The sequence below is a fragment of the Tauraco erythrolophus genome, chromosome 4 (assembly GCF_009769465.1).
Source record: "Tauraco erythrolophus isolate bTauEry1 chromosome 4, bTauEry1.pri, whole genome shotgun sequence".
In the NCBI taxonomy this organism is placed as follows: domain Eukaryota; kingdom Metazoa; phylum Chordata; class Aves; order Musophagiformes; family Musophagidae; genus Tauraco; species Tauraco erythrolophus.
In genome coordinates this window covers 79,118,860-79,240,755 of record NC_141468.1, presented here as the reverse complement: position 1 = coordinate 79,240,755, position 121,896 = coordinate 79,118,860, and the positions used below count along the sequence as shown (strand labels likewise).

The 121,896-nt window shown below is 41.6% G+C and overlaps 4 protein-coding genes across 13 annotated transcripts; 2 read left to right on the top strand and 2 right to left on the bottom strand.

Moving 5' to 3' along the window:
* Nucleotides 1–4,051: 4,051 nt before the first annotated feature.
* On the top strand, nucleotides 4,052–43,524 carry IRAG2 (inositol 1,4,5-triphosphate receptor associated 2). 2 transcript variants are annotated; one of them, XM_086611259.1, is made up of 39 exons: nucleotides 4,052–4,646; nucleotides 5,429–5,539; nucleotides 6,271–6,451; nucleotides 6,664–6,740; nucleotides 6,820–6,898; nucleotides 7,842–8,000; nucleotides 9,188–9,305; nucleotides 10,768–10,818; nucleotides 11,970–12,047; nucleotides 12,591–12,647; nucleotides 14,754–14,813; nucleotides 14,922–14,986; nucleotides 15,069–15,168; nucleotides 16,777–16,890; nucleotides 17,173–17,274; nucleotides 20,741–20,904; nucleotides 22,504–22,618; nucleotides 23,055–23,217; nucleotides 25,467–25,528; nucleotides 26,467–26,532; nucleotides 27,383–27,491; nucleotides 28,653–28,800; nucleotides 29,605–29,686; nucleotides 33,131–33,177; nucleotides 33,261–33,325; nucleotides 33,452–33,568; nucleotides 35,729–35,811; nucleotides 35,952–36,024; nucleotides 36,805–36,859; nucleotides 36,944–36,971; nucleotides 37,521–37,661; nucleotides 38,103–38,237; nucleotides 39,083–39,230; nucleotides 40,138–40,181; nucleotides 40,859–40,936; nucleotides 41,041–41,105; nucleotides 41,522–41,623; nucleotides 41,797–41,901; nucleotides 43,248–43,524. In XM_086611259.1, exons 1-39 carry the CDS (start codon nucleotides 4,052–4,054, stop codon nucleotides 43,489–43,491), a joined length of 4,386 nt encoding a protein of 1,461 aa, XP_086467385.1. In that variant the 3' UTR covers nucleotides 43,492–43,524. The 2 variants fall into 2 exon arrangements, with proteins under 2 accessions (XP_086467385.1, XP_086467386.1); XM_086611260.1 differs by lacking the exons at nucleotides 4,052–4,646; nucleotides 5,429–5,539; nucleotides 6,271–6,451; ... (17 more) ...; nucleotides 27,383–27,491; nucleotides 28,653–28,800 and having other exon boundaries at nucleotides 29,591–29,686; nucleotides 35,955–36,024.
* On the bottom strand, nucleotides 41,817–74,190 carry DNAI7 (dynein axonemal intermediate chain 7). 8 transcript variants are annotated; one of them, XM_086611269.1, is made up of 15 exons: nucleotides 74,121–74,190; nucleotides 73,693–73,713; nucleotides 66,656–66,747; nucleotides 65,190–65,291; nucleotides 62,009–62,146; nucleotides 59,936–60,082; nucleotides 57,449–57,552; nucleotides 55,758–56,037; nucleotides 50,947–51,049; nucleotides 48,394–48,560; nucleotides 47,338–47,482; nucleotides 46,340–46,554; nucleotides 45,507–45,674; nucleotides 45,165–45,278; nucleotides 43,881–44,210 (listed from the first exon to the last, which is right to left on the bottom strand). In XM_086611269.1, the coding sequence occupies exons 3-15, from the start codon at nucleotides 66,674–66,676 to the stop codon at nucleotides 43,935–43,937; spliced, it is 1,980 nt and encodes a 659-aa protein (XP_086467395.1). In that variant the 5' UTR covers nucleotides 66,677–66,747; nucleotides 73,693–73,713; nucleotides 74,121–74,190; the 3' UTR covers nucleotides 43,881–43,934. The 8 variants fall into 8 exon arrangements, with proteins under 8 accessions (XP_086467393.1, XP_086467395.1, XP_086467394.1 ...); XM_086611268.1 differs by lacking the exon at nucleotides 73,693–73,713 and adding an exon at nucleotides 73,567–73,587; XM_086611267.1 differs by lacking the exons at nucleotides 43,881–44,210; nucleotides 66,656–66,747; nucleotides 73,693–73,713 and adding exons at nucleotides 41,817–41,858; nucleotides 73,567–73,587 and having other exon boundaries at nucleotides 74,121–74,154.
* Nucleotides 74,191–76,216: 2,026 nt separating this feature from the next.
* ETFRF1 (electron transfer flavoprotein regulatory factor 1) lies at nucleotides 76,217–77,362 on the top strand. Its single transcript, XM_009979854.2, has 2 exons — nucleotides 76,217–76,705; nucleotides 76,810–77,362. The coding sequence occupies exons 1-2, from the start codon at nucleotides 76,661–76,663 to the stop codon at nucleotides 77,023–77,025; spliced, it is 261 nt and encodes an 86-aa protein (XP_009978156.1). The 5' UTR covers nucleotides 76,217–76,660; the 3' UTR covers nucleotides 77,026–77,362.
* Nucleotides 77,363–82,152: 4,790 nt separating this feature from the next.
* Nucleotides 82,153–107,196, bottom strand: KRAS (KRas proto-oncogene, GTPase). 2 transcript variants are annotated; one of them, XM_086610552.1, is made up of 7 exons: nucleotides 107,158–107,196; nucleotides 105,910–106,032; nucleotides 99,472–99,650; nucleotides 96,757–96,916; nucleotides 89,367–89,482; nucleotide 87,210; nucleotides 82,153–82,304 (listed from the first exon to the last, which is right to left on the bottom strand). In XM_086610552.1, the coding sequence occupies exons 2-7, from the start codon at nucleotides 106,018–106,020 to the stop codon at nucleotides 82,188–82,190; spliced, it is 684 nt and encodes a 227-aa protein (XP_086466678.1). In that variant the 5' UTR covers nucleotides 106,021–106,032; nucleotides 107,158–107,196; the 3' UTR covers nucleotides 82,153–82,187. The 2 variants fall into 2 exon arrangements, with proteins under 2 accessions (XP_086466678.1, XP_086466679.1); XM_086610553.1 differs by lacking the exons at nucleotide 87,210; nucleotides 89,367–89,482.
* Nucleotides 107,197–121,896: the final 14,700 nt, after the last annotated feature.

Here is a 121,896-nt window from a genome sequence, read left to right as displayed (position 1 = left end):
CAGCCCACTGTGAAGCTCTAAGCAAAACACAGTGTATCGCGGCAAAGACGGGCCGTGAGCCACGTGTACTTGAACTGCACACCAGGCAAATGGGGAGGGTGGGAATTTCCTCCTGCTGGATCAACCCCTCGTCACTGAATTTGCACGTACTTCTTTTTGCAGAGCTGAATAGAGTAGCACAAAACCCACAAGCTGATTCAGTTGTTGCATGACTCTGTGATTTCACCTGTCCTGAAGGAATACAAAGGAAAAGACCAGTTACAAGTGCTATTTTTTAAATTAGAAGCTTTCTGGTGAATTCTGTATTACAAGAGTTCGTGCTTATGCAGCTTAACAGTTACATGGTTACACCCAATTCTTTACAAGGTCCCATGTCATTTGTCATCTGAAGCAATGTGAAGAGGAGGCAGACTATGTCGATGAGACTTTCAGGAGTGTACCAGGCATCTAGTTTATATCTCAGACCCTGTGAACGAACTCCTGCTTCCTGTGCCCCTGCTATTCTGTTCATCCTTCTCGGTTTAGATTGCACCCTCTACAGGCAAGGGTCGTTTGCTCCTGCACCTACACAGTGCTTACTCTGCTAGCTGTACAGCAGCACAAATAGCATCATCACCTGAAGGAACCTCCCTGAGTAAGGGTCACTTGTTCCTGTCAAGATATGAAAAAATAGGGGTGCTGTTTTAAAGTGGAAGGTTTTCTTTTCAAAACAGTAAAAAATCTTCCCGTACAAATAATCTCTCAAAGATAAGAGAAAAGAGAAGAGATCCTCAGCTGGGTCGCTTTGATCTCAGAATTGTTACCTCTGTATTATTGTCAGCTTTACTGCTAGAAGAAAGAGTGTCTAGCCAAAAACACTCACCTGCCAGTCAAACCAAAAGTGATTGCATCAGCATCATGGTCTTTGGTACTGCTGCTGGATGAAAAGTTTGCCAAGTTTTCACTTTTGTTTAATAGTTTTCACTTTTGTTTAATAGTTTTCCCACAAAACAAGGAACAGCAATGTCAGCTCACTTCCACATTTTGGGTTTTAATCACAGAGCTCCTGTGAGAGTACTTGCCTTTTTTTCCAGGAGTGCTGAAATAGCCTGTGGTAGATTGAAATATGTCATTTCTCAAAGCATTTGGAGAAGTCTGATGAGCTGTGCAGTCAGTAGGTATTGGACAGGCAGTGGTATCCCTTCAACAAAATTATTCTATTTCCAATTATTTGTACACCTAAAGATCCACAGTGTGAAAATGCAAATCTTTTTTGAGAATTTAAGGCTGAAAAAAGGACTTGGTTAACAGTCCTAAAGACAAAAAATCTTTTTTTTTTTTTTTTGCTTACACAACCAAGTGCAAAGCACACAGTAACAGGGAGACTCTTTAATACGTCATCAGCCCAAGACATTTGATATTTTGCCTTCCTTTAAAAAGTGGTAAGAGCTATGAGATTTATACAGTTTCTGGATTCTCTGCTCAAACTATCACAGGAGAAACTAGGAAAGATCTGCTCCTGCCTGAAAGTTTGCAGTAGGTGGGGAAAGTAAGAAAGAACTGCTAATGGAAGTGAGAAACATCTCAGGAACACAAACACAGTAATGAGCTATATAATTATTTTCCTTCCTGTTTAAGAGTAAGATAGCAAGGAGACTACAGGGTGCCTTGAAATTCCGGGCAATTCGTGTAACATCTGCAGGAGAGATGTGAGAAAAGGGTTAGCAAGGTGGTGAGTGATGGTTAATTTGCACCTCATTGCAGCTCATTGCCCCTCTCAGCCTGAGAGCTGAGTGGCAGGCAGCAACAGGTGTACCTTATAAAGCTGATGTTCCAGCTGTCTCCTCTGCTACTTGAGTTCCAAGTTCATTCAGTTAGTCCTCCTCAAAGGAACAGCTAAGATAGCTTTTGTTGTCCTGTGCTTTCTCTACCAGAGAGGAATAGAAGGTATTTTTCCAAAAGCTGTTGTAAGTATAAGGTCTTACACTGTTGTTTTTTTTTTTTTTTTTTTTTTTAATGGGGAATTACAAGCAATATTTAAAAACATAGTGTAGTTAAAAAGACAAATATGCTTTAATGGAGGGTTACTTATATCTGCTTGAAGGCTCTTGTGCACTTAGAGAATGTACTCAAACCTAACTGCAATGTTTTTTCTTTTAAAAGATGTTCTATATCTCTAACATAAGAGACTTTTAACTTTCTGGCATTTTTTTAAGGAGTAAAACTTTTAAATCAGCCATAGTAATAAAAGGCAGTCTCTTCTCTAAAATTATTCTGAGATTTTTACTATTGTTAGGGTTTTTTTAATCGTTCTTGTGGTCAGGGACATGTTCTTTAAGGTAAATGCTACTACTTACAGAAACAATGGCAGAAAAATAAACTCTGAGCTCTTGGCTCTGCGTATATAAAACCAAGCTGCTGGTGTGCAATAATAAACCTCTATTAACTTTGTAATAAACTTCTGTAAGTAAAATGTTGAGTATTTATGCCTATTGCTATCTGATATGGCAATATAAGCCTATTGCTTACATATGATTTTCACCTTTGCTTCATGAGCTTATACAAGTGGCAACTCTTTTGTTAAATGCTAGTGAAGCGTGTTGCTGTTTTTGAGAAAAGAACTATTTTTTTCCACCAAAAAATCTTATCATGATCTAAGTGTCATAGCTTATTTCTAATAGTATTACTCGTTTCCCTCTTGTTTCTTTTCAATGCCAAAGATTCAGTTGAGCTGCTGGTGCCTGTCACAGAGCTCTGTTCAAGTCCAGCCATGTTTGTTAGATTACACTGGCTGGTGGATGGACTTCCTCAGTGCTGATGCATCAGTAGATGCTGGGTTTTGGGGTGAGAAACTGCGAGTGAAGTCCACAGTGAGACAGTGTCAGATGAAAGCTCTCAACTACTCAGCCAGAGAAGGTGGCTGCAAATGCAGGATAAAGATGGAATCTCACTTGAAACATAGCTTTAACTCTGCAAAATGCACCATCCGTGCCTTGGTCTGTTTATCTTACTGGAAATATCTTTTTAAATATCTCCTTGGAGAACAGATAACAAAAAACAGAGTGAAGTGCCTCTGTAGGGTATGTTTCTTGGGTAATTCCCTGTGTAGTAACACGACAGCTGTTGTCACGATAGTTGTGGTTAATTAGTAAAAGAAACTACTGGGGCTTGTTTGGTTTTTTTTTTCTTGTAAGCTCACTGAAATGCTGAAACTCTTGTTATGCTTGCTTTTCCTGCCTCCCCCCACACACACACCCAACACAGAACCTGCGAAGAGCCAACCCAGAAAGACACCCTAATGTTTTGTGAAAGTAAATGTCATTTAAATCTTGGCTTCTGAAATCTGTCACGAGATGGTTTCAAGAAAGTTGCAGGCTTGGAGTACTTAAACTGACTTGTGTAGCCGTGGCTGCAGGGTCTGACTGGGAGGCCCCAGAAAGAGATCAGAAGCTGATATCTGATCTTTAGTAGGAGACATCTTCAGTAAACAGCTGGACAGTTGTTGCTGTTAGACCAGAGCAAAAAGCCACGGAACCAGGGAGGGACGCATGTACTACAAATGTGATCAGAAGTAGTAGTTTCAAAAGTTGTGCGAGTTGTTTGGTTTTTTTTCTTTTTAATGAACACTTTTGATATAAAAAAGAAAAACTCAATTTGGGATAAATTGGTCTGAGTAATATTGCTTAGTGCTTCCTTTAATCTAAAAAAGATAATCAGCTGCTAGGTTGCAGGGAGTTCTTCAGTTTTTATTTTGTCGATTTTCCCTTCTCCCCCGACATGGTTATTGTATTTAAGAATTAGCAGTGAGATTTCAGAAAGTCTTTTTTTCTTTCTTACCCACCTTTTCCAAATCTGCATAACTTCTAGCTCCCTGGAGAACTAAAGATCATGATTTAAGGTTTCTGTAGCAGCTGGTATGTGGACCAAGGATTTTCAAATCACTTTACCAAAGCTCTAAGTTGTCTACTGAATGGAAAAATTGGTGCAGATAATATGTGTGTGTTAATCATCCTGACTCTCATATTTTTGTCCTTATTCTTTCCAGATACTTTGCAAAAGAGAGGAATTGATAATGTCTTCAGAGCATGGAGTTCACAAACGACATCATAACCCAGTGGACAGTATATGCAGAAAGATCAAATCTATACAAATGAGGGATCAAGTCCCTAACCCTGCTTTGCAGATACCAAAATTTCAGTCCCAGAACTTTGACAGTCCACAGTGCAATATCAAAAAAAATCTAGAAGAAATACTGAAGAAAAGAACTTTTAGAAGTCATGATAGTACTAGTCCACACTTAATCAGTGCCAGCAGTGGCAGTGTTTTCTCTGAAGACTTCCAGTTGCTGTCACCTCGTTTCAGGCATATGTCTGACTCCTCTTCTGCAAATGCTTCCTCTTCAATCATGAAAAGTAAAGACAGATCCAGCCACTCCTGGACACCAGTATGCTCCATGGAGAACTCTTCTCCATCCTACTTCAGACCCAGAGAGGCTAATACCCAGAACAAACTGTGTGCTTTATCAAATATTGAATATAAAGACGTGCCTTGTGAACAGAAGTATCTTACATCAAGTCCAGATTTATATTTCTTCACAACAGATAAAAAGTCAGAAAGTACCGTGATCCAGTCTCCTGTGTCGAAGAGATTATCTTTCAGTGAAACAGGTAAAAATCCTGGAGAAAAAAAAAAAACCAAGCCTTTGTAATCCAAAATCCTAGATGTCTAAACATTCAGCCTACATGGATGACATTTATTTACTACTTAAACTAGTAACAATGTGCTTTAGAACCACTCAAATCTAATAAGACTGCAAAAAGAGCTGAGTAAAATCTTAAATTTTCTCTAAAAAATATTATGCATCTAAAATTGAGGAAGTAATGAGTCAAGTCAAAAACTTTTTCAAATTTGCCAATTCCTTTCTGTGAATAAGAGATTTGGCTATTAATTCAGTCTGCTTTAATATAAAAAGATACATGAGTTTGGGATATTTTGTGGGTATTTTCTTTTTTTAAGATTGTTTTCTTAATAACTTAATCTGACCATGCTGATTTCCCTACAATTTATCTACAGGAGGAGGGCAGAAATAGCTGGCCTCTTAAAATCTTCTGAGTTGTATGTTAACCTCATGCAAAAGAACAGCTGGAGTTGCTAAACATGCATGTGTAGAAGTAGATGCATAAACCGGTTCCCAACTCAGAGGCTCCAGCTATGAACAGTTCCTGGTATTATTTGGCAGTAAAAGCTCTGGTTTTATTTGGAGGGGAGGGGAGGTTTGGTTAGATTTGATTGTTTTAATCACCTTAAAAAAAAAAAGTGTATCATTCCAGCTGTGGTATGCTATGTGTGCTTGTGCTATTACAAACATGATACTGTAGTTAGAAGCTGTGGTGTACGAAAGTTACCGTGAGCAAATAAAGATGGACAGTAACAAACTTATTCTTCGTAGGAAGGAAGAGGTCACTGGGGTACAAAGCTGACAACATGCATGATGTGAGCTTGATCTGTGAAGAAGACCTACTGATGACGATCTTCTATGCATGTGACATAGAGCGCACAGGTTTGCCAGTGGCTTTTCATTGGTCTATTTTATTCTCTTCTCAACGAATTTTCAAGTCTGAGATCATGTTACGTTTCCTGAGGCATGCCACTCTGTGATATGCTTAGAATGACTAGTTCCCTTAGCTACATGCCTGCACGTGTGGCAGATGCAGAATAAATATCTGTGCCTCTTCCATGGTGCCTGTCTCTTCCTTCCTCCCTCACTTCGCCAGCCTCAGCTGATCTTTGCTCTATGTTAATGAAGAAGAAGTAGAGGAGCAACATGCTTCTAGCAATCAACCTTATTGAAAATGACTGTTTATTTCTTTTAGGCTTTTTTCTGTTAGAAGAGAGACCTTTGGTAAATCTCACAGCAAGAGATAATTCTTCTGAGTTCCACCTCAAACATGACTAAAAGTGGTAGAAAAAGCAGGAGTCTAGCAGAATAATATAATGGCAGTCACAGGGTTTGTCCAATTTGATGAGAGGCCTGGAAGTAGTAGTATATCAAATGCAATGAGTTTGTTCTTTTTAAACTTTCACGCTTCTGTATTAGAAAAACCAAACAAATGCTCTAAACCACTTCTTTTCAAGTCATACTAGGACTGCAGGGATCAGTTACTTGTCTACAGCTCTCAAGGGTAATTGAATATGTACTAATGCAGATCAGTAGCATGCTCTTTTACAGCTTTTTACAATGGCCTACTAGACTTTGCAGTCTGCTGCATGAGAACCTATATGTTTTTTTAGGAAGAGTAGCAGTTTCCAGGATAGTTGATTATCTGAGACACACAACTAGTCGGGAATTGGAAGATAGTGGTCTTGAGGAGTTGTGCAACATGCTTGACCCAGATCAGAAAGATGTCACCATAGACCTCGAAACATACCATGCCATCATGAAAGAGTGGACTGAAGACTGTAAGAGAAAATGGTAATAGTTGTGGATTTGGTTTTTTATCAATCTCATAAAAGCTTCTGTGAAGCTCTCCTGTGGCTTGTGCTTTATGTAATCTGGAAAAAAGAATGTCTCTGGACACTGTGACCACAGTGTGGGTTGTGGCTGAAAGCTTTTAAATGTTGTGATGTTGGTAAGCAATCCAGTGTCATACTGATTTTATGACTTTTGATGCTTCCTCGTTTCAGGGAAGATGGTGCCACTGAGGAACCCACAGCAAGCATGGAAGACCTGGAATTTAAAGTGCATAAAAACACTTCTGAAGGTGCAGACCATTTTATCCTGTTTTCATTCAGGAAAACTCCACTTTCTTACTCTATAACCAAAAACTCCACCTCTTTCAGTGAAAAAGACGGATGCCTGGATGAATGTTACATCAGGAAGCTTGGAGGCCTTTGGGGGTGATGTATCTAAAGGAGACATGTAAGTTCATTTCAGAAATTCTTTCTCAGAATTTAGTATTCTTAGCTTTCAATTACTAGAGAACAATTCCTAGAACCACTGTTTCAGGAAACTGTCTTGACCTTGGTCTGCACTAGCTCTTGATGCTGTCACGTTCTTCCTCACAGCCTCTGCTCAGACTTAAAAACACACTAATAATTTTTCCTACAGGTATCTTGGTCCTTCTGTGTCCATTTGCCTTTTTAATTCCCTGTGGTCCGAGTTTTGCTCTGTGTTTCTCTTCCTTTTTAAACTCATTCCTTCCCTCCCCCAAGTTCTTAAGTGTACCACAATAGAAGACATTATCTCCTGAAAATCTGGTCCTTGGTTTTGTGTTTTTTATTTTTTGCAGTCATTACTCTTACTTGGATTCTGCTAATAGGAAAGCACTTAACAAATATCAAAAGTTTCAAAGATAATTTTTGCATTTTATGCATAATCAAAAGTCTTAAGATCTGCTTTCTGATGCTTCCCTATCATTTCTCAGGATCTCAAAAGGGGTGATCCTTATTCAAGTTTCAGTCAAAAGCATAAGTGGGAGATGGCTTAGGGGAAAAGAAAGGATCCAGAAATTGTGGAGTTAATACAGAAGTATTAGCGGTGGCCTAAGAAGTGATTAGCAAAGGCTTAAGACGCTGTCATGCAGGCATCCAGATGTGGCACTTGTCTGGTGGCATAATTGAATTGCAGGAAGCATTAAAAAAATGCTTAAAAAATAAACAATTCCTGGTGTCCATAAAGAACTGATCTGTAGATGATCTGATATCTCTGTGCAGAGCAAATGACTACACCGCAGTGTCACCCGTGCTCTGTGGGCTCTCCTCTCATCTCTCTAATCAGTGCAACACAGCATCAGGATTTTTTAAAAGTTCAAATTAGATCAAATCACTTTTCTTAATCTTTCCTGCTTTTGTCACTGGAGCAGGGAGACTTCTGACTTGATAACTTGTGTTGCGGACCTGCAGTACAACAACCAGAAGCTTCAGGAAGAGAACAGCGAGCTGAAGCTCACACTAGAAGCTATGGATGAAGCCAACAATAAGCTATTGGCAGATAATGAGGATCTACGTCAACAAATAAAAAGGTGGGAGACCCTGATTGCACTAGGTCTACAGTGTAATGACCATGGGAAGACCTGCCTTCTTCAAGTGGTCTAGCCTTGCTTTATGCTTTTAGCCTCACCAGTGCCTCATGACAGCAACTTTCTTTACTTAATGTAGTAACTGTAAGGTTTAACCCTCTTGCCTGATTTTTCTGCTCTGTACCTCCTGGATTTTATAGAATCAGCCATTCGTCATATAGACTGGCTCTTGCAGCATGAGGTGCTGTAAGTGCAAACAGGCAAAAACCTTTAGGGTAAGGCAAAATCAAATGAAGCAAATTACGGAGGCTGGGGGAATGGGGAGGATAAAAAAATTAATATTGCCAAGAGAACAGCCAAGTACTGGAACGCTTCCAATCATAGACGGTGCACTTGCTGCCAAGCAGAGGGGAAATGAGCATGTAAGAGCTATTTTGCTAGTCACTTGAGGAACTAAAGTGAGTTATCTCACTAGCTTAGTATTGCTGCAGCTTGGGGACCCATCAACGCCATGAGTACGAGCCTGTTTTTCCAGTGAGTTCATAACGCTCATCCGACCTAATTAATTCAAACGTGGTATAGTTATGTCAACTGCCAAACCATTCCCAGCATCTTCTGAGGAGATTAAGGCAAGAGTCCTGCAGCATAGGTGGCATGGGACGTGTGCCCTTATATTGGACCATGTGCTCTGCAGCCTAGAGATAGCCAGGAGAAGGGCCTTGCCCTGTTGGTTAAATATACATTGTTTGGGGTATCAGATAAGGATAAGAAAACGATGCCGAGCTTACCCTTGAAAACTGAACTGAAATAGTTTCCATAACTGGTAACGATGAAGTATTGTAAAGATGAGTTTATGTGCTCAGGTAGCCTGATACATTTGACCGTTACAAGCTAGGCTGTGAGGTGGATGCAAAGAAAAGCATGCTGTCTTGGGTCCTGTGTTTGCCTGGGGTTCCATCTCTTACTATGAGAGTGGAAGGGGGTGATAAATAGACGATAAGTTCATGAGCTTTTACTTACTGGGCAAAAATGAATGGGTTTATACTCGTTTATTGCTCTTCTGCTAAGTATCTGTGCCAAAGAATAAGTCCCTGGTGGCTTCTAAAAATACTCTTCTTAGTATTTCAAGCCTATCTAATGACCATCAGTAACTTGCTAAAGTTTATCTGGATTTACTTCCCCTCACGCAGCATCCAGCATTCTGTGCTGAAAGCCAAAATGCTGGAAGAAGAACTAGAAGAAGTAAAACATAACCTGAACTTGTCAGAAGAGAAGAGACAGCAGATTCTCTGCCACAATAAACAGCTGGTAGGTGCTTTTATTTTTCAGCTTATATTGTACTGCATCTCATTCCTTGCTGTAACAATGGCATGACTGCTCAGACTGAAAATCAGCAGTATGACCTTCTCTGTACCAGTAGATACTGAGGCTTTTTGAAGATGTTTGAAATGTGACTTATTAGTGTTATGAAAACGCTGTGAAGTTTTTGCTTCGAAGTTTCTTTAAACTACTGTCAGTTACAATAAAGAAAACAATTAAAAGGGCCAATCTCACATATAATTATGCTTAAAGACAGCAGCTCTCATGCTACCATCGTTGAGCCCTGTCTGTTTTGAAGTTGGTGATGTTCTGCCAGAAATTCACGCAGCTTTTCTAGGACCAGCAGGGACAGGAGATTGGTTCAGATGTCCACGCAAAAGAGCCATTTTCCAAAACACCCCTAAGTTATTGTTAATGTCTGTATGGGCTGGCAGATATGACAAGGGCCTATCAAAAACGTCTCTGTTCTGGACTGATTGTTGGAGGCCAGACAACACACCTTGGCATGTCTCAAGGCATGAGCTGCCTACCTGAGAGCATCTGAATTGCACCCCAGGTGTCTGAGCAGCAAAGCCAGTGTGACTGTAAGAGGTGTAAAGCAGCCTGGTAACAAGGCTGATGTGGCTGCAGCTTTAGCAGGTGTTGCCAGACACCAGATCGTGTGCTTTCTGGAGAACATATGTTTGCATCGCTGCTATGTGTGTTGTTCACGCTACAGTGGCGCCTCTGCGTCTTGCTGTGCGGGCACAGCTGAAAACTGGTGTTTTTTAACTCTGTGCACTGCTGATGGTGAGTATTTAGGAATCAGAAGTAGTCTTTCATGATGAGCAAGAACGTAAGGTTTTTTTGGGTGTTATCCTGCTGCAATGTGTGTGTATCTTTGTTTTGTTTTAGTTTCAAATTATATGCATAATTCAGCTTGTGAGAAGGAGAGAGAGCAGGAGGGAGAAATATTAGAAGTTTTGTAGTTGTGCTTATAAGTCCCTTAGCTGCTGTTCCCTGTGCAGTGGAGGCACTGAGTTGGATGTTGCTGCCTTTTTTTCATGTCTGATATGAAAAAAAGTATAGTGTGGCACATAGACTTTCCAGATTTGTCTTACCTCAAGCATGATCACAACTAGACTTGCTGACTCTGGCCTTGAATACCTCCTTCCTATCATCTAGTGGTCTGAGTTTTACTCTAATTTGAAATGTCTGTGTCAACCCTTCGATTAGAGTTCATGGGCTGGATCAGCCTCAGCACTCCCCTTTTTGCTCTGCTCTCTGAAGTGAAGAAATGCAACACTACAGCTTCGTATTGAGCCCTGGATGTGTTTGTGGTCTGTTGCTTTTTGGCTTAGTTTGGCTTAGAATGTTGAATTTGACATGATAAAACTGTTTTGTTTTTCTCCTTTCCTACCCTCTCCCCACCCCCAACCCCCTTTCCCCCCACCTTGATAAACCTGATCAGGAAAAAGAAAATCAGTCTCTCGTCATCAAAATTACTTCTCTCCAGGAAGAGGTAAAACAAACCATAACTTTGCAAGTACATGTTCTTGCCTAGCTAAGGGCCCACCATTTAAAAAATGAAATGTTTGTCAGACTTTGAAACCTGACATGCTAGTTAGGTTGTCTAAATATCTCACGTTTTACAAGAATGACCTCATAAAACTTTGTACCTTGAAGTTGCACCATGCGTCAGACTTTTCGTTTGCTGGGTAAGTAAGGGTATGAGGTTGGGGAAGCATGGGGGGCAGGGACAAACAGCTTTTTTTACCCTCTTTTTTCAAAGTTTTATAGAAAATTCCAAATGTTTCCAGTTAACATGGCTATAAATATACTAACTATATTAAAACAATCTCCATCTAACACTGTTTCATCTCATGTTTTCTTCCATTTCCCTCCTTTAAGATCCAAAGGAGGAGCCCTGTACAGAACTGTAACTCCAAAAAAATGCAGTTGCTGAGGGCTCCACTCACAGATGTATCCATTGACACTGGTCAAGGACCTACAGCAGGCTTGTAGGGAAAACGCTGTTAACGGAGCTCTAGGCTTTGGGTTTTGTCTTTTTTCTTTTTGTTCAGAGGAGAGCTATTCATTCTTAATTTAAAATTTATTTCATTAAAGTAGATACTTTATAAGCCAGTTTTTATCGGGTGACAAAATGTTTTAATGTTTGCTTACAGCCTGTATTTTAGACTATTTAGGACAAAACAGAGAAATGGCTTAAATCATAGTAATGAAAAGAAACACCTTATGGATTCAGAGATCTATTGGTTATAACAACATAGCAGTCATTGTTCTTGGCATGTTTAACATGCTCCAGATTGGTCTTCTGAAAAGCCCATAAGTCCAAATAGCTATTAAACTACATCTCTCCAAAAATAATTCTCATGCTGGAGGCCTGAAAGCTTTTCTTTAGCTTTCTAGGTCTAGTAGTGCTTATAAATCACATTTTGAGGTTTTTCTCCTTTAACAGTACTCTGGAGAAATGGGAGAAAAGGAGCAGAAACAGTTTCAGTGGGGCAAGCACAAACAATATATGTGCATAAATGCTGGTAGTGCTTGAGAGTAGGCAGTAGCCTGGGGGTGGAGATGCCATTTTGCCTGGTTTCTTCAGGGAGAAGCCGTCAATCTGTTCAGCTCTGCCTAAACACTCTGTATCTTGTTCAGAATATTAGGAATAGCATGGACACCGATGGACTTCAAAGGAAGATTTTGGAGCTGTCTAAAAATGCAGCTGAGCTTCAAGTAAGCATTTCTACTCTAGGAGGAACAAAATGACAGCCTATAGTTTACTTAGGTCTAGTGAGAGGAATTTCTACCTCTGGAAGGTAGAAACCTGAACCTGTCTGTGTTAAAGAACTGCAGTGCAGTCATAGGTCAGACTGTGCCACAGCTTTGACTAAGAAAGTTCCTGTTGAGAGGCTAAAAACTGGGCTAATATAAACAATCCAGTTTCATTCTTTCCTCTAAGTTAAACTTTTAGGGAATCTTTTCCCCAGCTATTTGAGAAAAATACGTTAGAAAGCCATGCTTTGGCTGATGTTGCTGAAACTGTTAGTCTGGACAGACAAGAAGAAGCAAAGGTGACTGTGAAAGGTGACTTTCACTTTGAACTGGGTGCAAATTTTGAACTTTGAAACACACCATGCAAGGTATTCAAAGACAAATTTAATTTTTCTAAGCAAGGGATCTTGATACCCTTTTCCCCTTCCAAGTAGCAGATGGCAACAGACTTCTATTATAGTGCATACTGATGACTGGAATTATTTTTGATCTTTTCATTCTCAGGTCCAAGCACATATCTTTGAGACCACTGCGGTAAATAAAGAGGCAAGCTTGATGCAGGTTAGTTGTTTCTACTTCATTACTGTCTTGACTAGAAAATACTGGCTATGGGATGATTTGTGAAAAGGCAAGGCAATAGTCTTCACTGTGGCACTTTTATTTCTACTGTTCTCACACTACAGAACCTGATCCTATAAATGGCTTCAAAGTAGGCGAGATCTGCTTTAGGACCTGGTTATGAGTCAGCATAATTAAAGGTTTCAGGATTTTGCTTTTATTTTAAAAATAAATAAATCGCAACCTATTAAAACAAAACAAACTTGCAAACTTCAAAAAAACACACAGAAACTTCTAAAGACTACTTCCTTCAACAGTTGGTAAAAGTATGTACCTGTATATCTGCAGAAGATCATTCCTTTCATGTCTTTTACTTAAGTTGCTTAGTTTTTGTGTCAAACTAGAAATGGTGATTCAGAGCCCAACGGAAAAGCAGATCTGTCCTTTCTCATTACTGAGGTGTAATTATCTAGGCTTTGCTGAAGTCAACATTTCTGATGTTGCTTTTAAACTTGTATTTTTGTATTAGAAAGCAAAGATGTAAGACTACTTAAGGGTGTTGGCATTCTCTGGATTAATGAATTATGCAAACAGTCTTCTAGGCTAATAGTTTCTGTTTAGCAAAAAGTGTTCTAAATCAGCTGATGAAATAGTTGACTAATAGGCTGTCTGCAAAAATGAGTGCACCTGAATTCAAATACTCACAAGACAGAACCTAATTCAGTGTGATCCAGCTGATAATTTTGTAGCTTAATGTTTTTTAGTAGGTTGTTTGGGTGTGGTTTTTTTTGCCAGAAGCAGCTTAAAGGCACAAATGAATGAACTTTTTTTAAAAAAAATAGCTTTCACTTTCTCGTTCTTGAATGATTCAAAGCTTTTGTGGCCTCTATAGTATCCTTTTATTTTTAAAAAGGCTTGATTAGTCTACTGACTAAATGGGAATTTTGAAAGTAGACTGCTAGATTGCATGTTTCTGTAGGTAAAGGTGACTGGTTTGTATAATCTTGAAGGAACTAGTGTGGAAAACTGACTTTGCTTGTTGCCGTTAGGATCTGTGGGATTAAGGGTTTACTTGTAAGCTAAAAATGCCTCTTATAGCTCTTTATACAAAGATAGATTGAATAGGATTGATGATCACTGAAAGTTATTATGGCAACCTTTCTTTTCCATGCCTGCAAGAAAGTATGGGAAGATAGAAAACACTTTTTTCTTTTTCCCTTTTTTTTATTTATTTTTTTTTTAAACCTTCAGCACCGTTCATCAGTTGTCCCTGCCAAGGCTGGAAGTCTGGTTCTATAATCTCACCTTTCTTGCTTAGCTTTCTGTGTATTTCATCTCTCTTTAAAAATATTTGAGGTTTCTGAGAGAAAGAATAGGAAGAATCATAAAAGGGGTAAGAGGACCAGAGCTCCTCCTTGAAGTTCCTGTTTTCTCTAAGAAATGCTCTGCTTGTCTATGCAGAGTCCTCTATTGTAATGGTATAACATGGCTGAAGCCCATTGCTAGTTTGTGATGCTGAGAAAGCTGCTACTTCTACTAACTCCGCAGTTGTACCGTGAGGGTTGATACGTTTTCCATCAGCCCTGCTGTTAGGTGGGGTTCAACCTGCAGAGCCCTTCACTCTATGCCTTTAATCATGGAAACTAATGAGAGTAAACTCAGAACACTGCAACTTTTTTTAAGGGTCAGTTGGGATTAAAAGTTGTACTAGGTATAGTATAGTCCAGGTTTTCAGCTGAAACTAGAGTGCTTCTGTCTAGTTTAATCTGCTACTGCTGGTATGGAAACCAGGTAAGTAACAAATTAGAACACAGCACCTGGAAAGAGGTTTTTCTGTCTCCTTGAGGCATTACATAGAAAAGTCTTCTGAGTGCTTTGTTAGCCAATATGCAAGGTAATTGATAGTATTCTTTTAAATTTGCAACTATTTTTGTGTTAGGTAATTAGTTTGCTGCTCAAACCTAAATCATACGGTTTACTGCTGTGATATAGGATTGAGTATAGTAGTATTCTGGTTACAAAGCACCATAGCTGTATTTCAAATGCGCTTCCATGTGCTAGTTGTCAGGTTGTGTGCTTTAAAGATTCCTTTCTCCACAATCTCTGCAGAAGGAGCAAGACATCAAAGAACTGAAGTTAACCATTGTGGAGTGTTCCTCAATAATAGAGGTATGGGACCAAGTTTAGTTTTTAACTATGTAGGGGGAAAGCATTCGTGTCCTATGCTTATTCTGCATGACAAACTAACATTCTAACCAGGTCTCATGTATGTTTTAGACTTTGCGGGCAGAAAAAAAACAACTACTGGAGAACATGCAACACATGCAGCAAGAGCTGATCTCGTGAGTATTGTGAACAAGTCTCAGGGAATGCAGTTCATAAGTCAGGAAGGGCTGATACACTTTTTTTTCACCCTACTTTTAGAAATGGTTTGAGTTTCCCATCGTTGTGTAAACTTAACGGTAATGTTCCTGAAGGGATGGATTCACTGCACTGTGAACTGGAACTTGCTCAGTCTTCTGAGGTATGAATCAAATCTTTATTGAATCTTATCCCAGTTGTCTTGCATCAGTAAAAGAAGAATAAAGCTAATTCCCTGTAGATCATTAGATAACCCTGGAATTCAAAGCCATTAATCCTAGCATGCAAGCACAGAATGTGAAGGTTACAATATTGCCTGAAGTACTTTGGAGAAAGTCCAAAGAAACGGAAATAGAACACTTGGAGATCTAAAAAAAGGAGACCTACAAAGTAAATCTGGAAGAGCTAGGGTCATGCATTTAGCTGGCAGAACAACAGACTGATAGGAGAAGATACGAGTTTTCAAATATATAAAGGCTATTATGCTGAAGAAAGTAATGGTCTATTCTTCTTGTACTGCCTACACTGGACACAAACAATTGTTTTCAGTTGCAAGAGGGGAGATTTCTTTTTCCTTGAAGTCTAATGTAGTGAAAAAGGAAATTAAGCATTATAGTAAGCATCTTGACAAGGTTGTAGAGTCTTCATCTAATATTTTCTTTAGAAACTCTGATAAGCATCTGTCTGTAGGTACCATTCCCTTGCCCCTCAGCAGGTACAATGGAAACTGATCTTTAGAAGTCTTGTCCAGTTCTTTCTTTCTAAGGTCTTTGGACAGTGACTCAGAAGAGGATAAGAGATATCCTTCTGATGGGTCTGGCACGGGCTGACAAAATCCTAGTACTGCAGTTGAGCCTGTTGGTTTGGAGTTTGTTCCGTGTCCTCTGTGGAACACCCAGCTAGGTGGTTTGGTGACTTTTGGGAGCTACATTTTTGATTAGACACACTTCACATGACACTGGAAGTCTGGTCTCTAATTTGCTGTTCTCATAGCTGTCCAGCAATCTAGTGAAGAACTACTGGGGAAAAAAAAACAACTTACGTGTACATTATGGTTTTGGTTCAGATTTTTATCTGAGCTTTTCTGTGCCTGTTTCCCTAAAGACATTCCATAGAGTCCCATCCTTCCTCCTAGTGCTGTCTCCCCTTCAGACGCAAGCTGTGCGCCAGACCTGATAACAAATACACGCTATTGCAGTGATTTCCCTTGAAAGATTTCACCATGCTGCTGCTTGCTTTTGTGTGTGGTGCCTTTGCAAAGAGTTAGAATCTGCAACAGAAAAAAAATCTACTAATGGACTAAAACTGCAGGCACGGAAGACAGAGGTATACTGGCTCGGCAGCTGTTTCAAAAGTAACGTGTTGTCCCTTATTGCAGCTCCCCGCAGCCACAGTGAGTCACTGTTTACCTCAAATGCTGTAATGAGACACGATTACACCAAATCACCTGTAAAGCAAGTAAGGGCTCTGCTTATTCATGACTTCATAAAGCCTCTTCTGAATAAAGAGAACTGATTATTGACTTCCTCTTGCCTACTCCTGACATGAAAATTTTCATTGGATCACTCAGCAGCTTGGCTGGCCTGCTTTTTTTTTAAACACCCATGACATGATGGTTTTGAAAAGCTTTTACAAGCTTAAAGTTTTGGTAGCTCTGACCTTCTGGTAAACACAATGCAGGGATACTTCAGAAAAGTCTAAATGTCACTGATGCTGGCTTGTAATAAAGAGATGTCAAAATAATCTAGTTGGTTCTTCCATCTCTTCAAAGATTACGAAGACTGAATGGACGTCCCTGGATGAAACACTGGACTATGAAGTGCTGAATTTACTTCAGGGACCTGAATACATAGGAGAAAAATTTAAGACTGTCATGCAAAACCTGGTCAGTGGCAGAGCTTGTGTGAATTTAGATGTGGTCTTCTATCAGCCTTTTAATTAGGATTTCTCCAAGTATTGATAATCAGGTCATGTTTACTCCTTTTGAAAAATTAAGGATAGCTGCTTTGGGGTGGAGATGGGGACATATTTACTCCAACAATATCACTTAATACCTACTCTAACATTGTAACTTACAATCTGAGTAATTCTAGGCAGCTTTGTCAGACTAGTACTAGAAATGCCAGTTTGTTTTGTTTTGTTTTTTACTTTTCCCCCATCCCCCAAGCAAGAAGAAGCCTCTGAAGCAGAGGAGCTTGTCATGACTTCTTTACAATGGGTAAAAGATCCTCATGTAAACATGCAAGAGGCTTGGGAAAGAAAACTTGTGGTAAGTAACTGTTTCTCTGAAGCTGCTTTATGAAGTAGTGGGGCTGTGCAAAAACTTCAGGTGGGTATTTTACTGCTGCGTGCTGTGTATATTAATTAATTGAGATGGTAGCAGTCCATTGGGGGTCAGAGATGACTGTATGGAGAGAAGTATCTTGAGTAACTTTCTTATTTTGAGGAGGAGGAAGGGAATGATTGCTTTACACTTAAACGCTGTTCTTTTCCTGACTTGTCTTGGGCGAGTTCTCACTTTGTTAAAACTATTCTTGAACAAAAGGGTAGATGAAGCAAGTCACTTTGAAGAGGAAAATGAGGTCAGATGACAATGCTATATTGTGTGAGCTATGAAACTTTTCTGCCCACTATGTGTTTCTGTGTGCCTTGAGCACCCATTTTCCCCTGTGCTCTGCATCTGACTACGACAGTGGATGATTTTACCATCAAAGGGAGGAAGGAGGTGGCTTTATAACCAGAGTTCCAAATAAAAACCTTCATAGGGTTTGTTTTCTTTTGAAAGGCAAAGTGCTCTGCTTTTGCTGGATGCACTCCATGGGAAAAGTTTCTACAAAAACTTTGTATTTTACAACTTTATCTTGCATAATGTATCTTTACTATTCCTCATACCTCTTACGAGGCTTGAGTAAAGACTTTTGCTCAAGATAACTGGCAAAAACACCATGTGGTAGCAGAAGTCTGCGGACACAGCTCAATTCTCCCGCTCTTGTTCCTTCTTCCTCTCCTTTGTAACAGCAGTTTCTGAAATTTTCATCTTACTGGATGTAGCTTTTTCTCTAACCTGCTCTTTCTTACTAATCTGTTGGTAGGAACACTGCTACAAAAAGCTCCGCTGAACTGTATACTAAAGCTGTCTTTTGGCTCCTTAATAGATGCAAAAACCTCAATTCGTCCCACTCGGGTAATAGCAGGTGGCACCATATTACGGGTTGCTTTTAAGCTGTTAGCTTTTAAGTAGAAAGCTACTCTTCTTTTCCTCTAGTGCTGCAAAATGTTGCTGCTGGTCCTCTTCATCTTTTCTGGGCAGATGGATCTATCCAGCTTTGCAGCCAGGTCTTCTGGTTTCTTCTTGTAGATCATGAAAGCTTCCCCTTGGAGAAGGTGCAAGCATCTCAGTCTTCACCATGACATGACTTTGGGTAGACTCTAGGAAACTGCTGGCTTGTGCATTGCTGTAACTTTTTAATGTTTATTGAAAACTTCCTCTTTCAAAGCTGTCACAGCTGAAAAATGCTTAACTTACCATTCACGTTGGGATCATATTCTTGTTAAACATGTGAAGCTAAAAACTTTTGGTGTGGGTTTTGGAGTTGATCATGGCAAATGAATCTTATTCTGGCTCTGAGTGATGCATTTGGAAACTAAGCTATTGGAGGATCAAGGAAGAACAAGATTCTTTAAAAATAAAAGGTCCTGTCCCTCTGGGACCCACGGGGATGGGAAGTGACTTTATGTCAAATGTATTGTCTTCACCTAGCTAGAACAAGCCAGATATGTGGGAAATATGGTATATGAATCCAAAAAACAGTAAATCCAGAAAAAAAGAAAGATTCAAAGTAGCTTTTAGAGAAAGCTTTGGTAGAAAAAAAAAATTAAATCTTGGACCATGCACTATCGCTTGAAGCCTAAACACTTCACCATCATTTCCTGTGAAATGTTATGGACATGTTTTGCTGAGTTTTGGTATGTTAAGTAAGTTTTAAAGTATATTCTACAGGAAGTGAGTGTTAAGTGTGCCTATATTTTTGTGTGTATATACATATTTTTAAACATATATAGATGGTGACAGTAAAAACTTTCTCACTCTTCTCCTGCTGGAAGATAAGACTGTAGCACAAGTTCCCCGATAAGCCACTTACGTATCAAACTATGTTATTTCTAAGAGCATGTGCTGCCTCTTCCTTGGCTGAGAAACTGATCTTCAGGATATGGGCATTTGCACATGGTCACATTCCATGTCATCCAAGTAAACCCGTCTAGCAACACTGCTCAGGCTCTCTCTTTTTTTGTAGCAGGATACTTGATGTGCTATGTTTTTGGTTTTGTTTTTTTTTCGTTTGAAGCTCATGAACATTAGACTCTAACTTTCAAGTGGGTAACTTGGCCCATATTTGTAGGATTGATATTTTTCCCCTTTGAACTTGTGTAAAATCTCAGGAGTATGAACCTCGTTTTTACCTGACCTTCGTTTGACTTTCATTAAGCACTCTTTAAAAGCTGAGGACTCTATTTTGTATGTTCAATTGAAGTAGGTCAGAGAAAGAGGACTGGATTCTTCTTTCTCAGTGCTTTATACTGCAAGTCACTGTTCAGAGAAATACAGAGGGTGCAATGTTACTTAACACTTCATTTTTACCATTTTCCCTTTTTTCTTCCTACAAATCAGAGGTAAAACCGAAAGCCTTTGTCACAGAGGTCTTCCCTTAAACTTCGTCTGCTAGGCATGTATGACAAACTGAAATATGGATTTATTGTGGATTTTTTTCTTTAATTTGCTGTAATACAAAGTCAAATTGGTGCCAACAGACTTAGTTGTACTTAGAGGAAAGAATCACAGAAGTCTAAATCTGCCTAAGTCCCTGCCTATGATAGGGAGGTTGGATTAGATGATCTCTAAGGTCCCTTCCAGCCTATGCCATTCTATGATTCTATAAATGATAAATTTTAGGACTTCCTGCAAAATGGTTAGTATTAAAACTTCCCCTTATGAAATATGTTTTTTGCTGCTGTACCTGGCCATCTTGTGATGGAGATTTTCTGGGGTAAATTGTAAAGACTCCCTTGTGCACAATGTAATCTTCTGCCACACTCACCATAAATGCTTGCTAACCATATATTTGTTTTACAAGTGAGGAAGAGGACTGTCTGTGTAGCTTAGATCTACAGAGAAAGAAAGTCTGAGAGTGGCCTTTGACATAGAAGTAACATTTTGGAAAAAGTGGGAGCCATTTGTCAAGTTGAACTAGAATATAGAAGGCTTACATTTTCTTGTGCAAACTGTTGCACAATGTTCTATCTTAAAAAAAAAAAAATTCTTCAAGTACTGACACTTGGCAGGAGTCTAGCCTGTCTGTCCCCATATCCCGTCAGATTTGGGAGTGAGAAGGCACAGATTTGGAGTTTAAGTAGCTTTGTTAACCTATTACACAGCACAAAACGCTGTTATACAAAACAAACACTCATTTCTCCTTTATAATCGCTTCCTTATTAAACTGTATTTTTCCTCACTTCTCTTCCCCCGAACCCCTTCCCCAACCAGATACTGTATAAGTAGATTAAAGAATATTGCCAACCACCTACCTTCTTTATTGCTGATAGTGTTGAATGTAGATGATGATACTAAATGGTAGAGCAGGGAAATAGACTCTCATCATGTAAATTTGGGCTCTGGTTTACTCTCCGGCTCTGCTCCTCATCTAACTATGTGGCAACTCAGTTTCAAAATTCCACAGGTTCTCAAGCAAGAACTAGGAGAAAAAAGGCACCTTTGGATCCAGAAACTTCATCTCTTGGAAAAATACAAAGAATCTCTAGATAAGGATTTTATTCAAATGGCGAGCAACCTGAGGAGAACAAAGACAGAGCAATTTCACCTAAAGAAAGAGCTTTCTGCCAGGTATCCCTTCAAAACACGGGTGTCTTCGGGGGTTTTTTGGTTGCTTGCTTAGCTGTTTGGGGGTCAATTTGTTTCGGTTTTGGGTTGGATTGTTTTTTTGTCTTGTGGAACAAAGTTTACTGAATTCTGAAGACTTCTTTCACAGAAGAAATTATATGCTGTTTTGAAGAATGGATCTGGTTTTAGCATAGCGTTACACTATGTTAAAGTGTATGAAGTAACATACAGTCTTGGAGATGTCTTTGAAAACACCAGGGAGACCACAGACTGAGCAGTTAAAGCAAGAGGGCACTGCCTATCTAACAGGTGCAACCATTAAGTAAACCGTTGGTTTTGTGTGAAGCAGAAGACCTGTAAAATATATGCCTGCAGGCATTCCTGCTTTGGGAGACAATTGCTAGCCCCAGACGATATAATGTTGTGGTTTCTCAAGGGTATAGCTTCAATGAGTTATCTCATTAAATATGAAAATATAGCTTTAAATTTTAGTTTATTGGCACATGGTTCTTACTATGAGTTTTGACGTTACAAATATGGCAGCAAAAGACAGCAGGTGTAAATCTCTGCCTGCCCGTCCTCCCTCTTCTCTTCAGACATTCAGGAAAGTAGCTAGTCAAGTTGTTTGGGTTTTTTTGCCAGAACAACTAATCTGAACCTGTTGTCTTTGTGGAACACAGGCACATTCACAGTGTCAGCCTTCTGCTATCCCGTGCTAAATGTAAATATTCGCATGCATGCTTTTACCTGGATTTGGGTGTAAGCAGCTTCTTAGGGCTCTGCATCCCTGAAAGCTAATGCAAAGCAGCCATACTGCACTTTTGTCTGACTTCCACTTAGTGTTGTTAATGTAGACCTCCCACATGCTCTCCCTTGACTCAGAAAAGAGCTGATAAAAATATTGATGGCTTGGTTTCTTAAAGCTGCCTCTCTGTATCAAAATTGTTTGTGGTGGTAGCAACAAGAAGGAAAAAAAAGTGAGTTAAAGAAGAAATAGGCAAAGGGTTTCTGCAGGGTAAAAGAAGGGGTTTCTTGAAAGCCGTCATCTTTAGCACTGGTTCTGACAGCATCTGCTTGCTGTCAAGCGAAATACCCTCTGAAACACACAGCTTCATCAGGTTAATTTCCCAGTATCTGCAGTAATAGCTCCAGTGTATCTTTTCTAAAATGACTGACTCTGTTGGATTAGTATTTCTCTCAAAGCATGAAACAATGCATTCTTTTGACCGAACTACAAAAGTTTGCCCCACTAAGCTCTTGCTCTTTGAGAGTTCTCTGGGTATTCCACAAGCTTCTACTATAACACCTGACTGACTGGGACTGGCAAAGCCATTGCACTGTTCAGCTAGGGAGAAACCAAGGAAAACCTCCATCCCCTTCCTAATTCTGGAGCCACTATAGAAAGTCCTTGTCTGCCTACTGGGTTGAATTTTGCTTTAGCAAGAACAAAGTCCCTAGTGCTGGATCCTGGGGAGCTGTAAAATATAACAGCTGAATGTGGTTCTTGACGCATGTCTCAACAACTAGCATGTGTCATCTCCCGGGCATGCCTGCTCTGAAACGTCAGTAACGGATTGTGGTTTGTGCTCTTTCGCCCCACAGGCAACGTGAGATGGAAACTGTCAAACAGCTACAGGAAGAAACCACGGGTCAGGCAGAAGCCGTTGGTTTAGAGCTGCAAAAAGCTATAAAACAGCTTGAGGATGCCAGCAAACAGGTAAGGGACAGTCTAGTTCCTTCTATGCAGAAAACGAGCCAATGTGTGCAAAATGCTACATACAATGCATCGCTGTGCTTGGGAAAGGAAATCGCATGTTCGGAATGGAGTGCCTCATTGCAAAAGTGGAACCAGCAGAGGAAGTAAAATTTGAGGGGGTGGTGACAACAGTTTGCTGATGAAAGAGGCAGCGTTGCATATTTGTGGTGGCTTAAAAAAAAAAAAAGAAAAGAGAAAAAAAACCCAAAAATAGCTTCCATACACAGTCCACCCCAATGTAAAAATGCAGAAGTTCAGAGGGAGCTTTATCACTTCCTGAGAAAGAACAGATGCATTTTGATTTCATTTACATGAACTGTAGAGGCTTCTCGTGTTAGCCAGGCTGCTTTATTTTCTTTCCTCCTTTCTTTTTTCTTAAACATTGTTTTGTGCTTAGGCAGAGGATCATGTTGAAGCCTTTCACTCTGCCTGTGAGGAAGCTGCATCCTTGAAACGCAAGTTAGAGGAAGCCATTTCTGAGCAGCAAAAACTCAAGGATGTGAATGCAGCTTTAAGAAGCACTTGCCAGTTGCTTCAAGAAAAGGTGGAAGACCAGAAAAGTGAGTAATACTGGCAGTATGCCAGCATTCCCTCTTGCAGGGGCAAATCCTTTATGGCAAGGGGAAACAGGGTTGATCTGGAGGTCATCTGGTAAAATGCTCTGTGGAGTTCCCCTCCTTCTCCCCGCCCCCCCTTCCTTTTTTCTTTCTATTTTTCCTTCTCCTTTAAGCCATGGCATTTGCGCTAAGAATCAGATGGGATCCTGCTGAGTGGGTGTTGGGCTGGACCCAGGCTGCAGAACCTCCTAACAAAATCTCCAGTCCTAGGAGAAGGGGTTAGTAACTCCGTGGGTGGCACTGGCACTTCTTTACCCAAAGTGCTGCTCCCACACTTGAATAGCCCACCTTATTCCTAACGAAGTCATCTCTCTTTCTTAAGCTTCCTGTACCAGACACCTGGGTTTTATGCTCTGCATTCTGCTTGCTGCCTGTATTTGCTTTCTGTTTTTGGATAACTGCCTGGTGCTAGGCTGTTCTCTGTAGTAGAAAGCAATTGTGTTGTTGCATCGTACATGTGCAACTTTTGCTACAGAACCATGGAAACTTCATACTACCTCTTGCTTGCTAACACCAACACCTCGTAAGCTTGGGCCATTAAAGAATGCAGCAGTTTTATTCCACCACATGTGGCTTTTTCTTTCCAAATTCTGGAGTGCATACCTTAGGAAAAAAAAATTTGACTGACTTAAGCCCACTGAACTTTTGGCCTCAGGTATGTGTTTCCCAGGGCAATGTGACTGATGCTCAACATATAACGCTGTTTACAATGCATATATGTGAAACTACAACTTGTCTTGCAGAGAAAAATTACATGGGACCTTATTTCTTAGTTCTAAGGCACAACAACTCCTAGGCATTGATGTGGCAGAAACAGCTCCAGACAGTGCTTGTGCTGACTTCTAACAAATATTTTGGCATTGTTCATGTATGTGTGCTCATGTAGTTTTCATGCTTATTACTTCCTTCAAAGTGTGGGGCTGGTTTACTTAGCAAGTGGCATAACAATGGAAATAGTGTGTTTCCAGCTCTGAACACACAAAACTCTTCTGCAAAGTGAGCTAGAGCAAAGGAAGAGAGAACCTCAGACACATGGAAGAGACTGGTGCCACTGTGACTCAAAAAAAAAAAAAAACACCAGTAAATAAAATATAAAACAAAAAACTCACCACCACCACCTGCCCCACCCCCCCCCCAAAAAAAACCAAAAACAAACCAACAACCAAACAAATCCCCAGAAAGCACCACTGCCCTGGAAATGACTGAGAATTTGGCTTTAAATTACTTCAGATAGTTTGCAGAAATCTTTCTGTACATAAATAGAAGTAAACTGGTAAACATGTAGAGAAGCACAAGGCGTTATGAAGAACAAGGCTGACAAACAACGATGGCAGTGAGGGAGAATAATACTTCATACTGGTTCCTGCAGAAAGCCTGACAGGTCTAGTGCCCCTTCTGACTGAAGGGCTGGGTTGTAGTCTCTTCCCCACCCACCCACTCCATCCCTCTATTTCCCCCCACCCATATGATAAAAGATGAGAAGGGAGGGGGTTTGTTGGCCAAGGAAGGTACTTCAACCTAAGGAGCCTGGCGCAGCTCTTTCTATGTTTCAGATGTGTAATCGTGCCTTGCCACTAATTGCTACAGCCCTTATCCAGTAAAAAAGCTGGATAAGCTTCTGAGAGCTGCCTTTGGTTTTTGCTTGGACGCTGAGGTGACAGTGCTAAAGAAATCTCCTTTCCCCCCCATTATTCGTTGTGGTATAAAAGCTATGGGAGACTTACCTCAAGGTAGAAGTCACCAGAGGCAGGCCCTGGCATTACCAAACTTGAACAAAGAATGTTTCGAAGCCTAATGTGAAGCCCATTGACTTGAAAATTTTGGTACAGTATGTCAAACTGGGAGGAAAAATGCTTCTCTTCCAAGAAGTTGTAATGGAGTCATCCATTTTCACAGGGAACTCTGACACCTTAATGCTAATTTTGTAGGGAAAGTGTTCTCCCCCTTTTTAGCAAGGGGAAACATAACCACAGGGAAGAAAAGGTGCCCAGTGTTTTCTGGAACTCACAAACTAAAACGCATTTTAAAAATCCTCTTTTCTGTGGGAAAACTGTTGTAGATAGAACTAGGCTAAAGTAAAGTGCACTGGGTTTGTGATAGGCCATAGTCAGGAGGTTTAAAGATGCTAACATCTGACTGCTTGTTATCAAATTATGAGGAACCCTGTAAGACTCCTAAATGTCTCTTCATAGCGACTGCTAACATGCTAAGATGGGAACTGCTTCAAAGGCGACTCTGTGAATTCCTGTGTCAGGTATGACACTTGTCTGGTGGCAGGAGAAAAGGTAGGCTTGCACAGGAGGTGCTCTGGTGGACGGACATCCACAGCTGAGATGAACTGCAAGTAATTTAGCAGGATCTGATTTCTTGTTTTCCAACACGTGCGGAACTGTGGAGGCAGTAAACTGTATCTAATGATCTACGTGTTATTGTTTTCCTTCTTCAACTTTCTTGAAAAAATGGGCTAGGACTTGCAGGTGTGGTGTTGGTCTTCTCTGTAAACAATTGTTGATCGTATCAAACTGGGCTGAGGGAAGCTTTCCCTGAGTCCTTGGTGTGATTTGTCACCTGCAATCAGCCCTCTTTTCTGCAGACAGTCTTGAAAACAAATGTTCAAAATCTTATAATAAAATATTTCTCGGTATCCAGGCATTGGAATAGGCAGTGAAACAATTACCTTTGTGTCCCTCTGTGGAAACATGTTGGAAATTATGTAACTCTGGAGTACTTTGCTTTGAATAAAAATACTTTCTTCAAGTTTGGAAGGAGAAGGAGGGGGAGATGTGGGAGGACTTTTTTTTTGCCAACCAGCTCTAGTAAAGAACACTATAGCTCAGGATCAGAACAGTCTGGATTTAACACTCCAGAACAGTCTGGAGTAACAAGGTATTTATAAAGACAAACAGAAGAGCCTAAAAGGTATCCTGGGCTGTAACAGGGGCAGCAGAGGAGCGGCATCAGAACTGTGGAATAGCTGCATGTGAATAGAACTTGTGCATAAAAATCTGCAGAATTAAGGGCTGAAAGTAGCAAGGGGAAACAACTGCACAGTTTTCCTGATAGCTGAAAATAGTCCATATTGGATAAAATTCCGTTTTGTTCATAATTGGCAATAGTGTTCCTTCTTTTTTTTTTTTACCTTTTTTTTCCCTCTGCGTCTGCCTGCTTTGAACTACTTACCCATTGCAACAGTGCTGTGCAGAGTTAGAATCTGACTATGGTCTGCTGCCCACGTCAGCCGAGCCAGTAAAAGGGAAGGTAAGTGTGTTTGCTGTAATCATTGCTAAGCCTGTTAAAATGTAACAATAGTTTTGTTGTTGTTTTTTTTTTTTGTCATGACCTGAAGGAAATAAATAACTTTTGTGAGAAACTTTGCCGAATTAAACATTCAATAAAAATAATTTGAGATGCTTGATAAATTGCATTTTGAGAAGGATCAGAAACTGAAGATGGGGCTACATATTCCAATTTCTTTTCTGTTTTTCATTGCTTAAGTAACACTAGGTCAAATGCAGCTGCTTAAGTGTTGCTTCAGAAGCTTCCTCTAGCTGTCTTCGGATGACAGCTCTTCAGCAGTAAACAGCGAGCAAGTGGTGTGCGTTCAGAGACAGGGGATGGTGGGGCAGTGCTTTGTCTCCATCCAGCTGAGCTGGAGCTGCTTTCCTACTGAGGGAAATCTGACATGGGTAGCAAGTGGTGGACACTAGACAAATGTTCCCCTTCTCAGTCTGTTTGGTTGGCTTTGGCTGGAAGTTGGTTTGGTTTGGTTTTTTGTTTGTTTTTCGCAGGGTTGGTTTGGTCGGTCCTTTGGTTGGTTTTCTTTCAGCTCTCCTGTCCTGCTTATCTTGCCTGGTTTTGTAGCATCCAGTTCCAGACCTACCTTGAACCAACGTGTCTGTTGCAAATGTAAAGTTGAATTATTCTCCCTCTTCCTGTATCTGTTCTGCCCATTAAGGATGTGACATTTCTAGACTGAAAAACAGATGATGTATCTGTATAACCGTTAGTATTACATTATGCAGATGCAACTGTGTGTGGTGGGGGCGTTGGTGGCATTAATGTATTCAGTGTGATTGAACAACAGCAGCACTTTCTATTTTTCAATTAGCAGCTCCATTGCTCTGAACGACCGTGGAGCGAAGGACCCACGTTGTGTGCTGAAATTCCCAGGACACTGCCCTTGGATGCTTCATACTGGTGTAGTACACCTTTACTAGGTAAGACCTGGTAGTGATGGTCGGTTTTGTGTCTCTCCTGAAATACAAGAGTTGATAGGCGACATAGAACAGTATCACTGGTGCTGAATGTGCTGGTAGAGTGTGGAAAATCTATTGCTGGCTTTAGCCTGTTTTTGCGTGTAATCCAGGAGGCTGAGCCATGTTTATATTGTCTGTAATTAAGGGACTGCAAAGGTGGATGCTTGCCAGCCTAACAGGAGTTCCCAAAAGCTTAAGGAACTATTGTTGTAAATCATACATCCAGGTATAATCCTGACAAGATGCTTGCCAGTCTCGATGGAGAGGGCTTGAGTTACGTTCTTCCCATTCACCCCGTTGACTGGCACTCAGTGAGACAGCAAGCCATGTCCTGCTACTTTGCTACTGAGCTGAAGTCAGACTTGGTTTAAAAACTCTGACGGGTAACATAACTGCTGAGAATCAAATAATTGTATCTGTTGATTTCTCCTGCATTCGTAAGATGTTTGTACTTCCCTTCAACCTCCTTAAAAGCAACCACTGACAGATACCTGTTGCTGGGCCACAAAACAGCGGAATGCGTTTGGGATTTTATAGACAAAGCATTTCTTCTAGCAGTAAGCTGCTATAACATGAAGTCTCTTCCCATACAACTATAAAATACTCAAACATAATTCTATGCCATACTGGGGGAAATGGAAGAAAACCTTGCCTGACTGCACATGCTCGTTATAAGAGCGCTCTGCTGCTCTGAAAGGGCTGTTTCAGTGGGCCAACTCAAGTGTGTTCTTGCAACTTGCTTTAGTATCATGATCCAGCCACAAATAAGCCAGGTACTCTCGGCTTGCACCAATCAAGTACTGATACAAAAAAAAATGATCTATTTCCCAGCCCTCTCTGCTCCACAAAACAATTCACTGCAGCAAAGCTGCCCTACGTGGAGGTTTCTATAACCTGACTGATGGAAAGTCCCTGTGCCCAGGTGCTGCAGACTCTGCATCTACAAAATAAGTTAAGGCCACATAACCTGACCCTTTCATACCAGCATGGAAACTGCCTTATTATAAATCTGTATTTGGCTGATGTGCTTTTTGATTGTTTCAGGCTTAGTCAAAAACTGACATGTGACTGAGTCCAACTTTGCCAATGACCGCCACTCCTCACATTTGTCTCTCTTAACAGATGCTCTGGCCTTGGAAACCTCATGCCCAAATAACTCTCCTGTGCACGGCTGGGATCAGCCTTTCAGACGGAGCTCTGGCAGCCGCACATTTGAAAGCTGCGATCTAGGACACGTGTCTGCTTCAGATGTGACATCAGTGGGGTGCAAGTAAGACAGTAGAATAACCTCTTTGGGGTGAAGGGTGGAAAAGTCCACGGGATCTAGCAGGTTCCAAGAGAAATCTGTATCCTCAGCATGAGCTGAGTTCAGCAGCAGGGCATTTCTTATAGGAAGTACTGGATGCTCTGTGGTCAGCTAATGGTGTTATGGGGTAACACTTTGCTTCTATTCACAGAAGTAATATTAAAACTTTTTAATGAAACTGTTGGTATGACCACCAGCCAAACACAGTGATGGTGCTTCCATTTCATGCTGGAAAACCAAAGCATGATGCAGGCATTCTTATGTCTATTTTCAGTATTTAACTCGCAACCAATGCTCCCATTTAAGAGACCTAATCCTATTGGCCTTCAGGAGTAACCTTTTTTTTTGCAGAGTTTAGAGCATGCCTAAGGTCTTTGCTTATCGAGCTGCCTACTTAAATCTTTAAAAACGAGATTGAAGTGCTTAAGATTATGAAAGCTAGCTAGCTAACTATTGACAGTGAATATTTTAAAGATAAGGATGTTCCTGAAGATGCAGAGGCAGGCAGTCTGTAGCAGCTCTTGAAGCTTTTGCCACTAGTTTTATGTAGAATTGTGCAGTGTGGAGGAGGTTGAAAGAAGGATTGGTGGTGGCTCTTGCTGTTCAGAGGAGGAGGGATTGAGGTTAGTGATGAATTTGTCTTTCCCTGAGAGACCAGCTGTCTGACTATACAGACTGCAGTGGCTTCAGTTGTTATGTGCTTAAGGAAAATGGGCAATATATCTCACTGTTGTTTGGGCAATATGCAAATAAAATGTGTGTTGCCAGGTGGAAAATACGCTCTGCTGGTAACTATACTGATGCAGACCTTCCTGTTTCCATTACAATGATGGACTCTTCCCTTACTGAGGTGAGTGCTGTCTCTGCCTGAGATGTGGTTTTTCAATGGGTTTGAGCCCTTAGTGCCTTACTCAGGTCCAGATTGAGCAGCTACAAATCAGCGCTGCTCCTAGGTGAAGGGAGCTGGCATCAGTCAGCAGGGTGCTGTGACACCTTGTTCTGTGTGGGGTAATCTCTTCTATCTGGGCAGCTTCTGGAATACTGTAGTCGTAGACCCAAACGTCTTGATGTTCATGTGCATCTGGTCATGTTTTTAGATGGGGAGTATTTTAAATGTGGTTTGAAGGCTTGAGACAGTGCAGTTTCTGCAGTGATACTCAGTTCTGCTGGGGAAATCAGAGTGATTTCATTCTGTTTATCCACCTGCAAGAAGCCACAGGGTGTTTTAGTTGTGAATGCTGCTATTCTCTGCACCTTCTCCCATAGTTACCATGTACCAGCTGAAAAATGACATCTTTGCTGTATGAAAACTTTCCTTCAGCTGGTATGCTCAGATATGCCTTCACTGCTGTATTGAATCTTGCATCTACAGCTTGAGCTGTCAGTTGGCTTTCTCATGGCAACAGCAAGATGAGCTGCAGCTCAGTACACCTAGTAGTGCTCTGTGCTCAGTGTCACAATACTCACTATCAAAATCTAGACCTCCGTCCTGCCACACAGGGCTTCTAATTAGTTTTACAAGTCCAGTATTGAGGATGGAAGAATATTGGCCAGTGGTTTCTATGAACCTGGAAATAACCTTTGCAAGACTAATGAGCAGGCAACCTCAGACCTACCCTAGCTGGTCTGTGGTACCTGCAAGTGCAGCAGTGGTCCGATTGTAGTGGCAAATCAAGGCAGAAAGTGCAGTGAGGGCAAAAAGTAAGAGTGATGGGGACTGCCTGTGGTTTCAGAACGTTGCTCGGTTGGGATAAAAGCAGGTGAGGAACTCCTAGCTTGTGCTGCTACTACCTAGGCCACCTTCAAGAGGATAATCTCAAGGGTTCTTGTTTTATCCAGTCCTGGAAAGTCACAGCCTTACAAAGTTGTTTGAAATGCCTGTGCTTCTTTGCTCTGGAGCTTTTTCTAACTCCAGCTGGGCTCAGAAATGTCATTTTCCATTTTTGCCCTTTTTTGTTATATAAACTTTCCATGTGAATATTCTAGAGTGGGAAAATGAAAATGTTAAAGCTTGCTCCAGAGAAAAGGCAAACGGGATGTGTCCAGTGTCTGTCCTAAAAACTGTGACGTGCAGAAAAATTTGAATATCCTTGTTTAAAAGGAAAAGTCTCCCTAGGTTTTTTTATTGCACTGTGGTTGCAGATGTGTTTGAGCAGATCGAGCCCTTCAACGTGTAAGTAACTCAAATTATCTTGTCAAAGCATTGTCACAGTAGGAGTTTAGTGGCTATTTATTAAAGGAGCTCTTGTGAGAGCCAGATGAAGCTTGGGCTTTTTATGCTTGTTTTGATTTATAAATGTCATACGACAGTCTAAAAACCAGATGATGAGCCTTCTAAATGTTAATGCTTGTTTGGGAGGAGTTATACAGGACTGTGGACAGAATTTATCTGTTGTGATAGAGGATCCTTGGATTATTATGCTAATCAAAGGGATAGAGAAGGGGAAAAGTGATTAGGATTGTACTGCAGGATCTTCTTTGACACAATCTTTTTGTTAGGAAGAACTGTTGACTAATGTCCAGTGCAAACAGATTAGGAAACCTAGAATGTGGGTATTTCTGTGTTTGTTGTTTCTCTTCAACTGTACCCTGTGCAATCCCTGGGAGCTCACAATACCGGTAGTCAATATGGGGTTTCAAAAACTGAATTAAGGATTTTCCCTCACTGCAAACAGAAACCACTGACCATATGATTGCCAGGAGGAGGCTGTGTAGAATAATGTATCGCTTTAGTCAGTTCTAGGTCATGCCAGGTTTTTTTGTTTGTTTGGGGGGGGTGTGTGTGTGTGTGTTTGTTTTAAAAGCCCTTTAGATTTCTTTTTGTTTTCATTCCAACATGCTATTCGTTTTCACTCTCTCCTTCCCCCAGTACTCCTGTAGACCTAATGGCCTGAACAAGGCAAACGCAATGCTCTCTACTTCCTTAAGCTTAATAGATAATTCAAATAAGAATAAAAATAGCCTGGATTTGCATTAGAGGAAACATCCAGCTGGCTGGGGCAAGGCTCTACGAGTGCAGTCAAGCTCTGATGGTCGGAGGAGTAGAGAGGAGAGAGAAGGCACTTACTGGTCCTGGGAGCAGGCGGTTGCTCTCAGAAGTGGCCCGGGCCCTTGGTCACCTCCTTTTCGATTCTGATGGATTTCTTGGGTCTTCTTGAGGATGTTTGAGGGGGAAGGGAAGATACCAGAATGTAGACTATAACTTGCCCATATAGTTTTTCCCGTTGCATTACCCCCAACTTGAGTAGTGCTCTTGGACGCTTGGCATGTAGGGAGCTACGGAAAGCTGGCTAGCCTGACACCTTCTCTCCTTGGAGATAGGTTTGGGTTTGTTTTTTTTCTATTCAGCACTCCTCTTCAGTAGTGGGTGGAGTTCATCACAAGTCATTACCAATTTAACCCTTTAAACTTCTGTTTCACCCTGTATTTTCACCAATCTGTCAATTGAATAGGCAAGCTGGAGTTATCCAGGGTGAAATGAGGAAGAGTAATCTTTTCCATTCAGTATCTCCCTTGCCATATTAAAAGACTTAGGAGGACGTCATTTTCGTCTGTGATAAGACTCGAGTCCAGAACCACAATGTAGTGGCTAAAGGAATATAAGCAAAACTCCGTACCAGCCTCTAGCTGCTGAATTCCTCTCTGCTCTTTGCATGCGAAGGAAGAGGCCTGACACCTTCTGAACTGGTTAGGTAAATAGATAATATTGAAAACTAACATCATTCAAAGACACATACTAAAACGTGCAACACAACATGCGAGTTTCCTGTGTTCTGCACCATCTGCTCACTGGAGCTGTCAATAGAAATGCTTTTTTTTTAACCTGAGCAAGTCAGGTATCTATAGCCAAGTCAAGCTCTGTGCACCTCACTGGTGGCGCTTGAGGCCAAGACCTTGAAAATGGATGTATCTTGATGCATAGCATTAAAATAGAACAATGCTGTAGCAACATGTACATGGGTCATTTGAAAACGTGTTAGAAGCAAAACATGAAGTCAGGAACCAAAATACATCTCTGAGTATGGTATTCCTGAGATAAGATTTTTGCAGAAACAGAGTTATCAATTTCTGCAGAAGCAGTTATCGCTCCTCATGAAGATAACGTGCTAAACTGCATACTGTGTGTATGGGTGGCTTTAGGCTAGCAGATGAATCTGCATGTGCTTACCATCTAGTTCTTCACCGCTGAAATGATTTAGGCACAGCTGGGGAATTATTGAAACTTTGATATACAAATTTTCTACTCACATGACAACCCTTTCCCTGATACTAACTCTTCTGTCTTTCCATTAAGATTGACTGTACAGAGCCAATACTACCAGCCAGTCTGATCCCATCCAGGTCAGGTTTTGTGCAAGCTTTTAAAAGCCTTTGTCAAGACTGTATAGTATGGGTGAGTCTCTGAAAGAATTTTCTTTTGACAGTGATCGCTTAACTTCACCCCAAGAAGTTCTTACATCCTCTTTGAAAAGCACGGCACCAGTAACAGGTAAGCCGTTAATTTGGAGCATGGATGTGTGAACTTTTTGCACTGAAATTGCTGGGAATAGGTAAGCTCAAGTCTGTGCATTTACCGAACAGTAAGAGCTCTGTCCTCTGTTGCCTGATATTATAGGTGATCTTGTTATGGAGGAAAAATCAACCAAGTCCTCACATGAAAGAGAGGAAGATGTGCCAACTTCTGTAGCAATGGAGAAAAACAACAATAAGGATCTGCCTGGTCCTGTATCAGGTACACTAACTGCTGCAGCACATGGGCACTCACACAGTGAGGAAATGGCTTGCTTCCAGTACATCTTTGAAGTGAGGAAGCTCAGTAAGAAAAATAAGTTAATGATGACTCGTGAATTTCTGGCTTTGCAGTTATTTTCACCTGCAAGTGTTCTCAGCCTTCCCTGAGACTCTGACTAGGAATAAGGCTTTACCTACTTTACCTACAGGCAGCTTGGCAGCCCACGGGACTGCAAGAAGTAAACATGAAATAACTTAATGAAGTCTTGATGCTTGCTTGGGTGGGTACTAAACCCTGGGCAATTTTGGGAGGAAAGAGAATGTTTTCATGGTTTTTAAAAAGTTTGACACCTAGCTAGGCTAAATAATGCATTTCTGTCTTTTGAAACTGACACTCAGAGCACAAGAAGCTGGGATGAGTCAAGGAGAGAGATGAGGATAGAGGCCCTTGTGTGTGGCTCTGTCTTTTACTATAGCCATGAACACCCAGAATAATTATTACCAGATCTGATGGTGCTTCTTTCACTTAAAAACTAAAAGCAAAACAGACCTGGAGTACACGTACACAGTGCATTTAAGCTATTTTTAAAAAAAACTGATCTGAATAAGCAGCACAGGATACATGTGCATGCTTGTTTGTAACCACTTTTTTAACCTTTACCTAAATATAAGACTTTTTGTCGTCATTTCTTGTTTGGTTTTGTTTCTTTCTTTAGTACTATCATCCTGACATCTAACTTAGTCCCCTTGCTTAAGCCTATGCTCTTTCTACTAATTTGCCTCTGCAGTTAATTTTCACACGTGGTCTAGGTGCCTTTGGCGAGGAGGAAACAGATATGCAAAACAGATCAGAAAGAGTTCAAATAGCTTTAAAGTCTGAGATCCTGCTGCCTGTTGTACATCTCAAAATAGTAAGTGTGTCTAATATTAGAACAGAGACATTGATGGAGCTCCACTTGTGGTTTTTGCTAGCAACACACAATGTCTTGTAAAGGTGCTTGACAGCCAGGTCAGAATAAGTAGGGCTGCTGCAAAAATCAGCAGGGACAGGAGGGAGAGCTAGGCAGAGGATGATGTTAATGTGAAGGATGAAAAGAGAAAGTACTTCAAACCTGAAGGCTTGGTTGGTTTTTTTTCTTGTGTCATTTCTTTGGCTTGCATCTGTGTGGGTGTGTGTGTATGACTACACAAACAGAAAAAAGAAAAAAAAATCAAGATATTCTAAAATGTATACATAACTAGCAGAGTTACTGCTACACAAGAAATTAGTTTTACTCTCAGACTTTCTTCAGTTTCTTAAATATTTTCCTTCAAAAATCTTTTTAATAGGTGTCTTTCTGGAGGCTATTTTTGCCTGCCTTAAAGCTTCTCTAAATTGTGGCCTTCGAAAGTTTGTGTTACATTTGAACTGGCATCACCTGTTCCTGAACTTACCAGTTTGTTACCACCCATCTTCTGGCAAAGAGAGCTCTTTTTCGTTGGCTCTGTCGACACCCTGCTAGTTCAGTTTTTAGGTACAAACGACAGCCCAAGGGTCAGACTGTGTTTGAAGCTTAGGGACACCTGAAATGCCACAACTGCATGCATTTCACAACCTGGCCATGCTCAAGCTCCTCTGAAACAGGAGCTGAAGCAGCATCTCTTTCTTAACTTCATCTCATATTCCATAGCACGAAAGAAGAGAATTACAAATACTCATTGCTTCCCTGTTAGTTTGTGCATGAGACTTTGTTTTCACATATTCCTGTGCTTATAGAATTCCAAATAAAAATTAATTATAAACTGTCTCTTTAAACAGCAAACAAAAAACCCCCATACTGGTAGCAAAATAATTAAATTAATTTATCCAAGGGAATATTACTGTTAATTTTGCAACTTCAAGTAGAGCAACTACAATCAGGAATAATAGTCTGACTTATTGACAGGTAACGCTTCTTATTGGGATTTTTTTTTTTTCAAGCGTGATTATCATCCCACTTCTTCCCTTATGTCTTCATAGTGTTCTTTTGCTGCTGCCTCTCCTTCTTAATGCCCTCTCCTGGTGTTTGCTGCAATTTTTTTTTTTTTTTTTAGCCCTGTTAGTCCATGGCTAGTGCACTGTGTGTTGGGGGCTTGTTTTGTTTTTATCATTACATTTGGTTTTGGGAATGTTTCTCCCCAGGAGCGGATCTGACCAAGAAGGAATTCCGCCCCATGATGGAAGAACACAAAACTACATTTCAAAATGCTTTAAAGCAAGACCCGGTAAGAGTTCTAGTGACAGTGAAACATGGAACTGGTTTGGCTGAGCAGTAACAGAAAAATGCTGCAGGAGAGGGACAGGCCCCTCCGGTGGCGTCGTGTCTGTTCCTTTGCTATAACTGCTCTCTGTGATATGCCTTTAGGAGGTGCACCAGGAAAAGAAAAATAATAAAGAGCGGAGTGACGAAGCATCAGCTGTCGTTCCCAGTAAGAAAGGTAAGAAGTTTTGGCTCAACACATTCACGTAACCCACTGGAGTGCATGCCTTGGTGGCTTGTGTCAAGACCTGTGCAAAGTGGTGCAGGGAGCTGCCTGCTCCACAAGAAATAATAGCTGCAGTTAGAGATCAAAGTGGATTAGCAGTGGAGAGAAGGAAAACATTATCATGCAAAACCTGCTTCTCTGATTTCTACAGGTACTGATCTAACTAGTTCCATCATCTTCTAGACAAGAGGGAAAACTTCTTAGGAGTTGCAATGGGGTTAGGATATTTGAAACGGTTCTGGCATGCTTGCTCTCTCCAAAGATTTGTAAAGCATCATGCTTTATGTTAGCTGGAGCTTGGGATACTATGACATAGACGAGCAGGATGATGTTTCTCCTGAACTGTGCTTAGACATGGTTATTCTTCTAATCACCTCTCTTTGTCTTTGCAGTTAACTAAAAGTTAATGATATAGTAAGTCACGTAACATCCTGAACCTATGGGCTGGGTACTTAAAAACTTTTTATAAACTATTCCAGTGCTAATTAGTTGGCTTCAACTGGCACTTAAACAATTAACTTTTGGGACTTTGTACAAGTGACAGTGCTGTGCTGTCTTACTGATGCTAACCCTACTGTACCCCAAGATACACAAATTGGCTTTGTTGGCAAGAGCTTAACACTGGAAGTCTTCAACAGTGGCTTCTGCTGGAGCCTGAAAAGGCTTTCATAAGCTGTTTTTGTGAGGCTGTTTTTTCACTTTTGTCTGAGAACTTTTTTCCTTTCTTCTCAGGGAGCTCACCCACTGCAGGTGGCATTAAAGCAGATAAAACAAAGCAAAATGAGCCGTAAGTGTTTTGAGTTTGTGATCACCTGCAGGTATGAGCTTAAAGCTGCCATCTCTTACATCATTGCTGCTTCTTATCCCATAGTGACTCTCCTAATGAGAAAGAAGTGGAGGTAAGTCTTGACTGCTTGTATCCTTAAGTATCTTGGACAACAGAAAGATCTTGTCAATAAGCTCTGATTGACAAGATCCTGTCCTATATAAAAGAATGATGCCGAGTAGCTTAAACTGGATGTATTTCTAGAAGTTGGCTTCTGAAATCTGTCTTTCCAAGCCCAATGGAAATTTTGGAAGAGATGGGATGGGAAAGGGTGGCAATCTGTGAAAGCAAACAAAAGATTTGTCACTACTAAAACATTTGTTTGCAAGCTTGAAGGAGCATAGCTGTGACCTCCTCCCAGGCAGAACGTGCTGATTGAAGACAGTTTTGTCAGAAGACACAGATGGCACACTGCATGCTGCCAGGATACCACCAGATTATTTCCCCCATCACTACGGATGGGAAGACTGGCTTTGTGGAAGTGGGCCGTGTTTGCTTTCTCTTCTCTATCTCTCCTGTAACTTTGGTGTATATTCTCAAATGTCATGTCAGTATCCAAATCTACTTTAACAGTGTCTGCATCACCTGGATTATTTTGAAATCTTTTCCTCTCCCACAACAGGCTGAATTTCTGAGATTGTCTTTAGGTTTTAAATGTGACTTGTTTACCTTGGACAAAAGAGTGAGGCTTGAAGAAAGATCCCGAGACTTGGCTGAAGAAAATTTGAAAAAGGAGATCACAAATGCTCTAAAGATGTTAGAGGTTAGTATTGGCCAAGGTGGGTAGGGTGGCTGGGATGAACGGTTGTGAAAATGTCTCTAATATCGCCCTTTTTAGGGGGGGAGGGGTGTAACACACTATAAGCAAATCCGAACGAAGTTCTCAAGTGATGCAGTTGAAATATGAGAGACCTAGCATTTGAGGGGTAACCTTCATCCGAGCGTATTGAGCACTCAGGCAGTGGGGAATTTTTCCATTGCACAAACATCTGGCAAGAACCCTTATCTTCAGCTGATTTTATGCTAGTTGAACAGAAGCCTCTGCCCACTGGAGGTCTGTATCAAGTTACTCTAACAGAGGACGTTAGATGCTGATCTCCTGACTGTGTAGGCATGAACATGAGCCCTCCGTGTCATCAGCTGGGTTCACCCTTCTTTCTCTATTAATAGCTCACACTGTTCTTCTTGCCAATGTGTCTCTTAGGCTTTATTTCCTTTGTGTGAAGAAGATAACCAAGCACAGGAGATTATCAAGAAGCTGCAAAAAAGCTTGCAGTTCCTTAGCCAATATGCAGCCCGAGTTGCCAGTAAAGCAGAGATGTTGGGAGCTATTAACCAGGTAACCATTTCCATGTAAATGTATTTCATACAAAATTAAAAGCTTCTAGGTGTAAAGGGATAGCAGCATCTCTTTCTAGGCTTCTGATTCCAGAATTAGATTTGAGAATCTCATGTATGTAGTGCAGACTGACCAGTACAGCTTAGTCCTGGCTTTCTCCTCTCAGATCACTGTTTGTGGTGTTATAAGGAATCCCAGGCACTGTGAGAGCAGGTACATTTCACTGGCATTGTGCAAAAATCACACAACAGAACTATGATCCTGGTTTAAAACAAAAAAAACGAAACCTCAAACAAACAAAAATGCTGAAAAAACTTTGCAATCAGAGGAATGCATACAGTAGAGAGCACAAGAATGCAATGCAGTAACAATAGTCTTGGTGCACTAATGGTAATTCTGTGCCTCATAGAAAGGGTTGCTAATAAGTTAAATCCATGGAAATTTACAAAGACCTGCTCAAACGTTATGTGTAACTGTGTATAATGCCAAAGAACAGCATGAAAATACGACTTGGCAATACCAGCAAATGCGTGGTGGCAGCTGAGACTGTAAATCAGAGAAAGAGATGAGGAGGAGTTGTAAGGGCTCAGAAAACGAAGACTAATTTATTGTAGGATAAGAGTAATCACTGGTGAAATGTGACCTGTGTAACTTAGGCACATGTTGAGAGGTGGATTGTAGTGAAACTTTGAAGGAGTAGACGAAAACGAGAGGATGTTGCATCGTGGTGATATGAGAGTAGACAGTTAAAGGGGGAGGGGGGAGGAAGCCTTAAACTCTAAACACGATGCAGTTCCTCAAAAAGCCATTTCTTTTTCCTACTGCTGTTGCACTCTCTCCATTAGGAGAGCCGTGTCAGCAAGGCTGTGGAAGTCATGATTCAACATGTGGAAAACCTGAAGCGCATGTACGCAAAGGAACATGCAGAACTCGAGGAGCTAAAACAGGTCCTGCTCCAGAATGAGAGATCCTTTGGTTCTCTTGGAGATCGAGGTAAAGCTGCGTTGTCTTTCCCCTTTCTAGCACCTACCAGATAAACCCTTATCTACTTGAACCTTAACATATTAGGTGGAGGGGTTCCATGACTGTTGTATCTCCTTTCCTAAAAATAGAGGAAAAAAACAGCAATTTACTAACAGTATTAGAAAGGATTCTCTGAAATGAGACTTGTATGTAAACTGTCATGCATCTCAGGGTGGGAGGGGAAACGTTCCAAGTGTGCAGTAATGTTCTGGCTTTTAGAAAAGTGGGGCATTGCATGTGTTGGTGATAATCTTATTTCTTGTGAGCAGTAACTGTGGATGCTCACTCACACTGGAGCATTCCCAGGAGCTATTTCTAGGTAGCTGAGCTTTGACTGCTCTCTACAGATGCTTCCTGCTCTTTTCTAAATCTGAATTAAAGACTCCTCAAGTGCAGTTGCTCTGAGTTTCCCCCTCTATAAGCAGATGGTACAGTGGTCGGGTTTTCAGACGGTGCTGTGTGCTTGTAACTTTGCCAGAGAAGGACTAAATTCTTCTGAAAAACAGACCATGTGTATTAAAACCAGAAAGAGTGGTCTTGCTCACCAGTAAAATTCTCGCAGGAGCCTTCTGTATCACGGGCTGTTCCTTCCTGACTGCAAAAGATTGTCCTGTAACAGGACACTGCCTCGATAATAGGAGATTACGTTTAATGATAGCAGCAGAAATTGATGCTTGTATAGAGGATGCACAAAGTGTGAATATTATGAACTTACCTAATGAAATAGGAAGCTTTTTTCAGAAATCTCATTTCTGCTTTCTGAGAGTACTCTGATAGACTCTCTGCTTAAACAGACACTGCCAAAAGTCAAAGCTTCACTTGCAAATAAAGCTCGCTGCATTCCTGTAAGCCTTTCTGCTGTTTGATTTCTTCACAGATGAGTCTACGAATAAAAAGCTACCGAACTCTTTTAACTTTAAGGTAATGGCCATTGCAACCTCACATGAAATTTCAAGTGTCTTTTTAAGAAAGTGTGTGTGTTTGTGTCTTTTCTTTGCCTTGTCATGTGCCGGTGCTCTGCTACATGCTTGACTTAGTAGCTTTGCGTCTCAAATATGGGCTGATGTCATCAAACAGGAAGATATGTTTTTCAGTCACCTGCACCAAGCCAAGGGAACTGCATGTGGTCCCACTTAGAAGATGAAGTGTTCACGGAAGCCGAAATGGCTGCACCCTCGTGCAATGGCTGAGAAATATTATTCACGTATGGTTCTATGATCGGGGCTACAGAACAAGGGTTTAGCACAGAGAGATGAAAAAAAAATAGATGTGAGCTATTTGAATAGGCTGTAGAAATTCCTGTGAGCATCATTAGGAGAATTTAGATGCCTTTGGTTTCGGTATTTTGCTGGAAGCTGTGTAGCTAGCCTCGCTTTGGATGCTCAGGAGGGGAAAAGCAGTTAATGTGGAAAGACACTGCATTAAAGAATATGGTTTGGGCTGTGCTGCTGAGTTGATTCTTCTCTGTGTGTCACTTCAAGCTGAGTGTCAACATTTATCTCTTACACTGTTTGAATAAAACCAGATAGAATTTTATGTGATCAGTGAGTAATTCAGTCATTCCTTGGTAGAGTCAGTAATGCCTCTCATTTGTATAGCCATTGTCATCCCTTCGAAGAGTTAGCATTGCAACGTTGCCTAGGAGTGCTGGAAATGCAGGTACTGGGTTGCCACTGGTAAGTAAGGGTTCTCAGATGGCGAGGTGCTTTACCTTCTCAGAACTGGCTGGGCTGAAGCGTGGAAATGCCAAAGCAGTAAGTGTGTCGAACTTCTTCTCTAGGCCCAACTCCATGAACCTGACGGAGATGAACGGAGTGATAAATTCAACAGGAGATCAAGCAGTTGGTAAAGTCACTTGGGCTTGTCTTTGAATAGGGCTAAATATTTTCGACTGAAACTGTGCCTGTATTAAGCAGCTTATGAAGCATCATGAGATGTAATAATGTTTAGGCTGCATTTTTCACATTAATTTTACATGTTTCAATAGGTAAATGAGCCTTTGTGGCTAAACATTACAGCTTTCGTTTTGTTTTTTAAAAAAGTTACCTTGACTGTCTTGCATTAGAACTAGAGTATGAAAACTAGGCAGCTGGCATTGATGGATTTGGGTTTTTTTTAAAAAAGAATCTGAATTTCAGGTGATTAATTTTGAATCTCGTTTGTCTAAGGCCTACCCAAATGAGTAGGCTGCTGTTGAATTTCTAATTTCCTGCTATGTATCTGATGGGGAAATCAAGGCAACTTTCTTTAAACTGGGACAGGGGACGACTGGGAGCAAAGCAAAATGAGAAACGTCCTTCACTGCAGCGGTTTATTAGCACGTATTCCTGGGCAGAGTATGAAGATGAACATTCTGAAGCCAAGTAAGTTCAACAGCAACCCCCTCCGAGGTGTGTGTGCAGGGCTGGTTGGTTTGTTGTTAACGAACCTGTAACTGTCCACCACCTGCTCAGGGCTAGAAAGGCAAGCTATTGTGAGCTCTGTCAAATTGAATGCCTGATGGAAGAGCTTTGGAATTGTTGATGCTTGCTTTCAGAAACGAGCAGACGGAATCACCTACTGAAGCACAAGAAGAACCATCCAGGAAGGAAAGTATCTCTGAAAAAGGAAAATATTCATCAAAATGGAACCTAGAGTCAGTGTAAGTTTTCTCACAAAAAAGTGGTGGGCATGGGAGAAGGAAGCAAAGCTGTGGCTTTGGTTTGGTTGTTAATGCTGACTGGGAATGAGTGATCTTGGGTGCTAGAGATTTACCCCACCAGTGATCCATTACTAATCCTACATGAAGAGTTAAAGAGGAGCCTCATGCCATGATCTCACCTCTTTTGGTCGCTCTGTGATAGCTGCTAACATGTACTCTTATAAAAACGATCAAGGATTTGAGGCATGTGCAAAACAGCAGCTTTGGCACATGCTGAGACAAGTAGTTATCAAGACTAGCTCCAGACTATTCCAGCTAATTTCTCTGGATATCTCATGTCAAGGAAGAGTGTGCTGTCCTATACAAGTACCCCATGGAAGCCCCTGCCTTACAGGAAAGGAGATTCATAGATTCATAGATTTCTAGGTTGGAAAAGACCTTAGAGATCATCGAGTCTAACCATCCCTAATCCCCATTAAACCATATCCTCAAGTAGATCATCCACCCTATTCTTAAACACATCCAGGGATGGGGACTCAACCACCTCCCTGGGCAGCCTATTCCAGTGGCTGACAACCCTTTCAGAGAGGAAATACTTCCTAACATCCAACCTGAATCTCCCCTGACTAAGCTTATACCCATTTCGTCTTGTTCTATCACCCAACACTAATGTAAAGAGCCCTTCCCCTACCTTCCCACCATCTTTTCTCAAGTATTTGCTGTCTCTGCAGAGAAATTGTTTATTCCATAAGAATATCCTATGCTAAGCCCCCACTGTGAGCATCCCTGATCCATGGGGAGACAAGACAAGTATGCTAGCATATATAACTGAGAAGACAGCAAAACCAAATATAATTTTTTTTTTCCTGTTTGATAAAAGGTAGAGGTACCCAATGTCATGAGAGGTCTAGGATTTGGATAGTCAGTGAGGGTAAGACTTCTCCCTAACCTCAAGGATGGCACCAAAGCCCTAGAAAACAATGAAACATAAGGCCAGTACTTTCAGTGTTTCCTACAAGCCAGACTTCTTGGTGATTTGCAAGGCAGCTTTTGTGAATCCTCTTCAGAAACTGTGGTACAGGGAGCACAGGTGGACTTATGAGTCGGGTTAGTCACCTAAGGAGCTTATGAAGAACTTGTTTACTGAAGTCTGCAGTTTAAACCCCACCAGACATAGCTCCTCATGCAGCAACAACCTCATCTCTTTTGATAGTTAAGGACCTGGATGTTTGTTTGTGGGGGTCTGGTTTGCTTTAGGGTTTTCTGGAGTAGGGTGGGGGGGGTGGAAAGAGGGCTTCCAAGTTTTGAAGACAAACTGAACCACTCTGATTTGCTCTCCTGTGCAGGTGCAGTTTAATGTCATCGTGGGCATCCCATTTCAAGAATTCCTTTTCCAATGCTAACAAAACCCTCTGGGTTTCTGTTTCCATTCTGGTACTGCTCGCTGCTCTTACAAGCTTCCTCACTGGGCTGTCTCTTCAAAGACCAGCAGATGCAGCACCTGTTGGAACTGGGGACTCCTGGACTTCACTACAGCAGCTGTTGTGGCCATATACAGGACTTCAACACAATGGACCGCCCCCAATATAACAAAGGTTCTGGCTTTTGTAGTTACGCTTCCAAGTTCTGGATGAGAGTATGAGAAACTGAGATAGTATATTTAAGGTTACACGTTTGGGTTTGTTTTGTTGGGTTGTGGGTGGGTTTTTTCTTTTCCTTAAAGCATGACTTGGGAAAAAAAAAAAAAAAGATTTTCTGCCCCATTCTGACAAGTCTTCTTTACAAGTACCTAACAGGGTCTCTGTTCTGTTCAGGTTTACAATAAAACAGTTAGTAATTTTGAATGTAGCTAAAAATAAATACGACTAAGTGGTCTAGCCACAAGAGAATAAAGAACCTATTTTGCTTTAACAAAGCACTTGCGTTTTAGTCACTGAAGCTGTTCCAATTATTTGAACAGAAAAGGATTCAAGACTTGAAATGTAACTTTACTGAAAGCTTTTGATAAAGTTTTAAAGCAAAGCATGCACTATTTAAGAGTATGTTAAAACTCTTGTAGCGAGGAGCAACTGATACACAACATCAACAAACAGGAAGCCAGCTGTTTCCACTCTATCAATTGCTTCTTTGCTGGCAAGGTCCTTAAGCATATGGTAGAGTGTGGAGTGAAATTCAGAATCATCTTCTAGCTCTTCTGAAAAAGCTTCGCTGGTTTCAGTGATCTTGAGCTTTTGTGCTTTCTGACCATTAAACATGTAAAGAGACCAATCTTTGTCTTTGACAGAATCTGCTTTAAGATGCTCACTCACCTATCGCAGGAAAAAAACGTGCTGTAAGATGGAGCCCATGATACTGACAGAGTATAAATTCTAGTTTACTCCTGAGTGCAACCCAAAAAGAAAACCAAGGTGCTGCTTTGAACTCCTAAACCAATATCACACTGTGTACCGGGTACTGTAACACCACCACAATCCTCTGTCTAGTTTGCCTCTGTAAAACGCAAGGTTTGGCCACTCCAGCTGCTGCTCCTGACTCCTGTGGAGAGCAGGGCTGGGTGCAAGAGGCATCACTTGTTTCTAGTTTTTGCTCTGGGGATTAAGTATTAGGCTAAATATTTGTATGTCACATGCATTTAACTAGAGAGAGGGAAAGCTGCTCAAGACTTCAACAGGATGGCATGTTCTGTATCTACAGCTACACCTGTGAGTATTTTTCTATCTGTCTGGGTGAAGTTTTAACAACATGTGTGTTAATTCACAGATGGAAACAAATGAATATTTAAGTTTGCTTATTCCCTCCTTTACATTAGCAAACAAATGAAACCCCATATGGACAAGGAGAAATTTCCAGATATTAATTACAAAACTTGCCTATCAGATATTGCTATTCAGAGGATCCTGGGACAGTAGGATACTTCAGGAACATCCAGATATATCATCGCAGCTCTGGCAAAGCCTGAACAGCTGACCTATTGGTTATACATCCCAGCACGTTAGCAAGTGTCTTTGTTCCTGAGATGTGCGTCCCTTAGAGATCTCACGAACGCATGAGCAGAGAATCAGGCTCTGAAGTTTTACCGACACACACTGAATGCTGCCAAGCAGTCAACCCCAAATCTTAAACCTGCAGCACTGAGAGCGTAGGGAGGGGCTGAAGACAATGTTTGAGATGAGCACAACTTAGAGACAGAAACAATTACCTTCTATTGGTGTAGCAGAGTTGTATGCTGTTTTTCTCTAGAAGTTTAGTCTAAATCTACAAACCTTAAACACTACTTGCTCTTGACCTGCTTCCAAATTCCACTTGCTCCAGGCAAAAGCAAAAGCTGATGCGACCAGTGCCATCTGTTGATAGGCCCTACCTTCTGCTAGGGGAGCCTGTAACACAAAAGTACAAGTTAAAAAACATATGGCATTCAGTCTGACTCCCTGTATTACACAAACGTAAGAAAAAGCTTGCTTTAACCAGAATCCACTGGCTAAGCTGTCAGAACACTTGAACACTTGCCACCTGATTCTGTACAACAGGTCTTCATACAAAGAAAATTTTAAGTGAAAAATAGGTGGAAAAAAAACAACAAGAAAAGCATCCACTCTTGCACTCACCTTCTTGTTCACAGCGACATACTTGTGAGAAGACTCTCCTGGGAAAATATTCACACCAGCTTTTTTCAGAACTGTTCTTAGGTCAACTGGACTTAGCCATTTTCCTGTGATGTGGGAAAGCACGTCCTTCTCTTCCACCACTACTGAAGACAACATACACTTATTATCCTGTTGTACAAACCAGTGAAAACTGGTCATGAAAGCCGTTTTCTGCTTCAGGCATCAAATATTAATATCTTTGCTATGCTGGATATAGCATACATTATCTACCATGTTGGCCTGAAGAAAGCTACTTTTCTGTAGGACTTCAGAAATGACACTGGTCTGCTGGCCTGTGCTCATACTGACTCTTCTAAAACCACATCTTGTTACTAAACTGATTTATACAGCAGTGAGCATATGGATCACCAAGCATAACTTGAGCCTTTAGAAGGATCAAGAAGCAGCAGTAGTAGGTTGCTTGCAATGCTTGTATTGCTCTTGGTGTAGGCAGGAGGAGAGAGGAACAATTTTTTAGTCTCTAGCTGGTGAAGCAGTCTCGAATTCAGCAAGGTAGTATCAGCAATGTCAAAGTACTTACTGGAACTTTGCAGAACAAGCACACAGATGCTTTCTTCTGACCAGTTCACAGAAAGCAACTGAAATTAAATCACCAATGTTGTTCCTTACAGTGTTTAGAAAGGACAAGATCCTTCCTTATTTTCACCAGTGCAGCCTGAGATTCAAATTGCTCTTGTGGAAACATCCCAAGTCCTTAATAAAGGACACTGTAATAATTCAATATTTTTTACAAAATATGCAAGCGTTTTTATAAAAGAAATTACATACAGTACCTTAATTTGTATCTGAATCCTTGCAAAGACTGTAGTAACTGTAAGTAGTGCTTCATCCACACCAGTAGGTCGCAATTCCCATGCCTGATACGGCATATTGAGATGAGCATCCTGGAGAAGTGCTATTGTATAAAAGGCACCCATCTCAAAGGTGATGCTTTTTTCTTGTGCTCCATACGTTACGTTGCTGATGCCGTCAGTTCTCCACTGCTGGCCTTTATAAAAGGATGCAAAAATACAAAGATGTGTATGTAAAGCTTCTGCTTGTGATGTGTGCTGGGGAAGAATTAGTTAGTAAGACATCCTAGGGTAACTAATATTCACAGTTAAGGTAGAGTATTAGGCATAAAATACAGAGAATTCATTTGAGGCAAAAACTCCCTTTATTTTAATTGTCTGTAAGTACATGATTGGGCTGATTTTGACAGGAAAGCTTCTTGATTTCAAAAGAAATACAAATACTAATGCAACTGTCACTTCTGACTTGCTACCTAGCTATCCACAAGCTCATTTTCAAAAGTAACTTCAAACATCACACCATGTTAATAGGTTCTACTCATGAATGTCAAGTCAGGGGTATATTGTACTTAGCTAACAACTAGAGTATCACATTTGGGTTTTAACATTTAATTTTCATATTTTAACCTAATACTAATACATGTAGTTAGGTGCTAATTTGACTCAAGGTGCATTTTATACAGCTTTACCATAGCAGAACTTGATTTGTGGTATACAGTTGTACCACTGCCCATTAGATGGTGTGTATTTTTTCCATTCGTATTAAAAAGCTACAGTAAAAAGCCTCAACAGTCCATTGTTAGCTACGAAGCAAAACAGAACCAAAAAAAAACCACCCAACCCCAAACCAATTAACACTGAAGTCCCCAAATTATTTCTGAGCTCTGAATTGGCTCTTATCTTTACAGCTGGATTCTGGAATTAGTCAAACGCAGGTAGAAATTCTGTTACTCAAACTTATTTATGTCCTAAGTTCGTACCCACAGGATCCCATCGGGCTATCACAGGGTCCTCAAAATATATCACGTTGTCAGAAAGCCCAAGAGTTATCTGTACTGGTGGCTGTGTGGCATCTGCAGCCTCTTCTGGCAGGTATGGGTATGCCTCCAATCCGACATCGAGTAACTTCAGCAAGACGGGAAAAGGACAGATAACAGTTTTATTAGAAAATGCAGTACCCTACTTTTTTTTTTTCTTTTTCTTTAAGCGAGTCCTCCTAATCACCTGTGGAGTTTCCTAACACATCATTTAAAATTTAATTTATTAGTGTTAATGATTTGCTAATATTGCACATGTCTAACTACGATGTTGAAGACAGCAGAAGGGTGATTACCTCAAAAGGCCTCTGGCCCTTCACATGCTGTTGACGGCACCCTTAAGGCAGTGCCACACAGTAGGCATTGTTATTTTTTAATAGATCCACGGTCTCCAAAAAATCCAAGAACACCTGAGAGGCACAAGCAGGTATAATTCCACTTTGTCCACACAGCGTCAAAGAGAATGATGATCCCCTGCCTCTCGATCTGCCCGCAGTCCTGCTTTCTTATTTTACACGGGAATTTCACTTACTAAATGTTTTCAGCTTCACAGTAAAACCTATGACGTAGGTTAGGGCTGCATCAGGCTCCACGAGTGGGAAAACTAGAACACGTTGGCTACAATCCCCAAATATCTCGCAGAGCCTGGAACTGCACTGGCAGTAGTTTTGTCACCACCCTTCTTTAAGTGGGCCTTTCACACACAAAAAACGAAGCATTTCTCACTCTGCTTTGCTTTGGCCGAGCGTGTTTTCCAGCACAACGGCCTGTGCTAGCCGTGCTGAGGAGCTCTGACTGAGCACGCATCTCCCTAAGAGCAGTCTGAGCTGCTCCAAAAATTGGCCAAGAGTAACTGAAAAATGATTTGAAAACTTGGTCCTTCAGTTCTCCAGAAATCACGTGCGCTGCACACGTACAGCGGAGCCACACCTCAGGAACAGCTTTTCAAGGATGACAGGGAAGAGGGCTACATGGGGTGGAATCTCTTTCCTCACTTACCTCTACCATGCTCCAGTCCCCCACTTGTCTGCCCTGAGGCGGCAGCTGCAGTGCGGCGATGTGGTACACGCCACCCACCGGCACCAGCTGTCGCAAATCAGCAGTGTTCCCATCAGGTATCGCCTCTTCTTCTTCATTCACCTCCTCCTGCCTCAGTGGAGCCTGAACTAAAAAACAACCACACACCGTGAGTTAACGTGGCGCTGAAACAAAGATGCTGAAATTTCCCACTTCTATTTATCACTCTTTTGCACGAAAAGCTCACGTGCTTGAAGCGCTCTACGCTCTGCAGCATTTCAGCACCATCTGCTGGTGCTGGCCAAATTGTTTAACAATTAATTGAAACGTGGGGGAAGACAGCTGGACAACGAAAAGCTCTTGTTTTGGTATTGAGGTTTTTAACAGATTTGTCTCTGCTCTAACTTTGCAGTCAATTAAAAACGCTTTACATAGGAATAAGGTTTTACTGACAAAACAAGTCACATCATTGCCCAGAGAAGTTGTGGCTGCCCCATCCCTTGAAGTGTTTAAGCCAGGTTGGATGAGGCTTTGGGCAACCTGGTGTAGTGGAGGTTTTCCCTGCCCATGGCAGGAGGCTGGAACTAGATGATCTTTGAGATCCCTTCCAACCCTAACCATTCTGTGATTCTATGATTAACCGCAGAAGAATTTCACAAGTATACAAGACAGTAGCTTCTGGACAGGTTTAGTAAGACATGAGGCAAATAAAAAGATATAAGGCACCTACATGTCATGTGCTGAAGGGGAAAGATGATAATTATGAAGAGCAAAAGAGCTTTAACATGAAACAAAATTTTCACATAATGAAGATAATTTGTATTTTTTCTATGCATAATTATGTATATATTACATATATGGATAAATTTAAGTTTTAGTTCATTGGAAAATGTTATTAGAAGGCACTGATGCCATGGACAAAAATGCCTAGAAATATTTTCCCTAAAAAAACACCAAAACAAGCTGACATAAAACTTTGTTACAGAAGGAGACTGGAAATTTCTGTTGACAGGGATCAAGTAAAAGCCTTCAATACTATAAAAAACAGCTACTGCAAGTGGTATGAAATTTGCTTTTCAAGAGTGAGATAATCTCAAAAAATGGCAAATCTCTACATAAACTGTCTTCAAGCTTTTTAAAAAATGAGTGAGAATGGTGTTGATTTTATAATGTCAGACTTAGTTGCATTATGCAGAGGTTGTATTCACACAACATAACATCCTTTTGCAGTTATTCTGAGCAAAAAAGTTTACAGGAGGTAAAAACCATTTTACTACCAGCCACAGTGGTAGCCTGCCCTTTAACTTGCTTCTTAAAATAATAATACAAAAATATTGAAATGTCTTCTAAACAAAACTATTCCTTTTCCCAAGCTAAATTAACTTAACACTGGTACGATGAAGTTAAATCCAGACAACTGCAGTAGCTCTCGCTCTTCTCCCTGTCGCTGCATTCTTGCTTTTTCTCTCTCCTCTACCTGGCTGCCCGTTTTCACTGGATTTGTGGTAACTGAGCATCCTTTCAAACTCTGTTCTGAAAAGTGGTGGAATGGGTTTGCAGATCATTAAAATGCCAGCAAAAGCACAGTTTCAGAAGCCTTCTCTCCTTAGTGAAGCAGCTAAACAAGCTTGAAGACATCCAGGTACAATTCGTACACTTCTGTGCACATACATTTCACCTAATACCATGGTAGGGCTTTTCAAAGCCTCACCGAAATAAAACAGCAAATTCCTCCAAAAGAAGCCCAAGTTCTTTATGTTCTCTTGAAAACCACCTTGTTTGGGTGGTCTTTGCAGCCCAGTCTGACAACCAGTTGCTTGGACTGTGCCCAGCAGAAAGTGTTGTGGGGTGGGGTTTGGTTTTTCTTACAGCAAGAAAAGGGCTGTACAGTTCAGCCAAACCATGCAAATAGTTTGCCGTTGTTTTATTTAAGACAGTGCTACCAGAAAACTCAGTCTTACTAAACCAAGTGACACCACAACACTGAAGACATCTGTAATTTAACTTATGTGGGACAGACAAACAGTTTTAGTTGCCAGAATTAGGTCTTCTTTTAGCAAAGTGCATCAGCACATATCTCACTTTCAGCACATGTTTAAGTAACACCCAGCAACACCTACACTACCTGAGTGCCTGCCGTTACACGCGCTTGAATCCTTCTTTTCCAAGGAAAAGTCAATCTCTCCAGACAGCCTGGCAGATTCATAAAGATGGTGTGTCTCACCCATAAACACACATAAACATATGCATAATAATACACAACTGTACATACACATAACAAACGTACATAAACACAAATAATAAATAAAATAAGTGTGAGGACAAAATCCATTTTCCTATCTGTCCTATTTTCTCCCTGCATTTAACAATCATTAATAGAAATGTCAACAAAACTCAAGTGTTATCAAAACATCAATATATTTATAAACTTTGTTCTATTCACATAGATATCTGTATCACAATGTTTCCATACATAAAATAAAATATTCAGAATAAGCACTTTTGTAACGCTGCACATAAAAACTAACCAAATACCTTGTGGTGGTATGTCCAAGGTTTCTGATTTCTTCTCAGTTTGCTCCTCTGTCTCGTTTATACCAGCTGTGGTACTGCTGTTTTCTTTGAATGAGGCAGCACTCTATATAAAAAGCAACAGACATTTTTCATCAGTCAGAGACAGACACTCTGAAGAAGAGGGTACCACCTCCTTCAAGGAGGCCCAAGGAGAAACAGGACAGTCCCACTCCTCCAGCAACATTTGCACCCATCTTGCTCCAGGGTCAAGGTTTTAGGAGGAATCATGTCTATCTCGCCAGTAAAAATAGTTTTGAGTAAAGGTTCTCTTCAACTTTGGAACCAGATACATAAATAAACACAAAATAATTACTTCACTTTCGCAGCAAATTCCACCTTGAGCTTCCCAAGTATGGTACAAGCTCTTAAGCTTTTTAGCCCTATGTGCACTCAAAAATTATGTTTATGCTGACTACACAGCTAGAAGAGTGACACAAAGAAAACTTGAGCCAATGCTGACTCCAAAGCCATACTGAAACTCTGCCAGAACCACCACTTGCAGTCTTAGTGCCTTGCCCATGAGATTTATTCCCTTTCTCACACCGTACTCCATTTTCAAAATGTAGCTCTAAATTTCCAGCCAAATTTCCAACTCAGATAAAGATTCATCCCTGTCACAGCAGGCTCCTCTGGAAGCACAGCAGTAGCCAAATGGCAGTAGTTCAGCGTATAAGCCATCCCTCTGGAGGCACGGGCACCTCCTGTGCCCTGTGCTGTGCCCCATGCTGTGCCCGCCGGTGCGGGGCAAGAACACACATCTTCTGAACAGGACGTAAAGTGAGGGGAAAGAAGTGTTTACGCACATGAAGGTGGGGGAACTCAAGGCAGACCCAGACAGGAGGAGAGACTGCAGTAGCTGAGAGCAGGGGAGTCTTCAGAGGGAACACAAAAATCCATAAAACTGGACTGGGAGAAAAAGAGTAGGAGCTGGGAAAGAAAAAGAGAGGGAATGAAATGAAGGGCTTGAAGGAAGTCTGAAAAACGTAGGTGAAAACTCCCAAAAGACAAGATTTGGCATACAAAATAGGAAAAAGGAACCATGAATAATGGGATTTCAGGCACCGATTCACTACAAAGCCATTAGGGACTGAAAAGGTAAAAGGCAAAGGTCGTTGTTCCAAACATATTAAGAAGGCATAAGCCATGATGTTTTACAGTTATCTGTGCAGGAATTTTAGATAGAGAATCCAAGGCATGTATCTTCTGGTCACGGATCCTACCACAAGCCCAGTCAGAAGGATACAAAAACCTCCACAACACCTAAAGCCAACACACTCCACTGCAGAGTGCCGAGCGAGGGAACCAGCAGCCAGAAATGGCGTTGGGAAAGCTGTCCAGTGGCAAAGCCTCAGCATAGAGACATGGAGCAACTACGTAACTGCACAACCAACACCAGCTGAACTCTGAATCCTATTCCACACACTGCAAATTTTCCCAACGTTGGATTCCCACAGCGATTTTATGGGGCTGTCAGTTTCTCAGAAGCAGAATCCATTCATATTGACATATGTTCAGATTTACAGAAATATCTTACAACGGCACCTGATGTTCCTCATGGTTTGATCCTACTCTTAAACTGCCAACTAAGTGCCAACTACCACAACCTGCCCAAAGTTCCCTTTACACCTTCTGTATGACAATCGTGGTGCACTCATCCTCCCACTCCCTTGAGAAGATCTATGACGCAGTACTAACACGAGTTGCCTTTTTCTGGAAAACATTTAAGAACGTGGTGCTCTCAGGCACAGGACACATTAAGAAGTTGTTACACTGCCACTGGGCCTCGAGTAACAGCAGCATTGCAGAACACACAGAACACACACATCATAGAATCATAGAATAGTTAGAGTTGGAAGGGACCTCAAAGATCATCTAGTTCCAAGCCCCCTGCCATGGGCAGGGAAACCCTCCACTACACCAGGTTGCCCAAAGCCTCATCCAACCTGGCCTTGAGCACTTCCAGGGATGGGGCAGCCACAACTTCTCTGGGCAACCTGTTCCAGCGCCTCACCACCCTCAATGTAAAAAATTTCTTCCTTATATCTAATCTAAATCTCCCCTCTTTGAGTTTAAAGCCATTGCCCCTTGTCCTATCACTACATGCCCTTGTCAAAAGTCCCTCTCCAGCTTTCCTGTAGGCCCCCTTTAAGTACGGGAAGGCTGCTATAAGATCACCCCGGAGCCTTCTCTTCTCCAGGCTGAACAGCCCCAACTCTCTCAGCCTGGCTTCATAGCAGAGGTGCTCCAGCCCTCGGATCATCTTTGTGGCCCTCCTCTGGACCCGCTCCAGCAGCATCATGTCCTTCTTGTGTTGGAGACTCCAGAGCTGAATGCAGTATTCCAGCTGGGGTCTCACGAGAGCAGAGTAGAGGGGCAGAATCACCTCCCTCGACCTGCTGGCCACGCTCCTTTTGATGCAGCCCAAGATACGGTTGGCTTTCTGGGCTGCCATTGCACATTGCCGGCTCATGTTGAGCTTCTCATCCACCAGCACTCCCAAGTCCTTTTCCTCAGGGCTGCTCTCGATCCATTCTCCGCCCAGCCTGTCCTTGTGCTTGGGGTTGCCCCGACCCACATGCAGGACCTTGCACTTGGCCTTGTTGAACTTCATGAGGTTCTCCCAGGCCCACCTCTCCAGCCTGTCAAGGTCCCTCTGGATGGCATCCCTTCCCTCCAGCGTGCCTACAACATCACACAGCTTGGTGTCATCTGCAAACTTGCTGAGGGTGCACTTGATCTCACTGTCCATGTCACCAACAAAGATGTTAAATAGCACTGGCCCCAGTACTGACCCCTGAGGAACACCACTCGTCACTGGCCTCCACTTGGACATTGAACCGTTGACCACAACACTTTGAGTGCGACCTTCCAGCCAATTCCTTATCCACCGAGTGGTCCACCCATCAAAACCATGTCTTTCCAGTTTAGAGACAAGGATGTTGTGTGGGACAGTATCAAATGCTTTGGATAAGTCCAGGTAGATGATGTCAGTTGCTCTTCCCCTATCCATCAATGCTGTAACCTCATTGTTCTCACCAACAAAGGCGGCTGGTGGGGAACGTGATGCTCAAGGAGAGCCTTGGCTACAGTGATCATGAAATGGTGGAATTCAAGATTCTTAGGGAAGCAAGGAGGGTGCACAGCAAGCTCACTACCCTGGATTTCAGGAGAGCAGACTTTGGCCTCTTTAGGGATCTCCTTGGTAGAGTACAATGGGATGAAGCCCTGGAGGGAAGAGGGGCCCAAGAAAGCTGGTTAATATTCAAGGATCACCTCCTCGAAGCTCAGGAGCGGTGCATCCCAACAAAGAGAAAGTCTGGTAGGAACACCAGGAGGCCTGGACCAACTCAGGCACAAAAAGAAGGCCTACAGAGGGTGGAAACAAGGACAGGTAGCCTGGGAAGAATACAGAGCGATTGTCTGAGCAACCAGAGATCAGGTTAGGAAAGCTAAAGCCCTGATAGAGTTAAATCTGGCCAGGGACATCAAGGGCAACAAGAAAAACTTCTATAGATACCTCAGTGATAAAAAGAGATCTAGGGAAAATGTAGGCCCTCTCCGGAAGGAAACGGGGTACCTGGCTACCCGGGATATGGAGAAGGCTGAGGTTCTCAGTGACTTCTTTGCCTCAGTCTTCACTGGCAAGAGCTCCAGCTGCACAGCTCAAGTCACAAAAAGCAAAGGCAGGGACTGGGAGAATGAAGAACCACCCACTGTAGCAGAAGACCAGGTTCAAGACCATCTAAAGAACCTGAAGGTGCACAAGTCCATGGGACCTGATGAGGTGCATCCGCGGGTCCAGAGAGAACTGGCAGATGAAGTTGCTAAACCACTACTCATCATATTTCAGAACTTGTGGCAATCTGGTGAAGTTCCCACTGACTGGAAAAGGGGAAACATAGCCCCCATTTTTAAAAAGGGAAAAAAAGAAGACCCGGGGAACTACAGGCCAGTCAGTCTCACCTCCGTGCCCGGCAAGATCATGGAGCAGATCCTCCTGGTGACTGTGCTAAGGCACATAGAAAATAAGGAGGTGATTGGCGACAGCCAACAGGGATTGGAAGAGACCTCAAAGGATCATCTAGTCCAATCCCCCTGCCACAGCAGGACCACCTAGATCAGATCACACAAGAACGCGTCCAGGTGGGTTTTGAACATCTCCAGAGAAGGAGACTCCACAACCTCTCTGGGCAGCCTGTTCCAGTGTTCTGTTACCCTTACTGTGAAGAAGTTCTTCCTCATGTTTAAGCGGAACCTCCTATGTTCCAGCTTATATCCATTTCCCCTTGTCCTATCATTGGATGCCACTGAGAAGAGCCTGGCTCCATCCTCATGACAGTCACCCTTTACATATTTATAAACATGAATGAGGTCCCCCCTCAGTCTCCTCTTCTCCAAGCTAAAGAGACCCAGCTCCCTCAGCCCTTCCTCATAAGGGAGATGCTCCACTCCCTTCATCATCTTTGTGGCCCTGCACTGGACTCTCTCAAGCAGTTCCTTGTCCTTCTTGAACTGAGGAGCCCAGAACTGGACACAATATTCCAGATGCGGCCTCACCAGGGCAGAGTAGAGGGGGAGGAGAACCTCTCTCAACCTACTAACCATACACACCCCTTCTAATAGACCCCAGGATGCCATTGGCCTTCTTGGCCACGAGGGCACATTGCTGGCTTATGGTCATCCTGCTGTCCACCAGGACCCCCAGGTCCCTTTCTCCTGTGCACTTTTTGTGAGAAAAAAACCCACTCTTTTGTGAGATTTTTTTTACCCACCTTTCTCCCATCAGAACACACATCTTCTTCAGCAGGCACGTCGGGCTCTTCTCTGACTTTCTTTTCCTCTTCTTCTGGTTTTTCTACACTGCCTTTTGAATGCTGAGTTAACTCTTTGCTATCCAAGACTTCCAATTTCGGCACACTCTGACAGCGCAGCCAAAGTGGAGACACATGGTCATAATGAGTATGCAATATACGAACAGCAACACTGCTCACAGCCAGCGACTTTGGAAGATCAAATCCATGCTGTGCATCACAAAACACGTGGTTTTTGAACCTGTAAACAATAGTTAAAAAATAACGTTCCCTATTAAGATTGGCAGCACTTACTTTTGTATTTCTTCATAAGCATTCAAATTGATGTTCTACACTGAAAGGCACCTCAATTCTCTTTTGTCGCATGGCACAGCCTAAGAAATAGAGTGGGATGCCACAATACACTTCCTGTCCTGTCGTGACAGTGGTCTGTAAGCCCCTCCAGAAAAGCTGTAACTGCATTAAGGGGATCAGGAGCTGCAAAAATAACAGTCCTGACAGGAAGACAATGAGGCGGAATCAGACGGCAGTTGTCCTACACAGTACTTTCCTGGCAAAACTGACTAACTTAATGGGCAAATCCTACATAGGTGAAGTCATCAGCTGTCTATGTTACATCAGTCGCAGCATCTTCCACGTAATTTTGATAATCAACAGTATCACACAGTCACTGATCCTTGTGACAATGTAGGAAACTGTCTGAAAGCAGCACAGGAGCTCAACTTGCACCAAATCCAGTACCTAACTCATGAACTTGGGTGCTTTCATTAGATACAGGAGTTTCTTGCTCATTGCAATTCCTGCCCAACCAAAACCAGAGCAATCCAAATAATACTTATTTTTGGATGAAATCAGCTGGTCACAAGTTCTAAAAATCTTCTAGTAAAGCATAATTTATTTTTTAATTCCTGGTTGAAAAGTTAAAGTGCACCTCTAGGCTGACCAAAATGCTCTAACACAGGCTCTTCCTGCAGGTCGGTCTGACATTGCTCAGGACCCAGCCTTCTCATCATCTTAGCAAAGTTTACAGCAACAGGTCCTTAGTCAAGGCAAAGTCCTTTTACCAATTTATTCCTCATATTTGCAGAGTGGGAGCAGGAAGCCCACTTAAAACTCTTGTTTTGAAAAATACATCAGTCAAATGGTAATCTAATGAAAAAAATCTTCGATTCAGAACCAACAATGGCAGGTATTTCCATCCCAGACTCTAGAATCTTTTATCTAACAGAGAACTGAGCACGAAGCATCATTCATCCCTTTGCAAGGAACTGTAACAGCTTAGGAACTATTTAATGCATTGGCAAGAAACCTTACTTCCAGAGGAGTTTCAATTGTCTTCATGAGATTTATTGGTTTCCTTTCAAAATTGTTCTGGCAGCAACAGGGTTCTACTGTAGCACTTTAAGAAATAAATTTTATATTTATTTATATGTAGATACATATATAAACCACTCCTGTTTCTTTAATAAAACGCTGACCTAACCAGCACCTTCCTTAGCAAGAGGGTGGTATGAAATCCCTCAGCTGGGAGTCTGTAGAATAAATGCTATTCAACACAAAAAAGATGATGAGAAACTGGCTCTTGGTGTTTACTCAGCTTGGGTAGACAAGGCCAGGCCTCATTTCAAAATAACAATTTCAGGATGCTCTACCTTACTTTCTTCTTCAGATTGGCCCAAATACAGAAAGTAACATTTTTATCCTTTATGACTGCATGCATATTTCCAGTGTCAGGATCTTCGTATCTATTAGCTGCCTACAAAGAAAAAAGCAGATTTAATCATGTTTTCCTCTTATCTGTATCACGTGGATTTTCTTACATTTAACTTGAACAAATAAAAAAAAAAGACACATAGGAATAAAAATACAAGCTCAGGCATGTTGTATTTATGTACTAAAACATGACAGTTATAAACTCAAATCTCTTCATTAAAATTTGAACTATGTTCTTTTTCTTCCTCTGACTTCATCAATCCTGCCCATCAAATACCGCCGGATATGGGATCTTACGTTACCCCCTTCAATGTATTGCCTATTCCTCCCTTAATCATTTGCCCTCAAAAATACTTCTCAGGACAACTTAAAAAAAAAAAAAGGACTTGCTGAGCAACAAAGCACTCCTATTCCAGTCACTGCACAGATTATTTTATATTTTTGTCAACAAAAAACTTGTGAAATTTTAATTACATTAGGAGTTTAATCTCAGTAAAGACAATCAAGAATCTAACATTGCTTAATTTGCAGAGGGTTTTGATTGTGAACATACAACTGGTCATCATTACCTTTATTCCTTTACCTTTTTTTGTCTCCTCTAGCAATATTCTTTTGCTAAACATACTTACATATATGATTGATATACTTAAAATAGCAAGCAGGATCACTACCTGTACATGCAACCCAGAAAACGGATTCCAAGTACACCTGATCTAGTGGAAGGTGTCCCTGCCCACGGCAGGGGGGTTGGAACGAGATGATCTTTAATGTTCCTTCCAACTCTAACCATTCTATGACTCTATGGTTCTATGATTTTCATTTTCTTGTTTAAATACTCTTTACTCTTCCCAAGATCTCAGTTTAAAAAATATTTTAGTCATATGTGTCACGTTTTGAGGTCAAAACGACCGGTCTATCAGCTCCCAAGTCAGGCGAGACCCTTGGGTCCGACTCCCCCTGCCCTCTCTTGGCAGCTCAGCAGGTCGGAGGGTGATTCGTCTGACTTATCGTGGGATCCGTCACTAATAGACAAACAGGAGGTAATTTGGCCAGTATACCAGCTCCCAAGTTAGACAAGACCCTTGGGCCCGACTCCCCCTGCCCTCTCTTGGCAGCTCAGTGAGTCGGAGGGTGATTCGCCCACTTATTAGGGATTGTCACTAGTAATACTATGGGCCAACTCCTTATAATAATTCAAAAGTTTCCGGAAACATGCATATATATTTTATTTGTGACAGAATACAGGTTCGAGGATAGCCGGTGATAGTGACTGACTACAAAAACAACTTTAATTGAAATACTGCAGTGATAATATAAAACGATTACTGATCAGTGATAATATTAAATAGCTAGCAAGATGTTAGTAAGTAATTAAGTAAATGCGCATAACCCAGAGTTCTTACCCAATAGGCGTCCCTATGGGGGGGAGAAGAGAGGTTCAGCCCGTCGACTGATCCCAGACGTTCCGGTGGGGGGGGCTTCTCCCTAGCATCCCCTTTGTTTGCTGCCATTTTATACCTTTTTCGTATCTTTTAGGTGGAGCTCGAGTGACTCTAGTCATACATAACTTTTATTAGGATTGGTGTAAATTGCTCGTTTGAGGGGTGGTCGCAGCTCGGAGGCGGGTGGAGGTGTGACTTCGTAGCTGAAGGACACAATTTCGCCATCACTGCTGAGGCAGCGGTTGTGATTCACTTTCCTTGATGGCATTTTTATGGTTATCTTTACCAGGCGCCTCTCATCCCTGATAACAGGGATGAGCCGTGATACCTTTGTATCACTCTACTCCCCATTTCAAGGGTATTGCGTGGGCCTTGTTTGTTGTTTCTTGTCCCCGATAACAGGGATGAGCCATGATACCTTCGTATCACTCTCCTCCCCATCTCAAGGATATTGAGGCCTTGTTCATTCCTGAGAGCAGCAGCTGTGCTTCATGTCAGAGCTGCTCTAATATTAGTTTGAATTCTAGGGAACAATGTTCTCCCATTCCCCATCGATTTCAGTCATTTTCCCACAATATGGACTTGCATTAGAAAATATGTACAAGCTAACCTCATGACCCGCTTTTCAGATTGCAATTTTTTGTGCAGTCAGCTAGGTTTAATTTACATCACTGAGATAGGAAACAAATTTCATACAGTGTCCCTTGTTTTCAACATCTCCAAATCTCACAAAATGTCACAATAATTTAATCTGAAATGACTCAATGACAGGAATTTCCAGATTTTCAGTGGCTTTGCAGAATTACAAGTCTGGTATCTGCTGTACACTTGATTTGGAAACTCAAATGCTAAATCTGGAAACTCAAATACTAATCTCTGTGCCAATTTAAGAACAAACAAAACCAACCATCACAACAAGACACTTGTAGCTACCCTTGTATGCATTGTGCATATCACAGCTTCGAAGTAGTACATCTTACTTACTTTAAGCAGGTGCTCTGTAGCTCCATTGTACTTCTGATGAAGCAGATTCTGCAATTCCAGAATAGATTCCTGGTATTGGACTCTTTCTTTTTCTGTTATCTCATTTGGTGATGTGTCCAATAAAAGAAACTGCAACTTCTCGATTAGCTAGAAGACATTATATATGGGGAAAGCATCTCTGTTTTGACACCACCCTTAATATACTGTGTGTTCTGTCACAAAAAAATGAGGCCAACTTGCTTCCTCGGTACCTAAACCTATCTTAGTTGCAGAAATAATCTTTTTCTCTTACACCTCTAGAAATTGTGCTCAGATGGCATTATCAGACAGACATCCAACCAGGCAAAGTGCTGGAAATTCCAGGGTCAAGTCTGCCTTCCTTCATTCCTCTAGTCCAATTTCTTCATTGCTTAACCTGTGGGCTGTGAAATCTTAGCTTATGAAACAGATCATTTATTGAACTGGATTGATTATATGAGGAAATCTGTTGGTCAAAAATTAGTTTTGAGGAAAAGTTTACAGCTTTATTTCAGAACCATATTTTCCATAGTAATAATCCGAACTACGAAATTTTAAATAAAAATAAAAAGACACACAGCAATTACATTTAAATTCCCAGAAAGATCCTTAGCATGAAGTTTGGAACTCTGTCACAACATTGTTGTCTTCCACTACATGCTAGTATCTTACCATCTGAGTGCTTGTATAGAACTAAAAAATTCCTAGTTGGCCAAAATGACCTGCAGCACTGAGACAAAGGGAGGATCAGATTATATTTCATGCCTCCTTCCCAGACTTGCCAGACTCTTCTTCCTCTGAGCCTGTGGCACTGCAGTGCCACTGCTCACTGAAGAATTGTAACTGCAGAATCGTAACTACTACGGTCTTTCTACATTGCACCTTTAGCATGGCCTTCCTTGGCAGTGAGGCGGTCCCTGTCAGCTCCCAACTGCTGATCTACGTGATCTCACAGTTCGAAGTGTTTAACAGTTTCCTCTAAAAACACGGAGAACAGGAAAGAAATGCTTCAATGTTTTGGAGCAAGAGAAGACAGCCAATATTTTTTGACATCCCCTTGCATTTCCAGCAGGAGTGAAACAGACATGCCTGTCTTATAGTATCACATAATACTCCATGACCATACAGTGCAAGGTAGGATGTGTTTACAGGTCCTGTGACTGCTTCAGTGTTGGCTGGGAAACATGGAGCAGGGAGGGGGAGTGAGTCTGGGGGACAGACGTGACAGCGGGGAGGAGAGTGGTGAGAAGGAACGAAGTGGGTAACTGCCCGGCTTTTTGCTTGGGTTGCAGTGCGGAGGAGAAAGGGAGGAGTTATCTGTTGAACTTCTTGGAAAGGACCCGCACATTCCCCACTGGCTCAGACAAAAGCAGTAGGCGGAAGGTGAAAATTGCTGCGCCCAGCGAGCGCTGCAAGGTCAGAAATCTGACAGCAGGAACCAAACCAGCCCACTGACAGTTGCATTATGCATGCGCCTTATCTCTCCATTTTTAGAAGACCCCATCTAACTTTCTGAAAAACGCTATAATAAATTAAAATAAAATCCTACACTTACAGAGCAGACACCAATGGCTTAAAATTGCCTCACAAACCACCAACGGTTGGTGGCTGCATTCTGGGAACTCCTGCTCTTACACGAGGCTTTACTGGCTGTCAGTGTTACACTACAGGGCTGCTGCCCACTGAAGGACCTGCATATGACACAAGTGTGTATGTTCTGGCTCGAGACTGTCTAAAATAGCAGGGAAGAGGATGTTGGAATACTGGAGCTCAGCGTAGAAACATTCCACACAAATCCCTTAAATGCACTGCATGTTTAAAGTCAGTAGTTACCTTCTTTAGAGTTAACAATAAATCTGTAATTAAAAAAAAAAAAAACCTCAACGTAAAAATTGAAGAAAAACTACTGGTTTTGGAAGGTTATGGCCAATTTCAGTCATTTGCCCGGAAAAACAACACCACCACCACCCAAACCAAAAAAAAAAAAAAAAAAAAAAAAAAAGGAAGGTAAAGAAGGCTGAAGCTCGGACTGAAAAATACCATTGTAACACTTACATTTAGCACCTGTTCTCCCTTCTCCATCACAAGCTGAATGTCCTCATGTTGATCTTCACGCCACAGGCTCATGAAAGTGTTTATTTCCTGCAGCACAGCCGGGTCGGGACTGCCATCACAACTGAGGTAATGCTCCCACTGCCGAGAACGTACAAAGAAAAGCAGGTATGGGCATGTGGTGCAAACGACTATCACTACTACAAGAAAAAAGAGGATTCTGAAAGACAAATATATTATAGTGATACGTTCGCACCTGTAGCTAAACGGCTGTATTCCTACACTGGCAATAAAGCTCCTAAAGAGCCTTCTACTCCAACATGTTTATTCCTCCTTTCTCTGTCTCTGACAGAGATTTCCTCCTCCTTACCTGCACCAATTCAGCTGTTACAGACACCGCTGGTGGGAATGCGAAGTCCTATTTTTTTAAAATAATTTTGTTTTCAAATCAATTATTGATCATCCTTACAGGCGGAAGAAGGAAAAAAAAAAATCTGCGACTGGCTAAATGCACTTAGCTCCACACATGAGCCGAACATTGGCTCATGGGATCAATTTATCACCTATAAGGCGCTCTTTTTCATCCATATAGTAAGCTATTAAGGAAACACTGCCTCCCTGTTTAATGTGAAGAGTAATAATGCAATGTTACTGAAGACTGCATTACAATGTAAAATGAACCTTTTAAAGCAAAAATGCTTGTATGATTGCATTCCCAACCACTTCCATAACCATTTCCACTGACTTCAAAAAAAGCAATAATAGGTGAGTGCTCAGTGCTCTGGAAACTCCTGTATAAAAGACCGATCAGTCTCCTATAATTAAAACATCTGATTTATTTTTCTTTTTCTTTTTAACATCTTTGCATGTAAAAGAGAGCTTCAGTTTCGTCATCAGGAAAACACATCCTTCAAATTCACAGCATTTATTTTTTGAGGAAAAAGGATAAATTTCATGATAATTTGTAAATGTATCTCTTAATCTGAACTGAAATTGTTCAGAAATGGATGTGGAAACTCAGCACTTGGTATTATATATTTCTTTTGCCCTAAATATTCTTAACAATAGACTAGATATTTCCTATAATCTACCAGTAATTTATCTGAAGATTTATTTTTTAAAATAATAGTTCTATTTTGCCATTACTTTTCAAAACAAAAAGATTTTTATGTTTCTCCTTGCAGGAAATACTCTTCAGAAACATACATAAACAACGACTGTCCCCTTTCAAAATGACCGACAGAGCACCTCTGCTATGAAGACAGACTGAGAGAGTTGGGGCTGTTCAGCCTGGAGAAGAGAAGACTCCAAGGTGATCTTATAGCAGCCTTCCAGTACTTAAAGGGGGCCTACAGGAAAGGAGAGTGGCTTTTTACAAGGGCATGTAGTGATAGGACAAGGGGCAATGGATTTAAACTGAAAGAGGGCAGATTTAGAGTAGATATAAGGAAGAAAGTTTTTACAATGAGGGTGGAGAAACACTGGATTGCCCAGAGAAGTTGTGGCTGCCCCATCCCTGGAAGTGTTCAAGGCCAGGCTGGATGAGGCTTTGAGCAAACTGGTGTAGTGGAGGGTGTCCCTGCCCATGGCAGGGGGGTTGGAACTAGATGATCTTTGAGGTCCCTTCCAACCCAAACCATTCTATGATTCTCTTGCTCACAAGGATAATGAAGTCAAAAGCTGCCATCAACTGAAAAAAGGCAATAAAGTTCACCCAAAGATGTCAAGACGCAACTGTGAATTTATCATGCTGCGCCCTCGTGGAACGCAGGCTAAGGGCACAGCGGGCTACACCAGGAAGAGTGTAACCAGCGAGCCAAGTACTGGTCCCTGTGCAGGGCTCCTGAGGCCACGTCTGCAGGGCTGCCTCCAGTTCTGGATCCCTCAGTATAAGAGAAGAAATGGGAAATTGGAGAGTCCAGAGGAGGGACGTTAAAACAGTTAGGGTACTAGAGGAAACAACACATGAGGAAAGGCTGAGCTGTTAGTCTGGAGAGGACTAACAAAGCTAAGGGAGGAGCTAAGTGCAATCCACCAGTACCTAGAGAGGAGTTATAGAGAAGATGGAGGCAAACTTTTCTCAAAAGTGCACAGGGATGATGCATCATGACAAAGAGGCAAAGAACACAAACTGTAACAAGGGAAATGCCAACTGGATTTAAAGAAAAATTATTAAATGAGAGTGGTAAAGCTGCCAACTAGGTTGCCCAGAGATACTGTGGTATCCCCATCCTTAGAAATTTCCAAAACCCAACTGAGCACCTTCATCTAACTTCAGAGTTTGCCCTGCTTTGTGCAGGAGGTTGAAGTACATGAGTTTCAGAAGTCCCTTCTAACATGATTTATCCTACGATTCTAAATTTGTTCCACAGAGGCTTTCTAAAGGATGAAGTGATGTACAACACAAAGAGAAAAATCCTTGTGTCTAGAAGTCTATTTAACATTACTTGGAACCAAACTGACCAAGTGCCATAATCATACAGCTACTGCATGATGTTTGATGGATTTACAAGAGTGAACTGTTCAACTAGTGTATTTCCATACCTTATTATTTAAAATTTGACTTCACAGGCATATAGTATGATCAGGTGATAAAGCAATGTCCATCTACCTCACCCTAAACTGCAGACATTAACTCTTAGCTGCATTTTCACATATTTTGAGTCTTGATATCTGACCCAGATTTGCACTGTGTCCTTCAAAGTTTTGGCCAGCCTCTCTCCGAATGATGGCCTGTGACATCCAGGAACCACTGGAACAAATATTGTCAATGGTCTCTAATTTTACTAAAATATTTTTAAGCCCTAGTAGAGCTTTTTTATGGAATGTTTGAAAGTAGAATTAAACAAAAATGAATTAAACAAATTGTAAAGGAAGGACAAACACCAGAACATCTGAAACTGCAATTCCTCTTGACTCCTGGGGTAGGCTGTGGGGCCCGAGTACTTTCATGAGCCAGACAGGCTTATCTTTGCCCGTGCTTCTTTTCTGAGTTCACTAAAGCACAGAAGATAGGAGAGTGAGGATGGCCAGTTACTACCCTGAGATGGAACCTGAAATGCAGTCATAGCACACACCGAAGTTCAAGAAATGGAAGCATTGTTGGATACTGTAATGGAGACACACCCTAAAGTCTATTCCTCGTTGAAACTCTATGACACAGGGCAGATTTTGCAAAGCTTACCTTTGCACGTGCTCTATAATCTGTTTTCCACTGCTGTGCAGATAAAAACTTCTGTTCCAATGAATGAAGTTCTGCTAGTTCAGACTCCCTTCGTTCTTGATCCTGTTAAAACACACATATAGCAAACAGAGGAGTTAAATATTTAGTTTGCTACTTAGAATTATTTTATATCAAAGAAAAAAAACTAGGATATTTTAATGAGCGATCACTTATACAAATCCAAACATTGATAACTTGCTGTTTAATGAAACGTTTAATTGAGAAGAGTGCAGCAGTTCACAATATGTTATTGCCACCACACTAGTTGCTGAGCCATATGATAAACATAATGCATCATGTGATTGTTAACCTCTCACTTGAATAGTTAACATATTGCCACCCTGGAACTGGCTCTAAACAGAACTGAAGAAAAATGTAAGCATATGTAGGAAAAATGTGTGCAAGATGATTTTTTTCCTTATAATTCCTATTATTTTAAATTTATCTTCTCTCTAAGGGAAAAAAAAAGTAACTTGTGAAGGACAAGAGGCACAGGCAAGAGTGACACTTTTCTCGGGGGGAAAAAAACCACCTTGTGGTAAATCTCCTTTTTTTAAAAAAAAACAAACAACAACACACAAATATTTGGATATTACCAAATAGTTTTTGTTCTAAATTCTGTTGTCTTAGAAAAATAAGCAGACATATCCAAATACACACACACATACACATAGATACACGCACACACACAAATCCATGCATCTGTCCTAACATGTAACCACTTCTAGAATTGATAAAAAATCTTCTGGCCACAACTGTACCAAATGTAATTATGTGGACCACAAAAAAATACATCACATTGAAAGCATGATGGAAATGGAAAAAAAAAAGTATTTATTCAAACTGCAGTATCACACATGCCACAAGTCAACGTATTTAACAACAGCATCAAAACCAGGCAAGATTATCTTGTCTCGGAGTGTTTTTCTGAATCAAAGCAACACTAAGCCAAATATTGGCTTAATGAAAGAATACTATAGAAAAAAATTCAGCACCGTTTTTCCTGACTTTACATGTATTGTGTTTTCTTTAATTACCTGCTCAATTTGTGGGATCTTATACAAGAGTATCTTTTCGGCGATTTGGCTAGAGTTTTCAGATTAAATTATTGTGAAATTTTGTGAGATTTGGAGATGTAGAAAACAAGGGACACTATGAAATTTGTTTCCTATTTTATCTCAGTGAGGTACATTAAAGCTAGTTGACTGCACAAAAAATTACTCAATGACAGGAATTTCCACTGTAAAGTTAAGATTTTCAGCATTAATTTTAATCTAGTGATGCTAGAAAATCTCCTCTACATTGTTCCCAACACTAAGGACACAAGGAAATTCCTTTCCGTTCTCACATAATAATGTTTTACAGACCTTATCACAAGTTTAGAAATGGGATTAGAATTTGCCAGTAACTATTGAGTATGAACTAACTTTTGCCTCAAGCTTTTCCATCTGCTCACGTTCAATTCTCTCTTTTTCAAGTCTTGCTGCTTCTTCCTGCTGAGCTTGCAATCGGGCTTCCTCTGAAGATTGGGAAACGTATCAAGAGCATAATTATATTTTGCTTAATAAAACCAGACAAATTAGTTTGTTATTAGCTGTAATGACAAAACCACCATAATAATGAGCAACACAAAGGTGTATCTTACACTGTGCAAATAAGCCAAATTACTTGGAATCACAGTACTAGAACATACTGTCTACGGCGCTATCCCTATCAGCCTGTGAGGAGACAAGGATCAGCATTTTTTCCCCTCAAAGAGTGGCAGGAGTGCCCTCTCCTTTTATCCATAGCTTGAACAGGCCTAGGTTCTTAATCCAAGGTCTGTGGTGAAACTGCCTGAGTGGTTCAGTGCCAAGTGAGTCTTCTCCTTTCCTACAACCTTTGGTGGATACCTCAATCTTATAGTTTACTCCTTCATGGAAATTCTCTTCAGGATCTGTTATTCCTGATGACAGTTTTAGCTTTCCTTTGCTGCCAGTGGGACCAGAAAATCAGAGAGGATGCGAAAACTAAAATTGATTTCAACCTTTAAGCCTTCAGCTTAAGCTAGCACAGCCTATACATCACTCCAGGTGTTCCCAAGCAGTGGCTTGAATGTCACTGCCTACATGCACATCACTTCAGATCGAGTGCACCCTCAGCAAGTTTGCAGATGACATCAAGTTGTGTGGTGTTGTGGACACGCTGGAGGGAAGGGATGCCATCCAGAGGGACCTTGACAGGCTAGAGAGGTGGGCCTGGGAGAACCTCATGAAGTTCAACAAGGCCAAGTGCAAGGTCCTGCACGTGGGTCGGGGCAATCCCAAGCACAAGGACAGGCTGGGCGGAGAATGGATTGAGAGCAGCCCTGAGGAAAAGGACTTGGGAGTGCTGGTGGATGAGAAGCTCAACATGAGCCGGCAATGTGCACTGGCAGCCCAGAAAGCCAACCATATCCTGGGCTGCATCAAAAGGAGCGCGGTCAGCAGGTCGAGGGAGGTGATTCTGCCCCTCTACTCTGCTCTCGTGAGACCCCAGCTGGAATACTGCATTCAGCTCTGGAGTCTCCAACACAAGAAGGACATGATGCTGCTGGAGCGGGTCCAGAGGAGGGCCACAAAGATGATCCGAGGGCTGGAGCACCTCTCCTCTGAAGACAGACTGAGAGAGTTGGGGCTGTTCAGCCTGGAGAAGAGAAGGCTCTGGGGTGGTCTTATAGCAGCCTTCCAGTACCTAAAGGGGGCCTACAGGAAAGCTGGAGAGGGACTTTTTGCAAGGGTGTGCAGTGATAGGACAAGGAGCAATGGATTTAAACCTCTTTCAGGGCAGATTTAGATTAGATATAAGGAAGAAATTTTTCACTCAGATGGTGGTGAGGCACTGGAAGAGGTTGCCCAGAGAAGTTGTGGCTGCCCCATCCCTGGAAGTGTTCAAGGCCAGGTTGGATGAGGCTTTGGGCAGCCTGGTGTAGTGGAGGGTTTCCCTGCCCATGGCAGGGGGGTTGGAACTAGATGATCTTTGAGGTCCCTTCCAACTCTAACCATTCTATGATTCTATGATCTGTGTTTCACGGAGGCAAGAGCAACATCAGTTCCCAAATCTGCCTGTACTCACCTGAGCAGTCACGCTCATCCACAGAGGTTACTAGTGATTAGTAGTTACTCAGTATCACTAGCAGTCATAGCATGCCCAACCCCCCACCAGGATGGATTAATGGCAGAAAGGGAAGTAGAAGAGATGGAACTGATGTTGAGACAGGAGTACTGGGTTGTGATACTAAATGGCAGAAGTGGACAAATTCAGATGGGGAGGACAGGTCAAGTCATGCAATTGGGACTTAATTTCAAGGGATACAGTGATATTGTGGGAAAATGACTGAAATTGGAGGGGAATGGGAGAATATTGTTCCCCAGAATTCAGCTAATATTAGAGCAGCTCTGACATGAAGCACAGCTGCTGCTCTCAGGAACAAACAAGGCCTCAATATCCTTGAAATGGGGAGTAGAGTGATACGAAGGTATCATGGCTCAGCCCTGTTATCGGGGACAAGAAACAACAAACAAGGCCCACGCAATACCCTTGAAATGGGGAGTAGAGTGATACAAAGGTATCACGGCTCATCCCTGTTATCAGGGATGAGAGGCGCCTGGTAAAGATAACCATAAAAATGCCATCGAGGGAAGTGAATCACAACCGCTGCCTCAGCAGTGATGGCGAAATTGTGTCCTTCGGCTACTAAGTCACACCTCCACCCGCCTCCGAGCTGCGACCACCCCTCAAATGAGCAATTTACACCAATCCTAATAAAAGTTATGTATGACTAGAGTCACTCGAGCTCCACCTAAAAGATACGAAAAAAGTATAAAATAGCGGCAAACAAAGGGGATGTTAGGGAGAAGCCCCCCCACCAGAACGTCTGGGATCAGTCGACGGGCTGAACCTCTCTTCTCCCCCCCATAGGGACGCCTATTGGGTAAGAACTCTGTGTTATGTGCACTTACTTAATTACTTACTAACATTTTGCTAGCTATTTAGTATTATCACTGATCAGTAATCGTTTTATATTATCACTGCAGTATTTCAATTAAAGTTGTTTTTGTAGTCAGTCACTATCACCGGCTATCCTCGAACCTGTATTCTGTCACAAATAAAATATATATGCATGTTTCCAGAAACTTTTGAATTATTATAAGGAGTTGGCCCATAGTACTACTAGTGACGATCCCTTAATAAGTGGGTGAATCACCCTCCGACCTACTGAGCTGCCAAGAGAAGGCAGGGGGAGTCGGACCCAAGGGTCTCCCCTGACTTGGGAGCTGATAGACTGGTCTTTTGACCTCAAAACGTGACAGATATACAATAGAAAGATCTTGAAGAAGTGGGTGGAGGAACCAGTCACTCAGTAGAGACAGAAGTAAGACCAAGCAAACTACACTTTAATCCATTCCAGTTTGTAGTCACCTTATCTGCTACCCCTTCAGAACACCAGCTAGCCCCTGGCCAACAGAAGTGTTCTGTCAGCCTTCTTTGCAAAAAGTTCTTTTCAGAGAATTTCTCTTGTCTACCGATAACTAGGCATGAAAGGGCAGGGAGGAACAAAACCACAAAACACTGCATTTCTAACTTGCTGAGAATATTTCAAAAGCTAATGGTAAGAGACGAAAAAAATAATTTAATTCTTTCAGCCATCCTCCTTCTCAAGTTCCTAATCACTGTGGAAGAAACTAGAGAAAAGAGTATGGCTCTAATAGGAAAGTGAGACATGGGCGGTGGTAACAAGCAGCACAGAATTCGACCCACACTAGAAAAGAGGGATGAATCACCTGGATTTGTGAAATAGAGATAGATGTTGGAGCACATCTAGTTTGAGAGATTACTTTCTGTCCCTTTAATTAAACTAAGTGATTCGTGCCATCATATTCCCTGTAAATGAAATGCACAGTACCTTCCTCTTTCAGCCTCCTTTCTTCTTCTTCTTTCTGCAATCTCAGTTGTTCAGCTTTGCTAACTTTCTTTTTGCCACTGGACTTAATATTTGCAATAGATTAAAAGAAAACAAACGTCAATATTACTTTAACACATTTGGGGAGGTATTCGCGCTCTATAACTTTGCCCTTCTAATCTGATCCCTGAATCAAGCTTTTAGACTCCCTACACAGTCAATGAAGCCTCTAGAATAACAATCTACATCCTGGACTCCATTTTCTTCTCATTTTCATGATGCAATATATGCTCTTACAGTTAATATGTGATTCTCTGCTAAGCACTCCTGAACACAGCCACAGTAGGGGAATATCGAAATCTCTCGGGTTAACGGGGAAATTGAGTAACAGGTACATCTGCTAAGAAAGTGGATGTTACAACTTCAGAATTTTGGAAAATATTTGGAAATGTACTTTAGGATACAGGCAAGTCTGGCATTTAGAAGCATCTAATTCATAAGGCAACTCACAAAGAGTTCTCTTTACTGTGATAAAATCCTAACTGCAACTCAAGACAGTCAACCGTTCAACCTCTAGGTTAATCCTACAATAACTATATTTTTAACTTGGGTTTCTCAGAAATTGTTTTCCTTACCAATGCTTTGCCGTCTGGGTATACACTTTAAATTAATAAAAAGACAACATAAGTAATATGCAAAATTTACTGTCATGTAACAGATTAACCAAGACAGAACATTTATTTTTGTCCTGTAATTCATAGCAATCATAGATTCCTCACTGATGATACACATAAACACTTGATAATTGGATCTGTGTACATGAGGCCACATTGCCTTCAAGAGACTTGAACAGTGAAGATGTGGAAGGCACAATTCTCTTTGGATTTGGCCCCTCCCCTTTTCCCTCACCAGTAAAAAGCAAGATTCTTGGATGGGTTTTTATTTTTTATTATCATTTTGTTCAGGTTTTTTGTTAATTTGGGTTTTTTTGTGTGTTGACACAGTCTTGGGATGTTTAATCAAACGTGTAGGATCAGCACTGTCACTAGAAAACAGCACGTAAAACAAAGACACACAAGAGGAAAACACTGATTTCCTGTATATGCAGTAGCAAAAGCAGCCCCAGGTTGCAGTCCTCACCAAGCACATACTTACTGAGGACTAAATGCTCTTTATTCAGTTTTACTCAGTGTTTAGGCAGGTAACACTGCCATTGTATTGCATACATAGACTTGCAGTCAATGTGTATTGACTTGTCTGGGGCTGATGGAATGATACCAGGGAGGAGTGCTGTTCCTGAAGGCAGATGCTGCAAAGACAAGGCCTGAATAGAGCAGATTTAAAAAAAAACAAAACACAAACCAAACCAAAAAATAAAAGAGGAGGAGGTCAGAAAGGAGAAAGATGGGCCAAGAAGTAAATCAAAACAATTTCGTGGAGCTTGTGAAAACAAGGAGACTGATTTTGTACTGAACTGCAGAATTAATTCACAGCCAACATTATTGTCTATGAGTGGGCCAGATAAGGTCCTTTTTTTTTTTGTACACAAGAGAAAATAAACCATGATCTTCTGCACAGGCTCCAGCACACAGAGAAAACAAAGAGTGACAGCAGCCCAAACTAAGGTTGAAAGCAAAGGTATGGATGACAAAAGACAAGATGCCACGGAAACCACAATTGGTGTATCTACATCCTGGCTGAACAATGGCGTTCTGCCACTGACACCCACGAATGAAAGAGAATTAAACCAAATCAAATGCTTACTTTTTTAAAACAGAGAAAATACGGAATGTAAATGTGTTCAGAGGCAATGTGGAAAAAGGAGGAGGCTGGATGTCACATATCAGAGAGCTGAATCTCAAGGCTCCATGCCACCACTAGTGAGAGACAAGTGCTTTACAAGGATTCCGTCAGGCAAAGTAAAATGACTAAAACAGCAGGAGTTTTATCCACAGTGGATAACTGGACAGTATCACAACATAAATAAGCACTAAGGATCAAAGGCACCTATTAGGAATCCGATCCTCCTCTTCTGCAGAGAAAGGGGTACAGTGACCATCTTGCAGAGGTGTAAACAAGGCAGTAAGGAAAGAGGTCCAACAAAGGGGACGGGAAGAGACAACAAAAGAGGGCTTAAATCCAGACGGTTGCAAATGTACACAATGGTACATGAAGCCTTCCACCACTCCACCTGAGTATTCCTAATAATTTGGTAAATAATATTACAAGTAATCCAACTGACAGGGAACTTAGAAATAATCAAGGAGAACCTTTGTCACTCATCACACAAAACGCATGTTACAAATACTGTTATTTCAGATTCTGACTGGTATATTTTCAGATATAAATAACTACTTGGAAAGCGATTCACTTTACACCACTTTGCATGGCAATAAATATATACATAGAAGAAACTTTGACTACAAAGATTATCGTGAAGCTTGAACAAAACCAATGGTGAAAATTTAGGGCCAACAACAAAGGTACTCCCACTAGAGTTAGTGTGAGTCTTGTCACATTTGTTACCAAAGCATTTCTTTGCAAAGTTCTCCTAGAACAGAGTCAGTAAAAGCCACAATTCTACCCAGTAAGATTTCAGGGAAGAATCAGTTCCTTTAAGTTAAAAAAAAATAAAGAAAATATCTGTGATTACTTTTCTTCCAGTGAAAATTAAAAATGTGCTTGTTTCGATTACTTATAAACCCTTTTTAGTCGGCTTCTTTTCACACTCCTATGACTTAACACAGTAGTGACAAAATTGAGACGCACAGTTCTCCAAGGAATACATTTGCATGTGTTCTTTTTTGGGGGAGGGGTGGATGATTTCCTTACCACCAAATTAAGAATAACCCACAGCATGAATTTATGCGATCCAGTTTCCCATGGGCTTCTGCCCGTTGTGCCCCACCACCACCATGTTCTGTGTGCAGCCTGTGGCTCCGAGCCAGGACACTGGCTCTCCGCCTGGACATCCGCTGCCGAGCAAAGCGCACGGCGGCTGCGCTCTCCACCTTCCCTCCAGTAGTTCTGCAGGAACACGACTCGGCCTCCTTGCAAAAGGCACATGAGTTTAGTGTCCTGGAGATGCCTGCTTCTCGCTCAGATTTGATTAAGTCTGACCAACTAGCTCAGAAGACACACAGATTAAAAAAATTTTTTTTTTCTTTTTACAAAGCATGTTTGTACAGTATTAAGGTGTCACAGCACCTTTATTACGCCAGATCCTCTTAAAAATATTGTTTTGCAGACATTAAGTCCAGAAGTAACTGATGCTTACTTTAATTTCAGCATGAAATGCTTTGGAATTCTACTCTTATAATTTCCAAAATAACAGAATTGTCCTGGCACACTATTTAAATGAACATTGCAAAGGTCAAAACGCTGTATGTGAACTAAAGTATATTTCTGCCTACCTACCTTTTTTTTCTTTTTTGGATCCTTGAAGATCAGGGGAGGATTAAAAAAAAAAAAAAGAAAGTGAGCATCAGAGAACAGGGTATCAAGAATAAAAGAAAAGTCGGCAGAACATTTCTGCCTACCTACCTTTTCTTTCTTTTTTGGACCCTAGAAGATCGGGGGGGGGGAAAAAAAAAAAAAAAGTGAGACTCAGAGAACAGGGTACCGAGAAGAAAAGAATAATTAGAAAACATAATTATTCTGTAAAATTAGACAAGACTAACTATCGAAAGACTATGACAATAATTTCAATATTGCAGAAAATGAGCCACCAACACATGACTCCAGACCATCATAATTTATCAGGCTAGATTACACTTAGGGTCATAGAAGTATATCTACTTAAAAAATTAATGTACATCCAATATGTAATTTAGCTTGAGACACAATTTAGCCAAAAAAGGCTTTCAGTGTTTTCTGAACTCATCAACTGACACTGTGTGCTATCCCTCGTAACACTAAATGACATCATGTGATGACCTAGAAGAACACACAAACACCACCAAGTCTTTTACCATTTACGGGGACACTGCCCGTGAAGTGCAGAAATGGAATTCGGAGCCTTCTCCAACCGACTGCAGGAAACAAGAACGGGATCTAGAAAGCCAAACGTCTAACAGCAAATCCCTCGCTTGATTCACCGAACAATCGCCTCTCCTGTGCCATGTCTACACATGGCCGTGTGAATCCACGTAACTTTGGTGTGATTAATCACCCATGGAAGGATATTCCCTGTGGGGTGGAGGAAGGGGAAGAAGCTGAAGCAGACGGGCTGCGCGCAGGTACACGCAGACATATACCCCTGACTTGTCCTCATGAAGTCCCTCCTACTTGAGCTGCATTTTAAAAGGAAAAGTGACAGCTCCATTTTGTGAAGAGCCTCGCCTGGTAGATGGACTGGGAGACACAAAGAAGAGCAGCTGGTTTTGGTGTTATGACATGACCAAAGTCTACAGAGGTGAGCAGGATGTCAATAGCATCTGTGAGGTTCCTCAGTCAACCTGGGTCCAAACTGCCCAACCTGGAAGTCAGGTTGGTGGGGCTGAACACTGAAAGCTGAAGCAGCACTTCCAGGTTAGCCAGAAGTTGAAAAAGGATCTTGAAGAACACCACAATTTCAGACTTGGGCTTCTAAATATAACCAGCTTCTGTTTTAAATGCTCCTGTTAGATTTATCTATAAAATTTTGTTCAAACTGGGAGCCCGTGGCCAGGAAATGGATGTGAATACAAATCTTGTGACTACTTAGCTAAAATCTGCATCTCTTAGCTGTATACCCTGTCTTAGACCAGCAGAGTTTGGGACTGAGCATCTACTTTTGCACGACAGCTCTGCCCTCCTCCTCTTGAGCAAACACGGAGAAGTTTGTTACAGCAAAGCGGTTCTGACACCGGAGTTGGGGTCACCTCCAAGCCGCGTTTCACGCCGTAGCAACAAACGGTGGCGCAAGAAACCAGATCGCGGACGTGCGGAAAAGCTAACCTGCCCCTCCGGTGACTTTTCAAAGCCTTAAATCTTTTTTTCCACAGTCCAGTGCTTCCTTAACCCACGCGGAACACCTCAGTCCAACCCTTTCCCGCTTCCCCACCTCACCAGGTGCCCCTCACCGTCGCTCCGGCCTTCCCCCTTTGTCTGCGGGAGCTCAACGCCCTGCGGCCCCCCGGCCCCAGCAGACTGCTCGGCCTCCGCCTGCGCACGGGCCGCCACCGCCCGCAGCACCAGCGGCTGAGGGCACAGGTGCAGCCCGGCGGCCCCACAGGCCCCGCTCTCACCGCCGGCACCTCGGCCACCCGCGCTGGGCGGCGGCAGCCCCGAAACAAACCGCCGTGACGGGGAGACGCCCCGTATCGTGTCGTGTCGTGCCGCCCCGAACCTCCCACCGCCGCCGCCGCCCCCGGCCGCCTCTCACCATGGCGCCGCGGCCGCCGCGTTGCCAAGGCGACCAGCCCCTCCTCCCCGCTGCTCCCCGCCGCCAATCGGCTCCCGCCTCCCGCCGTCCCGCCCCGCCCCCGCTGCTCCCCGCCGCCAATCGCCTCCCGCCTCCCGCCGCCCCGCCCCGCCCGTTGGCGCAGCCGCGCTGCCGGCAGCCCGGCCGGCCGGGAGCAGGGCGGTGCCTGCCGTTACGGCTTTGCCGTAAAGCGGAGCGGAGCGGGTGAGCTATCGGCGGTCTTGGCTGCGCGGGCCGCGGCCGGGGAGGGGCGCGGGGGGCGAGGGGCGAGGGGCGAGGGTGGGTGCTGGGGGCGCGGAGCGGGGCGGCGGGCACCGGGCCCCGGCCCCGCGGGCACAGCGGGGGGAGGCGGCAGCTCGGAGGGCCGAAGGGACAGTCGAGGCCGCCCGGTCCCCGCGGCGCCAGCGCGGCCGGCCGCAGGAGCTGGGGTTGATTCCAGTTGCTTTCACTCACAAAAATAAAAATCGCCTTACTTCGTCACTAACGCATTATATGTTTTTTACGTGACGTTTTGCCAGTATGCGCTGGCCTCGATTCGTAACGCGCTTGAACGGTTTTAAAAAAGCAGAATTTACGAAGGCAGAAGTTGCAGGAATTTCTCCGGATTTTTATATATATCTCTATTTACCGCTGCCTGTTTATATACAGCCCTGTATGTGGGTACGTAAAGTGTTTCCGTAGCAGCCGAGGGCGGGAGAGGCTGCCAGGGCAGCAGCAGGAGGAGAGGGGCGGGCCGTGCGGAAGCAGCCGGGGAAGCGCGCCGGGATAATCGGGCGTGAGAGCAGCTGGGAGGTCCTGGAGGCTTCTTGGTTGGCGTTTGAGCTGAGGACAGACAGAAGGGAGACGAGAAACTAGACAGAGTCCAGAATCAAGAGAAGCCAAAAGCAGAAGGGACACAGAGTAGAAGGAGGAGATAACGAAGAGTGAGAGCAAACAGGGCTCAGGAGAAACAGGAGTGAGTCTGGTGAGAAACTGCGCAGTTCCTGTGGAGGATGAAGCAGGGATTTACTGACTCCCATGGAAGGCTAATGTCAAACTGGTTATTCTTCAGGTAAAAAAAAAAAAAAACAAATCAGACAAGAATAAAGAGTTCACTGAAATGTGAGAATGGCCAATTCTTTGAGAGGTGAAGTGTTGAAACTGTACAAAAATGTAAGTGTCTTCTTAAATGCCACAAGCACTTTCCTTAACTAGAGAAAATGCTTTTACTGCATGCTCAATCTATTAAAAAAAAATCTTTTTTCTCTTTCTTCAAGCTTCTGTACCTTGGAAGGGAGTATCCCAAAGGAGCAGACTACTTTAGAAGCCGTTTGAAAGCAGCTTTTCTAAAAAATAAAGATGTGAAAGATCCTGAAAAAATTAAGCAACTAATTGCACGAGGAGAATTCGTTATAAAAGAGTTGGAGGCTTTGTACTTTCTCAGAAAATACAGAGCTCTGAAACAGCGCTACTACAGTGATGACAATCAATAACTGGTATTAATGACCTGGCATGTAACGATACAAATCCATAAAAATAAACAATAAAAGAGCTGTAACCTCAGAAGAAATGATACGTAAATCCTTCCAACCCATCTAAAGTACAAATTAGGACTTTCCTTCCCCTGAAGTGCTCACTTGAAGGATGTGGGATTTGTATTACATGGGTAGGTTTTTCTCAGCTGCTTTTGACCTCCTTGAACTAACACTTCGTGTATGTAAACAATTTTGAAAGAAGTCACGGTGTCTCTCTGTTCTGTTTCACTTGGATACACGTTGGGCAGGTAGCGGCTCTTGTGTTTACCTGATAGCTGTGGGTTTGACCGCTAGTTCAAGGTGCTGCACTTCTCTTCGTACTTACATTAATCTGGTTTTGAAAGTCTTCCATGTTTAATGAGTCATTTACACCATAAACAAGCACCTTCTCAAAACTAAAGTCAATTCTTTAAGATTTTAACTACATCTGGTTAACTTGCAAGAGTCACGTGGGCAGGCTGGCAGAGGCACTGTCTTTCTAGCACAGTAAGAAGACGGTGGGGTCAGGAAGGGACTGAATTTGAACAATAGTGAAGGCAATTCCTGCTACTATGGATTTCTGATGTTGTTTAACTACTATAGCAGGAATAGAGAACTTGATCCTTTTTCCCTGGAAGAGAAGTTTGACCATAGATGTTTGTTCCAGGGCTGACTTTGTAGACCTTGGTTTGACTAGCACAAACCCGTGCCAGAAACAATACTCACATACTACGGTTGATTCGTTGTTGGTTTTTTTTTGTTTGTTTCAAAAAACTAAATGACACTGGAGATAGAACATAAATAATCTTTGAAATATAGGTGAGTAATCACTGCAGTAGAACTGTTAGCAATAGCGAGTCTTTCCATGCATAAATTGCAGAATAGAATCAAAAAATTACGGCAAATTAGACAGTACACTACTTTGCAAAAGGAGTATGTGCTTCAGTTTCTAGCCCCACATTGATGTGAAAAACGGTCCTTCCACATCAACATAACTCCATGTGCCAGTGAAACCTGTTCTGAATGAACACCTCTGCATACAAAATTTAACCCACCCTTCTCAGTAACCGACAAAAGATTATCCAGACACGGTAACAAAGGGCCGAAGTGTAAGTTTATAGAACAGCAGCAGTTTGACACTTTTTTCTGCATAGGACACGATGAGCACTAAAGAACGTCCTACAGAAAACAGGAAAGTTTATGGCAGGCATTTGATGGAAGAGGTCAAATGGTGCACCTGGGAACGAACACAGAGTGGCTGCTCACAGTGCTTTGAACTTGTGGACTGATGGACATCAAGTCTTGCTGTTAAGACTGCTGAAAGCGAGGTCCCCTGGAGATGGCACAGGGCAAGCGGCGTGCACCAGCGAGCGGGAAGCGCAGCCTCCCCTGGAATGAGCCCGGAATGGCACAGAATGCCAAAGAGAACGGACCAGAGGAGATGGGTAGGGACGATGAAGCGTTTTGTCACAGCGTGGTGGAGAGGTTCCCTCCTCTCAGAGGAAGGGATCACCAGTGGGCAAAGACAACAGCTTTGTGACAGGCAGTGAGAAGTACGAGAAATAAACCGAGAACAGCTGCCAAACACATACAGTTCGTGGGACGCGCCGTCACAGGGACGAGGCACTGAAATTACTGGAGGAAAAAAGCAAACTGGGACAGAAACTCACAATAACTATTTTTTATTACATTACAATAAATAGGAGCAGTACAGTTTGACAAAAAAAATGACAAATTCCAGATCACCTCACAGCACATACTCCTAAAAACATTAAAAATTTTAAACCAAACAGTGGTCTTTTTTTTTTGTCTTTTTTTTTTTTTTGTCTTTTTTTTAACTTAATGTCTGGTATGACCAACATTCCTAGGTCACGCAACCAAATGATGGAAAAACTGGATCACACTGCATATGTTCCACATCAAATAAAGCACAATGTACAAAATGTGCATGTTTCAGTTTACACTATACAAAAATAGTTAAAATACATTCCAGGTAAACATATTACATTAAGAAGTCATTCTAGTAAGAAGTTGGCACTCAAGAGGAAAAAGCAGAAGTATTTCCAACATGAAAACACAAGACAGTGGAATAAAGAAATGTTAGGAAAGATTTACCATCTGTGTAGCTTTATGTAAACTTGAGACAAAATGATTTCTTTACAGTTTGATGGTCGTTGAAGGTAATAATTGTATTGCTTCGTAGTACAGACAAGAGCAGAAGATTGTGTGTCAGTATTTACCATTACGGAGATCCTGTTACTGTAACAAAATTCTTACAGTGAAACTTGGTGTTAGCAAAAATTTTAGGGCAATGAGACTGGTCAAAAGAATTAAGTTTCAGTTTCAAGAAGGTAACCAATTATAAAGTTCTTTACCAGAGTTACATAAAGCTACTGTAAGAAGGTGTTACTCCCTGACACATGGCAATTTAATGTATTTAATGCAGTAAGTGATTCACATGTTCACTGAGTAGTTGCTATCAGAACAGACAGCATCCAGGTATGCTCTTGGAAAGCATTTCAAATAGGGAAAGACGGAATAATTACAAGATCAACTTGTGCAAGCTGCAATCCAACATGCTTCACCAAATCTCAACAAACAGTAAGACAAAACTGCACAACAGTGGCAAGGACGTGTATTTTTCTTAAAGTAAATAAGGGCTAATCCAAACAGATTTTGTACTGATTTAATTAGGTTGGTAGCTACAGATCACATTTACAAGAAAAAAAAAACAACAAACACCCCAAACTTATATATAGCTTTATATTAGAGCTATATACATCCACATTTGATGATTAAGACATTTCAGCTAAAATTTCTCCTAACAGGTTTTAGTTAAATTAACGTAAGAATTTAAAACCAGCCCTAATTTTACATGCAGTGTGACTCAGTTACCAAAAATCTTCAAGTAACCTGAAGATTACTTCCATTTGCTCAAGGTATACTATCCACTTCCGCTACGTTCTTCGTATATAACCAAGAGTGCCTAAAATATGCAAATAACTAACTTGTCTCCAAAATGTTTTAACCTCAGAAGCTAAAAAACGCTCTGCGACGTTAAGAATCTGTTCTTATTCCTTCTTGGTCCTTAGGATATCATGTTAGGTTCTCCTATTACTGCTTTTCAGAATATTTCATCATCTAAAGTATGTTTCACATTGAAGCTGAAAGGAGGGGGGGGGGCCTGGGGGTTGGTGGAGGGTGGGGAATGGGAGGCGCAGGCAGGAAAAAGCATTTATTTCTCTCAGCCACATTGAAATTAAAGAACACGCAGCGTTCCAGATGGCAGACATCCCCTGCCAGCCGTGCATCTCTGCACCTGCCAGAGTCACTGGGGGGGTTTCACAGAAGCAGAATACTTTTCTCATGCAGTTGCACCTCTGACATCATATGAACGGTCCAAGTTACACAGGTGTATGAAAACTGTACTGTGTAGAATTTCTACATCATTGTTTAGGTATACCTCAGGTTAGGGCAACGCTGCTATTCCCTCTTCCAAACTTTCCAGCGTCCTGAACTATCCTATTTCAGTGTCTTGTGTTTTTTTGGGCATAGCAGAGTTGCATTTTCAAACTTTACTCTGCGACCGAGTTGGGTATTATGAAGATGTGTACCTTCAGGAACCCAGGCCCTAATGAAACAGTCAAATGATACAACATTTACAGTAAGACAACAGGAACCGGGAACACTGGAATTACTGCACTTACTGCAGTACTGAAAAGGAAAGCCGCTGCAAAAATTCTGCATTAATTCCAATCGGAAAATAAAAAGAGGGAGGTGGGGGACAAAAATCACAGAGAAAGACAACATTAAAATCTTGGTCTAGCTTCATGACAGTCTAGACACTGGAATGCCACTCACCAACCATTTAATCTGTGCAACAAAACTAGTACTTCACGAACATCACAGAAACAACATTGACTCTGGAAACCATGTTCTATGCTGACAGTTTGTGCAAATTTCACACCATTTTTATGGCATGGTGGATTTCCAAGTTATTTGCATGAAGCAGCTAAATTCAACTCATTCGTTCACTCATTTGATGTTACTAGAATTTAAAATTCTTCCCCTATTTTGCACAAAATGGGCATCTGGAAACTTAACGCCACTCTTGGCGGGGGGGCGGGGGAAAGAATGGTTTTACTTTGCTACATAATTTAGGATTCATTCTGATTTAATTCTTACAGTAAATTCTGGATCCATGTATGAATTAACCTAAGAATTTGAATCAACTTATCGGTTAAGGCTTTCTAGTATTTCCTAGAGATGCTAAGGGTGAAATCCTGTACCTACTGAACAAACCTACTTAAAGATTTGCCACTGGGGGTCAGGAGAGCTAGGATTTCACCCGGGGTCTTCAGACACAAAAAGTCAGTGAAAGTCTTAAAGCAATGCATTAACAATAGCAAATCAACCGAATTAGAACTTTTACTTTTTCCATTGCCAGATGTGCATTGTTGTCTTTTTTTATTTTTTCTTTTCTTTTTATAGAAAAAATAGAGTATTTAAGGAGTGACCATGACAAATCGCAGTGATTTTTTTTTTTTGTGAAAGTTCTATCTTTACATTCATTAAAGTTGATCTGAAATGCTACAAGACTAGATGCCTAGAAGCAAAATCTACAGGAAGACTATAAAGGCTTCTGGTCTCTCTATATTGCAGTCAGTCTAAAATAAAAGAAAGGCTGAAATGAAAGTCTCTTTTGCTAACTAGTCCTTTTTCCCAATCAGATTTAAAAACCAAAAAATTAAAGGGGATGTTAGAATATGTAGAGCATCATTTCATTGTTTGGTTTGCACACAGAACAGAAGTTCACAATCAGTAAGAAAAATAAGAAGTTAGCAACTGTGCATGCACCAAAGAGTCCTAAGACAGTTCTCAGGTTTTTGTGTGTGGTTTTTTTTGTCTTTTTTGTTTTGCTTTGTTTTTTTCACAGGCATTGCTAGTTCAAGAACCAACAGTCAAAGAATACTGGCACTTCAAGAGGAATGATGTTTCCACTGTCATTTAAAACAAGCATTCAGGTAAAGCTAACAGGATCATGAAGCAGAAAGTAAAGTAATGCTAAAACAAATGCTAATAATTTAGTGTAATGTACAAAAATTACTTAAGTACTTCTTAAGAATAAGGATAAATTGTATTTACATAATTATACACTTTGTCTTTGTCTTCTTTTTCTTCTTTTTACCATCTTTGCTCATCTTCTCTTTGTGTTTTCTGATTTCCCGAACTAACGTATAGAAGGCATCATCAACACCCTGAAAAGACACACACATGAACACATTAAGACCACATTAACACTTATGTGCCTGCTGAGGTACAGCCTGTTTGCATCTGACCTGACCAGGTGAAGTGTGTTCAACCAGCAGTCTGTTTTGCTGCCTGCCAGAAGAGGTTACACTGTCATCTTGCTGAGGCTTCTATAGCATCTCTGGGTTGGAGGAATTGCCGGGGCAACACTCCTCTCAAACTTTCCTGTTCCTTGGGAAGGGGCGTGCTGGGAAAAAACACACTCAGATGGAAGAGGAACTACAGCTGTCTCCTGTCGTGTAAGAGGAACGTGTCTGACTGCACTACTGTGCGTGGGCAGAGGGCCCTGCAGGAGAGCAGCTTTGGGGAGTGAGCTGCCATCATTCAAACAGTGCATCTTGGCTACAGGCTCTTCCCCTCCCGAGTTCTGAGGAGCACTGAGACAACAGCCTGAGTGAACAGTCTGGACACCAGCAACGGCTAGTGCCTGCTTGTCCTCTTTCTCAGCGGTTCCCCAAACCAGGCTCACAGCAGTGTGCAGGTGACGCACTGCTCGGGGGTTGACCACAAATACCCCACAGGTCCAATTCCATCACTAACGTGGTAAGGAAAGAAAAGGAATGTACTGCCCTCTTCTCCATCTCAAAGAGGGCACATGCTGTCCCACCTCAAACTAGACAAGTAGAGGCACCACACATTCAGATTACAAGTATGTATATTGTTAAGACAAAATAAAGTTCTGAAGCATTAGTTACCTTTGTTTATGCCTTAATAATCTGTATGCAGCTTTAAATACAAATATTTCTAGCAAGAATTCAATACCAAAAAGAGTTACAATTATTCTATACATTCAGGTCATTTCTTAGGCACACCAATACAGTAATCGCACCACAGTTTTATAAATCTTTACATACACAAATCAAATCAATCTCATGTTCCAATGATAAATTATTACTTGATAAATCATTCTATTCAAATTATATAGTTAAAACCACATGGATCACATTAAGAACCGCCCACTGTAAGGGAAGATCAGGTTCAACACCATCTAAAGAACACGAAGGTGCACGAGTCCATGGGACGTGATGAGGTGCATCCGTGAGTCCTGAGGGAACTGGCAGATGAAGTGGATAAGCCGCTATCCATCATATTTCAGAAGTCATGGCAGTCTGGTAAAATTCCCACTGACTGGAAAAGGGGAAACATAGCCCCCATCTTTAAAAAGGGAAAAAAAGAAGACCCAGGGAACTACAGGCAGTCAGTCTCACCTCCGTGCCTGGCAAGATCATGGAGCAGATCCTCCTGGCGACTATGCTAAGGCACATAGAAAACAAGGAGGTAACTGGTGACAGCCAACATGGCTTCACTAAGGGCAAATCCTGCCTGACTAATTTGGTGACCTTCTATGATGAGTATTGATGGATAAGGGAAGACAACTGGAAGCAACTGACATCGTCTACCTGGACTTGTCCAAAGCATTGATACTGTCCCACACAACATCCTTGCCTCTAAACTGGAAAGACAGGGAATTGATGGATGGACCACTCAGTGGATAAGGAACTGGCTGGAAGGTCACACTCAAAGAGTTGTGGTCAACAGTTCAATGTCCAAGCGGAGGCCAGTGACAAGTGGTGTTGCTCAGGGGTCAGTACTGGGGCCAGTGCTATTTAACATCTTTGTTGGTGACATGGACAGTGGGATAGAGTGCACCCTCACTAAGTTTGCAAACAACACCAAACTGTGTGGTGTTTTGGGCACGCTGGAGGGAAGGGATGCCATCCAGAGGGACCTTGACAGGCCTGTGAGAACCTCATGAAGTCCAACAAGGCCAAGTGCAAGGTCCTGCATGTGGGTCGGGGCAATCCCAAGCACAAGGACAGGCTGGGCGGAGAATGGATTGAGAGCAGCCCTGAGGAAAAGGACTTGGGAGTGCTGGTTGATGAGAAGCTCAACATGAGCCAGCAATGTGCACTGGCAGCCCAGAAAGCCAACCACATCCTGGGCTGCATTCAAAGAAGTGTGGCCAGCAGGTCGAGGGAGGTGATTCTGCCCCTCTACTCTGCTCTCGTGAGACCCCACCTGGAATACTGCGTTCAGCTCTGGAGTCCCCAACACAAGAAGGACATGGAGCTGATGGAACAGGTCCAGAGGAGGACCATGAAGATGATCCGAGTGCTGGAGCACCTCTCCTCTGAAGACAGGCTGAGAGAGTTGGGGCTGTTCAGCCTGGAGAAGAGAAGACTCCAAGGTGATCTTCTAGCAGCCTTCCAGTACCTAAAGGGGGCCTACAGGAAAGCTGGAGAGGGACTTTTGACAAGGGCGTGGAGTGATAGGACAAGGGGCAATGGATTTAAACTGAAAGAGGGGAGATTTAGATTGGATATAAGAAAGAAATTCTTCACTCTGAGGATGGTGAGGCACTGGAACAGGTTGCCCAGAGAAGTTGTGGCTGCCCCATCCCTGGAAGTGTTCAAGGCCAGGTTGGATGGGGCTTTGAGCAACCTGGTGTAGTGGAGGGTTCTCCTGCCCACGGCAGGGGGGTTGGAACTAGATGATCTTTGAGGTCCCTTCCAACCCTAACTGTTCCATGATTCTATGATCTATTGTGCTGTATCATGTACAGTCACATAAAATCTCCACAGCTCCAATAGGTAAGCTAGAGACAGAAAAGCTAATGTTTCTTCACATTGAATAGTTTTTCATTTTTGAGGGGGGTAATTATAGCTGACAAAAATTAACTCTGGTCAAGAGACCAGCATATCTAAAAGCCTGACATGAACCATTGTCAAATACAATGGTATATGGTATACGGTATACTTTGTAACAACCTATTTACATGAAGCAGTTTATTCTATTGCCCAGCTTTCAAGCTGCTCCAAACTCCAATCTAGTACCCATGTTCTCAGTTAGCCTTTAAATTTAATAGTTCGAGTGCTGACAGTTATAAAATCATTAAAATAAAAAATTATCTTGATTTTTCACTGCCTTATTCCTTTTGTAACCTTTTAGACAGATCAGAAATGGTTGTATAATGTTAATGTATTGCAGCAGCCAACTGCACTGCTATAGAACTAGGAATTCAGCCCTAGAACTGGCAGGCAGCTTCCTACCACTTGTCAGCTACAAAGTTTGCCTTCGAGCTGCCGATAAAAATTCAGTCTCTGTTTGCTCCTGTATGCCTACTTCAGTAAAAGAACTGAAAGAGATCTCTGGAAAAAAAACCCACAACAACGAAAAGCCAGAAATCACCTAATCCATTACTGTTTCAGTCACACTCCAAATGGTGATGAGACTTAATATGGAAAGTCCAAACAACAGTGAAGTGTTACATAGCTTCACTTCTAAAGCAATGTTCCCAGTATAACCTAAATTTATTTAAAACCTTCACATTCAAGTTCATAAAACATTTACAGATAACAGATGTTCGATCAAAGTCCTTGGCAGCCTGTCTCCCAATACTAATAGCACACTTTTGCAAGGCCTGGTAATATACAAAATTCACTGGCAAGTAACTTGTTCTACATTTTAAAATATTATTGATCAATATAGAATTGATGTAGCACGCCTAATGGAAGAGTAGCCTTGGTTCTGGAAAAGGTCATGTCCCCCATGAATCTTTTGAGAATTAGAAAGGCTTGGTATTATTTTACAGTGTATTTTCCTTATCACTTCAGCATTAATGCAAAAAGAGAACACATTCAGCAATGTTCACGTAGAGAAATGCTCTAGAAGTTGTGACAGCTCAAAGCGTATCTACTGCAGGTCCCATCTCAGACTGCCAGCTAGGAAGAAAGCATTAAGAATCAATCACAACAGACAGGAGAATAGTTTCATTCTTACAACACAAGAGTGGTGTAAGAAAAACCTCAGTACAATATTCTTCTACAAGACTGTTCACATTTCCTTACAAAACTACCTTTCATTACTTCACGCTCATCATTAATGTGTTAGAAAAATAATCATTGCAAGGACAGTCGCTGGCTTCCAGTGTCTGTAAATAAGACACACTGAACAGAAATTCCAATTTAAGTCTTCAAACGAGCAACTCTCCCCCATTAAACTGGTTTTAAAACAAATACAGAGAAAATAAGTTGTATAAAGTAGTATTCAGAGACTACTATGGCCCTTTAAACACATGACTTCACAATTAAGGCTGAAATCTTTATTCTACCTAGTAAGGTGATGATCTGTTACATACAGCACAAGTTTCAAAACGCTAGGGAATTGACTTAGCTTTTGTACTTGCATTTACAACTTTGTAGATCAAGCCTTTAAAACTATTAATTATGCGTTTAGTAGTTTGGTCCTGCCACAATTCCTTTTAAATTCAGGTAACAAAAATAACACGACATACAAAACTACACTGAGAATGTTTGCGAATCAGAACAGAAGAACTCGAGATAAACTGAGGTCTTTCACTTCTCAGTCTGTGGATTAAGTTTTAAATGTAAGTAGCAGATACTCTGTTTACAGGAGGTCCCTAAAGGCATCAATACTGCAAGATCAAAGGCGGTCAACCTCTCCAGTTACTTCTTTCAGTAAGAAGGGACTGCATGCAGCTGACCTTCCTCCCTCTGACAAGGGAGCTGTTGTGTGCCAGCTTTTTGGAGAGCCTAAGATGTACTGAGTAAGTGCTTTAAATCCAGGCTCAGTGGGTGCTCAGAACTATACCACGCTGCCTCAATAAAGGTGCACTGACGGAGCCTGCTCCTGGCACTTGTGTTTCCAAAGAGCAACTACGAAGGGCAGAGGGAACAGAAAAATCTGAACTGTTCCCACAGAGACAGCCTGCTTCTGGCTACTTTTCTTTGGAGCACCACATAGTCTCATGACCATAAAAAAGTCTGGAGATGTGGTTACATGGTTACGAGTTGCGTGAGACTTGACAAGTAACCTGGTTATCAAAAAGAAACCCTAAATTTGTAAGGAATTGAGAATTCCTTACTATTCCAGCCCCCAAAATAGAATTTAAAACAAATTTTAAACTGTAGAAAAAGTATTTTTTTATTTTTTTCATATTAATATTTTAATTTTTAAAATTTTTAATTTTTAATATTTTTTCATATTAATACATATCTACACACACATATGTATCAGTCACAAGAGACGAGACATTATTTGTACACCTTTGCAGTACTGTGGAAAAATCATTAAATTACAGTTTTAATCAAGAATCTGGAAATTTTTTAATTCAAATCTAGAACGTTTGTGATTTAAACTTTTTACTATTAACCTAGTTCAATCTGAATTACATTATCTAGTTGTCTAATTTATGACCTAGAGAAACTTTTTGTTACAGTACACTTTTTATGTAAAAACTTTAACACTTGTAAGAAAGAGATCTTTTGAGGATTTTACACTGAGATTTAGACACTTCTTCTTGCCACTTGAAAATTACAAACACAGCAAAAGATGTTATGTACTTTCTGCCTTACTATGTAACAGCCAAAGGAATGAACCTCTTGGAAAGCATCAGCAGTTAATCCAGGTAGTCAAAGTTTTCAGTTACCTTATACAAGATTAATATAACTAAGGTGGGATCCCATAAGCAGCAGGAAGATAAACTGAATATTCCAAGAGGTAGCAAAACACTCTGAACTATCAAATTTGATTATCCACAGACAAAAAAGGAGAATAACTACTGTCTATCTTTGCAACCTGTGTTATAATGAATATTTCTGAAGTCTCAAATCCCAGCTGAAAGACTCACATCATAAGGAGCTGCTCTCCTTAGCTATCTGCTACGCATGAGACTTGAAATAACATGTATCTTCTTACTGAATGGGAAGTAACACAAGCCAGACTGTTTTAAATGCCAGATTTCTTATTCCACTAGAATCACTACTGAACTACAGCTATACCACAGTAATTTTGGAATATGCTTTCTCCAGCTTAACCTCCTAAACACAAAGTTGCTGAAACGACTATCAATACTATGTCAAATTCACTTGAATACAAGGACAAATGTTTCCTCTGCAAGCTGGCAATGTGCGCTGGCAGCCCAGAACGCCAACTGTGTCCTGGGCTGCATCCAAAGCAGTGTGGCCAGCAGGTCGAGGGAGGTGATTCTGCCCCTCTACTGTGCTCTCGTGAGACCCCACCTGGAATACTGTGTTCAGCTCTGGAGTCCCCAGCACAAGAAGGACATGGAGCTGCTGGAGCAGGTCCAGAGGAGGGCCATGAAGATGATCTGAGGGCTGGAGCACCTCTGCTATGAAGACAGACAGAGTTGGGGCTGTTCAGCCTGGAGAAGAGAAGGCTCTGGGGTGATCTTATTACAGCCTTCCAGTACTTAAAGGGGGCCTACAGGAAAGCTGGAGAGGGACTTTTGACAAGGGCGTGGAGTGATAGGACAAGAGGCAATGGATTTAAACTGAAAGAGGGGAGATTTAGATTAGATATAGGGAAGAAATTTTTCACTGAGGGTGGTGAGGCAGTGGAACAGGTTGCCCAGAGAAGTTGTGGCTGCCCCATCCCTGGAAGTGTTCAAGGCCAGGTTGGATGAGGCTTTGGGCAACCTGGTATAGTGGAGGGTGTCCCTGCCCATGGCAGGGGGGTTGGAAATACGGCACAGCATAAGGAAGAGCCTGAGAATTAAGAAATCCAGTAGGCCAGCTGCTGGCCAGATACTGTTTTGCTGCATTAAGAACCTCCTGTTTCTGCATCTGAGAAGGACTGTAAATATTATGATCCTCTCGCTTCAGTTCACCAACCTCAAGATCCAAGCAATATTCACTTCAACAGTATTTGCAATACAACTTTTCCCCTCTTAACTTCTTCACACACAAAACCAGGTCTCTGTTTCATAGACAGAGAACTTGATATGCAGTAAAGGCTTCTTGTTAACCTACTTATCAAAAACCCATGAAACAAAGCAAATCCATAATACTTGGGTGTTTGCTAGGAATATTATTCAGGACTACTATACTGGAATCTGATTGGTTTTATATCTTAAATTATGTCATCAATTAACCATAAAATGTCTGATTTGCAACACACTGTCAATCATTTTCATTTGGCAAGTGATTTGTAAAACTTACCCTGTTACATTACAAAACTTACCCTGTTACATTACAAGGCATTTTTTAATTTTCATGCACCCTGGAGTCTTTTCTTCTTTGCTGATTTTTTTCACTCTGTACTGTCGAATCTCTCGCACCAATGTATAAAAAGCATCCTCCACTCTCTGCATTGCAAAACACAACTCCTTAAAAACTGTTTCATTAACAGTTGTGACATCTCAGGACACCCATGGCGGGGAGAAAAAACACAACAAAACCACTGAAATTATGAGCTTTACTTGAGAATATATGGATCTCCGTTTATGTTTTTAAAATGCTGGGCTCACATATTAGCTGCTTGATAAAAACTTTTTGATACAGGCAAGAGAGGCACACTTAAATAATTTATTGATCACCAATTATTGTGAATATCTATGCTTCAAGCCCTCATTTTTTCCTGTGCAAGGTAACACTTCGACAAAAAAAGAGTAAGAATTATTTTCTTTCATTGCATACCACGTTGAAAACTATACGGCTTGTGTTACTGAATCTTTTCACACGTTTTTGTGGGCATGGATGTATTTACCAATCTAATACAATTTTGTGCCTGCTAATCATGGAGTACTTACAAACACACACAGTTAACCACCTATTTTCACTTCTTAACCAAAGTGAGAACCTGGTACTGTTTGGGCAGGCAAAGAAAAGTAAGCTCGTTTATGTTCTGCTCTTTATATAAGAAGGTGTACTTTCTTTGCAAAAAAATCTGTGGAACAAACTAACAAAGTATAGGAAAAATATCAACAGGTAATCTCCTAGGAGGTTACAAAGAAATAAAATCTTCTAAGACTACTAAATTTTGGTCAATATTGTTTTTAAAGCTACTTACTTTACAGAGCAAGCACTATGCTCTAACATTTAGGAAAAAGGGGTATTTGAGTCACAGCAAAGTGCTTTTAAGAAGCACCTGAAGTATATTGTATTTCAGAACAGCTTTCAGAAGTAATTACTTAGAGCAATTACAGAAGTTACTCTTCCATGCAAAAAAAGCAACAAGTTCATTATTACCACGTTTAAGAGCTCGGTTCACGTCGCTGTACAAGGCACACCTGTCCTGTTCTCTCTGGGCCAGGCTTGCTCTGCTCAGATTTTCCTCTAGTTAAGGGAGCTCTTCAGGTACTCCAGAGATGACACGGAGCTGTGTGTCACTGGTCTCACACCCTACCTTTCTGCAGCTTTGTGTTTAGGAGATGAGGATACCATAAGCATTAAACAAAATAAGAAGGATGAGGGCTGCAGATGTCTTTAGGAAATACAAGATCGAAGAGGTATGGCAACAGGTTAAGTAATAGTATCTGTTATTTTAAAGTGATTATGCATCAACTTGAAACTTTAGACAAATCTGTGAAGATGTTCTTGTTATAACAAGATGCAAAATGTTTAGCTGCAGCTTTCAAAGGGGAAAGCAAATCTCTCCTCTGCCTTACTGTCCATCTCATTACTTGTCTCCTCAGTCAGATCAACAGAGTTGTTAATAGAAAAACCATTATTTGAAACTAAAAACAGAGCAGACTGATGATCATGGAAAACAGTACAACCATTTAAGCCCCAAAACTTTACTACTACCCAAACACACAATCTGGAATTTCATTTGACAGATTTTCCATAAATTATCTCTCCAACCCATCTTCATCTTACGCACCTAATAACGAAAGTAGCTAACATTTACTGCCACAGTTACTGGGTCATTTTGCATGAACTGTGCCATAGCTTGTCACATTTAAGACTCATTCTTAACATGCTGCTTATCTGAGTATTCTTCTGAACTACAGCCACTTGAATTTCAAGATTAAATGAATTAGATTTATTTCTTGGATTGTATTTCTCTGGTATACACAATGTGCCCCATTAGGATGTAGTGAAGTACTGACAAGGTGACAAGTCGCCTTACATTCCAGGTCTCAGAGTTTGCAAAACATAAAGGAAGCCATTAAAAACCAGCAAAAATCAAGTAAAGCTCATACTTTCGTATTTTCCTGGAAGGAATGAAAGTTAATTCCTGAAGAGGGCACAGTAAACATTGATCAGCTGCTACGTGCCAAAGCACAGGCTGTACAAGAATCAACTTTTTGGCAAATCTACTGTTTCGCAGTAGAAATATGTAATTTGATTATGGAGCTGTCACATAAATAATTAGATAACAATTCTTCAGTCCACATTTATTGCCAACTTCCCCATCACCAAGAGGAGCTGTAATTTGCTTTAGCAATGCAGAGAGAAGGAGACACACGGACAGAGAAAAGAAACTGCTACTGCTGCCATCACCAAGAACAGCCCTATGAATCCCATTGACAGAAATTATTCTGAAAGAAGATCTGTACAGATACACATTTGCTAATTTCATTAGCACAAGGTGACATTTTAAAGAGCCAGGTGCCAGTCTTATAAGCTTAAGAAGTCATTTTAATACTGATTTAAGATTCTTCAGTACTTTATCCTTAAATGAGCGCAGACCATGTGTCTAAAATAAGATTAACTAGTTCTTTGAGCTGTCAGAGCCAGAAGCAAATATATCCTTTGGTAGATACTAAAAACTTCAAAATCTAAACAGCTATTTACTTTAACAGCCCAAAGAACCCATGACCTCGAGGCAATATTTTCAATATGCTTTTGACTCCTAGGAGACAGCCAAATATTCGATTTAAAAATATGACTATGTGCAAAGACTATTTCAAATACACACCAAAGTACAAATGGGAATTTCCACATGTTCTGCTTCCGTAAATAGCGCTTAAAGGAAACTAATGAAAATTAGCCTTGACATCTCAAAAGCATTCTGTGATCACCTTCAAACACTTTATTGGAGTCGGTCGCCTAAAACCAACTGTTAGACAAATAAAATCAAAATTACTCATGAGAACACAAGAAAAAAGAATGCTGCTCACTTGCACAAAAGCACTCCCAACATAAAACTCTGTAGTGGTAAGGTCATTTTAGCCAATACTGGAGAATACACAAACCTGCAAAGATCTACTAGGTCATGTAACATTCAGCTTAATAGGCTAAAGCTAATTTTTTGCTGTCTGTAAAACAGATGTACTCCAAAGGACTGTTTGGAAATAGCTACAACTCAGCCCCATGCAGAACCTCCACAGGTTTGGAAAGGAAGGGAGTGCTAAGCTGATCATGTTACCTTATGATAGTTAAATACCAGACATATATCAGTAAATTCATATTAAATACGGCACAAAATCATGATTAAAGCTACAAAGTTAACCACTGCAATGTTAACAAGTGCCAGAATTATATCTGTCTGTCCTACCTGAATTTCACCCTTTTTCACACACATCCTTTTTTTGCCACACCTATTTAACTTTACATTAGGTAAATAACAAACCTGCTTTCTCTGCATTCTGGAGTCATTCAGTGCACAAGTCGGACGCCAGAATTTGTTTCAACATTATCAAAACTTTTTTTTTTTTCCTTGGGGCCTTGTTCTTAGGAAGGACTAAACTTTTTTGGAAAAGTTTTACGTTACAACAAACGAATGACATGGAAAAAAAACTCAACTCACACTGTGAAGTCTGAAAAAGTTGTAAGTAATTGAAAATAAAGTTTTAAAATGGAACTTGTGCACATGAACTACATTAAAAAGGCTTGGAGTGAAACACATACAGTATCATTGAACAGTTACGACAAATCTCTAAAAAAAAAAGGCAAGTTGATTCAAGCAAACCATCTAAATTATCAGTTATTCATGAATCTTAATTGAGATGTAGGAATAAAGTTCTGTAAATAATGCACCAATTCCTTCATCAGACCAGGCACAGGTTCTCAACTTACTTTTGGAGCCTAACCTATTGTACATTGGACAGCTGAAATAACTACAATGCTTTTTTAACAGCATCCTTGTGATTTAGGTCGACTTCTTCATGAAACACTTAAGCACACTTTTGAAGTACGTATTCTCAACAAAGAGACCTAATGCTTTGGAGAATCTTTTACTATTCTTACAATAATGCCCATGTATCTGCTTTTCCTTTGAATTCAATACTAGTAGGACAGTTGAAATGTTTCAAGGAAAACTAAATCCTGCAGCCAAACCACATTTAGGGTACAGCCTTACACAGCTTTTCCTGGTGTAAGTCACAGGCAAATGGAAGCCCAATAAAGAATATGGGATGCAGCCTCAGTGAGGGTCAATCAAGTCTGCCTTTCATCTCTCATTGATACCACCAACAGTACTGGAAGCTATATACTCATGAGGACAGGGAAGAATTTGAATTTAAAGCTTATGTCAAACAGAGAAAAGTGAGAACAGCTATCGAAATAAACCTAAGAAATTCACACCCTTCTGCATAAGGATTGTGAAAGGATGAGCAGAAGTGATGCAACATGCCTTACAAAACCACTAGTATTGACGTGTTTACATTTAAAAATAGGATTATTTTCATAAATTACATTATATTCATTTCAGTCAGCGGTCTAATTAAAAGTCTACAGCCTTATACCAAAGTTGTAAGGTCCACTAAGCTAACATTTCACTGATCACTCAATGATTTGCATGAAAATTCACACAGGGATTTGGCTCAAAACGTGACCTTTTTGCAGTAAGTTAAAGTTTACATCTTTATTATCAGCCAGGACCAAATAAAACCAAAACCACTAACTTTTAGAACAACTTATTTCTGCACTTCATTTCAGTGTTTTTCATCTTTCTTATTTTTGACCTTGTCTATGAATTTTTTTACATTTTAAAAACGGAATTATTTGGAACTGAGATATCACTCTGTACGAGCATAAAACGCCATCATTTAAAAACAGCGTCTTGGCAATCAAAACAGACTACGTGGCCAACTCCTTTCCATTTCCACCTCCCATTTTCTTCCCCAGAAACATTTCTCACTTTCTCCGAGTTCCAGCAGAACTGGTGCACGGGGAAGGAAGGAAGAAGATGGTGGGGGCCCCTTAAAGAGGGCATTAGTGCTGACGTTTCAGCGCAGTGCCAAGTGCATACAGGAAAGGAAAAGAAGGTTCCTACTTCTCAGTATTTCTAATTCTAAGTATTCATGTTAGACTTTCTACAGACTCCTGAAGTTACCAGGCCACCAGCTACATTTGTTCATACTCAAAAGTTCTGCAGGTAACCAGAGAGGACCTGATTTTTATTTATTTATTTATTTTCAGTGAAGGACTGAATTCTGCCCGATAAAAATAGCCCACAGGCCACAGACAGCTCGCAAGATTGTTTAAATCTCCTAATTTAAAAAGTTACTTTGGAAGATGGCGTGTATATATGTATGCATATATGTTAAACATATGCCAATGTGACTGAAAAATCATACCATGTAAATGCATATGTATGCACCTATACACATACACAAACACATACATAGATATTTAGATGATCTTGCTGTAATTAAAGATCAGGGTCTTCCTCCAATTCCCTCTTGTCTTCTCAAAAATATTTTATTAACACAGCATCTTATGAAGCAGTTTCACAACATAACATGTTACAAAAAGCACTGCATAAGGATCAGCAACCATACCTAGTGGTTCCAACTTTTAGAAGCCAGCATTCTCAGAAGAGTCTATTGAATGGATATCTTTATTTTAAAATCCACGAGATCCCTTAAGGGACTCCTTTTTTGTGGAAGGTGTAAAGCTCAGCTTTGAACAACAAAAGGCAACAGTCGCTTCTACATTTCAGTTGGCACCTCCAGAAACAAAGTCACAGATAGAAGTAGTCAAATTATAGAATAACAGTTCATATATGACTGATCTATTGTCCTCTGAAACAAGTACAAACCTCCAGCAGACCTCTTAAAAGTCTGAAAGATAAAAAAGCAGATACTAGTTTGTGTAAACAAGGATTATAAAACTGAACAGGAACGGTGACTTTTGAGCATGCACTTTTGTATTGGCTAGGTAGAGTGGGGCTGCTCGTAGGAGCAGATTGCAGGTGGGGTGAGGAGGAGATATCTTCGAAAATGCACCATCATATCAACATACCTTCATTAAAAGTGGCTATGCAAGAGGAACATTTCCTAAACAAAGCCTGAGGCTCTATACAGCAGGCTGAACAAAGCAAAATCTAGACGTTACTACAGAACTTCTATTATTTCAAACCTCAAATGTAATTTCAGAGTTCCTCCTTTTCTATCCTAACATCTCAGTGACAGCCACTAATATAGGACCTTCCGAACACGAACACTGTAATTACTCGGTCCGCTTATGCCACATTCCTCTGAATACTCTTGTGGCCTAATTTATTCTCAGCCATTAAAGTTGCGTAGGTCTGGTTTTTTAATCCTACCTGACAAACACTTTCTCTATTGCCAAAAGTTAACTTTCCTTTGATTCCTCTGTAAAGTTTTACTAATTAGTCCAGGTTTCAACTTGTCAGAAACTTGGGTTGGTGTAGCAAATTTGCACTAATAAAATATTCATTTCTTATATCCAAAAATAACTTACATACTGTCTATGAGGAAATTCTGCCAAGTGATGCAGCTGAATCTGTTTAGCAGTTACATTGAGCAGTTACTCAAACTGCAGTATTCTGCTCTTATTTGCCTCCTTTTGCTGCACCTAACTCCTGATTTGTAACTTGCATGTAACACTTCTCATTATGCAGAGTATGAGTTATTCAGCCACTCGGGCCTGACCTAATCTGTACTGATAGTAAGTCTTTACTCTTAAAAGAAAAACCACAAATCAGCATTTTTCAAAGCAAACGCTTCCTTCCAGAAGCACAGAACCAGTTTCATCTAGACCTGTATAGCTGACCTTCTCCTGAATACACAGATGTACACTATGTGCACCTTTGTCCTAGCAAACCCTGAGAAGCACTGCAAGGACCCTAAAATGGCTGCATCTTTCACCTATACCAGTGAGGAACAATAAACCAACAGGGAGCTCTGAAGTCTTAGAAGAGTATCAGTTTACATGAGCAACTAATCCAGTAATTAAAAAAAATACTTATGGTCAATTGCTTAGCTATAAAAAGGTGTGTCGAGCATGTCCCACTAACGCTGAATCTATGGCTCACAGAAAAATTCCTTTTGTTATTAACGAAAAGACTTAAACCAGAATAAACTACTGCTGTTTGTCTGCTTAATGCTCTCGCTGAGGAAAAAAAGCATTTCACCTCTAAGCAGAGTGCTTCTTATTCTCTTAAAACCTATCATGACGTTAAGAATGATGCAACCATCTGACAGCAGAGAGGAAAAGCAGCCCAGATCTCATCCTCTGAGTTTGCGCAACCAAAGCGAATCACTCATTAATGAACAATTACCAGTTGTCAATGAGCTGACAGAAAGAAAAGACACCACAAGAATTTGCACTCTGGAGAAATTTAACCATTGATACGACCAAGCGATTGTCAATGCCCAGAATAATTATCCTTATGATAATTCAGATCAGAGTTCTACGTTTGTGCCTGGCAAGTTTTGAGCTTTACCTGTCTTGTCTTTGCTGATGTTTCGATGAAAGGAATTCCATAACTTCTTGCTAAATCCTGAGCTTGTTTTGTATCTACTGTTCTGGAAGGCAAATCGCATTTGTTTCCTACTAGCACCATTGGGACATCTTCAGAGTCTTTCACTCTCTTTATTTGTTCTCTAAAGAGAAGGAAAAAAAAGAGACAGATTTTATGTAACAGGTATTAATAGTTTATGTGATATAGATTTTAAAACAATGAAATAAAATTAAATTAACAGACTCCAACATCATTCTTAATGTTAATTTACTGCACATGCACTACTAGAAGCCATCAAAAAATAAACTAACCAATCCTGTCACTATCAAGTTTATCTTATTTTAAAAAAATTTTAAGTTAACATTTTGCAAATTACTATAGATATTGATGTCATTATACTATTTTTTTTATCTTTTTTTTGTTGTTGTTTTTAATTTTTAACAGCTAATGCCAGAATAAACCTATGAAGCTCTGGTATAAATCTTACTAGTTATCTCTCACACTCAGTACTCACAATATTCAACTCACTTGCCTAGATAGAACACTGTCAAAAGTGCTATGCCTGTTGTCTCAATTTTCCTTTGGTTTTCAGGGTGGTTTTATTTTTGTGGTTTTTGTTGTTGTTGTTGTTTGGGTTTTTTGGTTTGTTTTTCTTTTTTATTTAATTAAAGACAGCATTACAAACTCTTCATAGAATCATAGAATCATAGAATGGTTAGGGCTGGAAGGGACCTTCAAAGGTCATCTAGTCCAACCCCCCTGCAAGGAACAGGGATATCTCCAACTAGATCAGGTTGCTCAGGGCCCTGTCCAACCTGGCCTTGAACGTCTCCAGGGATGGAGCATCCACCACCTCTCTGGGCAACCTGTTCCAATGTTCTACCACTCTCATAGTAAAAAATTTTTTCCTAATATCCAACCTGAACCTACCTCCCTCTATTTTAAAACCATTACCCCTTGTCCTATCATAACTGGCCCTCCTGAACAGCCTCTCCCCATCTTTCCTGTAGGCCCCCTTGAGGTACTGGAAGACCGCTATAAGGTCACCCCGGAGCCTCCTCTTCTCCAGGCTGAACAGCCCCAACTCTTTCAGCCTGTCCTCATAGGAAAGGTGCTCCAGCCCTCTTATCATCTTCATTTAGATAGGGGTGTTTAAACTTTGAAGACCATTGGTCTGGTTCTCTACAAAAAGCAATTTGCTAAAGGAGGCCTTTCAAACACTAGTTAGAAAGCATCTTGAAATACTAGTTGGATGTACTTGTCAAGAATCTCAAATAACAATCATTCATTTAATTATTTTTGCCTTCTCAAATAATCAAGCAGTATATTCCTTAATTAATACAGTCACTGTTTTCAGTTATTTGTTTATAAGCCTTCAGCATCAGTCCACAAGGTCATCCACAGGTGTGTGAACGCACAGCAGAAACCCCACCATTCAACATTCTTTGAAATAATTCTTTAAATATAGAAAGTAACAGTCCTGAAAGAAAGTGCCCACATTCTCAATACTGATCTCTCCCTGGGCTAGTACACAGCAATTTTGCCCCTCTCATTTAGTACTCAATTTTGCCCCTCTCATCAGTACTCCCCTGATCCTGCAGCTGCTCCAGGGAGACAGGCCAGTAGTAAACTACTTCTGTAGGTAAGCATCTACCTGTTTAGCTGCTCACATAAGCACACTGCACAACCAAATGAGCTGATTTGCTGTCACACAGGAGAAAATGAAATGACATGATCAGGGCAGCTGTTCCTCCTGACGTGAATTACCCTGAACTGACACAGTATCCCACCTTAAATGAAGAACTGTAACTTCTGTAAGTAACAAAAATGTGCAACTTCAGCTTAGGAGTACATGTTGGGTTTGTGGGCGATACTGACAGCAAACCACACCTCCAGCATATAGCAACATAGATCTGACAGCATTATAAATGTCTAACTATGAGTAGTTCAACATTTTGTGTTTGGGACTAATAAACTGATGCTGCTAAACTCAGGGATCTTTGGTGGGATTTGCATTGCCTTCTAACAGAACACCCCAGAAGAATTCAGTATAATAATTATCTGGTATGGAAATCAGTAGAGACTGCTTCTATTTCTATACTAGCATAGCTGACAAAGAAAGCATTAGTTAAAAGTTTTTTAACTAATTATTTAAAAACAAAAGAAAAACCACCACGTGACGAAACTAGTAACGGGTTGTTTTTTTAGCAGTCAGAGCTCAGATTTTGTGTCTTTCCTCCACAGGCATCAGGGCACACACGTTAGTCTTCTAGTAACATTCCACAGGTATTTCCCCTCCACTCCCAGAACAAAGGCTAACAATCAACGTTATTGTTTGTATAATTTCGACTGCCTAAGTTTCTCCATCTTAACACACGATTTTATTTATGGAATGGGCAGAGTTAACCTTTAGATAAGCCTTCACCATGAACAAGCAGAAATACTAAGCCACTTTAGTTTATAACAGAAGAGCTTCCAGATATTTTGTCTCCCTAACTTGAAAGGGAGGCAGATTTTCAGATCACCCAAAAAAATCACAGACCTACAAATGCAGGAATAAATCGCAATGTTGCTAATTTGCAAGCTTCCCCTCAGATGCCTTTTCAGAAGGGATCATTCCATTATCTAGTGCCAGAACGAGCACACAATCTACCCACCCAATACACGTGTCAGCCGATTATCTTTCAACATACACACCTATAATGGTGAATATCTTCAAAAGATTTTGTATTGTTTATAGCAAATACACACAGGAAGCCTTCCCCAGTTCTCATATATTGGTCCCTCATCGCGCTGTATTCTTCTTGACCTGCAGTATCAAGAATATCCAAGAGACAGGTTTCTCCATCAATTACTACTTGCTTCCTGTAGGAATCCTAGGAGAATTAAAAAACATAAACCTTGGTTAAACACAAACAAGTAAGATTTCAAACACCTATAGCTCAGAAGATATTAACATTGTTTACTAGTAATCAAGCGTGACTTAAGAGTTAAAATCCAACTTCACAGATGGGCAAATGACAGTAGGAAAATAGTGTCCCATATTTACATGTACACAGCAATCCAGAAGTGGAAAGAGTGGTGGAAGGACATGTCCTTAGCTGTATTCTGAACCTTCAGTGAGTAACAGTACATTTGCACACATCCACACAGAAAAAGGATGGCGTCCTTATTTCTTACTTTGCACAAAAGAACAAGAAGTATAAATTGGATCCAGATCAAAAGCATCTCCCCTTTGTCTCTGTTAACAGAGTAACTGAAGAAACTTGTAAACCTGATTTTAAAAAGTTTGATTTTGTTTAAGCTTACTCAATTTACCAGAATTTTTTTTTTAAAGAAAAATTTGACCTTAATTCTAGGGATGTTTACACAAGCGTTGTGCCACAACAATGTACAAAATAATAAACCAGAAAGAGTTCACAAGTAAAAATTCCTAAAATCTATGCCACTGAAACGGAGATGAAGTATAAAAAGCCTTCAGTGTTTGGGACAGGAAATCTGTTTCCTATGCCTAAGCAGGTGCATATAATGAGATTTGTTATTAAGGTATCAAAGGTGAGTTGATGTATTTGAAGTTAAAGGTTTTTTAGCCACGACAGACCAACACAGGGTCATGTAAGAGCCCTGATGGGTTCACAGAGACAATGAACAAATTATTTCAATGCTGTCAATTCTAAGTTTTCAGGTCACTGATTTGAGTGTATAAAATCTGTACAAAGTCCCAAGCAACAAGATATTAATGTCTATTTACAGCTCTTTTTGGTGCTAGGCTTCTATGAGTACATAGTTTTAGCAGTAAGAACATAAGCGTTACTTTCCCAATAACTTTATTTCCTATAAGCATCTATATATTGGAAATCAAACCATGCCATTATGCTTTAGAAATAGTTCACTGAGCAGTGCCATGAATTATTCTCAGTAAACAGCACCTGCAACAAATTAAACATAACATAAAATGTTGGTACTACCTTTTCAGATCCTGTAGCTAGAGATTAACACAATATTGCTGCTGCTCTTGTTAATACTATACAGAAGCGAACCTAAGCTACTGGGTAGGGAATTAAGGAATTAAAGATGCAATTCTAGCCATCTTCAAGATGAATTCAGAATGACCTTCTTTCCTTTGTACCCATTGTAAGGCATAGTACACCTACTCCTGTGCACTTTCTATCTATTTTGTGTTTTCACAAAAAGCTCTCTTCTTTCCTGTTGCTCATGCTGAAAAACAAGCAGGAGATAATTGTATAGAATCAGTATCTTAAACTAAACAAACTCTGTAATCTCTCATTTATCTTGAGCCTGGATGACATTTAACAGTATCAGGTAAAACAATATTGACTATTTACCTTAAAGATAAAAGTTTACTTCCAGCATGATTTTGGAAATATTTATTTCACAGAAGCACAAATTCAGAGTTGAAGTAAGAAGTAGGTAACTTACTTTAGAAATATATAAGCCATGTTTAAATATTGATACAGCTGAGACAAATACACAAGCTCCAATGTGTTTTAAAATAATGTTAATATTCTATTTCATTGTTTCAAAGCAAGAAAAAAAAAAAACACACACCAAAAAGCCCCCTAAAGGATGCATCTTTATTACAATTCACTTAAATTCAATAGCGAATCCTCCCCCATGTCCTACGATACCTCTATCATAGACGTTCACAATGAAGTAATAGTAGAACTTCTAGCGTTATACTAGGCATATTTACAAAGCTTTCATTTTCTCTTCTTGCAGTTTGACTGCTGGTTTAAAAACATGAAAAACAGTTCTTGAAAAGCCTGTATTATTCCTTTACATCTTAGCACTTCAAGATGTAAAGTGAAGCACTTCAAAGGAAAAGAAATTCCCCTCAACCGAGCTCTAAACAAAAGCTTTAAATAATTTTCATCAAAGAAAACCATTTTTAAGAGAAAAGAAAATCACTTTTAACAACTGCTGGCTTTAGCATGCCTATCATGTCAGCACTAGTAGCAAAGATGCCCCAGCATAAAGCACAGCACAGGTACCAGAAGGAACACTTTGAGCGGATATTCCTTCTGCCCACTTCTGGAGAGAAAATTTTGTCACTAACTAGAAAGGGGATTTGAGGTGGAAGGAAAAGAAAGACGTGGGAGAGAAAATTCAAGCTTATGATTTCCTTCCAAGCTACTGAAATAATAAACACTTTGCTTTTGTGCCTCCCCCTGCCAAACATCAAACCTGAAATCACATTTGTCACTGTAGGAAAGAAAACCAAAGCACCACATTAAAAGTTCAGGCTACTGGGACTCCCAGTTCCACTGTGGTGAATACCAGTGTAAACATACCCAAGATAAAAGTTGTTTATTTAAGTGTTATCATACTGTAAAAATTACCAAGTCCTGCAAAACAGAATGTAGGAGATACCAAAAAGAAAAGTTACACCACTGCAGTACCTGTGGCACTTCTATTTCAAAATGCAATTGCAGAACCCAAACGGCCAGACTCCCCTTCAACAACGAAAACAACCACCTTCTCATCTGTAAATTTTGTCATTTACAAAAATCCAGTAGCTTTACAGCACATTGGAAGATTTGCAGTAATGAATGCAATGAAGAAACATCCAGTATAAAGCTATTAAGTAAAACCAAAATGCAAACTAGAATTTAATTTCCAAGTAGTACTTGACTCCAAATACGAATCTGCAATTCTTCCCCAGCATATCTAAATAAAAAAGTTTTAATTTCATTAATCACTTAACCTGCTTTTATTGGCCTTTCACAAACTGTAAAAATCAGAATGAATTATGCTAATGGACTAATAATTCCATCTGTTCACAAGCACTGATACGAAAATGTGATAGGAAATCTCAGCTCTACGCTACATATGGAATTTATCTAAAAAAAAAGCCCCACTGCTTAATAAACTCCATCTAAGCAAGTAACTATTATTTTGTAAAAATCCACTGTACCAGTGATTTAATATTAAAATATCACAGCTACTAAGACTAAGCTACTACTAAATATTGGTGGAAGTTTCGCAGGTGCATAGGTCATTTGAGAACACAGACTTAAATACCAGTATTCCTAAATCAGTCGAGGGATTTTGCTAATCCAATTGAAAAACCTCCGACAAGCAAATAGGAAGGCTGCTTTTTCTCTAAGACATTAAAAAGATGACATATTTAGCAATAAAACATGCTGAAGCTTTAAAAAAAAAAAATAAAAATTAAAAATCCTGTTCTCACACAAGGCATTGCCAATAAAGCAAAGCTTTAACCAACCTCGGCCAGTGGAGGGCACCAGCCCAACTGCTGTGTGTATCAGGCCGGATTTACAAGAGTTAGTGTACATACAGTTAAAAAAAGCCCACACTTAAAACTGCTTGGCTATAAATCTGTGCTCGGACATCTAATTCAAATAAGATATGAAACTGTGAAACACAAAGTACGTATATTTGAATAACAGCAGCCACCCAAACACGCGCACACCTTCTAATTCCTCCCACTACCCCCCCGTCATCTGCTATGCTCAGATATAAGGAAATAAAATACTCAAGCAGGCCATGAAACTTGACATTTTCCAAGTCAGTTATTTGTTGAATCATTAAGTCTATTCCACCAAAACTGGCAACAACATTAACATTGCAAATGCATCTGTGATTAAGTAACAAGTGTACTTTTTTTCCATCTCTTCAACTGCATCACGTCTTCGCAACATAAGAATTTTAGAAGTGTTGAGCTTCATTCACTGGAAAGATTTAGGATTATTCAATAGCTGTGTAGTTATGGAATCCACTATAGATAACAAAACACTGAACTCTTTTCTCTGTCTACACCGAAATATTTAGCTTGATTATCTATCTGCAAGGGAAAACAAGTATTTTGGCATCAGCCATATGGCAATGAAAGAAACAGTAGTAAGTGAGAAACAATAGCAGTGACACTACTGAACTGTTTTAACTGTTGTTATTTACCAGTCAAAGCAACTTTAGCCCTATTTCCTCATGCTGCATAAAAAACAGTCTACAGCTATTGTTCTTTGATCAGCCTCTACCACCCCAACTGCATCCACACAGGAAGCTCAATCAAGCAACCCTTCCCAACTGCACGGGATTCTGTCCAGTTAAGGACTGGAGGGTTTAAACCCAACCACAAGCCCGTTCTCTGAAACTGGTTTGCCACTCCAAATCACAGACCACTCTCTTATAACTGAATCGTGTCTTCCCTACCAGCTTACCTACATGATTCTCCTATAGCACTGGGAGCACACAAGGTGATTTGCCACCTAGTAGGAAGATACTGTCTCCATCCTCAAGGTCTTAGAATTTACAAGATAAAAAATGGTAACTCGCGCTCAGACAAGAACTTGTAGGAGTTGTAGAAGACTAATGCTGTTGCACGCGACAAGTGGTTGATGCTGGTAAAACCCATTAGCTTAAAGGTTTATTTCTTTCAGAAGAACGTATTGATTCTGGACCACACCACAACTTTACAGTCATCCTGCACACTACCGAATAAAAGCCACAGTCATGAGATTTTAGGTTCTTTCTATAAGGAACTGTATTTTAATTTTATTATTTTACACTAATGTGTATTTAGTATTCCTCAAAATACTCAGCTTGCTCATTAGCAAAATGCCTCAAGTGGTTTAGAAATACTGGCATTTAAGTTTTTGTGTTCCTAAGCTGTTTACACAGTTCTGGCTTTATAGGACAACTTCTAAGATACAGATTCTCCACAGTACTTTTTGTAACGTGTAAACACGCCTCTATCCTAAGAGAAACCCAGATGGTTATGTACAAGTATTACAAAGATGAACATCTCCCAAAGTTCCTTCTGCAGGAAAAAGTAAAATCCCATTTTGCTTGTTCACCTCAATGAGTTCGGTGTGCTTTCTGTTTTTTAAGCACGTTTCGGGTTGTTGTTGTTTTAAGATTTCCCATCTTAGTAATCAAAAGACCTGCTCTCCTAGTGCAAGTCAAACACTCTTCCTCTCTCCATAGGTCTACTCTCAAAATCTTCTACAGCATACATGAGGGTACTTGGTCATGCAACAGAGAGACAAGAAGACACACAGGCACATCAAGGTAAACTCAAATTCGAGCCAACACATCTCTCTTTGGGGCACATTAACTCGGGCCTGTACCTTGCTAAAGACAGACAGCTTCCTACCATCTCAGGGCACTGGCCCCTTTTGCTCATGTTTACCTGAAAGTGACTACATAGCCATTTTCCAAGTCACCATTTTAAGCCTAGATTTAAATCCTTGGGATTCCTTCAAGTGAGCTCGGAAGTGCCTCATTGTGTAAACATATAAATGAAGTCATAAGCTACAGAGCTTCAGTGCAGAGAACATGAAAATCTTGGGTAAATTATAGCATCATTTCTCCTGTTATATGGTATGAGGTTATTAAATCCAATGATCCACAGGAGATTTCAGACCACACTAGTATTTTTCTTATATTTAAAAGGCAGAGCTTGCTTGCTCATTAAAAACCTTTAAAATGACAACTTTTAAAGCTTAAATACAATTTCAGATTTTGAGGAACTGTGACATGTATTTCAAAGAATCCACTACAGCAGCTATCTTACAACACTTTTTCTACAGAAACACACACTAGTCTGTTTTTTTAAAAAAAAACACAACAAAAACCCAACTCATTCACCGTAGAATTCCAGAATACACTTCTCCCCCTGTGAAACAGATCCTAACGATAAGATCTAAGAAAGCCTGACACATACGTTTCAGAACTACAAGTTTTCCTTCTTGATACCAAAAAGGAAAGTAACATTTAGGAGGTTGCATGCAAAGCCATGAAGGGTTTTGCCAAGCATTTTCAGGTGAACTTGGCAAAGACTTTGCCACTGAGATCCTACCAACATGCATCCCAACCCTACAAACATGCATCCAAACTAGCAAAACATGGCAATTAACACCATTCTCTAATTGATCAAAATTGGTATTTTTTTACAGCAGCTGTTGTTCCACAGCCAGATGAAGAAGCACAGTGATTTCTTCTCTAACACTGGTCAAATGCAGACCATTACCTTTGAGCTCTTTTTATTATAAAGCCTTGTTCTATGTTTTTGTGGCAACTGTCCAAAAGTAAACAACCACCATTATTACTGATAATCTCTCTTCACAAAAAGCGTACGATTAAACAGTTTACCTCTATTGTCGGGTCATATTCATCCACAAAGTGATTCTGAATTAGCTGTATTGTCAAGGCGCTCTTGCCTACACCACCAGCTCCAACGACAACAAGTTTATATTCTGTCATTTTCTAGCAGACCTGATGACAAAGAAACCAACGTTAAGCAGAAAGGGTCAGGCTCCGATCAATGAGGATGCTGTCGGTGCGTTTTCACCCAGTATCACGTTCCTCTGCTATTACCAGAGAGCAACTCCCTCCCTAAACAAGACAAAAAGCTAGGAGGGAACGCTATTTCTCCAGCAAAATTATACATAGGAAACGCAGCGCGGGCACTAAGCTGAAAGGCACTGATCACACGGAGATAAAAAAGCAAGGATACACTGAATTCTGGAAAAGGTCAAAGAGTGTTTCTAGCGAGGAAAAGATCTGTTCTCCGCCGCTTTCTCTCAAAGCCCCGGTGACTGGGAGACGGGAGCCGCTCCGAACCGAGCGCCACACACCCGGGAAGGCGCCTCCTGCCCACGGCCGTGACGGGACGCGCTCGGGGGAGCGCAGCCTCGCCTCACGCCTTCACCTCCCCAGTTTTTTGTCTCCCGGGCGAGCCGAGCTCGGCCGCGCAGCCAGCGGCGGGAACCCCCTCCCCTCTCCCGGGGACACGGTGCCGCTGCCCGCCCCGCCTCGGCTCGGCTCCCCTCAGGCAGGGGCCAGCGGCGCGGCCGTGCCACCGAAACTTTCCGGCCCGGCGCCTCGGCCCCGCGCACGGGGATTTTAAGGACTTGGGAAGGGGGAGAGGGAAGAGGGAAAAAAAAAAAAAAAAGAAACAAAAAAAAAAAGGGGGGGGTTGACTCGGCATAAGCCGCCGGGCTCCCGGAGGGCGTTGGCCACCTGTCCCGCCGCCCCCTCCCGCAGCCGCCGAGCCACCGCCCGCGCCGCGGGGAAGGACGGCGGAGGGGCGGGCGAGGGCTGCTCCGGGGATGCCGGCGGAGGGGCGGGCGAGGGCTGCTCCGGGGGATGCCGGCGGAGGGGAATCGAGGCAGCAGCGGGACAGGCGCCGGGAAGCGGCCCCCGCCCGTTTGCCAGCGTTTCTTCCCCTCCGCGGGGCGACGCCGGGAGGAGGAAGGGGGACGGGGAAAGGGGGTGCCCGGCTCCGGGAAGCCACACCGCTTCCCTCTGCCCCACCTCGAAGGGTAAAGGGAGGGGGGGGGAAAGAAAGCAAGCGCGGCTGCCCGTCCCGGTTACAGCGCCGTAGGGATAGGCGGGTACCTGCCTGGCGCTGCAGCGGGCCGTGGGAGCACGCCGGCGCCTCCCGTGCCCGCCTCGCCGCGGCGGTCGCTCCGCGTCCCTTTCCGTCCCGGTCTGAAATGGCGGGGGACAGGGAGGGCTGGGGCTGGAGCTGCCGAGGGAGCCGAGCGCCGAGAGGGCGGATGGATGGATAGACGGGCGCGATCGATGCGCTCCGCGCTCCCCCGCCCCTTGCGGCAGACCCGGCCCCTCCCTCCTCCTCCTCCTCCTCCTCGTCCCTCCTTCTGTCCCGCCTCCCGCCCGACGGGCGGTTGAGGCGGCGCGGCGGGAGGCAGGAGAGGAGGTGCGGGAGAGGTGTGGGGACCGCCCGCCGCGGGCACCGGGGGCTCGCAGGCGGCGTTTTGTGTCGCAGCGTGAGGGACAGCTTAGCCGAGGAGTGTGCGCTCGAGGGCGGTGGAGGGAAATACGTACGATTTCAGCCTTTCCTCGCCATTTCTCCCTCCCCTCGTCGCCGGCGGGGACTCGCCGCGGCTCCTCAGAGCCGGGGGCTGAGGGAAAGAGGGAAAGCCAGTGCCTGGCTAAACGGAAAAAGCGTTTTTATCCGTAGCCGGTCGCGTAAATGTCAGCAGAGGCCTCGCGGAACGGCTGCGAAACTCGCGTGCGCGTTGAAAGTTGTTGGGCTTTGCTCGTTTCCAAATAAAACTTAAGGCTTTGCTATTAGCCGCTGGGATGCTCCATATGAAAGTTAATAAACACAAGGGGGTTTTGGGAAGCGAGTTAACAATTGCGCAGTGAAGCCTGTTTTCTTATTAAAAGGCCAAAAACATCAAGCCCTACTGTGTAGATTAGTGTACTATAATGTCATTTGTATGCCTGTGTTACATCCCAAGCAGTAAGGTTTTTTTTGAAGCATGTCACAAACAACGTACTGAACCTTACTCCTAACGAGCCTTATTCCAATGGTAATTCTGGCAGTGTCGACTGGCTCACACGAGGGATTCATCTGGCCAGTTTTGCTTTCTCTCTTTAAATTGGACGGTCAGAAATAAATATCTCTCCACATCTGCCGTGCAAGAGTTTTAATTTAAGAGGCTGGAGCTTTGTTCTCTGCAACGGCGTGTGACAACTTCCAGCTTTTTTTCATTCTCAGTGTGCATGTAAGGGGCTCTGCTTTGGGGCCGTACCCCACTGAGCACCGAAGGCATTACCCCTCTGGGACTGTGCCGTCTAATTTGGAAAGTGCACCCCTGCCATTAATTCACGTAAGTAAGCCAAAGCCCCCGTGGTCTTGTTCGGCACTACTCCCTGATGCCAAGGTGTTAAGACTCAGGTGAAAAACAAACACATCTCAAGGCCAGGTTGGATGAGGCTTTGGGCAACCTGGTGTAGTGGAGGGTGTCCCTGCCCACGGCAGGGGGGTTGGAACTAGATGATCTTTGAGGTCCCTTCCAACCCAAACCGTTTTATGGTTCTATGATTCTTTGAGCTGTTGTGTGACAAATGGGGTCTCTTCAGGCAGAGACCGCAAATAATCAGACGAGTTTTTCTTGTATTCTTGAAAGGAGTCTTCTCTGTCACTGAAATCACTGACAAGAGTCCTACAGACTCCTATGGGAGCTTCTGTAAGGATACTCATATGCAGTGGGAGGGTGTATATTGTCATGAACTGTGGGGAAAATGAAATCGGGAAACTCTTTATGATCCCCATTTCTCCTCTCCCAATGATTTAGGTGTCAACAACCTGGCCGTTTTTGTGTTAAATGTTAGATTGTTTCCCAACAGCCTCAATAAAAGAGACTCGCAAAAATACATACGTTGGTGTAACATGAAATCACCTCACAAATTTGAGTTAAAACTGAGTGATTCAATTTACTTATGAAGTAGGCTACCTCACATGAGCAGATGTAAAAACCAAAAGAGAGACCTGCTTTCAAAGAACAAGTAGCCTGGTGGTAAAACCACAAGCTTGGGATGTGGGAAACCCACATTCCCATCTGTGGTGTGAAAGAGGCAAAGAAAGGATTTGAATGCAGATGTTTGGTAACTGAGGTAAACGCCCTGATCAGCAATTTTAGGATAGCCGGATCTCACTTTCATATTTTACCACCCCTAGGAAAACTATTTGAGTGTTGTGGTTCTCCCTAATGTAGTGGGAAAATGCCTGCCTAACAGAAAAACTTGCCCAGTTCTGCACATAGTGCTGGTGTTCCACAAACAGCTTGGATGGCTCGTCCTCATCTACGAGGCTTTTTATGGGGAGAAGCTGTTCATCTTTAAACCCACAGAGTCCCAGCTGGGATCAGAAGAGTATCCGGAGAGCAGCTGTCTTTGGTAGAACCTTCTCTGTGAAAACTTCAGGTCCCGATGACAGCTTGAATCACCATTATCTCCATATGATTTCAATGAAATGTGCAAACAATCCTTTTGCATATAGTTGGGATGGAAAATGAATTGCTGGGACTCTGGAAAAAGCAGAACGTAAAGCTTGATTTTTTTTGTTGTTGCTGTGCACAAATGTGTTTATAAATGCCTACTATGAAATCGCTGTTTGTTTTAATTAAATTTCATTTAGAAATATCTTCTCAGGCTCATGTGTGAAGTGGTTTAAAAACAAGCTGAAATAAATGAGCTGATCAAAAATACTAAGTGCTGAGCCATACACTGCACTGATATGTCAGCTGGTGAAAAGTCAGCACAAGTGATACAAAACCTCCTAGATTTTGGGGAAGCGTTGTCCTACGAGTTACCGACTTCATTTTAGTGATTGTTTCTTCAGTGCAATTTGCACAGAGTATTCTGAACACGGGCAAAGAAGATGCATGTCCTTACTTCCCAAAACACTTCAGTGTGCTAGAGCAAAATACTTCTGTTAAGATAAAGCATATTCATCAATTCAAAGGCTTTTTCACACTTGCATTAAAGTATTCCAGTCCCAGTCTTCTGGATCCTCCATGGATATGGATCTTTGAGGGCAAATCACCAGTCACAGCTCCTTACTCTGACAAGATGCTTCCCTTGTGATATCAAGCACTAGGCCAAGTATAATCCCATCAGCCACATATTTACACTACTCAGATTTGCCGAATCCTAAACGTTACATAATAAATTCTGTGACATTTTAACTTAGAGAATATATGAGCTTTCACTACCCGTCAACAGTTGCGAGGTCGGGGGGAAGAAATGTAAAATACAGCTCCAGCCTCGAGATAAATAGTGAGCTTTGCCTGTTAACAGAGAGTGTCAGACAAGCTGAGACAAGAGTTAATTTTCCTGTGGCTTTTCCTGGCACTGAACTCTATGCAAAGCAGATGCAAAGCCAAGGGAGAGTTACTACAGGAAGATAAGTGGGTTTGTGCAACTTCCAGTTTGCCTGCCGTGAAATAGAAATATTTGTAAAGAGAATTTTTCTGTCACACACAGATAGGCCAAGGGTCCCTGGCCAGTATGGCAGTAGCCATGCATGCGTTGTCAGATAGCCACCAGTATAAGTTAAATCCAGTCCTGGCCACGCATAAGCACACAGTTACGCTTTGGCTGGTTTAGCCAGAGGCCACAATACTGGCGTTGATGGTGGTTTCATGCTTTTAGGCGGCTGTTATGGCACTCTGCGCAAGGACAGACGCCACTTGACCAGCCTGCACCTGCGAAGTGTTTGCATGACAAAGGTTTTGACGACATTCGACCTGGCTGCGCGGTTTTCGTGGGCTGTGCGTTTTGGTTTATGCAGGCACCTTATTTTGCTCTGACGTAAGATTCCACGTGTCACCCAGGAGCAGCACTTGAGACATTCCTGTAATTTGGGATGCACGAGTCTTCAGTTTTTACCTTTTCCTCTTGTCCTCCCAGGAAAATTAATACTTTTAAGGAAGTCCTGCCAATTCTGTTATGCTTCCCTATCGTTGTTAAGACCACCGACAGACGATTTTTCTTTTTAAGTCCTATCTAGAGCAGTACAAATGCCCTTAGAAATTTTTGTCTGCTGAAACAGCAGGATACAATCATTTTCCCCAAGACTGTTAACTCACTAACTCTACTCAAGACAGGATCTACAAGACATATATAGGACAGCATATAGTGAACTTAAATATATAAATACTTATATCCATAGATAAATATATAAAGCAATTTTAAATATGTGAGTTTATATTAAAATGAAAGCTATAGTTCTCATGGGGTGTTAATTTTTTTCCCTGTCAAATTTCCTGTAGTGGTATGGACCTCTTAGTAATTTTACGTGTATAGATTGAAGTTTAACCCAGATGAACTCATACAGTATATGAACACAGCATATATGGACTCACACTGAATGTGAACGTGTTTTGCCTTGTCACTGCAAATCCTTTTCAAATTATCTGATGGATCCCAAGAAATCCACAAACCCTAAACCAAAAATTGCCTTTCAAATGCTCAGCTATGTAAAGCACAAGTTTAGGTTCTGCTGCTTTGGCATCAGTGGCAGCTACCTTGTCCACTGCCCACTTTAAACACAAGAATAGCACAAGGTCCTGCAAACTTTCCTTCTTTTTTATACGTAGGCGCTAAGGAAATGTGGTTAATGTATTTTTCTGCAATAACATTAGATTTGGCCTGAAAGTAACATGCTAAGATACACCACATTACTGGTATTTGCAAATGGTTTGACTTTTGGTTTAATTTAGCTGTCTCTGACTTTTTAAATATAAGTTCTCTGCTAAAAATGGGGTGGGGAGAGAGAAACAGTTCAACTGTAAACTATTCTTTTGAAAACTGGATGCTTTTGCCATCCCACTAATGTCATCTGGCATTAATTAACATAGCATCTCTCTAATTATATTGTCAGCACACAGCCACTAAATTAAAATACAAAGAGAATTGTTAAAATTTCCCGATTTAACTTCAGTATTTCTTTTAAAGCATAATTTTTCAAGTTTTGTGTATATAGGAAATCATCCAAAGCCCACTGAAGTTAATGGGCTTCATTCCGATTAGGCCCAGAAATGCTTGGAAAAAACAGTGGGGTGTCCAAATGGCCTCTCTAAACCAAGCAATTTGATGCCTCCTTTCTATTATTGGCACCGGCATCTCAGAGCCCAAAACTAACTGAGTATGCAACACTGCGGATCTAATGGGTCTCTCGAAGGACTGAGGACTGCCTCATGGGGAGAAAAAGAGAGCACTAGACAACAGTGGAAGTTCACCATCCTGCTGCACCCATGCCTTTAGGGTGCCAAAAAGAAACACTAGGAAGAAGGACTTGAGCAAGGAGATCTCTCCTACCCGAGTGAGCATGGAAAAGCAGTTTGGGGGGGCTCCACACCACACACTTGCAGTGCAGAACGTAGTCCTGAGACATCTGCTCCTCTAGTGGAACTTGCAGGAGGTGGAACAGAGATCGTCAGCCCCAGCACGACCCAGCCACTCCTCGCAAACAGCTCCCACCTCTCTCCTGCCTGTTTTCCTCTTCCCATGCTCATGAGTAGGCATGTCAGGCACAGCACAGTGACCGGCTCTGCAAATTGCCTCTCAGCTCCAGCTGGTGGGAGAAACCAGGTAGCTGAGGAAACATGGCAGTGCTGCATGGTGGCATACTTTGCTACATCCCATGTTTTTTGCGTCGTGCTAGGGTCAGCCTCTCCCTGATGCTCTCCTAGTGAATTTGGTGTCTCTCTGACTGGGGAGAACTGTGAAGAATAACTAGTGCCTTAGCAGAGCTTGTGCTCTCAGTGCAGAGCTGAGAGGCCTTGAGCAAAACCTTTGGTTCCAGCTAAGTCCATCCTGCTTAAAAGCACCCTGTCCGTGGGCGAGAGGAATCCGCGTGTGCGTCTGAGCCAGGCTGGGAGTGACGCTGAACTAAAACTCTGGCTTAACTTTGCCTTTTGGCATGACCTAGAGTTCAATCCCGCTCTCAGTGAACGGCAGTTCTGGCACTTGCCTGTGCCTGGGTTTACACGTTAGCATCGCCTGTCCTTCAGCATCACTAGCCTCCACGCTCCCCTTGGCGTTATTAAAGCCTTTGAGATCTAGCTGATTTCTAGCTCACCAAGAGTTTTATTTCTCTGGAGCTTGGTAAAACTATACACCTCCCTGAGATGATCAGAAACACATGGAAAAATACTAAAATGGTGCATAAAGAGAAAAAGAATGAAATATTTTCTTTCCAAGACAGCTACTCTTTCACTGAAGTTTTTTTACTTCAGAAAAAAAAAAAAATCACAAAGTTGTCAGCACTTTGGAAACTAATGTCCCTTTTTCCACCTCAACAGTCTTTTCCCTATTTTGCCTAGACCTGTCAGCCGAGCACATTGCTACAGCTCAGGACGACGCATGAAGACCTAATGTTTTTCAAAGAAGTAAAAAGCATTCCGGCAGCAGTAGTAGTTTACATTTTTCTTGGACAGGATGTATTTCCCCAGCTCCCCTGGGAAACTGAAAGCAGAATCCCCGGGCAGCCTTCCTCACAAACCACTGTGCCTGGGAGTCAGCTCTTTCAGGGATTTGAACCAGCCTGGGAGACTCAGCCACTGGAGACACTGGACAACTTGTAGATTTAGGGAAGGCTGGAAGACCCTGATCTCAGTGTTCCACAGACCTCTAAGGCAGCAGAAGAGCTCAGAGCGTGAAAAGCTGAGGCACCCAGGCTTGCAGTCCAGGGAACTGCCTGGCAGTTTTGGAGCCCAAGATTCTGGCAAGGCAAAGGTCAGGCAAGCAAGTTTAAATTGAAATTACCAGTTTCACACAGAAAGTTCCGTTTGGCAAATCCCTGCTTCTTGATCAGGGCCATCATCTGGATGCACCTGTTTGCCAGCTGAAGCTTGGTCAGCGCAGGGCTGCATTAACTCCTGCTGGGATGCCCTGAATGCAGATGGCAAGGAGCATGCTGGCCTCATCTGACGTAGACTCTCCCTCAGAAGATGTGGTGCTGCCCCTTCTGTGAAGAAGCACATGGACCTTGCTGTGGTACCTTCATGACCTGTAATGACTTTCATTCACTGCTGTCCCAGAGGCTAAAATATGGCCCATTGAATGGTATTTTTGGCCTGTCCAAATGATGCAGGACTGGACTCTCTGTGCCCTGTGACTTCTGCATTCATGCACACCAGTGCCAAATCTGTGTGGGCAGGGTGCATTTACAAGGCCACTAAATGAAAGTGGTAGGATTTTACACAGGGAGAGGGGCAAGTATGCACCCATGTGTCCAGTCATGGAGCACTTAAACACATCTGGTCTCTGAGCAGAATATTCTGTAAACTGAAAACCAACCTTGAATATACCAAATATTTTGCTCACACCTCTTGGTTACATAACACATTAAGTTAGATGGTTAACTGGGACAACTCCTGCGGACAGACCATCCACAGCATAAAGGAATATCGTGTGTGTGGACTGATACCAGTATATCCCTTTGGAGTCAGTTCTGGGCTTCCCAAGGCTATAGGTGAAACTGAGTTTTGCAACTCAAGTGATGCAGTGGCCAGAGGCAGAGAGGGCCTTGCCACTGCTGTGGTGGGAGACAAGGATGCGTAACTGGTACGCAACCTCTGGCAGCAGAGTCACGGAGCAGTGGTTGCTACTGCTGGGTACAGCCAGCCCCAAGCATATTAGTCATCTTTATCCGATATAACCAAGCTTTTCCTTGGCATAGGAAGGAACACTGTCATAGCTGTGGGCAAAAAAGACAGTGGGGCCACTTTGCCTCTTCCCTTACCATCCTCACTGTCCTTGCTCTACATCTAGAGCCAGCCCCAAAAAATTATGTATGTTAATATATGCATTTTATAGCAACCTACAAAACAATTCTTTGATCTCAGTTTAGGCCTTTGGTTGTTACTATGATACGAGCGATAATAAATAAACAAACACAGGAAGAAGTAATACGCATCTGCAGCAGTTTGGTTACCTGCTTCCTCACACATGCACACGCTCCAGTGCTAGAATTTCATTTTAAGAACAGGTCACTATACTCGGGATCACAGGTCCTACTTTGCTGCACTGTAATTCAGTTTTTATCTCATTTCATTTCAGGTGATTCCACTGTACGTTGATTGGCTTAAACATTCGGAATTATTCGGGAACGGCTGCATTTACTCTAGACTTGAATTAGAACGAGTTACAGCAAAAGTTGCCTAACAGTCGTTAGTAAGTCCAATAGCAGAGTACAGCCCTAGGAAACGCACCTACAAGCACTGCAAGAATGCGAATACAGCGGGAAGGATTGCTGAGGTGTAACACGTACACTCAGATATGGTTCTAAAAATAAAAGGAACTTCTGTTTAATCACAATGGCGGGACTTTTAGGATCGCTCGCTCTTGCAGAGGCAGTTAAATAGATCCTGACATAGAGTACCAAGGAAGGAAATGTATGTGTTTATTTTGGAGTGTTTGGATCATTGGATAGAAAGCTTATAGGAAAATGGAAAACACGCAGTAGTAATTTATTTCTAAAGGGAAGAGGGAGAAAAGTCAAGGAAATTCCCTCACAGTCTGCTTGGAGCCAGGTTTTCAGCTGGTGTAAATCTGCAGGCTAGGTTAAAATTATTGGAACCAGTTTATGTCCTGTATCAATAGAAAGCAATACAGCAAGGTTGATTTACATGAGCTGGTGATTTGAGGCCCGAAGGAGAGTCAGCATTACCAGACCCTTGCATCAGGGTAAGACCAGGGCTTTGTCCTAGGATCGGATCCAGCTCTCATCTGCAGCGGAGCTGTGCCACCAGGTAGCAGCCCCTGTCCCTTGTTATGTGTCAATAAACGTCAGACTCTTCCTTTCTTTCCACCACCCTGGTAAGTCCCTCCCTGACCACATTAAAATTAAATTTGAGCTTTGCAACAATGATTCCCATTTGCTTGTCCTTAGGTCCCAACTCTCAACAGCTTTGCAGACCGAAAACGTATTCTTTGGGACCTCCTCAATATGTTTGCATTATCGGCTGTTACATTTTTTATTACACATCGCTGAATTTGATGCATCAAAACTTTTACTCAGCTTGTCCCTGCTCTCTAGGAATTTCACAAATAAATCACTGACATGCACTGCAAACTGTCAAAGAGTTGCTGACATACTCTACAGTAGAAAGGCACTGGATAACCTTTTGCATCAGAATGCTATTTTTACGTGCTTTAATAAAGAGCACTATTGTTTTTGAAAATATATGGCTATGGTGAAAGGAGTTAATGGTTTGCACATGATGTATCACACCCATGATAAAATTCTTCACAGAAAAGTTAAAAATCCCAAGCAGTAACCACGCACACAAAATTGTTAAGGATACTCTGTGGGTTGAAGCTCTCGTCTTTGTCTGAGCATTTAGACCTTTCTGAGCGCCCTTTGTGTAACAGAGCGCAGATATAAAAGCCAGGCTTAGTGATCCAGTCACTTTTCCACACCACGGGGTCAGAGCCTTGGGCAAAGGTTTCCTCCATTCAAAGGCAGGGATGGAGGAGAGAAAGGGGTGGTGGATGTGCCTAAACAGCTGCCTCTCGGTTTTGTGAGCACCCTGAAAAGAAAGGGTACCAAAGCATCTGTTTCTTGGGACAGGGCCATGGTGTTTCTGCAAAGGGGAATTGACTGTGTGCTGTTTATAACCACCCTTGTGGTAATCAGCAAGTGTCTGTATGTGCTTTAAATAGACACACTACCCTAAGGAAATACCCAAGTCAGCACCTCTGTATCCTGCTCTTAGAGAGGAAACCTGACCTACAAGGCATCGAAATTTGCTGCTGCTTGACGAAGGGGCAGAAACATTTTAGCTAAGGCCTGACTGCTGCTTGCTTTTCTTGGAGAGGTGGCTCCATCATGTTTGGTTCAGCTCTCACATATGTCAGTTTTACTCTGGGGTGACTCCAGTTACTTAGAGGAGTTGCTCCGTAATTACACAAGTGGCAATGAGAAAAGAACCAAGCCTCAAGGAACTGCTTCCTAAGTAAAGCAAGAAGGATATGATCGAGTAATTGATTAGTTTATAAATTCCTCCTTTATTCTCACTAATTGCTGTTAAATATGGAAATATATATTTGAAATATTTGTCCCAGGAAATTACTGCTCTTTTATCTGATACTCAAGTCTTACTGTATGAATCATTTAAGACTAGACAAGACAAACCACCAGACCGTGTGTTAAGCAAAATGAGGATAGAGTTGCAGTTGATCAGGAGAACAGATGAGATAGTCTTCCTCCTTTCTCAATGTCTACAGAAGTTCTGTACCATAGTTTTTTAAACTGACACGATGCTTGGGACAGAAATTCTAAAAAGAGCTTCACTGAAAAACTTATCTCTAAAGAGGTCTTCATAACCATGTGACATCTGGAAAAACATGACTTCCAAAATATTATATAAGTACACATTTAGAACAGAGAAGGAAGAAAAAAGCCTCTGAAAAGGAGTTGCAAACTGTAGCATTACACATGTTCATTAAACTGCATTTTGCTATCTCAGTGCAGTCAGAAACTTTGCAATTACAAACAAAAAATGGAAGACAGAGATTAACATGCTAGATTTTTTACACAGTATTTTACATCAGAATCTGGTTGTATAAGCTAAAGTGAGGATATTGAAGTCAGTGAAGCCACTTGGAAATGACCCTACCATAAGTGAGATCAGAACTAATTGTAATAATACATTCATTAACGCCAGAATGAGTGGGGAAATGAAATTTTTTTAATACATTTCCTTTATTACTTGTCAGATTTTGATCAGCCTTTCCTGAAAAACCTGCCATGTATAGAAGTATGCATTTTGGAGGAAATGCAATAAATAAGCCAATTTAGTTTTGCAGGGGATGTACTGAGGATGCACATACACTTAAAGTTTTCGTAAGATTTAGTCCAGGGGAACCAGCTTTACAAACGTACACTTCAGCCCGTCAGCCGCTAACGATTCCTTACATTGTCCTCCTGCCATAAGGCCCATCTCTATCCCAGATTTGCCCTTTGAATTGTTGATTCACATTCCTACTTTTCAAAGACATCTGAATAACTCCTTGTGAACAGCTGACATCTCAATTCGTGTCAGAGAGGACTTCTGTATCTAGAGCAGCTCCTTGTCAGTGGACCTCCCCAGAACAGGTAGAAGGATGAAAAGTGTTGCAGTTGAGGAAGAAACATGAGTCACTGGGTTTGTCGCCCTGCCAGCTCTGAAATCGCTGCCTTCACACGCACGTTCGGTTTGAGATTGAGCATGACCGAGCTGTGGCCAAGCCATACTTATGGCCATGTCTTAAGTCTGCCCAGATGGCAGACATCCCTGCCCCTCACAGAGGCAAGATCTTAACTTCAGTGACAGGCCAGGGCTTCTGACTCACGCAGCTCCCGCTGAGCACAGCAGCCATGTGGACGTATAGCCAATCGTGGAGACAAGAGCATGTGCCAGGGACAGGAGCAGTGAGATCCAGGGGACAATACCTGATAAAGTAACCTTCTTCCAGTGCGTACCTTGCCTCTGCATGAGTGGGGAGCTGCAGGGCACGTCCCTGCAGGGCACTGCTGGTCCTGCAGGAACTTTGCACCAGCAGTGGTGCTGATGGGTGACTAGAGTCCTGGCTGTGACAGAAGTGGGGGGACACAGCTCTGCTGTGTCTCAGATGTGGGGAGATAAGACTGGCTCAAAGGCATGCTTAGGGAATGTCACTTACAGGCAGTTTGGAGCTTTTTTCCATTTGGAGGCAAAGAGTGTTAAAGCAATCTGGAGAACTGAGAGTTGGGCTAAACTGTCTGCGTAGACATAGCATATGTGATTCTGACGTGGACTTAATTTTGTGAGCTGCTTTTTCTCTTGGCCCCACTGGAAGATGTAGCCTCTGGTGACTAACATTAACTGGTGTTTAAGGAAAATGTTTTCTTTTTCCTATTGGAATTACCTCGCTTTTGACTGGGATGAGCTACATATCATAGGCACTGTGTGTTTGGAAGCCTTGTTCATGACTGCTGAGAAGGGACATAAAGATGAGTGCTTCTGAGCATGGGACTCTGGGGCTCTATACAGCCTCCTTTAAATCTCCCCATCTATTTACAGGGCAAGACCATTTCTGTGGCACTCTACACAAGTCTTTGTGGACAGGGAGTGGCTACACACATTCAGAGATCAGCCTGAAAGGGACAATCATGATTCATTTACGCTCTCTGCTCCCAGCAGGTCCTGTGTGGGGGTTAGCGGCCCCCTGTCATCAGGAACCCCGTAAGCCGTTGGTAGGCATGAGCAATATGACCACTGTTGTTTGAACTCTCTGTGTTCGCAGACGGTGGCCAGTTTGAGCCCTCGTGCAGCACCGAACAAAGCTCACCCAGGCATTTCTGCAGCGAGCCCTGAGCCTGTCTGTGAGGTTTTACACGCCTGTAAAGGAGTCACCTACGAGCGCTACTAAACCTTCCTTCATGCCATGAACTGATTTAAGCTTTGCAGTATAAAGGGATAAAGCTGCTGAGGCAAATACATCTCTGTAGGAGATATATTTCTTACGTTCTATCCCCCAGCACGCTTGCCAGGGAGGGTACACTTGCCACCACAGCTGCCAATGCCAGGAACAACTCTTAGAGAGGAGAGCAATCTGCTTCACCAGGGAGCACGGATGGGGCAAGGGGAAGAGTGAAAGCCTATTGATGTGAAAGGCAAGGATAGCAATAGATCAGTGGAAGCATATGAGCTGACAGGTATATTTTCTATCAAGAAGACAAAGAAACACAGAAGCTCTGCTTTTTGTGAAGAACAATTCTTCATATACAAGGAATGTCACTGACTTTTGAAGAATTCCTCTAAAATTCCTATCGAGCATCACTGCTGGTAAAGCTTATAAATCTGTTTGAGACCCAGGAAAGGAAGATGATATAGGACTGCAAGATGTCATTGTATAAATGATGTACTTCACCAGAAATAAGACCCTGAAGACTTACCCCTGTCTTCACCCTACAATTATGGGGAGGGAGTGACCGTGGAACACAGCATTTAGGACACCATGGAATATATTTGGCCTCCAGGCAGTTCTCAGAGCACCTTGACATACGTAATTAGTGAGGATGCTGGTGTTTATTTAGGGCTCGTGGTTGTGAAAAATAGAACGAGATTTTTGGGGAGTGGGCAATAGTCGAGGCAGTAAAATAATTTCCCTCCTCTCTTTGCTTTTTCTCTCAGATTTTCTATCATTAGAAACAAATCAAACCCCACCCCTATGCAGTTAGTTCACTTAACTCAACACCTTCTTGACAGCTAACACATGCTGTGCAAGATTACTTTCCTACATTCTCTTTTGCCTTCTACCCTTCCATTTCTTTCTTGCTGTATCATCTTCAAGCTAGAAGATCTTACAATTTCAAGCAGTTTTTGAGAGCCTATAGTCAGACTGACAGAAGGCAGCAGGGAATGAGCTTAGCTTGCTATTTTTCTCAATAGCTCTCTTTGAGATGAAAATTCCTCCTTGCCACATACAGTCCTAAATGAAAGAGTAATTTCTGACTTGCTTTCACAAGCCTTTTGACTTTCTTCTTCTTTAGTCTGCACGTCCCACAGATACTTCTCCAGCCTCTGCTCCTTATGGACCAGTATCATCTTCCATCACCCTTACATTTTTATCAAAGCTTTCCTTTTAAAACAGATGCTCCTTAGAAAAAGTTCTAGTCTAAGTTTCCCTGAGCTTTGTGAGAGGAATCAGCCTGGTATTTCATTTTTCTATGATGGTCAAGTCAATGTTTGTCTGGATTGTTTTTGTTTTGGTTTGGTTTTGGTTTTTAAATCTGGAAGAAAACTTAGTTGGGTTAAAGTTAATGTTACTTTTTGAAAATATAAACTCATATTAGCACCTGAACTTTGTAGCTCATGCTCATCCATTCCCTTAAATGTTCATTTGTAAATTACTCACTTACTGAAGGCAGAGAAAGAATTAGTATCATTAGAGTTAGAAATAAAGGTTGTGTATATATAAGTAATCAAACACTACAATTAGAGTGCATTACAGAAACCTAATTCAGCTGACTTTATTTAAGCCTATTCTGCTCTGCAGTTCCTTTGTTTCAAGGAGAAGCAAGATAAAGGCTGGCTAGGTGAGTAATAAACTTATATCACATACATTAATATACAGTAATCAGATAGTAAAACCTTATTCAAAAGGCCTATTGTGCAAGAAGCTGTACAAACAAAGACAAACATAGTTCCTGCCTGCCAACTCAGTAAAGGCAGGAGGAATGAATCAATTTTAACAGAAGTAGATCTTAACATGAAACACAGTAGAGTCAGTACTGGTCTTTCCATTGACTTACCTTGATTTCAGATCACATGTGTCCGTACTCATACGTGCGCACACATTTTGACAAAAATGTGTTCCATCTATTGTTTATAAATAATCACATTTTACTTAGATGCAAGTCTTGGAGTCACACTATATATGCCCACCAGTGTACGTGATCATTCCAAAAAAAACCAATCCAGGCTTCACTTGGCAATGATATCAATACCTGCTCTGTTTAATTGCTGCCACTCTCCTGAAATGCATTTGTATCTTAACAGTTGTACTATGACAGAAGCAGGGTAGTGAGGGAAGATCTATCTTGAACAGAAGTAGAGGATTAGATTGTAGAAATAAGATACTTTTGTTGAAATAACAAGCATGTATTTTCATTCAAACAAGCTGTTCTGCGAAAAGGAGAAGGAATTTTACTATTTGAATTTTATAGTTTTCAGTGTAAGCTGAGGCACTCAAATCCTACACTGAATGCATGAGCTACAAAGGTTAAACCTATCGAAGCAGAGTTTTTGCAATGTGGGGGCAGGGTAAGAATGTATCTTTTCTTTAGCAGCC

Coding starts and splice junctions, on each gene's coding strand:
- IRAG2 (XM_086611259.1), top strand. CDS start 4,052: ATGTCTTCAGAGCATGGAGTTCACAAACGACATCATAACCCAGTGGAC. Junction 14,814..14,921: donor AGTGTTCCTCAATAATAGAG/GTATGGGACCAA, acceptor TGTATGTTTTAG/ACTTTGCGGGCAGAAAAAAA. Junction 36,025..36,804: donor TGTCGTTCCCAGTAAGAAAG/GTAAGAAGTTTT, acceptor CTTTCTTCTCAG/GGAGCTCACCCACTGCAGGT.
- DNAI7 (XM_086611262.1), bottom strand. Junction 62,147..65,189: donor ATTATAGAGCACGTGCAAAG/GTAAGCTTTGCA, acceptor CGTTCTCGGCAG/TGGGAGCATTACCTCAGTTG. Junction 44,211..45,164: donor AAGAGCAAGTAGTGTTTAAG/GTTTGTAGATTT, acceptor TTCCTGCGATAG/GTGAGTGAGCATCTTAAAGC.
- ETFRF1 (XM_009979854.2), top strand. CDS start 76,661: ATGGCCAATTCTTTGAGAGGTGAAGTGTTGAAACTGTACAAAAAT. Junction 76,706..76,809: donor TGTTGAAACTGTACAAAAAT/GTAAGTGTCTTC, acceptor TCTTTCTTCAAG/CTTCTGTACCTTGGAAGGGA.
- KRAS (XM_086610552.1), bottom strand. CDS start 106,020: ATGACAGAATATAAACTTGTTGTCGTTGGAGCTGGTGGTGTAGGCAAG. Junction 99,651..105,909: donor AATATGACCCGACAATAGAG/GTAAACTGTTTA, acceptor TAATTCTCCTAG/GATTCCTACAGGAAGCAAGT. Junction 96,917..99,471: donor GAAGATATTCACCATTATAG/GTGTGTATGTTG, acceptor CCTTCTCTTTAG/AGAACAAATAAAGAGAGTGA.